We start from the raw sequence: 144,179 nt of genomic DNA, 5'->3' as shown, positions 1-144,179 counted from the left end.
GACATTCTACAATGCCCTCTAGCTTTGGTGGCTTGCTTTTGATCTCATAATCAAACTCCTGTAAAATTATTAACCACTTTGCTAAATGATTCGACGACTATAACTTATTCAGCAATAATCGAAGTCGTTCCGCCTTTGTATAAAAAACCACCTTCTCATAAAGAATGCAATGCCTAAACTTTTTTGTCACAAATACCATCACAAGGCACAACTTCTCCATGTAGGTATAGTTAATTTCCGATATGCCCAACTTTCAACTAGCAAAGGCTATCAGATGGTACCACTTTTCCTCCCAAATTTGGGATAAGCAGCAACAGCTGATACTATACATGGTGGCTATTGAAAATTTATAGAACATTTCGCCCCTTTTAGGTGCTTTTAAAACAAATGCTTTGGCAAGCTCCTACTTCACATCGTCAAAAGATACTTTGCAAGCATCACTCTATTCAAACTAATAATTAAAAGACAATAGGTTTGTCAGTGGCAACATTCTTTCTATCACAGGGCATTTATGAACCTTCGATAATACCCTATCGATGACAGAAAGCTATGCACTTCCTTTGGAGTACGTGGTGGACTCATGGCAACTATGACCTTGATCTTTTTAGGGTCAGTCGGTGATCCCCACTGAACTAATCACATGGCCTAACAATAGCCCATAAGACACTCCAAAGACGCACTTTCATGGGTTGACAGCTATGCAAAATTGTCTGCAACGCTCAAAACACTTCCACAAAATAATCAACTGCCTTTGTCTTGTGGTAGCTGCCCCCAGGTCGTCAATGAATACTTTCAACTCCTCTGGAGAGATGTCACCAAAGGTCTTATCGACTATTCTTTGCCACAAACGAGGTGCATTACATAAACCAAATGCCATCACATGGTATGCAAAGATACCAAAGACAATAATAAATGTCGTTTTAAGCTTGTCTTGCTCAGCAATTCCCATTTGGTTATACCCCGCAAAGCAATCCATGAACGAATATACTTCTCTAACCGCTAATTGATCCAAATTTTGGTCAACAAAGGGAAACGAGTAGTAATCTTTAACAGTCTGCTTATTCAACTCTCTAAAGTCTACACAAAGCCGGATTTGATTATTTGTCTTCTTTCTAATCACAACTGGTAAACACCATTCAGTATGCTGAATAGGGAAGATCAAACCCACTTTCCACAACTTCTGCAGCTCCTCAAACATCCCGTCCCTTAGTTCAAAAGGCATGCAGCTTACTTTCTAACGTACATGATGGGTACCTTCCTTTACAGGATAGTATGCACAGCCAGACTGGGGGGGAATGCCCCTAAGTTCATCATAGCTCCAAGCGAAGATGTCACGGAACTCCTGAATCAGGGACACATAGTCCTCTCTCTCTTTTGAACTGAGCATGGAACCTAATTTAATTGGCTGCGAATCATTAGGTGTACTAAGGTCCAACTCAATAACGTCCACGTCTCTTATTCAATCTTGAGACTCTATCGGCTCATTCAATGTTATCTGATAAATGTCCTCTGTAGTGGACGCTTTTTTGGATCCATCGCTCGTCGATGACGTCTCACTACTAGATGGATCATCTACCGTTTATAGTTTAGTAGAGGATAAAGGAGCTCTCTCAGTCTGAGGAGACTCAGGGTGAGCATCCACTATTACACGATTGGCACCTCTACCTAAAATCACTTGACCAGCAGGTATATCAACTTGGTAGTCTGTTTGTAAGATCCATGGCCTACCTAGCAAAACTTGATTGCTAGGACGTCATGCAAAACTTATCACCCTAAAGTCTAGATAGCATTCCATGCTTGCAACGGTAATGTGGACTTTAGTGATTCAACCTTCTAGCTATCTTAGACTATCATCCGCCATCTTAAGAAGTGTGGAGCCATCTTTTTGAATTTCAAGACCTAGCCTCTCCATTAAGTGTGAACTCATGATATTGACGAAGGATACAGTGTCCACAATAGCGTGCTCCACCAATATTCCATCCACGTATGCTGGAACCTTAGGGCAATGCTTTTTAGCATGATCAAACCAATCTTCTCCCACTCGTGCTATGCCCAAATATTCTATAATATATGCAATATGCAAGATTTTCTTGAATTCCTTGCGTACTCCTAGAGAAAGTTTAATCAATTGCAAGAGATTCATGTCTGGTTTAACTTCACAAGGAGAACTTGCTATATCAAAGTCGTGATAGTTAGCCAAAGTTCTCTTCTCACACCAAACCATTCTCTCCTTTGGTTTTTGGACCGGCTTTTGTGCCTCTTTTTTAACTTTTGCCTTCTCTCTTGGCAATCCCTTATCCTTTCGGGATCAACTTTACTATCAATAGGCCTTAGAGGTCCACCTTCCATATCAAATTTAGAACTTGCTTTCCCCTAGCCTCTTGCTAAAGTTTCCCTCAACAGGTTTTGCAGTTCCTTTATCACCCTCTTTAATCATTTGACCTCTTGTTACGGCTTGTAGATTAGAAGTTTCGGCATCATTGATATATACATCCTCAATAAGACTGACTCCACCGCCACGAGGCAACTCCTCTACAATAGCCTTTCCTCATTGCAGTATTTGTCTTGGTCCCTCATCTTGATGGAGATTATTCCCTTGTGTGCAATGGTTAATTAGACTTGGCAATTTACTCCCTTGTTGGAGAGAACTGATCTTACTCCAACAGGTAGCAACTAAGTGGCCAGGCTTCCCACAAATATCACATTTGACATTCGAACAAATCCTAGGGAAATGTAGGGCACCACACCACTTGCAGTTGAATCTTGAGGGGGAACCCTCTTCAGGGCGTCAACTCCCTATCAAATTCTGCTGCTTCTTAGGAAAATTGACATCCACAACTATTTTTCTATATTATTCAGAAACCATATCAATGTAGTGATTCATCATGTCCTTAACTTTTCCAAGGACATTAGAGGCACTCGACTCATAGCCGCGATCATTTGTCTATCGTCCCATCGGCCTAATCACTTGATTAGGAAATGGCCGCTAACCTACTAGGACAACATTAGGATTCACTATTTGGCCTCCACCATTTAGTGGGCCCGCTTGACTAGCCATAGGCATAGTCACACTATTGGGAGGAGCTGGTAACATAGGCAGATTTGGCATGATACTTCCTCTGCCATTCACATTTGACATGGAGTCCCCTTGACTCCCATTGGTCAGTGCCAAATTATTACCATTCCAATTTATTATTGCTACATAAGCTGCTTGCAAGCGTGATTCTACTCATTTTGCTTGGGTAATAGCAGTGTCAATGTTAGCCAAAGCAACACTACTCAGCTGCACCTAGATATTGAAATCTAATCCATGTAGGAAATATTGCAACTGTGCAACCAGTGGAATGGGGATATAAGTATTAAGTTTTCAAAGAACTTGCTTTATCTTCTTGGCATAGGCCTAGACATTCTCATTTTGCTCTTGGCATGTTACATTCACGACATGCAACCAATACTATCCACCCCTATCAAGAGCAAACTCTCTACGGAAGGCCGTGAAGAATTGGTCAGTGTTAGTTGTGGTTCCGGCCTCTAGACCATGATACCATACTGCTACCCTTCCTTTTAACATTATATTGAAGAACATCATTAGGTGTTCTTCATCTTGGATTTGATAATTGAACATGAGCATTTGAAACTCCTTAATATGGAGTTCTCCATCTTCTTCTACTAACCCATGGAAGATGGGAAAAGGTGCTCCTAATGCCGGTAAATCCGGTGTCCCTACTAGAATTGCGATGGGTTGTGCCATGGCTACAATCGGATTGACAACAAGAGTTTGTGTAGATAAAACTACATCCCACTTGAAGTGGGTTGATTGACTGGAAGTGGGGAAGTGCTAAGACTTCCATTTGCGCTCAAAGGGCTACTTATGACACTTAGGTTATTAGAACCACTACCGCTTATGCGTAGTGGGCTGCTTCTTTGAGGGGAATAATGCCTTGTAATCTCCAACCACCATCTAGCCCTCTCAACACGTTCTCCTTCTTGTATTTCGGCTTGATGGTTCTTGTCAAAGGACATAAACTAACTATTTGGTCCCTAGAAACCCTAGATTCGAAACCACCACTTATTGGTGGCTCTTGGAAAATGCACCACTGATGGGACCTAAAATGGGCCGGCTCTGGCTATGGTACTAGCTGGACCTCTCATGCACATAATAGACAACCCCACCACACGGCCTCCCGGGCCAAGAGCATCTATAATACACCGATGTACACTGGATAGACTTAATTATGCATTTGTAACTGATATGTAGTCCAACGTTTACCTTTCCTTCTCCTCAAAGGGAGATCCCAAACATATAGGCATAGTGCCTCATAACACAAACATCAGGAAGCTCCTCTTGGCTAATTGCCATGGCTCCACTGCGACTCTCCTACACCTCGGGGATTGGCCCCAAGATGCATCGCTCCAATATATAAAACATAACGCACAAACTCCATTCTTTTCTTGTTTTGTACCATCCAGGAATATATAGATCCTCAACCAACAGACACAAAGAAAGCATACAACTGACCTATAGCAAAGGCTCCTTTCCACTCCATGTATCCTAGGAAGACAATTGCTATGCAATCCAGGATTGATACCATGTCATACGTCATTCATAGTGCATATAATCCTAGTGCACAAACAATATTTATCAAATCAACATTTTGTGATGTGAAAAAACAACCTTTTCATGATTTTCACTAAACGTATGCTTCGATGTATGGAGATTAGCACCCATTCCTTGTGCTACTGGCCTCTTAAACTCAAATGTTGCAATTATAAATGCAATGCACAATCAAATATTTCAAATATTCAAAACCCTCTCAGCCCCCTTAATCTCTTAACACCACCCTTTCCCTCTAACATTTAGGTTATGCTGCGTTGCATAGGTGTAGGGTTTTATTTTGTATGTATTTTTCACATAAAACGGAAAAACCATGAACTATAACACATAAACAAAGCTAAACTGAAGCCAAACTTCATGCCTTAGCTTTGTTATACAACCGCAACCACGAATCATAATTTCTAGATTTTTATAACGCAAAATTTCTATTTTTCACCATTTTAGCTATTTTTCTCTATTTATTTATGCATAAAAATAGATTATTTTCTGATTTATGATTAGTGGCTGATTATGACAGATAAAATATGTTTTGTCTCTGAATTTTATCCCATGCACATCTCTTTTCCCCACCCAAAACCAATAAAACTTTCATTTTTACACTAAAAAGGCACTTTTCGAGCTATAATTTAATTATTGCGACTAGTTATTATTACTGATCTCCATTTCTTTTATGCACATCCCTCAATCATAATTCAAACAAGCTCCAAACAAATTTTTGTTCCATATGAATTCCATTTCAACCATCAAACATCAACAAGAAGCCAATTTCCTTTGTAAAAATGGCGCATACCGCTTACTTGCATGTTGCGGGTTTTTTGAATTATTTTTCCGGGTTGCCAACAAATCGACCAGTAGCAAATCTTCAATGCTGAACATCTCTCCTCAGCCTCCTCTTGATCTTGGAGCAATCCGGTCTATCAACCGGTCTTCATTCTTCTTCATGTGCATGAACTGCCCCTTAAGGGGAGAGAGAGGGAGGAGAGAGAAAGACTGAATTATGATCAGACCATCCGGGCAGCCATTGCTCATGCAAAGACTGGAAATGGAGAGCATGGGAAGCAAGAAGATCAGTGATGCAATTGGTTTATGGGGTTACATTGAGGTGCATAGCCCCCTCTCCCTTTCCATCAAATCGTCGTCTGCAGCCGCCTCCCTTTTTTTTGCCATCAGGAAAAAAAACACCCCCCCTCCCCCTCGTCATGTGAAGAATTGGGGGGGTTGGCCCCAAAGGTCACACCCCCTTAAGCCCCTTTACACTTGGTTTCTTTGGTCTTTGGACCGCGAGCACCCCCAGTCGACTATCTGGCCTCCGTTTTAACTCGCCAAAATTTTGGCTCATCCATCTTGAAGTTCCTCACTATCAGGCACTTCCCAGAGTCTCATACAATAGGATGGGCCTTTTTTTTTTCCCAACCGTCACTCGGTGGGTCCTTAAAGTACTTTTGGGGCTTGCCGTTTAAAATCGTACTGATTATAGCTGTCGCCTTCGACGACATCTATTTTTTCCCTAAAATTCAAATTTTTTGGCTATTTTAAAGCACTTCTTGGAGTCAAAAAACAACTATCACGGAGCCCGATACCTGTATGCAGGTGCAAGTACTTCCCATGAGCTCCACTCTTCCTGATGCAATGATTTCCATTGGATACCCCCCACAAGGCTAATGGCACCCATGTATGATACTTGAAGTGCATGCCGTCAAAGAGATGTATGGCAATGAATTTATTTATGCATTGATGGCAGAGTGAACAGGTATGCAATGATGCTTGGGATAATTCTTAGTATGCTCAATATGGTATTGATGTTGCTGATCAAGCCTTTCAGACTATGCTCTACCAATGTTAGACTTTTGCAATAAGAGACATGCAGTGTTTTTTGTCACAATCCTACAGGACAGTCACAAAGATCCTATTGCAAAAAATTATATTTTGAACCTAAAAGTGAACCCTATAGCTTACCTTGAAGAGGGCTTCATCCCTCCAGTTTGAATCAAAAACCTCCCCAATCGAAGCTACGGTTTGAAAGTTATGCCCATTTTTGTGCACTAGGGTCACTGTGGACCCATGCACAATCATTACAGAAAATTCTGATCATTTTATGTCACAAAGCTTAATAGCTTATCTCGAAGAGGACTTTTTCCCCTTTGACTTGAGCCAAAAACCTCATCAATCAGAGTTTCCTACAAAGAGTTACACCCCTTTTACTGACAACAGGACCTATGGTCTACATCTAGATGGTTGGCCAGAAATGCAAAAGCAAGGCCCAAGAGGAACTATAGAGGGAGATTAGAGACTCTCGGAACTCCATGTATGAGGAACCAAGCTTGGCACAAGTTAACCATGGTGACATACAAGAGGAAATGCCTGAAACGGACTCGTACACCCTTCTCAATCACACCCTCTATCAACATGAGCTTCGTCATATGAAACAGCATAATCACATGGTCGCCAACCACCACCAAATGATGTCTAAGTTTGATGAAGCGATCAAGCACATGGCTCTCTCAAACTCGAAGACTCAACAGACCTTGGAGCAGCTCACTACCCTTGTTGCTCAATTAGCGACCACTTCATCCCAAGAGAAGGCCAATGACTCTAGGCATGAGTCTAGATGTCCTCCACTTCAGGAACCATTCCATGGTCCACAGGGTATACTTGGTGCTAAGGGAATCTCCCCTCCTACCTACGCGATTGGTGAACCCTCTCATGTGCACAATGAGCCCTTGTTGAATTCTCCCGTCCACCATGCAGCCAACATCCATTTGAGGCCTTCTCCCATCCTTGGTTGAATTTCCCCCGCTCTTCCTAGGAGCCCCCATGCACCCCATATGAATCAGTCCCATCAAGAACAATATGGTACAAATGGCCAACCTAGCAATCATGGATAGCATGGTTACAATGGGAAACATGGGCTTAATGCACCACATGGAATGTATGGACAGCAAGGGCTTCATGGGCAGCATGGGCCTAATGAATTGCGTGACAAGTTCAACCTCACAATGTACAATGGTGGGCAATCTCCCTCACCATCTAACTTAGAGAAATGGACGTCCAAGTTGGAGTCCTACTTCAATATCTTCCCTCACAAAGATGATCAAAAAATCATTTTTGCTTCTCTCAACTTGGAAGGATTTGCTCACACATGGTGGCTCTATATCAATCAAGAGAATCAGCAGTTCATTGACTGGGAAGATTTTAAAACGCATATAGTCCAAGTTTTTGTATCCCCTGTGGAAAAAGAGCAGTTGGCAAGACGATGATACACTCTTAACCAATGTAACCTCACTGTATGTGAATACACAAATCAGTTCATGAACTTGACCATGTATATGGAGAGCATTAGCGATGATCCTAAATTGCACAAGTATATCTATGGGCTGTAATCGAGCCTATTGGCAGATGTCATGGCCCAAAGACCTACCACATTGTTTGATGCAATTGAACTAGCTAAGAGATATACAAGAAAGTACCGTAAGAATGAACATTTTCAGCAAGGTGTTGGATAGCCCCACATTCCTTCACGATCAGCCCCATACAGAGGTGGTTTTTGAGGCACTTCTATGCCCAATAACAATCCCAAAGTACCCACTTACCCCGCCTTCCATGCTGAAAGAAAAATGGGCACTTTTGGAACAGTATTGGGCTCTAATGTTGAGAATAAGTATGCTGAAAATAAACAATCCACTACACCACCTTCCCATGGATCCAGTAGCCAATGATTCATTTCCTTAGATGTTGTGAAGGAACGAAAGGAAAAGGGCCTATGCTTTAAGTGTGGAGAAAAGTACACTGTGGATTATGCTTCCAAATGCCCATACAAGACAACCAAGTTCAAAGTTCATACCATGTATGTCATGGAAGATTGGCACAATGACGAGGATGACCTACCCATTGACTAGGCTAAGCCTACAGAGGATGTTGATCACGAGCAGTTCTATGACCCAAAGGATGGGTTTCCCTTTAACCTAGCTGGTGATCCATCATGGATACTTGATTTTACATCCCACCCACATACCACTTCCCTTTTCTCTATCTCTTTGGATGCTTGGATGGGTTCCTGAAGCCCCAGCACCCTTCGCATTCAAGGCAGTATCAATGGAAAGCATGTCTTCATCCTTGTGGATAGTGGTAGCACTCACAGTTTTGTCAATAAATTAGCCAGTGATTGGTTGAAATGACCCTATGGCACTACACCACCCCTTGAAGGTCCAAGTAACAAATGAAGAAGAAAAAATCAGCACACATGTATGTCCTGCAGCTCCCTTATGCTTGGCTAAAAATTATGTGGCACTGGTTGATCTGATTGCCCTAGATATGGGCTGCCCCATTGATGTTGTCTTGGGCTGTGATTGGCTAAAACAATTGGGGAAATTTGCTATGGAATTCTCTCAGCTCTACATGGATTTTATGATGCATGGACAACCTATCCACCTAAAGGGAGTTCAAGATCATGTTGATTTTTAGCTCATTACGGCAAAGCAATTCAAAAGGGAGTTTAAGAAATGCTCACAAATCTTTGTCTTGCAATTGAATAAGGACAACTCTGATCAGCCCTCTGCAGTATCTAATGATTTAGCCTTGCAGGCCTTACTTGAGGAATACAATGATCTATTTTAGATGCCTATAGCCCTCCCTCCTAAGAGATAAGTAGACCACCCACTTGACTTAGAGCCCCATTTCAAGCCAGTAAACAAGCCCCCTTACAAACTCTCCAAGTGTGAGCGTAAAGAGGTTGCAAAGCAAGTCAAGGAGTTATTAGAGATAGGCTTCATTGAACCGAGTTCTTCCCCCTATGCATCCACTGTCCTGTTAGTCAAGAAGAAAGATGGCTCCTTTCGCATGTGCATTGACTACAAAGACTTGAACAAATTCACAATGAAGAACCACTACCCCATCCCACGGATCGACAACTTGCTGGGATGAGTTGAAAGAGGCATGCTTTTTCACTAAGATTGACTTGCGCTCTAGCTACCATCAGATTTGTATGAGGGAGGGAGATGAGATCAAAACGGTTTTCTAGACTGATTGTGGACCTTATCATTTTCTAGTGATGCCTTTTGGGTTGACTATCACCCTTGGCACATTTCAGAGCCTCATGAACAAAGTCCTACAACCCTTTTTGTTCAAGTTTGTGCTTGTTTTCTTTGATGACATCCTCATTTACAGCAAGTCATCCAAGGAGCACTTGACACGTGTCAAAAGGGTGTTTAACATATTGAGAGAGCATCAACTCTTTGCTAAGGAGAGCAAATGCACCTTCATGCAAACATCTGTGGAGTACTTGGGACACATTGTGAGAAAAAGTGGCATACATGTTGACCCGAAGAAGGTGCAATGTGTTAGAGACTGGCCCACTCCGTCAACCACTACTTTGTGTGGCTTCCTTGGTCTCTTTTCATTCTACAAATGCTTCATTGAGCACTATGCCACCATTGCAGCACCTTTGACTAATCGCTTAAAAAAGGAGCCATTCTTTCGGGATGCCATTGCGGATCATAGCTTTAAACACTTAAAGGATTCACTCACTTCAACCCCCATCCTTGTTTGCCCTGACTTCTCTAAGGTGTTTACCATTCATTGTGATGCTAGTGGCCAAGGTATCGGTGCAGTATTATTGAAAGAGTATGGTGTGATTGCACTTGAGAGCTGCAAACTTGATGAGAAGGAGATACAAATGAATGTTTATGACCAGGAGATGTTGGCCATCCTCCATGCCATCAAGAAATGGCACCACTATTTGTATGGCAACCGCTTCCATGTGAAAAGTGACCACCTAGTCCTCCAGTACTTGTTGACTCAGTCCACTTTGACTCCTTAAGCAAAGATGATGGGTGGCCACCTTACAAAACTATGACTTTGACATTTTGCACACTCGGGGCAAGGATAATATTGTGGCTGATTCACTTTCTTGAATGTGAGCATGCAGAGTATCCTCTATCTCTGAATTGCACAGTGATTGGGTTGAAGAGTTGGTGACTTGGCCTACCGCTTAGAACTCCCCGCTACCACCAAAATCCACAATGTATTTCATGTCAGCCAGCTGAAACCCTTTGTAATCTCCTCAGTGGACTATATGGAAGAACTTTCCCCCATATATGAAGAAGGCATCACTCAGTATATCCTTGAAGCAATCGTTGGGCAGTGAGATAAGCACTTACTTTCTCAATCCATTAAAGAATGCATCATCAAAATGGCAAGGCCTACCCCTGGAAGAAGCCTGTTGGTGCCCAACAACCATTGTCAATGAATTCCCCTACCTCCATGAGGCCTAATGGCTAGAAGACTAGCCGGTCATGCCCCATTTGACCACCCTCTACCTACAAACTACACACTGTTTTAGAATATTTTTGTACTTATTCAAACCTTAGGCATGTGCATCCTACGTAGGCTGAAAGTACTTGTAATAATCTCCATTTTGACATGTGGTATGCCCTATTTGGAGCATCCTATCAAAAGTTATGACATGTTTACTTCAACAGGCCAAGCATGTTGTCCCTAGTCTCTACCCACCCAATTTTCATTGTCAAAGGGGTAAGAGTAGTACTCTGCAACCCTCCCTTAGCCCACCCAACACTCCCCTCTTGTAATGTGCCCAGTCCTCAAATCGTAGGACACGTCTTAGCAGTCCATCAAGAGATATATCTAGAAGATGCCACCGGGCACTCCCAGGGAATGACACGGGCTTTGCCAACTAGGGTCTCTCAAGTCTGCCCCGCAACGTAACTTATCTGGCCATTCCCACTAGGATCGGTTCCTAGTCAACATTGTCTAAGGTCATAGACCGACTTTTTCCTAACATTACTTGTTAACATTTCCTTTGAGGAAAGCTCTCGGCTAATCAAGACCACCCTTCCGTAGGATAGACCCATCAATCACATCCACCACGCTTCCCTCGAGGGTTGTCTTAGTTATCTAATTACCTACCACATTATGTTTGACATATAAAGGCAGCTTCCTTAATTAACCCGTTAATCACAGGTTCCTTTACGTAATTTAGGCCACAGACATGAAGACAAGATAAAACAAGAACAAACACTTCCTTAACTTATCTTTGGATTAATCTGTGTCTCCTGCCCATACAAGAGAATTAAGTGCTCCTTTCTGCCTCCGCAAAAAAATCCTTCCATCTTTCAGCAATAAAACCCGAAGGTTTATCCTTCCGAGATTCCTCCTTGTAACTAGTATCAAGGCCTTGAGATCCCATCCCGAGTCACGTAGAATACTTGTGTAGGGCCCGAAGGCATTAGGATTTACGGCCAGAGCCCCCACTGGCACCCAAGCGTCCTCCTACGCCAAGTGATTTCCACGGAGAGACCTCTCACGGCAGTCCACATTCTCGGCGCGGATTCATAACCCCCTTGGGTAGGGTTTGGCGACTCACGGGAGGTAGCTAGCGCCATTCTTCCTTAATTGTCCCTTTAGGAAATCAACTATAGCTGAAGCAACCAGCATAGTAACAATTTCTAGGGAAAACATCCCTTTCGTTTCCATGGCAATTAGTCATCTCAGACCCAGTCATAAAATCATCAAACACTCCCCACTTGGGTTAACATCCAAAACCACATTAACAAATAGTTGAATGCACAACCTCTTGCTTCAAGGCATCGCAATCCCATTGCATGCACAATTAGAATTTTAACAGGATGTATCAAAACAATTGCTTAAGGGATTTACAACCTTTTCAAATCGCCAAACATAACTTGGGTCGACAATCCATTTAGGGTTAGGTCACCAGCTTCAACTAAGCTAGGAGCGTATCCATTTGCAATAGTCCACAGCAAGATCGATAAAATGATTCGTAGGCAATTATACATATTCCTAATGCACCGGATCACATGTGACTTGCATCTATGAAGGTCTAGGGTTTTGTCTAACAAAGCAAGTGTATCTCATGAACACAAATTAACATTTCATGTGTTCCTTTTAACCATGATTGCGAAACGTGAATTCTAAATGACTATTCATGCACTGAACTCGTTAAAAGCTATCATTTTATGTGAAGTAAGGTGATAACCTTATCATTTTATGTGTGTAAAAGCTATCATTTCATGCCTAAAATATTGTGCGAATTCCAAACTCTACCGTTTCACGCATGCAACTTAGCTCTTAGAGTAACAAAACCCTATGCATGACATCAATCCTTTCATCCCTTCCACGAGAAATAATTCCTAAATTAATTTTTTTAACTCTTAGAACTTGGGCTTGATTCATGTGTGCTGCATTGGTCAATCCACTCATCCCTCCAGCATTACCGGTGGCTTGGGCGCCTATGATTCCCATGACTTTCTTCTTGGGAGCCATTTGCCTTGCAGAGATTGCACAATCCGGGCCTTGACGGGTTTCGGGTTGACAGGTTCGGAAGAAAAGACCACTGGATGGGGGTCCTTTGCCGAGAGGGTGGTTTGGGGTGTGGCTCCTTGCAGTTACCAACTCCCACTTCTTTCTTTCTCCCTCTCTCTCTTCTTCTTCTTTTCGCTTAATCTCCCTCTCTTCTTCTCCACTTATTCTCCTTCTCTCTCTCTCTCTCTCTCTCTCTCTCTCTCTCTCTCTCTCTCTCTCTCTCTCTCTCTCTCTCTCTCTCTCTCTCTCTCTCTCTCTCTCTCTCTCTCTCTCTCTCTCTCTCTCTCTCTCTGAGAGCGGAATTCTGGTGTCGATAAGTGCTTAAAAATAGCTAAAAATTACAAATATCAAGGGAAAAATATTCAACGTCGAAGGCGGCAGCTCGACCTAGGATGATTTTAAGCGTCAAAGTGCTTTAAAGGCGCCCGAGCGACACTTGTTGATTTTTCATAATTTTTCAGACTGTCGTGCGGGTTGACAAGAGTTACCGACCAATGCCGGATGTCAAGCCAGACACCCAAGATTTTTCAGAGCTCAATTCGGAGTCCGGACGGGGAAGGAGCCAAGAAATGGGCAAGATTTGAAGAGGTGGACACTTGGGAGGCCAAGTGGGCATGACCTTTTGGGGGGGGACATGCAACTTTTAGTGTAGCATTAAATTTTTCATGCAAGAGTGGAAAAAAACGTGGAGAGAGGAGGCACTTACAGGCGCCGAAAAATGCGCCTCCTCCTCTCTCATCATGATCATGGGGTTGAATGCAACCCACCCAATGAATCTTGGGCAGTGAATCCCCTCTGTCTGCTGACTATATCGCCATGCTTCACTCCTCCAATGGCGGTCTCTATGAAGATCTCTGATTTCAGTCTTTCTCTCTCCTCCCTCTCTCTCTTCTAAGGGCAGATTCATGTGGTGAAGAAGAAGAAGAAGAATGGAGGGCGGATGCTTGTCCAATGAAGACCGGATTGCTCCGTGGTCCAAGAGGAAGGAAGAGTGCTGATTGTGGACTGTCATGAGCATTAATGGTGGCTGGAAATCAGTCCCCAGATATGACAAATAAAAACCCGCAACCCGCAAAGAACGGTAATCTCATTTTTACAAAGGAAATTGATTGCTTCATGAATATTTGTTCCCATGGGATGATTATGCATTATAATGTTGTTTGCTATGAGTTTGATCAGTTTATGCTCAGAAAATCAGAAAATCATAAGTGTTGTGACTGAAATTAATAGTGTAAAACTCGTAAAACACGCGAAATATGGGAAAATTGGGTGTTTTGATATATAAATGGAAAATACAATAAGACACACCAACTAAATTTGTGTTTTTGCTGCAAATGAACCTAAGGGCCACAGACCACAACTCATTTTGTATTTTGAGTTATTTAATATTGCAAAAAATACAAGAAAAATAGGGAAAATAGAGAAAAATAAGGAAAAAATGGATTTTGAGTGCCGAAAATTGAGGAAAAATAAGAACCATGTTTGTGGATATATGGGGGGTCTAAAGTATGAGGTTTAGCCTCAGTTCAGCCCTACATTTATGTTTTAGTGAGTTTTTATTGCTTTTTATACAATAAAAACATGAAAATGGACCCTAAACCTATGCACCATGCACAACCTAAACGGGTGAGGGGGTAGAGTGTATAAAAGGTGTTTAATTGCTGAATGAAATTATGAAAAGCTTGCTGGTTTTTATGCATACCATTTAGGTTGGTCGATAATTAAAAATTAAGACTCTAGTAGCACGAGGTCTCCTCGGTGCTAGGTTCATGCAATGCCGCATACGAGCGATAGTCGAAATCATTGAAAGAAATGTTTTCCACATGTGCACCAATGCTAATTTTCTTAATTGTTTGAGCACATAGACATTCACAATTTGCATAAATCATAAAGAAATGATAAAAGGTATCAGACAATACCTCCTGGATGCATGGCAATTACTTTCTAGAGGAACATGACCAACGTTGAGTGAGTAAGGTTGCCCAAGCTGTAGACTAGGCGTTGGGTCTAAGGGGGAAAGTAAAGTGAGGAAGTATGGTATATCTCTTGGAAATACGTGAATCATAAGAGAGAGAAGTTTGTGTTCGTATGTGTTAACGCATCGAGGGGCCGATCCCCAAGGTGTAGGAGAGTCACAATGAGGTAGCGACAGTCAGCCGTGGGAGGACCTCCTATGTTTGTACTTCGTGTTATTTGGCAATGTGCTGGGACTCCCTCTGAGGAGTGTTAATTGGGTTAGAGTTGGACTACGAGACATGATACAAATGCAAGATGTTTAGGAAGATGATGTATGTGTCATTCACGCTCCTGGTCGTGAGGCCATGGGGTTTTTGAGCGCATGATAGAGGTCCGGCTAGTGCATGATCCAGTGCCGGCCCGTTTTAGGTCCCATCAGTGGTGCGTCTGCTGGGAGCCGCTTAGAAGTCGCGGTCCTCGAATCTTGGTTGTCTAGGGACCAATTAGCAGTTTATGCCAAAGGATACTGAGATGGACCCGTTATTCATCGATAAGCATCGTCTAGCCGAAATTCAAAAGCAAGAGAGAGACGAAAGAGCTAGGCGACGTGCTGAAATTCTTAGGAGGTATTCCCCTAAGCGTAGCGGTGCTAAACCCTCACGAGGGAGTGGATCTAGTGGTCTTGGTGGCACAAGCAGTAAGTTAGGAGAAGATGGAAGCTCTAGTGCTCCCCTTCCTTCCATAAGGCAGTCTACATCAAGTGCAGGAGGGGTAACCCCACAGTCCCCTATTTCTAGTGCAAATCCAATTTTCGTCATGGCACAGCCCATTGCAATTCCAGCAGGTACGACGGATTTGCCGGCTCTAGGTTACCCGCTACCCATTTTTAATGGGCTAGTTGAGAAAGATGCGGAATTCCACATCAGGGAGTTTCAAAAGCTGATGTTTAACTGTCACATCCAAGAAGAAGGACATTTAATGATGTTCTTCAACATGACTCTCAAAGGAAGAGCTGCCATATGGTATCATGGTTTAGAAGTCGGAACCATATTGAATATTGATTCATTTTATGGAGCTTTTCGAAGGGAGTTTGCCCTTGAACGGGGTGGGCAATATTGGTTGCGTGAACTCAACGTGACCCGCCAAGAACCACACGAGGATATTCGTGCTTATGCGAAGAAACTAAAAGAGATTTTTCGTAAGTTGGACACCTCTATTCCTATCCCTGCAGTTTTCCAATTGCAATATTTTCTGCATGGTTTGGACTTTAATATCCAGTTGCAGTTGAGTAGTGTCCCTTTGGGGGATATAGATACTGCCATTACACAAGCACAAGAAGTGGAATCCCGACTACAAGCAGCCTATGCCTCTTGAGGCAATCCGAATATGGGTCTAGCATTGGGAAATAATATGGCAATGGCCAATGGCAGTAGTAGCCAAGGGATAGTGATGGCTAATCCTAATGGGAGAGGGAACATGATGCAGAATGTGCCTTTATTACCAACTCCCCCTAGCATGTCGATGCCTACGAGCAGTCAAATGGCTCCAAATGGTGGAGGCCAGGCACTTAATCCTAATACCATGACTGTGGTTCAATAACCAGTGCCTAATCGAATTGTTAGGCCAATGGAATGACAGGATAATGATCAAGGCTACGAGTCGAGTGCTTCCAATGTTCTTGGCGAGGTTAAGGACATTATGAAGCATTATACTGACATGATTATGGAGCAGTATCGACAAATAGCCGTTGATGTCAACTTTCTTAAAAAACAACAAAATTTGATAGGAAGTAGATACCCAGATGAGGGTGTACCCTCGAGGTTTAGCTGCAAATGGTATGGTGGGCAACATTATCCACGAAATTGCCCAAATGTCGTGCAACATCTGTGGAAAATCCAGCCATTAAGCAGCCACTTGCTAGAGATTAGTTCCCTCCAACGAGGTAGTCGGCAACCAGGGCCTGTTAATCATCGTGTGCAAGGAAATGATTCCCAGCGAGAAGACGGACCTAAACAAATACTCCAACGACCAAAGACTACAGTGGAGGAGCTGCCTAGTGGTAGTGGGGTTAGTTTGATTGAGGCTATGCGCGTTAATGACGCTGAAACCTCTAATCTACGAGCTCTCCTTACAAGAGGTCAAAAGGGTAGAGAGGCCGACAAGGATAAGCATGTCGATGGAAACCCTAAACAGGGCGACAAAGGAACGCAAGTTCTGGATCCTGCCATGGAAGGGGGACCTCTGAAGCCCGTGGAGAGTAAAGCCAATGTTAAGAAGGATAAGGAACCACCGAGAAAGAAGGTGAAAGTTAAAAAAGAAGCAATAAAGCCAGTTCAGCGACCTAAAGAGCGGATGGTTTGGTGTGAAAAGCGAACTCTACCGAACTATCGTGAATTCGATTTGGCAAGCTCTCTTTGCAAAAGCCAAGCCAGATGTGAACCTTTTACAGCTTATTAAGCTTTCCCCAGGAGTACGTAAGGAATTTAGAAAGATCCTGCGTACCGAGTATATTGTAGAACCTTTGGGTATTGCGTGAGTTGGTGATGACTGGTTCGAGCATGCTGAGAAGCATTGCCCAAGGGTTGCAGCCTATGTCGATGGATATTAGTAGATTATGCCATTGTCGACACGGGATCATCTGTTAACATTATGAGCTCTGAACTAATGGAAAGGTTGGGTCTTGCGATCCAGAAAGATACCTCCACAATTCTCAAAATGGCGGATGATAGTTTGAGACAGCCGGAAGGCTGCATTACTAAGGTCCATGTCACTGTTGCAAATGTAGAATGCCTATTGGATTTTAGGGTGATTCGTTTTGCAGGGCATCCAAGTTACCAAGTATTACTTGGACGACCTTGGATCTTGCAAGCGGACTACCAACTGCATATACCCGCCAGTCGGCTGATATTCGGCAGAGGTGCTCAGCGCGTGGTGATTGATGCCTATCTTGAGTCCCCATAGAGTGAGAGAGCTCCTCTATCTTCCACAAAATTGGAGACATTAGAGGATTTATCCGCGAGTGAGACATCATCGAGTGATGAGTCCAAAGAGGGATCCACCACGGAAGACATCTATCAGATCACTTTGAACGAGCCGATAGAGGCCCAAGATCGTATAAGAGATGCAGATGTTATCGAGCTAGACCTTGGTACGCCTGATGAGTCGCGACCAATCAAATTAGGGTCCATGCTTAGTGTCCAAGAATGTGAGGAGTACGTCTCTCTGATCCAAGAGTTCCGCGATATTTTTGCCTGGAGTTATGATGAACTTAGAGGCATTCCTCCTAGTTTCGCCGTTCATACAATTCCGTTGGAGGAAGGAAGCCGCCCTGTACGACAGAAAGTAAGGCGTATGCCTTTCGAACTGAGGGACGAGCTGTTTGAAGAGTTACAGAAGCTTCGAAGAGCGGGTTTGATTTTTCCTGTGTAACAGACGGAATGGTGTTCGCCAGTTGTGATCAGAAAGAAGAAAAATAATCAAATCCAATTACGTGTGGATTTTAGAGAGCTAAATAAGCAAACAGTTAAGGATTACTACACGTTGCCATTTATTGATCAGATTTTGGATCAATTAGCGGGTAGGGAGATATATTCGTTTATGGATTGCTTTGCAGGATATAACCAAATGGCAATTGCAGAAGAGGGAATAGATGCCGTACCTATCTTAAATAACAACTCCATGTCACTACCTTCAGCCCCCACAGATTCTTTCGGCTCCCCAAAGTCTACAAGACATTCCACAATACCCTGTAACCTTGGTGGCTTACTCATGATCTCATAATCAAACTCCTGCAAAGTGATTAACAACTTCGCTAGACGATCAGGCGACTGCAGCTTATTCATCAATAATTGAAGCCCCTCCGCCTTTGTATAAAGCACAACTTTCTCATAGAGGATATAGTGTCTGAATTTCTTGGTCCCAAAGACCATTGCAAGACACAACTTCTCCATGTAGGTATAATTGATCTCTGAAATGCCCAATTTTTGACTTGTCCTCTTCTACAATTGCAGGATATATATTTTATCAGATAGCCTTTGCTAGTCGAAAATTGGGCATTTTAGAGATCAATTATACCTACATGGAGAAGTTGTGTCTTGCGATGGTCTTTGGGACCAAGAAATTCAGGCACTATATCCTCTATGAGAAAGTTGTGCTTTATACAAAGGCGGAGGGGCTTCAATTATTGATGAATAAGCTGCAGTCGCCTGATCATCTAGCGAAGTTGTTAATCACTTTGCAGGAGTTTGATTATGAGATCAGGAGTAAGCCACCAAGGTTACAGGGTATTGTGGAATGTCTTGTCGACTTTGGGGAGTCGAAAGAATCTGTGGCTGAAGGTAGTGACATGGAGTCGTTATTTAAGATAGATACGGTATCTATTCCCTCCTGGTATACTATAATAACGCATTATTTATCGACAGGAGAGGCTGGATCCGAACTATCTAAAGCTGAGAGAAGAAAACTTAAGCAGCAAGCATTAAAGTTTGCCTTGATCACAGGTACACTATATCGGAAAGGGGTTGATGATATCTATCGCCGATGTGTGATGCCTGATGAGGTGCCATTCATTTTGGAAGAGTGCCATGATTCCGCTTGCGGAGGCCATTTTGCTGGACGGCTTGCAGCACAAAAGGCTTTAACATACTGGTGGCCTGCCATCTTCTAGGATGTGTTCGTGTATGTTAAGAGATGCGATATTTGTCAACGACATGATAGTCGAGAGAATAGGAAAAGACCACTCACCCCTATTATGGCGATACTTCCATTTGAGAAGTGGGGAATAAACTTTGTGGGTCCTATTACTCCTTCGTCGACTGCGCAAAAGAGGTATATTATTGTAGCAACTGACTACTTCACAAAGTGGTCAGAAGCACGTGCAACCAGGAAAGATGATGCTAAAGAAACTGCTAGTTTCCTTTTAGAGCAGATAATATGCTGTTTTGGTCCCCCGAAAGAATTAGTGTCGGACCATGGAACCCATTTCCTGAATAAGGTGATCAAAAGCTTGACTAAGGCTTGGCAAATCAAGCACAATAGAACGACTCCTTATAATCCGTAAGCAAATGGACAAGTTGAAAGTACTAATAAACAGCTTGTGGGTATCTTGTCTAAGATAGTCTCTGAAAAGAAACGAGATTGGGACAAGAAGCTGTATGTGGCAGTATGGGCATATAATACCACGTTCAAGCGAGCCACTGGCCACATGCCGTTCAAACTAGTTTATGGTGAAGAGTGCATTTTACCCTTAGAAATTGAGTTGCCAACCATTAGATTCGCAATAAACCATTCTTTGGGTAATGAGAACGCCCTATTAGAACATTTCACGACTTTAGCGCACCTCGATGAAATTAAGCTGTAAAGCCTATTACACCAAGAGGTGGCTAAACGTCGCATGAAGCAGTTGCATGACCTTAGAGCGAAGAAATATAGCTTTAAAAAATGGCAATTAGTCCTCTATTACGATGCGCGTAGGGAGTTGTTTCTAGGGAAGCTGGAACCTAAATGGGATGGCCCCTACAAGATTGTCAAGTTAGGGAAAAATAGGTCTATGGCCCTATTAGCTGATCTACAATAAGATTAAACCTTATTACTTCTAAGTATGCTAGTACAAGGAAAATGCATTGCAGATCCATGCTAGGAATGATCTGAGACCTGCGAAAGAGCTTAAAGTCGATTAATGGGTCGGTTAATCCCTTATTTGGAGCACCCATATCTGGAGCAGAGATACCATCAAGGGAAACTCATCTGGTGGAGCAAAGGATATAAAGTGATTGAGCAAGAAGACGGAACCTTTGTGTGGGAGATTAAAGTCTTCTGCCATCATTGTTTACGACTGTTGACAAGTATCCCTGTTGAGTTCAATGAAGAAGGTGGGATGGAGCCGTCGGTTCATCCTCTCAATATGCTAAACTTTGATTACCATAATTATGAATAGAGGAGTTCGCGATGGCCGGCTGTGTAAACCCATTATGGACGTACACATTATATTTTGACGGAGCATCCAGGGGCCCTGATAAAAAAGGAAGTGTTGGAGTAGTAATCTGAGATCCCCAACGTAGAGTTGCGATGAAGTTAGCTGCTTATCTCGGGTTAGGATTCACTAACAATATGGCAGAGTATAAAGCCTTGATTATGGGACTGTATATTGCCAAACAAGGTGGTATTCGTCGGTTGTTAGTAAAAGGGGATTCCCAGTTGATCCTAAATCAGCTAGATGGGACATACACAGTGCGGAATCCCATTCTTTGTATGTATCATCGGACTGCGACGACTCTGCTAGAGGAGTTTGAGAGAGTGTCTCTTCAGCTGATTCCACGCTACTGGAATCAGTTTGCGGATTCATTGGCAAATCTTGCTTATGAAGAAGACCTCTTCTTTAATTGTGGTCCTAGTCTGGATATTGTTATCAATGATGAAACAGGACCCGGTCGCTTGTGGGGGATGTTATCAGAACATGCAATATATGGCAAACGATGGTTGATATGGGTGATGCAAAGAGTAGCCGAGACCAATTTACCGTTATTATCTGGGACCCATAGGTTGATTAGACAACATATTATGCGTACACCTCTTGCTATATATGCAGGAGGGATGGGTCATAACCTTATGCATTTAGTTTAGGGCTACGAGCCTGTTTTTACTCCTTGGAAAGGAGCTTATTATTGTATATCTGGATTATTCCAGGGAGGGATGTGTAGGTGCTATTCTGTTTGATCTCATTAGGCCAAGAGGGCCAGTGTTGCGAGGCTTTGAATGCTTTATTTCATTAGGCCAAGAGGGCCGATTCAGTTTTGTAGTGAAGTACTTTATTTCATTAAGCCAAGAGGGCCAGTTGTCTATTTAGTGCAGGTGCGGTTAATGGTTTCTTGTTTGAGTTTTGTGCTAGACAGGTTCGAAAGAAGAGCTTGGAAGGAGCCTTTTGTTGCGTGATAGTTTCTTGTGGCCCTATCCAGGTGATATCTTTCCTTTATGAGTACTGTGGTTTTTATGTTATATGTGTTTGTGTACTTGTTAAGGGGGGTTTTTCGTTTCTTATTGGGGACCGACGTCCAAGGCATGAAGTCCCAGGTTTAGGTTCAATATGCTTGACGGAGGTCTGGGTAGTTGTTGCCTCCTGTAAAGACATTGTCAAGCATCAGAAGACCTATTTTAGAAGGGAGTCCTAGTGACCCTGTTTTGCTAGCCTGCTAGGCAGCTGTTCTAGGAGTTCTTGCTAGTTGTGAGGTAGTTAGCGAAGCCTGCAGAAGGAAAATAAAGATGATAAAGGGGAAAAAAAGACCTGAATATCTTAAAGCTAATAAAAATATACAAAGGTGTGTAAAAAGGGGTTCTAACCCCTATAAAAATCGGAAAGGAAAGAAAGAAAAATTTATAAGCAGTTGATCATCGCCTTGCGAAGGCCTGGTAGGTTCTTGGGGATGAGTCAGACCCGGGGCCAATGCCTTGTCCTCCTAGGGGTGGCATCTTGCTGAAAAAGAAAAAAATGAGGAAGGTTGGAGCGAAAATAAAAGTGAGCGTCAGAAAAGAATTAAGTGTCGCCTTGCGAGGGCTTGGTAGGTTCTTGGGTACCGAGACAGGACCTGAGGTCGATGCCCTGTTCTCCTTGGGTCACTACGCTCACCTCCCTCCTTTTTACATACCCGTGTATGTCAATAAAATAAAACCCTAAAAGAAGAAATGTGTTGAAAGAAAATACTTCTTGATTAGGCTATAGGAGTCCTCGCCTAGTAGGAGTTCCTGGTTGTGTTGTCCTTAGTTAGGTAGGTAGTTCAGACCACCACTTAGGGCAACCTCTTTGATAGGTGTTCTTTAGTTTGGCCATGTTGGAGCAGTTGGCTAGTGACTAGCTTCGGACCTTCTATCAGATTATGCTAGGCCTACTCCTTGTGGATGTCATGCCTTGGTTTTGTCAGGGGTAGGGTGAGCATTGTGCTGTGTTTACTACGTATCTATTTTGTATCAGCTTGATGGTTTTTTGGTTGTTTTGTGCAGATCTATTGTGGGATTCGACAGGCTGAGTCACCCTATCCCGTGGTCGCCAATGAGAGCGGAATTTTGGCACCGAGAAGTGCTTAAAAATAGCTAAAACTTACGAATATCAAGGGAAGAATATTCAACGTCGAAGGCGGCGGCTCGACCTAGGACGATTTTAAGCATCAAAGTGCTTTAAAGGCGCCCGAGCGACACTTGCTCATTTTTCATAATTTTTCAGACTATCATGTGGGTTGACAAGAGTTACCGGCTAATGGCGGATGTCAAGCCGGATGCCCAGGATTTTTCAGAGCTCAATTCGGAGTCCGGACGGGGAAGGAGCCAAGAAATGGGCAAGATTTGAAGAGGTGGACACTTGGGAGGCCAAGTGGGCATGACCTTTGAGGGGGGGAACATGCAACTTTTAGTGTAGCATGAAATTTTTCATGCAAGAGAGGGAAAAAACGTGGAGAGAGGAGGCGCCTACATGCATCGAAAAATGCGCCTCCTCCTCTCTCATCATGATCATGGGGTTGAATGCAACCCACCCAATGAATCTTGGGCAGTGAATCCCCTCTGTCTGCTGACTATATCGCCATGCTTCGCTCCTTCAATGGCGATCTCTATGAAGATCTCTGATTTCAGTCTTTCTCTCTCCTCCCTCTCTCTCTTCTAAGGGCAGATTCATGTGGTGAAGAAGAAGAAGAAGAATGGAGGGCGGATGCTTGTCCAATGAAGACCGGATTGCTCCGTGGTCCAAGAGGAAGGAAGAGTGCTGATTGTGGACTGTCATGAGCATTAATGGTGGCTGGAAATCAGTCCCCAGATATGACAAATAAAAACCCGCAACCCGCAAAGAACGGTAATCTCATTTTTACAAAGGAAATTGATTGCTTCATGAATATTTGTTCCCATGGGATGATTATGCATTATAATGTTGTTTGCTATGAGTTTGATCAGTTTATGCTCAGAAAATCAGAAAATCATAAGTGTTGTGATTGAAATTAATAGTGCAAAACCCGTAAAACACGCGAAATATGGGAAAATTGGGTGTTTTTATGTATAAATGGAAAATACAATAAGACACACCAACTAAATTTGTGTTTTTGCCGCAAATGAACCTAAGGGCCACAACCCACAACTCATTTTATATTTTTAGTTATTTAATATTGCAAAAAATACAAGAAAAATAGGTAAAATGGGGAAAAATAAGGAAAAAATGGATTTTGAGTGCTGAAAATTAAGGAAAAATAAGAACCATGTGTGGATGTATGGGGGGTCTGAAGTATGAGGTTAAGCATCAATTCAGCCCTACCTTTATGTTTTAGTGAGTTTTTATTGCTTTTCATACAATAAAAACATGAAAATGAACCCTAAACCTATGCACCATGCACAACCTAAACAGGTGAGGGGGTAGAGTGTATAAAAGGTGTTTAAATGCTGAATGAAATGATAAAAAGCTTGCTGGTTTTTATGCATACCATTTAGTTTGGTCGATAATTAAAAATTAAGACTCTAGTAGCACGAGGTCTCCTCGGTGCTAGGTTCATGCAACGCCGCATACGAGCGATAGTCGAAATCATTGAAAAAAATATTTTCCACATGTGCACCAATGCTGATTTTCTTAATTGTTTGAGCACATAGACATTCACAATTTGCATCAATCATAAAGAAATGATAAAAGGTATCAGACGATACCTCCTGGATGCATGGCAATTGCTTTCTAGAGAAACATGACCAACGTTGAGTGAGTAAGGTTGCCCAAGCTGTAGACTAGGCGTTGGGTCTAAGGGGGAAAGTAAAGTGAGGAAGTATGGTATATCTCTTGGAAATACGTGAATCATAAGAGAGAGAAGTTTGTGTTCGTATGTGTTGTATATGTTTAGCGACGCATCGAGGGGCCAATCCCCAAGGTGTAGGAGAGTCAAAGTGAGGTAGCGGCAATCAGCCGTGGGAGGACCTCCTATGTTTGTACTTCATGCTATTTGGCAATGTAATGGGACTCCCTCTGAGGAGTGTTAATTGGGTTAGAGTTGGACTATGAGACATGATACAAACGTAAGATATTTAGGAAGATGATGTATGTGTCATCCACGCTCCTGGCCGCGAGGCCGTGGGGTTGTTGAGCGCATGATAGAGGTCCGGCTAATGCATGAGCCAGTGCCAGCCTGTTTTAGGTCCCATCACTCTCTCTCTCTTCTTCTCCTTCTCCCACTTCTTTTCCCCTTTTTTTCCTTCCCTCTCTTTCTCTTCCTCTTCTCTTCTTTTCTCCTTCTACTCTTCTTGTTCTTCTTCCTCTACTACTTCTTTCCACTCTCTCCCTCTTCCTTTTCTTCCTCTTCTTCTACTTTTCTCCCTCTACTTCCTCTTCCTCTACCTCTCTCCTCTTCCTTCTCTTCTTCTACTTTTCTTCCTCTACTTCCCTCTCCCACTCCTTTTCCTCTCTCCTTCTTCTTCTCTCTCTTCTTTCTCTTCTCTCCTTCTTTCCCTTTCCTCCTTCTCTCCTTCCTCTTCTCTCCTTCTCCCTCTTCTTCCCTTCTCTCTCCCGCTCCTTCTTCCTCTCTCCTTCTTCTTCACTTCTTCTCTTCTCCTCCTCTCTCTCCCTCTTCTCCTCCTCTCTCTCCCTCCTCCTTCCCTTCACACTGTCCATGGGGGAAAATGGTGCAGCTGACAATGAATGGAGGGGACTCGTACGTCAGCAGGGGGAGGGGGCCACAGCGACCGATGGAGGCCCAAGGGCCCACCTACAGCAAATGGGGGAGTGCTTCTGCAGCAGTAGGGGGGGGAAGCTTCTCCCTGACGGGGAGGAAGGGACGCAGCCTTTATAGAGGGGGGGCGCAGTGGTACGCCACCAGCTGGGCAGCATGCACCCCCTTTCCTAATTCATTCCCTCTCTCTCTCTCTCCCCTACGTACTGTCGGGGGGGAGGGAGAGGGAAAAAAATTTTGAAAAAAAAAAAGAAAAGAAAGGGGGGGTTCCTATGGGCACGGGGATGTTACACCTCTACTTCTCCTTGTTTTTTAGGGCAAAAACCTTCAGGGTGGGGATGGATTGTAACAAGCGGGATACACATCAACTAGGGTTTAGACACCTAGTCACACTGACCGGGGTATATAAGGTGTAAGAGCCCCAAATTAGGGCAACCAGTTATTATCAAGATCATACACTTCACCTTCATCTCTTGCTTCCATGGCTTCCTCCTTCCTTCTCTCCTCTTTTCTCTCTTTCTCTCTCCTCCTCTAGTCTTCTTCCTTCTTCTTCTTCTTGCATTGTTTCTCTCTCTTCAGCTCTTCTCCTCTCTCCTCTTAGCTTCTTTCATTACACATGCTAACAAGGCCTACTTATTTTAGCCCATTGACCTAGTTCCTTCCTTTGCCCATTTTGTAAAAAAAATTACTAGCTACCCTGATTCTTTCTTAATCATCTTTGACTCATCATTAAGCCCCTCTAACAACCAATCACACCTTATAAAGATGGGTCGTATCCAATCTTTTTTTATATCAATGCTAGAATCAATTGAGTATGGCCTTGATTCACCTTCATCTTTGAGCCATACTACTACCAACTTTTTGTACCTAGTTACTAGAGGACATGGTGGACAATAGATATTCCATGTGCATGTATTACTTCTACTCACAAGCATCACTATAGATGTGTAAATCTATCAAAGAATATATTGTTAGCAAAGGGTTGTCCTTCAATGCACGCTTACACTACTCCTTTAGTAAATTATCTCCTCTCTTTCATCACTTTTACCTTGTTATGTATTGTATCTATTTATTTTTTCAAAAAAAATTATAAAGAAAGGAAAGAAAAAGGTATATAGAAAAGCACATCCATTCTCAGTGTAGCTAGGGCAACACCCTATTCCCTCGTCACACCCTTAGGGCACGTGAAGGACAAGACATCCCAAACTTTCTCGAACAACTTGTCACCCTAAGAATATCATAGCACTACAATATCTTAACAATTGGATCCTCAAGTGTGAGGCAATATTCCAACTTTACTTGGAATTTAATCTTGCTCTCACTTGCACATGCATGCATACCAACCATTGCATAGATAAGGTAGATATACCCTCGATATACCTCCTAGGAGCACAAACAACATAGAAGGTACATAGGATCTCTCCAAGACCCATCAACACTTATGGCCTACAATCATCAAAATCCTTTGAGTGTGAGAAAATTTCCCTTCACCCTTCTCAAAATAACCTATCAAGCATGAAATCCATCAACATCACCACTTGAAGCCACTCTACCACAATACACCATCCTCCCCTACCAAATCCCTCATTGGACATCCCAAAGCCTCTCACTAGTCAAAGCACCGTACCTTTACTGGAAGTGCCATGGGACTCAAACTAATCTCAAAGGGGGATAAGGTTAGTTGCAAGAAGGGATGAAAGAAAAGTGACTACAAATTTTTTACAAATAAATAATTTTTGTAACAAGTAATGCTATTATTTTGAAGAGAGCTATCTCCTACACACACAAGTTGTAATAACCCACTCATACTTGGAAGCTATCAAGTTTATTAGTCAATTTTTAGTCATATAATAAGGTTTAAAAGCATGAATAGAGCCATGATTAGCTAGAAAGGCTACAAAATGGGCAGGATGCCCAACGGATATGGAAAAATTCTAACTGTAAATTTTATGTATTTAAAGGATGAGAAAGAATAGAATAAGCTATTCATCTGCATGCAAATTTTTTGTTGTTGCTTTTTTTCTCTTTCCTTTGCATGTTTGAGAGAGTGAGAGGGAGAGGGAGAGAGTGAGAGAGAGAATGAGAGAGGGAGTGAGGAACAATGGCAAGTGAAGCTCCTTCCATTTCTCTTGGAGCTTTCTAATATTCTCATAAGCCTTCTTTGATGCATATGGAGAAAGAACACATGAGACAAAGGAGTGCACACTTAGATCATGGAGTTTGTGGATGTTGTGTGGTACTAAGATCACTACAAGTAAATCAACGTGTTTGTAGATCATGTGAGTGGCTAGGTGAGGTACACTAAGTACCTTTTTGGTTGAAGCTCTTGAAATAATAGCAATGCGTTCATCAATCTCAACATTGAGCTTATATAGCACAATAATCAAAGGGTTCTCCTACAATTCATCAATATGCTTCTTGTAGCATCCCCTCAATTTTGTACTCACATATGTATCTTTGAAGAAGATCACCCTATCCTAGTCGATAATATTAATCAACAATTGTCTAATAGGCTCAGGTCTTCATCAGGAGACAATTGAGATGTGCCTTTTTAATAGGTCTCTCTAGTAATTCATTTTTCTATATATAAATGATGTCACCAACCCAATGGGATGTGAGGTTTTCCTTAAAGAGTTGGGATTCTAGTGGGACAAATGGGCATTCAAGTGATTATTATTGACCCTAATTGCTTCCTCTCCACTAATGATGCAAGACATATGGTCAATAATAAAGTGTTACTTTTCTTTGCATACAACCATGGAGAAATCAATCTCTAGTTGATGTAAAAACCATCTAGCAATATAGCATGTAGCACATGGCTTGTTGACTCAATAGAGGATTACTTTAATGGTCTACATATAACATGCGTGGGGTACAAGTAGTGAAGCAACTTCTTGATGATGTGCAACATTTCTAATCCTTATTTTTTTAATTATGGAATAGTTTATTTCTCCTTTGGTGATTTTTCTACTAGCAAAGCTCATTGGAAAGTCAATATTATACTCATTAGGTTGGCACAATACACCCCAATTACAATTTTGAAAGTATTGATATACACATGGAAAACGATTGTCTAATTCAGGCCTTATAAAATTGGTGCGGTCATGAGAGAATTTTTCAAATCTTCATACAAATCTTATCATTCCTTTGTCCATTCCCAAACAACTAGGAGCTTACAAAGAGGTTGCACTATGGATGCATAATTCAACAAAAAATGCTGGTAGTATCTAGTATGTCCAAGGAAGCACTGGATGTCTTTGTGATTGGTGTGCAATAAGAGATCTGTTATGACTTTGAACTTAGCTATATCCATTGCAATAATGTTTTGAGATACAATATGGCAAAAAATAATATTGTATTTAACCTAGAATTGGCACTTCAAGGGATGCAAGGAGAGGTGGTATTATCAATATCACTCAAATATATTCAGCCATCATCTTGGCATATCCTTAAAGATAGTATATGAGTCATTGAAAAGTGGGTGGTACATTAGTCAAGCCAAATGGTGTGACAATGTAGGTGAACACTCCTCATTTGAAGCAAAGCTAGCAACTACACAAGCATCTTATCTCAAATTTCAATCTATGTGCATACATGTTCAAATAGTTCCAAATAGAACTACATAAACATATAAGAAGTTGAAAAATTAAAAACAAAATAGAATATTTCTACATGTAAGATTTTGCAAAGCACTTGTATTCCATTAGCTAAAAAATCCAAAAGCTACAAGTGTTGGATATTACAACTTATGGAGTTGAGACATTTAAGAAGACTCCACAATTTTTTAGATGTGTGGAGTGACAAACATTCATTTGTAATAGTACTCTTAGCTCAACTTCAAACCTTTCTACCATCTAATTTGACATAGAAGCTAGTAAGTGGATTATCCATTAACATGGTGATTTCTTAGCGCATTATACTCAAGGGCCAATCATTCTCCATCTACAACACTTGGGGCTCACCATCCTCATAGATAAAAATAATATCCACAATTGTACTGCCATGTATGCCTTGATCAAGGGACAACCATTCATCATTGAGCATCCTCCATCTATGATACTTGAATATCAAGCATAAAGTCTAACATGTACCAAAATACCTGTGATTGGAAAGAAAAGGTAGTAGAGAGACCTTAAAGTAATAATGTATCAATTAAGAGAGTGAAATTTTAGCTGAAAGCCTTGCCCCTTGTTTGTGTGACTTGACACTCTACTATGCCAGGACTGTGAGTGATTTTCAATATTCAAGTTTTGTCCAGAATTCTTGTTATATAGTTTTCCGATGAACTATTCATATATGCTTTTGCTATGTCTCAAATCCTCACATTCTTTGAACATATGGACAAAAATTGCAATTGATATAAACCAACTTAGATGTATCTTCTTTGAGCCACTGCTTGGCTTCATAGATTTTAATATGCTTGTAGAAAATTTTGTATTGTACATGTGAAAAGGTTATTGCAAATGCTTAGTTGGAATGCATCAATATTATCAATCAATGTTATATAAAGCTCATTAATCTTTGCTACAATCCAAGGGTTCTTTAGATGTATTCCAAAAAGCCCTATAAGATCAAGAAATCAAAGTGCAGAATCTTGAAGAAGAATTGGAACAGTGTAAAGACAAGAGACAAGAGATGGCAAGGGATACACAAAGAAATTCACCTTGGGGGAGAAGAATGCTTCATTAAAATCATTTTTGGAGCAAATAGAGAAGGAAAAGAACATTGAAGAAGCAAAGTTGCAAAGATACAAACAAACTCACATGGGTTATAAGGAAAGAAATGTTGATTACTACCAATGCTGTCACTATCCTCAAATGATGAAGCTCAAAAAAGACATGTGGAAGCATTAAGGTTCGTCAATTTCTATTGAAAGACAATCTAAATCTACTATATTTTTTGAAAATGTATCTTTTCTTAAAGAAAAATTTTTTATGCTGCTAGAGGCCAAAGTGAGGGTTAGCAGATTGAGCTTCTAAAGGCATTCTTAAAACACAAGCATGTGATTTGAATTTTGAGAGACCCTTGACATTGAGCCCTCCACTTTATTGCTGTTAATGAGGTTCTTATGGATATTCTTAATAGTTTACATGTAGAAGAAGTTCAAAATAGCATATGATATAACCAGGGTTAGTTGACAAGGCTATGAGGCCATATATACAATATGATAGAAAATCCATTAGCTCATAATGAAATAAAGCACATGCTTTTGCCTCATCCATTCGATCTTAGAGTTGTAAGACGAGCACAAAATATATTGATCGTTGATTCAATTTGAGAATTTTTTTTATCGTTGACAAAATGGAAGCAGAGGAAACTAAAGCTAGAAAGATTTCTTATGACTACGATAACTTCAACAATATTCTTATGACAAAATGGAAGTGCCTAAGGAGACCCATAATGTTCTCTTTTAAATCTTTCAACATACTCCATATCAGATATAATTTTTGGGCAAACAAGTGGCAAGAAGCTCTATGTGAAAGGAGTCTATGAACTCAATGTTAGTTGGTACTTGGACAGAGATATCAAAGCTCTAAAGTATATGTTTAATTGTGATAGTAAGGCAACAACATGATTGTCTTGTCCATTTTGCATGAAAACAAACAATTCTTTTGAGACTATGGATAATGTTGCATGAAAGGAAGGAGCTTTGATCTGCAACAAAAAGGTGCCACTAAATAGATCACATCTTGACAAGAATTTGCATATTTCCAACTAACATCGAGAATGTCCATTCTTGCACTTTACATTGCCTCATGCACATATTTGACAAGTTGAAATTGCATATCAATTATATATGCACAATGAAGCCTCCCTCCAAACATGAAGTAGCTATTGAGAAAGTCAAGGAGCTATTAAATTCATTAGATGTACATGGAGGCAAGGTTAAGATTAAAAAAAACCAAAATGCCTAACTTATGATATAGCACCAAAAATATCAATGAATGGGACAAAGGCAAAGAGATTCCTAAGCAATATGGTTGGTAAACCATCAAAGTTAAAGTTTAAAAGGGCTTTGTGTGACAACGATCTTTGTCCAGAGGACAGCATAGCTGAAGGTGGCTAGTGTCACATGCACTGGTGCATATTTCGGAGTAGGTGTCACCGAGGTAGATTTAGATAACAGTGTGCTATGGATATTAAAAGACGATGATAGAATGATAGAAGTTGTGGTGGTCAAAAATGGGATAGAAAAGAGGATGGATGGTGCCATGGAGGAGAAAGTGAATCATTTTTTGCACTATGCATCCATGGAGAAGTGGCTCGATAGGTACAAGCAAGCCAAAAAGGAACACCATGGGTTTTGTCATGGAAGAGAATGGGCACTATCGTGTGTTTTCTATTTTTCTTTTTGAATTTGTTAACTTATCCAATTCTTTTATGTTTCATAACTTCGTTGATATTTAGTCTTTAGGATGCTAGACTCTCCACATGGTCTACTTCATAATAGTGATATTAGAGCTTGGCTAGGCTCCAAAGTTTGATAATTTGGCATTGTTTATGAAGGTGAGTATTGTAGTGCAATCAAGATCTACAAGGCATATTGTTACAAACAAAAACTACAGTCACATAAGTTATGATCATGTTTCTCACATTTCAAAACCTTGAATTTCATTACTTAGCTATGTTGATTTGTTCATATTTCTTATGTCTAGTTTCTTGCAAAAATTTATTAAATTTGAATGATTACATGAGTTTCCCAAACTCCATAATCTCAAAGTCATCATCATGACTATACTTTAATCTCAAATCCTCTTGTGGAGCTATTTTTCAGGTACTATAACTTTCTTTCTATATTTAGAATTTGAGGAAGATGTAGCAACCAAAGTTTTAAGTCATTGAATAGGTGAAAGATACATGCTTTTGAAGGTCAATATATATAGTAGACTACACCATTAGAAAATAAGACAATATGTATGGTATGAAAAAAAAAATTGTAGAACTGCTTACAAAATTTGACTCTTCAAGGAATTCTACTTTGGAACTATAGCTATAGTTTTCCTTCAAAAGCTCGACAATCCGAGTTATGGAAAGTTATGAGCACCTTTATATAGGCATGTCCTAATTAACAAGTTTTTGAGAGAAGGTAGTGACTAATAAGGAAAAGTGAAAAGTACTGATTGAAAAGTCCTGACCTTGAGATTGACTAGTGTGACACATGTCGGAGGATATGCAGGCTTAGAGGGGGTGGATGTCACATGATATTATGTCCATGATATAAAATCATAAGAAAATATGTATCTCAAAGATTTCAGCAGTATGCATATGGGTCATGATGTGATGGGTTTTTCAAGAACTTTACCTAGTGTAGTGACTTAGCTACGTATGAACTAACGACTTTTGAGGAAGAGGGATGTGGTAAGTCATGCTAAAACTTTGAGAAAGTAAATTCTAGTTATGACTAGGAGTTGAAACTTAGGAGGTAAGTAGTTGTAGGCTTAATGAAGCCTTATGGGTGATTTTATTTTTTTAAGAAACATAAGAGGATGTGGCATGGAGTAAAAATGTGAGGAAAGGGAGAAGCAAGGCAGCATGAACAAAGAGAAGAGAAGGGAGAAGCTTATGCATGAACACGCAAGGCTTCAAGAAGGAAAGGGAAGAGCTATACTCAAAAAAGACATAGAGAAGCTTTTGGAGGAGAGTTTAGGGCCTGATCTCACACACAAGAACACACCATGTATGCTATCCATAGTAGTGAGCAACTATTATAATGAAATTCAACCTACTTCTAAGTGCTTTTGGGTCATGTGCACGAAGCCTCTTCTCAAGAATGCTTTGTAGAAACTTGGGAGCTTATTAAGAGGACTTAAAGAGTGAATTTGGGACTGATTTGGATTGATCTTGAATAGATTTTTAAGTTATTATAAATAGTGTATTACTATTGTAATCATTTTCCTCAATCTCTACAAGATATTGAACCACTTAGAAGTATCAAATCAGTGTAATGAATCAAGAAACCAACACTAAGAATAGGTAGATGAGGTATCAGTCAACTACAAAACATCAAGAGAAGAAGCAGACTCTGGGAAATTAGGTATTGAAGATATCATAGGTTTTTCCTTTATTTGTATGCATATTAGTGGGGAGCCTTCTTGTTGATGGTATTTGATAGTTGCTACATGTAACTTGGGTTTTTTTCATGGCATATAAAGTTTATTCATTGGATTGAAGCTTATTTATAGTAGAGATTTTGTCACTATCAAGGTTTCTTTTAAGCCATTTTCAAGGTCTCAAGTGCATGTATTGATTCCTTATGTTTTGAGCTAATGATTCAATCTAAGACTTCTCTATAGATTCTTGTGGTGATTCTTTGATCTTTAATTAAGCATTTTTTCTTTCTTTTTAAATTATCATATCCCTACTCTCTACATCTCGTCTCTTTGAATCACCATGATTAAGGTCTTCAACTAAATACGCCTTGATAGTGGATGGATTCAAAAATTTTCCTATTGGGTGTGATAAAGATTGGCATGTCAAGGTTATTGTTGTTACATTCTTAACTTTCTGGTGATGAAGAGAGTCAACTACAAGCTATTTCTTGGAAATCCATGGATATAGAACATACATTTAATTGAGTACTAGGATAATGAGTTACTCTTTGTAGGCAACAAGATGGACACATGAATCAAATGGAGAGTTGGTGGACAAGTTGACCTAGATGTTATTTCTAGCATGCTTTAAAGGGAACATAAAGCACTCACCTCGCCTCAACCACTCAACAAATGTATTCCTTGCCCCAAGGATGAGCAAGTTTGGATGCATAACCCTAGATTTTCTATTCACATAGAAGAGGGAGTACTTAGAGGCCTATGAATCACTTAAACAAATCCTACATGGATTCTATACTAGTTGAAGAACTAGTGAAGAACTTTAGTTGGAAATGAAAGAATTGCATCAACATTTGTTCAAATACCACAATAGCTTAGTAGAAGACTCAAATAGAACAAATGTTAGAATTTGATCAAGAGTCTAGTGACTAGGATATGGACAACAGAACAATTCTATTTAGATCCTAAACTCTCAAGGGTTGAAGGATTGATAATCAATTTTGGTATAGCTGGGATAAATTTAGAAATGGAATGGTTGGAGCACTTCAAGGTCTTGGATCTTGAATGCATAGGGTACAAGCCCATATAGCTCGTTCCAACTATCAAGTCCTTAAATTGAGAGAGGAGGAAATTCAAACCCTAACTCCTTAAGGAAGCTAGAGGATTAAATATTAGAGTCTAAATATAAGATAAATAGTGACCCCAAGGTTGCACAACCTACTAATAGAAGAAGGATGAAGCATGATCTACCTATCAACTTGCAACAAAAACTGTTGAAGAATGCTTGAACGAACACAAAACCTGATGCACAAAGTCACAAGAAATCCAAGGAACTTCTAAAGTACTTCACAAAGTTCAAAAAGGGAGACCATGTTATTCTAATTCTTGGAGAAAAAATACAGAATAATTTCATCAATTGAAGGACTTGCAAAAGTGAAAGAGGTGAACCTTATATAAGAGAGGGAGAAACACCCAAACACATGTTCATAGTTGAAAATTTCACAATAGAATATGAGAATAAGCTCATTGTCTTGTCAAAGAATACCAAAACATGTTTGCTTAGAGTTGGGCTAACTTAGATGAAGTTCCACCTCATGTACTAAAACATGTTTGCTTAGAGTTGGGCTAGCTTAGATGAAGTTCCACCTCATGTACTAACAAAAATAATTTCAATGAAGTTCAACACCAAGCCAATCAAGCAAAGACCCTACCCAATGAATTCTAAATATGCACATCATGTAAGATAGGAGTTGGATAAATATCTAAAGATTGGATCCATTTATGAAAAAGAGCATACGAATTGGGTGTCACCTTCATTGTAGGACTCATGAAGAATGGAAATATTAGAATATGTGTGAATTACCAAAAAGGTAGATGTTGATACTAAGAGAGACCACTGTCCATTGCCTTACATTGAACATTTGATTGAGCAAGTGGCAGGTGATGAATATTAAAGGGTTGACTTATCTTAGGACATGTGGTATATCCAAAAATGGTATCACAATAAAAATAGCTAAGATTTGGGTGATTCTAGACTTACTGCACCAAAAAACCCAAGACAGCTTGAATGCTTTTTAGGCCATATCAGGTGATATATATGATTTTATTGAACTACACTTCTATAGCAAGACCCCTATACAAGCTCTTGATCATTTGGGTTGGATCAAGCAGCATATAAAACCCTAAAGGAGTCTCTCAACATGCATTGGAGAAGGGATTACTTGAATGCCCAATAGAAAAGGTAAGACTTACCTACCTTCTCATTAGGACCCGATCCTACCAAAGGATTGCACAATAACTATATTGGCTAGGGCAAGATGGACTCTAAGGAGATGCAAGTGTGATCATGAGATGAAGTATGTGTTCCAAATAGCACATAGATGAATAGTAGGAGGTTGCTTTGATACCAACTACATGGCTTCAAATGTACTTTAATCACAGCTATGGCAGCCTACATTCATGAGGAATGCTTTGTGAAACATTGTGATGAGCACCAAATGCACAAAGTGCCAATCTAGAGGGACAAATTTGAACTTTTTGTTGACCCTTCAAAAAATGGGGAATAGATTTTATAGGATGCATTAGCCCTATTAGCTAATATTTGCAAGCATGATGCATCATTGTTTCCATGGGTTACATGACAAAATGGGCAAAGGCTTGGGTCACTCTTCTAAAAACAATGCTCAAACTATGGGTAAGTTCTTATGGGAGAAATTTGTCTAAATATTCAACTACCCAATCCAAATTTCATTAAGCACTTGCTATGTACATTTATTGTTATTCGCAGGAAATATGCTCTATATAATCCTCAAGCTAATGGCCAAGTGGAGTCATTGAGCATTTTCTCTGTATGTTTCATGTTATTCACAGGAAATCCACTCTATATAATCCTCAAGTGGAGTCAACTAGAAAAACACTTATAAATATTCATACAGTGATTGTCTCTACCTCTATGATGCCTTTGGATAATAAGCTCATAGATGCATCATGGGCATATTAAACACCTCACAAGACAACCACAAGCTATACTTCATTCCGATTGGCATATGGAACTAATGCCATCATGCCTATGGAGTTTTATAAATTAAGAGTCCAACTTTAATATGTTATCATACTACTTTTGGAATCAAGTTAGCCAAATAGAGTTAGTGGTCATGGATACAAAGCTCAATCCCTATAGTGACACCCCTTATATATGGTGATAGGCAAATGTGAGCTCATGTGGTGAGCATGGAGACTGAGAGCATCCCCATGATCTTCTATGTTCTCTGAACTGAGAAGATGTCAAGAAGGAAATCCTCTTGGGATGAGCTGTCAAATATCAAGTGCATGCAACATCATGTCAAAAGACACATTCACTTAGAGTCTTCCAAAAGTGACAGTCATCTATGCTTGCAATTTTAGGAGACTTGTTGAAGGGTAAAAGAAAGAAATTATCATGATCCTAGTAGCCATTGTCTCAACTAGCAAAGGGGGGTAAAACCTTGTTGTAAAAATTGATTTACAATAAAATAATTAAACTTGTAAGAAAGTTCAAAACCATTAGAAATTGTAAGAAGACCTACCCATATCAATGGCAACCAAATCCCTAATCAATAACACTACAAAATCAATCTCAACCCCCAAAGGCTAAGAAAGACAAGTGTAGAACTCTGACTAGATATAACAAAATCACATATAGGTCCATGCCTCATCAAGTTGGATGGCTAAGGCCTTACTCAAAGTGCAAGTTTAAAGCCAAGGCAACTACTATATCAATCCCTAAACGCATCAAACCCATCAACAACCAAAGATGTCATGAGCATAAGGCCAAATCAGCTCTAAATAAATAACAAATAGAATAAAAAGTCAATGGCCAAACAAAGGCACATCACTCCAATCAAGGCATACAAGGCCTCTGATGGATTGAAGAAGTGGCATTGCAACTATTGTAGATTAGAGAAACCATGGAATATAAGCCATGTAAAAAGACAACTTGGCATGCATTTCCAACAAGGATATTAGGCCTTGCACAAATGTGCCAATAGAAGTAATGGTAAGTCTTCATCTTTAGCAATGGAAATGTCTGAGGATTGAGATACAAGAGGATGAATCCTTTCATCCAACACCACATAAGGATAATGAAGCATAAGTAGGGCAAGGATCAAGCAACTAAAATCCATGAGGGCAAGGATGAAGGAAATTGAGAATTTGCAATTAGATTATGAATATTTTTAAAATTACATAGAAAAATCCACAATGTAGATGGAGCTGAGAAATTTAAAAATCACCACTCTAGGCAAAGAGCTACAAGAAAACCAATAGGCCTGCCTTCATAGGTTTGCAAAACACTATTAATCCTTAGTAGGAGTAGCTAAGAGCATAAGGGGACAAGCATTGAAGATGCATGAGGCAAGAGATCTATCAGGAGGATAGCCACTCAAAATAGAAAGTTAGCTTAAAGCTACACTTTTCAAACATGTCATTTCCATTCAACAAGAGATATACCTACATACAATGCTCTCAATCATTGACAATGTAAAACAATTGAAGGCACAACATTTTCTTGCTATCTCTTGTCTACATCATGATTTTGGTTGAGAGTTGTATGCACAATTTTAGAGAATGACAAATCAAGAGCCGTAAAAGAGGTAGGCTTTCCATTCTTAAGTGGGAAACCCTAACCCTAGCCCTAATGTACAAAATGTGTAAAAGGGAAGATAGAGATCATTCTTGTGTGTATGAAATTTGGAGCTTCCACTCTTTCACCTTCTTACCTACCTTACTGTGCATCATTTCCTTATAGAGAGAGAGAGAGAGAGAGAAAGAGAGAATCTGTGTGTGTGTGTGTGTGTGTGTGTGTGTGTGTGTGTGTGTGTGTGTGTGTGTGTGTGTGTGTGTGTGTGTGTGTGTGTGTGTGTGTGTGTGTGTGTGTGTGTGTGTGTGTGTGTGTGTGTGTGTGTGTGTGTGTGTGTGTGTGTGTGTGTGTGTGTGTGTGTGTGTGTGTGTGTGTGTGTGTGTGTGTGTGTGTGTGTGTGTGTGTGTGTGTGTGTGTGTGTGTGTGTGTGTGTGTGTGTGTGTGTGTGTGTGTGGGTGCGCGCGCGTGCGTGCGTGCGTGCGTGCGTGCGCATGCGCATGCGTGCATGTGTGTGTGCGTGCGTGCGCACGCACATGCATGTGATTTTGTGTGAGGGGGAGATTGTGAGAGAGAGTGAGCGATCAATTGAGAAGGATCTCTTTTCCTTCCTCTTCTTCTCGCGCATGCATGTGATTTTGTGTGAGGGGGGGATTGTGAGAGAGAGTAAGCAATCAATTGAGAATGATATCTTTTCCTTCCTCTTCTTCGCATTCTTGTTCTCTATTTTCTTGGTGGTGGAGTTACTCAATGCAAATGTGTGGGAGTTGAGGCGATGGCTTGAGGAGCACACTCCTCAAACCTTGAGACCATCTATAATCCTTCAAGATTTTAGACTACAAGGTGAGAAGATACATAGGTACCAACACTACAACTCTGAATCTCTTGTTTTCTCAACTAGAAAGGGGGGTAAATGTTAACCCTAATAGGAGATAAGCTACTAAAGATTAGCTTAAGGTTGCAAATCAAATGTTGATTTAAAGTATATAAATTTTGAAAAGCTCCTTTTATTATTCTATACACCAAGTACCATGAGCTACAATTATGATTCTATCTATTGCTTTTTGTGGAGGGATGGGAGCCAAATTATTTTTTGTAAAATCAAGTGTAAGCTAGTAGGCTTATTCCCATGCAAATTTAATATCACCCAAAATTATATTAGAAGACTCACAATGGATATGAGGATTGTAGGCAACCTCTATTCTTCTCCTTCTTCTTCTTCTTCTCCTTCTTGTTCTCTTTCTTCTTCTCTTGGTGGTGGAGTTACTTGATGCAAATATGCAAGAGTTGAGACAACAACTTGAGGACTACACTACTAGAATCATGAGACCATCAAACAACCTTCAAGCTTTTTGACTACAATGTGAGAACTAGAGTGTGAGCAAACTAAGTGAGAGGTAGTTGAGCCATGGGAGAGTAGAGCTCTTAAATCAATAAGAGTGCATGTCCAATATCCCACTATTGAGCTCTCCTTGAGCCTAACAAGAGCCATTTTCCCTTTGGTTGAATATTGGCACTTTTAATCCTAGCCCTTTCTTGAGCTATAAGTAAATCTTCAGCATCTTGTAAGATCCTCTGAAGAATTCATCATTAGGAAAAAGATATATAGCATTAATAGCATGCTCTTGGCATCTATTAGCTTTTAGCAACAACTTTTCTCCTAGAAATAGCCTTTAGCTTGGCCATAGTTGATAAAAGCTCTTGTAAGATCCTTAGTGAAAATCATAGACCCTACTAGGCATTGCTAATGCTCCTAACATTTCTTTAACTACTTCACATATCGACCATCCTTAAAGAAGACCATATTAGATCTAAATGGCGTTGATGCATGATTCTAGTGTTTGAGAGTAAGCATCTCAAATACCACTTCAAAAGGTTAGTTGTTTAAATCCAACAAATCAACTATGATTATCAAGTTACGGCAATGCACCATCGAGTCTAAACCTTGATTTACATGAGCTATGTTCCAATCTAGTAGTTCTTTAGGATGAGAGCCATTTTGGTTATTGACAGTTGTGTTAGGTAGAGGGATTAATCTCAAGAAATGAAGTAGCATGTCGTCTGTGCTAGGTAGAGGGCTTAATCTCAAGAAATGAAGTAGAATGTGGGGTGTCCACCAAATCATGCCTACAATATAAAGTATCCCAATTAATTCTTGCCTCCAAAAGCATTGTATATGCATGTAACCTATCTCCTCCATCAGCAACAAGCATGTTCCAAATCATCAATCGACAAAGTACATTTAGATTATATTTTCTCATTTAAGAGATCACACTTCTTTGTTCTATGTGCTTGGAATAATGTCAAGGTTAAGATCTACAAATTCATCACCATCTTCAACCAATGGTGCAAAGACGTTGTGGTCTACCAAGAGAAAGTTGATCTTCCCTTGCTATTCTTGACCATAGCTTACTATCATTATTCCACATACAACTCCTTGGTCCTCTTGGCCATAGACTTCAATATTTCTTTATAAGCACCTTTATTATTGTTACAATAATTCACCATAGCTTTGCCAAAAATTGAAGAAATTTCATAAGCAACTAATTGCCAAAGAATAGAGTTGACAAAGAAGAGGGCATGATAGACAACCATCACACCAAGAAACGTGCATCCAAAATCAAATAATTATGTGCTACTCAAGCACCCAATAAATATTCACTATGCACCATAAGCACTCTTTGAAAAAATAATATCTTTATTTAATAATTCATTGCACCAAACATAAATTGCATTAGTCTCTATCATTTAACTACCAAGTATGAGCAACTAGCATCATACACAGACCTATGCATGACAAGCTAAGATCGTGTAACAATTATACAATATTGAAGATCCACAAAAATAAATTAAATCCTCATCATATTTTTCTATAATTTTGATAATATACCAAGGGGCTAAGAAGCAACTATCCTCAATTGAATAAAATAATCCATAAATAAATACACGAGTGGCCAATCACATGCTAGTGCTGCCTCAATGCAATGGATCTACAGTAAAATAGTAAGAATAAGAATATTGTTGTACTACTTCAATGTGATGAACTGTACATGCCCCCAAAGGGAAGTAAGGCAAGCATGGATTTGCATAGGTCATTACCTCGATGTAGTGAATCTGTGATCTTCAAACTTTTAATATGATTTTGAATGATAAGCATAATGATTTTTATTTTTGACTAAATATCGATGATGATACTGATTATAGTCTATGTAGTGGGCAGGTCATGGTTAATAATCTTTTCAAGAACTAAAATTTCAATGTCCTTATCTAACAAAGGTGGATTCTCAATACATGAGTGGAAGGTCGTGTACCTCTATAGGGTTTCAATAAAGTAATGTAAAAAGAGTTATTAATTTGCTAATGTGGAGGTAGACCCAATCGAAAAAAATTATCATTAATCTTGTATACAATGTGACATGAGCCATAATAGTGAGGGGCCAATTTTATCTTTGAATGTCTCTTAATAGATTTTGATTGACATTTTTCCATGTGCAATTGTACCTTCCTTAAATTTAATAGCTCAATGTTTCTTATTAGCTTGAACAGGGTAGCACAATTTAGATTAATTAATATATTCAGTAGTATCCTCTAAATTTTTCTTTTTATTAGATGCCAAAGCATCAACATGGATTTTATAAATGAGAGTGGTTGTGGGAATGGGCTATTTCTTACCATAGATAGTTGCAAAGCGTGTTTGACCAATAGCAATGTGGGGTGTATTATTATAAGCAAATTGTAAGATAGGCAAATGTTGGTCCCAATTATTAAAGGTTTGACCTTCACTTTCAAGATGGAAAGTGAATGTAAAGTCCATTTTAGAACCTAAATTCTTGAATAAAACAACCCGAAAACGATTGCAAAAGGGACAATCGTGATTGGATAGAAGAATTTGGAAAAGCCATGGTATGAAAAATACTATTGATAAAAAGCTTGGCGGCTTGAGGAGAAGTTAAAGTCTTTTTGTATGGAATAAAATAGGCTTATTTGCTAAATCTATCAATAATAGTCCAAATCATATCATTATAGACTGAAGTAGTTGACAAACTAATGATGAAATCCATGGAAATCTCTTTCCATGGACTGATAGGGATATATAAAGGCATGAGTAAACCAAATGTTTTTCCATCATGTTGTTTAACTATTTGACAAATAAGACATTCAGATACAAATTGAGCTTCGTCATGTTTTAAATTAGTCCACTAAAAATTTTCTTTACAAACAGTTCAAATAGGTTGAATACCTTAATTGCCCATACAAGGTGGTGTATGCATTTCATTCATAGCCATGATCCTAAATGGCACAAATACACACAATTCCTATTGGAAATGCAAAAATCATAAGATGGAAATTCTGAATAGAGGAAGCCCATTTAATATGCCTATGAAAAATTAATGACTAAGATAAAAGATGTTGTATGGTATGTCGATTGGCCTTTATTAACACTTGTGAACCCATAAGGTAATGTTTCCAAATACCTAAAGCATAGACAATAGCTACTAATTATTTATCATAGGTACTATAATTATGCTCCGGTTTTTAGTTTGTGGCTCTTGTAGGCAATGGGATGGTCATTCTACATGAGTATAACACCTATTCTTGATTCACTAGCATCAATAACAACCAAAAAGAAAGGCTAATTAAAATCAAGTAATTATTAAAACATAAGCATGAGTCAAGAAATATTTTAAAGAGTCAAAATATTTTGTTGGCTAGCCCCCCAATGAAAAACAATATTTTTATGAAGCAAAAGAGTATTAGAGACAAAGAAATCAAAAAACTTTCACACAAACTTTTTGTAAAAACTAGCTAGTCCAATAAAAGAACGAAGCTCATGCACATTTCTAGGGATAAGACATTCATTTATAGTATGCATTTTCTTTGGATCAACACTAATACCTTAGGCTAAAACAATATGACCTAGATATTCAATATGATCTTGGAAGAATATGCTTTTAGCAAGATTAGCAATATCTTTTAGCAAATCAAAAACTATCTTTAAATGTTCTTTATGTTTGTGTTCTGATTTACTAAAAACCAAAATGTCATCAATAAACACAATGACAAAATATTTATAATCAATAAAAATTATGTTCATCAACCTAGCAAAATTTGTAGGTGTATTCATTAAACCAAAAGGTATAACAACAAATTCATAGTGTCTAATTTGTGTGCAAAAAGTAGTTTTAACAATGTCAATATTGTCCATTCTAATTCAACAATATCCAAACTTTAAATTAATTTTACTAAAAATTGAAGCTCCCTTTAATTTATATATAGATCATCAACATGGGGTATAGGAGATTGATTTATTACAGTGACTTTCTTAAGTGCCCTATAGTCGATGCACATGTGATATGGTTTACTTTTTTTAAAACAAGAAATACAGGTGATCCAAAGGTTGATGAGCCAGGATTAATGAGGCCTTTCTTTAAAAGTTTGGTAACTTGCCATTGAATTTCCTTTTGGTAAAGTGGGTTGTGCCTATAAGATGCCTTATGTGGAGGAGAAACTCCACGAAATTATTCTATCTTCTAACCTAACTCTCCTTGAGAGAGTGGCAACCAAGGTGGATAGTTAGGCAAAATAGTCCTTGTACGTAACCAGAGACTGCTTTTGTGTGATGATGTAAGAAGTACAATCTCAAGATCCTCAACCTCAATGACATAAATCATGCATGCTTTTCTTTGTTTCCTAAGAGTATGTTTGGCCTGGGATCATGCATGCTTTTCTTTGTTTCGTAAGAGTACGTTTGGCCTAGGTATAATCAAGGAAAATAACTTTAAATTAATAATGCCATGTAAAGTGATGAATTCTCCCTAAAATTTAAAGGTTATTAAATGAATGTTGTAGTCAATGTCTAGATTATATTGATGGTGAAAAGGTATACCTAATATGATATCGGAAGACTATAAAGGAGCCATAATAAAATTATTTTTTTCTTTATAAGCTCCCATAGTTATTTTAAGACCTTTAACTTCATGGATTCCATTATATCTTATTCCTTGAAAAGCATATTTTACCTTATACAAAGACATAGTGGTTTCCAAATACAATCTTCAAATCAATTTCTAAAAATAAAATCATGTGAGCTACCATTATCATGCAAAATAACTACATCAATATCTTAAACAGGATCTTGTATCTTTAGTAAAGCATGAGGAGAAATGTGCATACTTTGCTTATCTTTAGTTGTTGTCTCTTCTTGTAGAGAATTAGTGGCCCAATCTAAAGCATAGTCTGACACTTCTTCTATATTGAACAATTGAGCAGTAATGTTGTTGTTGATACTCTTGGTTATTATTGTTATTATCATTCTTTTTTTGTAGTTCAAACCAACAATTTACTTGTAGATGGCCAAGATGACCATAGCAATAACATGTTTGATTAATGTCTTACATTGGACATTAAGATTTGTATTTTGAAAGTTTACCTTGGGTGCTTCAATTTGTTGATCAATAGTGCCTTTAGGTGTGGAATTTAGTAGACAAGGAGGTGGGGCAACATTTGAACGGAAAGGAATGAAAGGCTTACATGGATTGCGATTCATGTCAGGAAAACAATTTTGACCATATTGTTGAATACAAAGGATATGTACAATTGCTTAGAATTATTTTTAAGCATCATGTGTGTGGAAAATGGTGGCTTGTAAAGAGGTCCAAGGCTTAAGAGAATGAAACATTTTCATTAGAGCGTGTCTTCTAAAACTTCTTCAAGCATTCACAACAACAAAAGTCATTGCCAAAACTGCTCAACATAGGTGACTACATTATCACCTTCTTACCATGAAAAATTCGTCCAATTTCTTCAAGCATTGAGATGAAATTGAGGAGATAGGAAAGAATCCTTGAAATCCTTTTGGAACACATCCCATGTAACAATAAGCACTTTGGCAATGTTCATTCCACCATAGGGACACCTTATTGGATAGATAATTTGTGGCACACTTTAGTTTATCCTTCATGGAGAAGGATTGTTGATCAAAATAATCTTTAAATTGACTTAACTAAGATTTAAAAATATTGTCGTCTTTCTTAACATCAATTTAACTTTAGCTTATCCTTCTCGGATGATCAAAGTGAAAAGAATTATAGATGTTGCAATTCTGCTTATGGATCTGTTGTGCATCAAAATGCCACAAAGAATACACACAATGCACTCATCTTTGTGTTGGATAGACAGGCTTTGTTGTGCTTCCTACTCCTAAAGAATGCTTGTAACCTTGGTCAAGTCGTGATGTAAGAGGTCAATTTGTTGTTGAAGATCAAAAGAGGATATTTACCATTTATTTATTTTGTATTCAGCGGCTCTATCATCTTCAAGAAATAATAAACTTGTTTAAAGAAATTACATATGGATAAGCCACAAAGGAATGAGGCATATGAGCAAGCTTTGAGAGTAGTAAAAACCTTAGAAGCGTCCTTCAACAAAGTTTGTGCAAAGGAACAAGAGCTCAATAACAAAATGCTACGAAGTTTCATAACAAATAACTCTTCATGGTGGGTGATTTCTGAATGAAGAAGGAGAGATATGCATTGAAAGAGCCGTTAAGCTAACCCATGGAATGGAATACTTTGCATGTGGGAAAAACCATGTTTACTAATTTACTATCCACCCTTTGCTACATAGGAACATTAGCTGGAGAAGCTACACTACATATTGGGACAATATTTTAGTGTCCCACATAAGAACAGTGCTTAGGGGGGGAATGTGTTAAAAGCCTTAGTGTGTTAAGAGCTTTAGTGGGAATAGGGGGTGTTATGTAATGGAAAACCCCCCCTCCCCCCCCCCCCCCCCCCCCCGGCGCACCCCCCCCTTAAGAGGAAAAACAATTGTTGGCCAGTCAACAAATAGGGAAAAGACAAGGTAATAAGCTTATTGAAGCTTATAAGTCTCATTTTATAAGCTTTTAAAATTATTTTGAAATCTGTTGCCCGTTGCTAGTTTGTATGGCACCGTTTTTGTTGTGATGAAGTGTAGCATATGTTTCAGGATGGTGTGACCTACCAAATTGGGTTGTCGCAATGATTCGCCTACTATCCTGGCCCTTATTGCAAAGATGTCAACTAGCTGTGATGTGATTTGGAGCTAAAATTGAAATGCTTGAGTGGTTTTGGAGTCACATGGACAATAGCAACAAACTCTGTGATTCAAATTTCTCTCTCTTGGTCTTCTTGGCAAAACCACCTTGATTATAGGGAAACCACTTATGGGGAAGCTATGGAAAGAAACATGCCTAAGAGAGAAGGAGACTTTAAGAAGAAGACCTTGGAAATACCTATATCGCCTTAGAAAGGGTGAAATAGAAATTTCCCATGCTCAGTGTGTAATCACTTTACCCCACATAGTCACTTGAGTGATGCCAAATGGTGGATAGGGATAAGACCTTGATGATGGATGGATGTCTTGAGCTTGATGGAGACCTTGAAAATGACGCACAAACCAATCACTGCATTCCGATACCAATGTTGTAAGAATTCACCACAAGTTTGCCAAAAATTGAAGAAAATCCATGAGCAACTAATTACCAAATAATAGAGCTGAGAGTGAAGAGTGCATAAGAAACCAATTGGTATAATCATCCCCCATGCATAGCTGAGCACATCCCTTATACATGTATTTATTTAATTTTATTCTCTTAGTGCCCAAAATACAAAAGATATCCCAAAAATAGGCCACACATTTATCTTCCTTACATGGCTCGCCTTTCCCAATTCTTTTCTCCAACACCTTTTTTTTTTTTTTTGAAGACAATATCTAAATTATCAATTCGAATCTAGTCAAGAATTACATCAATAAAATAATAATTGTAGGCCTTTATAAATTAGCCCGCAAATAATCACTTATGCACATACAACCATCGCGTAAAGGAGTGTGCGTTCATAATAAAATAGTTATGCACAACTCGAGCACCTAATAAATATCCCTTGCACATTATAAGTGCTCTTCGATAAAATAATGTATGTGTTTAATAATCTGCTACACCAAACATAAATTACATTAGTCCCTACCATTTAACTACCAAGTATGAGCAACCACTATCATAGTAGGCCTACACATGACAAGCTATAATCATGAGATAATTAAAGGATATTGAAAATCCACATGACAAGCTATAATCATGCGGCAATTAAAGGATATTGAAAATCCACATGAATAAATTAAATTATCATCTCTTTCATGTAATTTTGATAACAATTCTGCCTTATTAGTGTCAATTTATTGGCAAGGGACTTCTGTTAGAAGTAGTTGTTTTAAGTCTTTTCTTCTAGTGGATTGGAAGCCGCCTTCTTTGATCTGCCATCTTCATTAACTTGGACTTAAGGCACAACTGAATCAAAATTCTTCTTCCCAATTTTATCAAGGCAATCATGGGCAAAATGGCAAGCTTGATGGCTGTAACAAGCGGGATACGCACCGACTAGGGTTTAGACACCGCGTCACACTGACCGGGGTATTTAAGGTGTAAGAGCCCGAGATTAGGGCAACCAGTTATTATCAAGATTACACTCTTCACCTTCATCTCCAGCTTCCATGGATTCCTTCTCCTTTCTCTCTTCTTTCCTCTCTTTCTCTCTCCTCTTCTAGTGTTCTTCATTTTTCTTCTTGTTCTCTTTCTCTCTCCTCAGCTCTCCTTCTCTCTCCCCTCAGCTTCTTTCATTACAAGTGGTATCAGAGCTTCAGGCTTTGGTCCTTTTCCTCTTTCCCTTTTCTCCCTTTTCAAATCCCAAAAACCCTAGTTACTCAGCTTACAGGTACAGGTACAACAAGAAGGACTACAGTTAACTTCAGCTTTTTGGAGCAAGCAGGAGCTATGGCTGGAGACTCAGACATATCTGGAGGTAAAACGGTTAAAATAGTAGGTCGTCACTTCTTTTCATGCAAATTTTAAGGGTTTCCAGGCCAAGTTTAGAGTCCCAGGAGTTGGAGGAGGGCAAAACCTCACTTACTTTTTGCCTCAACCCTCTTTCTCTCTCTTCTCCTGCAAGCTGCCATGGCTGCCAGCCCCAAAAAACCCCAAGAAATCTGACCTAAAGGTGCTCCCCGACATCAACCAGCCCCGGGACCCCTTCCCTGACCCCCCAAGCTCCTGATCAAGAGGTGGACTGGGGGGATTTGCTGTCCAAGAGGCCTACAGGACAGCCCCACAATTTGTGATGCATTTTGCACTGGCTATCCTGCTCCCCCCCAACCCTCCTGCCACTTCCCCTCTTGCTTTCCTCCCCTCCCTGCCACTCCAGGGCACTGCTCTAGCTCCTTGGTCTTCCCCCTTCGGCATCTTTGCTCCCGGGAATCAACTCCCATGGTGGACAGCACCTGGGACTATTTGAAACAGTTTGGGGCAGCCATGGATTCTCCTAACTGAAGCTTCCTCTGACCTGGAGAGCTCAACCCCCACAACCCCTTCAGCCCGTGAAGGATTCCTCTTGCCGAAGTAAGCCATTGAGCTCAACATGCATGGGAGTTTTGCGGGCATCCATGAAAACTTCACTTGAAGCTTCCCATCCTTGAAGCTCAAGCTCGGGGATAAGCTTGGGAGCCTTCTTCATCAGCAAGAGCACTCGAGCTGAAGCACTCTTCCACAGATGCCCAACCAACAACCGAACTTGATCAATGGAGCAAGCGGCATCATGACGATTCAGGCTTCAACGGTCATCACAAGCATTAAAGAGGTATGCCACTCTGATCTTAATCTCTCAATTTAGCCACTTGCTGAGCTTAATCCATTGAAGGAGAGATTTAAGATTGCATACAAGCATCATACCTCTTCCCGGATTTCATTATAATGGCTGACATTAACCCCTACTTTGTCTTATGATCTTGGAAGAATATTAGCCATTGTAAATGGGTAAATAGCAGCTAGTGAGTCACTGGACTGCCAAGGTAACCCCTACCCCAACCCTCATCATTCCTTGCATCTCATGAAAAGGCCCAATGTCTTCTTTCCAATGCATCTCATGATGATTTCTAATTAAAAATGTCTGCCATGTATACTCCGGCTGAGGAAAAAGGCCAATGCCAGGCGAGGTGGTAAGACAAAAGAGAGGTGACCCTCTCTTACCACTTAAGACCCTGAAGGGGTGCACAACCCGGCCCGAGGGGAACTTTGCCCACCTCCCAGTGATCTGGAGCCCAATTCTTGTTTGCAGGTGCAGGTACTTCCTTAAGCCCCACTTCCCTACCCCAATAATCCCTCTTGAATACCCCACAATGATAATGGCACCCATGTATGCCACTTGAGGTACATGCAGTCAATGGAGATGTATGGCAGTGAATATACTTATGCATGAATAGCAGAGTTGATGGGTATGCAATGATGCTCGGGATTATGCTCAGTATGATCAAGATTCTATTGAGGTGTCAGATCAGGCCCCTTGATCTATGCTCTATCGGTGTCAGACATTGGCACTAAGGGATAGACAGTGTTTTTGGTCACAGTCCTGCAGGACTATCACAAAGATCCAATTGCAGAAAATTCTGTCCTAAATTTTGGGGTAAACCCTATAGCTCATCTCAAAGAGGGCTTCGTCCGCTCCGGTTTGAATTAAATATCTCCCCAATCAGAGTTACGGTGTGAAAGTTATGCCCATTTTTGTGCATTAGGGTCACTGTGGATAGGTTGCAGACCCCACTCCAAGACAGCCGTTGTAAAACCCCTATAGAAAATTCTAATAATTTTTTGTCATAAAGCTTAATAGCTCATCTCGAAGAGGCCGTCGTCCCCTCTGACTTGAGCCCAAAACCTCAGCAATCGAAGTTTCCTACTAAGAGTTACGCCCTTTTTACTGACAGCAGGTCCTATGGACTGCATCCAGATGGCTGGCCAGAAAGGCAAAAGCAAGGCCCAAGAGGAACTCCAGAGGGAGATTAGAGACTCCCGGACCTCCATGAATGAGGAACCAAGCTTAGCACAAGATTACCACGGTGATATAGAGGAGGGCATGCCTGAAACGGACCCGTATACCCTTCTTAATCACACCCTCTGTCAACATGAGCTCCGTCATATGGAGCGCCACAATGATATGGTCACCAACCACCGCTAGATGATGTCTAAGTTTGATGAAGCGATTGAGCACATGGCCATCTCAATCTCAAAGACCCAACAGACCTTGGAACAGCTCACTGCTCTTGTTGCTCAGTTAGCGACCGCTTCATCCCAAGAGAAGACCAATGACTCTAGACATGAGTCTAGACGCCCTCCACATCAGGAACCATCGCATGGACCACAGGGTATACTTGGCGCTAAGGGAATTTCCCCTTCTACTTATGAGATCAGGAAACCCTCTCACATGCATGATGAGCCCCTATTGAATTCCCCTATCCACCATGCCAGCAACATTCACTTGAGGCCTTCCCCTACCTTGGGTCGCATTTCACCCGCTCTACCTAGGAGCCCCCATGCACCACATATGAATCATCCCCATCAAGGACAATATGGTACAAATGGTCAGCCTGGCAATCATGGACAACATGGCTATAATGGACAACATGGGCTAAATGCACCACAAGGGATGTATGGACAGCAGGGCATGTATGGCCACCACGAGATGCATGGACAACAAGGATTTCATGGGCAGCATGGCCCCTATGATTTGCATGACAAGGTCATTCTCACAAAGTACAATGGGCAATCCCCCTCACCATCTAACCTGGAAGAATGGACGTCCAAGTTGGAGTCCTACTTCAACATCTACCCCCGCATTGATGAGCAGAAAATACTCTTTGCTTCTCTCCACTTGGAAGGTTTTGCCCACACTTGGTGGCGCTATATCAATCGGGAGAACCAACAGTTCATTGATTGGGAAGATTTCAAAATGCATATGGTCCAAGTTTTTGTGTCCCCTGTGGAAAAAGAACGGTTGTCAAGAAGATGGTACACTCTTAACCAACGTAACCTCACTGTACGTGACTACACCAATCAATTCATGAACTTGACCATGTATGTGGAAAGCATCAATGACGATGCTAAATTGCACAAGTACATCTATGGGTTGGAACTGAGTCTATCAGCTGATGTCATGGCCCAAAAACCCACTACACTGTTTGATGCAATCGAACTGGCTAAGAGATATGCAAGAAAGTACCATAAGAATGAGCATTTTCAAGAAGGTGTTGGACCTCCCCACATTCCTTCATGATTAGCCCCATATGGAGGTGGTTTTCGAGGCTCTTCTATGCCTAATAACAGCCCCAAAGTACCCACTTACCCCGCCTTCCATGTTGAAAGAAAAATGGGCACTTTTGGGACAGCATCGGGCTCTATCGCTGAAAATCGATATGCTGAAAATAAACAGTCCACTACATCACCTTCCCATGGATCCAATAGTCAACGGTTCATCTCCCCAGATGTTGTCAAGGAACGGAAAGAAAATGGCCTATGCTTTAAATGTGGAGATAAGTACACTGCTGATCATGCCTCCAAATGCCCCTACAAGTCAGCTAAGGTCAAAGTTCATAGCATGTATGTCATGGAAGATTGGCACAATGAGGAGGATGACCTGGCCATTGACCAGACTAAGCCCACGGAGGATGTTGATCATTCTATGACCTGGAGAATGGGTTTCCCTTTAACCCGGGCGGTGCACCCTCACAGATACTTGATTTAACATCCCACCCACCTCCCACTTCCCTTTGCTCGATCTCCTTGGATGCTTGGACAAGCTCGCGTAGCCCCAGTACCCTTCGCATTCAAGGCAATATCAATGGGAAGCATGTTTTTATCCTTGTGGATAGCGGAAGCACACACAGTTTTGTCATTAAATCAGCCATTGATCGGTTGAAATGTATTCCTATGGCATTACACACCCCTTGAAGGTCCAAGTAGCAAACGGAGAAGAAGAAATCATCATGTGTGTCCCGTAGTTCCCTTATGCTTGGCTGAAAATTATGTGGCAATGGTTGATCTGATTGCCCTAAATATGGGCCCCATTGATGTTGTCTTAGGTTGTGATTGGCTAAAACAATTGGGGAAAATTGCTATGGACTTCTCTGAGCTTTACATGGAGTTTATGATGCATGGACAGCCTATCCACCTAGAGGGACTTCGAGACCGTGCTGATTTTCAGCTCATTACAGCAAAGCAACTCAAACGGGAGTTTAAGAAATGCTCACAGATCTTTGTTTTGCAATTAAATAAGGACAATTCTGAAGCCCTCCACAGTATCATATGACTCTGCCTTGCAAGCCTTACTTGAGGAATACAATGACTTATTTCAGATGCCTACATCCCTCCCTCCCAAGAGACAAGTGGACCACCCACTTGACCTAGAGCCCCATTCCAAGCCAATGAACAAACCCCCCTATAGACTCTCCAAGTGTGAGCGTGAAGAGGTTGCCAAGCAAATCAAGGAGTTGCTGGAGATGGGTTTCATCGAACCAAGTTCTTCCCCCTATGCATCTCCTGTCCTCTTAGTCAAAAAGAAAGATGGCTCCTTCTGCATGTGTATTGACTACAGAGATTTAAACAAAATTACAGTGAAGAACCGCTAACCCATCCCACGGATTGATGATTTGCTGGATGAGTTGAAAGGGGCATGCTTTTTCACTAAGATTGACTTGTGCTCTGGCTACCATCAGATTCTTATGCGGGCAGGAGATGAGATCAAAACGGCCTTCAGGACTGATCGTGGACTTTACCATTTTCTTGTGATGCCTTTTGGGTTGACTAATGCCCCTGCCACCTTTCAAAGCCTCATGAACAAAATCCTACAACCCTTTTTGTTCAAGTTCGTGCTTGTTTTCTTTGATGACATCCTCATTTACAGCAAGTCATCTATGGAGCACTTGACACACGTTCAGAGAGTGTTTGACATACTGAGAGAGCATCGACTCTTTGCTAAGGAGAGCAAATGTATATTCATGCAGACATATGTAGAGTACTTGGGACACATTGTGAGCAAAAATGGTATACAGGCTGACCCCAAAAAGGTGCAATGTGTTAAGGATTGGCCCACTCCTTCCACCACCACCTCCTTGCGTGGCTTCCTTGGTCTCTCCTCATTCTACAGATGCTTCATTAAGCACTACGCCACCATTTTAGCACCTTTGATTAATCGCTTGAAAAAAGAGTCATTCTTTTGGGATGCCACTGCAGATCATAGCTTCAAACAGTTAAAGGATGCGCTTACTTCAGCCCCCATCCTTGTCTTCCCTGACTTCTCTAAGCTCTTTACCATTCATTGTGATGCCAGTGGCCGGGTTATTGGTGCAGTATTATTACAAGAGCATGGTGTGATTGCATTTGAAAGCAGCAAGCTTGATGAGAAGGAGATGCAAATGAATGTATACAACCAAGAGATGTTGGCCAAGAGATGCAAATGAATGTATACAACCAAGAGATGTTGGCCATTCTCCATGCCATCAAGAAATGGCACCACTATTTGTATGGCAGTCGCTTCCAAGTGAAAAGCGATCACCGAGTCCTCCAATACTTCTTGACTCAGTCTACTTTGACTCCTAAGCAAAGGCGATGGGTGGCAACCTTACAGAACTATGACTTTGACATTTCACACACACGGGGCAAGGATAATATTGTGGCTGATTCTCTCTCTCGAATGTGGGCATGTAGAGTGTCATCTATCTCAGAATTGCACAGTGATTGGGTTGAAGAGCTCCAGGAGGCTTACTTGTTAGATGACCATTTAAGCCATATATTTCAGAAATTACAGCATGGGGTTATGGCTGAAAACTCCCAATATTAGCTCAAGCATGGCCTTATTTGGTCCCATGGCAAGATTGTCATCCCACACACTTCCCCCTTCACGCTGAAGATCATGGAAGAAATGCATTCTTGCCCCATTGCTAGTCACTTGGGTGTTTTTAAAACATATGATATGATTGCCAAGAGCTTTCATTGGAAAGGCTTATGGAGGGACATCAAGGACTTTGTGACTAAATGTGTTCCATGCCAACAGAACAAGGATAGTACGCTCAGGCCCGCTGGCCTCTTGCAGCCTCTCCCCATCCTTGACGGGAAATGGACTCACATCACAATGGACTTTATCACCGGCCTTCCCGTGACTAAGAAAGGGTGGAACAGTATCTATGTGGTAGTTAATTGCCTCACCAAAGCTGCCCACGTTATCCCCACTAAGATCCAATATACTGCCTCTCAGGTGGCTACTCAGTTCATGGAAAATGTCTTCAAGTTGCATGGCTTACCACAAGTCATAGCACATGATCGGGATGCAAAGTTTATGAACAACTTCTGGCAGATAATTTTCACCTCCATGGGGACCAAGCTTGCTCCATCCACTGCATACCACCCTCAGACTGTGATGGCCAAACTGAGAGAGTGAACAAATGGCTTGAGACATACTTGAGGCACTTTTGCCATGATGTACAACACAGTTGGGATACGTGGCTTCACTTGGCTGAGTTTGCATATAATAACTCCACACACTCTAGCATTGGAGTCTCCCCTTTTGAGGCCTTATATGTGTATAAGGTTCCCCTTCCTACAATCTTGTTTACTAATAAGATCAATCCTCAGAGTCAAGCTGAATTGGATCATATGCAAGCTTTACTTCAACAATGCAAAATGAATCTTTAGAAGTGCCTAAGTCCCGCTACTCCACTCTCAAAGAGGGCAGTAGTAACAAGCTAGCCCACCGCTTCTATGGCCCATACCGCATCCTGAAGAGAGTTGGTGACTTGGCCTACCGCTTAGAACTTCCCCCTACCACCAAAATCCATAATGTGTTTCATGTCAGTCAACTAAAACCCTTTGTGGGTTCCTCAGTGAACTATGTGGAAGAACTTCCCCCCATCGATGAAGAGGGCATCACTCAATATGTTCCTGAAGCAATCATTGGACAGCGAGATAAGCACTTACGATCCCAATCCATCAAAGAATACCTCATCAAATGGCAAGGCCTACCCTTGGAAGAAGCCTCTTGGTGCCCAACAACCATCCTCGATGAATTTCCCTACCTCCGTGAACCCCAACGGCTGGAAGACTAGCTGGTCATGACCCAAATTGCCCACCTCCCGCGCCCATAGACTGCACATTGTTTTAGAACAGTTTTGTACTTACCCAAATCCAATTCATGAGCATTCTACACAGGCTGAAAGTACTCGTCATAAGCTCCGTTTGACATATAGTGCGCCCCATTTGGAGCTACCTATCAAAAGTTATGACCCGTTTACCTCAGTCGACCGGTCCAGGACTGCATGCTGTCCCTAGTCTCTCCACACCTATTCTTCATTGTCAAAGGGCTCTGAGTAGTACTCTGCAACCCTCCCTTAGCCGACCCATCACTCCCCTTCGTTTCTCCTTGTTTTTTAGGGCAAAAACCTTTTGAGTGGGGATGGATTGTAACAAGCGGGATACACACTGACTAGGGTTTAGACACCCCGTCACACTAACCGGGGTATTTAAGGTGCAAGAGCCCCAGATTAGGGCAACCAGTTATTATCAAGATCACACTCTTCACCTTCATCTCTAGCTTCCATGGCTTCCTTCTCCTTTCTCTCTTCTTTCCTCTCTTTCTCTCTCCTCTTCTAATCTTCTCCCTTCTTCTTCTTGTTCTCTTTCTCTCTCCTCAACTCTCCTTCTCTCTCCCCTCAGTTTCTTTCATTACAATGGCAAATGTAGCATGAGTCTACAAAGAGGAAAACTTGACCTTTATAACAAAATCTAGCCCATAAGGACCAAAGACTTCCAAGAATTCCGAGATTTCAACCCTAATATGCACACCTTCTTCTCTGCACAAAGAATACTATTGGAGGATGTAGGGATATATAGCACTTTTCAACAAGAGCCCCAATCTCTCTATCAAACCAATCAAGCAATTCATGGAAGGTGATCTCCACAAGACATTCATGCATGAGAGTGTCCTTAGGGGAGAATTGAAGAGTCCAAGGGAGGCTCTAAACAAAACTACGCTTGTATCCAATCGTTGAGATACAAATCCAATCATGCTCCTATTGGGAGCCAACCATAGCAAAGTAGAAACCTTCACACCACAAATCTATATTGGACAGGCACCACAAGTGCTTGGTACGTCTAAAGAAATCACCTTACAAATTCATCTTCCAATGGGACCTTGCCCATGAAGAAGGAAAACATCCCTAAAACTGAAAATTTAGATTAATTCTTCATGATCATTGAAGGGAGAAAGTCACTAAATCATTATGGACCTTCACTACGGAGTCACCAACATGTAATCTTCTCTTATCGCTAAACTAGTACAAGTCACTACTAAGTGGTTTTTCAATCTTGGCCATACCCACCTACCTAAGCTTGGCAACACACCAAAAAGTCCATCTCCATAAGAACAACATTATCATCGCTCTTCTACCTACATTGGCTCCTCAAGTCCACCTTCTTCCTCCTGTGATCTCTTGCTTGCAAAATTTTGTTGCATGGGCCCTTACACGATTGCCATCAATGTGGTAGGGGATGGTGTTTAAGGCATTAAATGCCTTTTTACCTTAGTTGGCAGTACCGAGACATGGCACCGCAGCTCTTTAAGTCACCACTCTCAACAATCCAGCTCCCAAATCAAACACCCAATGGTGCTTGCTATTGGATCTCACTCTTGACCGTGCTATTCATGAAGATTTGCTTTACTCTCATAGAGCATGTATTTGCCATGGCAATCGATACCAAAACTTTTGTAAATTTTAACATTTTAGGCTTTCTTCTACAGATTTTGAAGGTTGCAATGTTGAGTACAATAAGCCTCGGTTGTTTATGAACATTGAGAGTGACCTTACATGTGGAATGGCTTTATGTGGGGGTATGATGGGGCAAACTTACTCGTATGGTCATGACCGTGTGATGGGCACACTTGCCCTATGTGTAATGGGCGTGAAGCTATGGGCCATACATAGCTTTGTGAGGGTTACATCCTATCTATCTTCTTCCTTGGTGACATTTCAAGGCAGGAAGAAGCTCTCTCGCCACCGGCCATGGCCACCATTACAGCCGCTGCCCCTGCGGTCTCGCTCTCATCCGCCTTCGCTGGCAAAGCTCTCATCACTTCCACAGACAAAGCCAGACCAGTGCCAGCAGCCGGTAAGCGGTTTGTTTTCCCCTTTATATTCTGTGTGTATGGGCCTATTTTCCGCTTATCTTCGATCGAATTCCCGATGCTATCTACTGTTCCATCGTCCTAGTGACATGCGGATTGGAACACCTGTGCTTGAGCCTAATTCCTGCTCGGCATGTTACCCATTCAGAGCTTAATTTCTACTCGGCATTTTACCCATTCAGGGCTTATTTCTGACTGCATTGTTACGCTGAGCGTAACTTTTATCACGTACTAAGAAGGAACACAAGAAATTCTAGAAAAATTCCCACGGTATGAACCAGGACAGTATCATGAGCTTCTGCTCGGGAGGGACCGCATACCTTGCCAGGTGCAGCTGGATCCTTGCCGGTATGCGGTCCCTCCCGCTCAGAAGCTCATGATGCTGAACACTGCCCTCAGCCACACCTTGTTAGGTATGCGGTCCCTCCCGAGCAGAAGCTCATGGTCTTAAACACTGAAGGGAAGAACAAGGGAAAAGAGCCCCTTTTCCCGAAAGGGAAATCATCAAAGCTTCTTGTGGAAGGAAATGTCGGCTCCCTGCAGCCTCAATCCTGCTCCTTGGATTCACACATAGGGCCTTACTCTGAGTGGGCTTTGCCACGCACCAAGGGATTCTGAATTTCGAGCTTCCCACACATGTAGATTTGGCTTTGAGCTAGGGTCTATCTCACATTCAGGGCTTTGTCTTTGAGTTAGGATCTATCTATTAGACTGTCCATGGTATTTTGGGGCATCATCAGAGTTTTGGAAGGCCTTGCTATTGATTCAGATAAAACTGTTTGTGAGTAGTGACACTAACCAGAGTTTTGCAAATGTGGATTCTCACACTTGTATTACTTATTTGTAAGACATATCAATGCATATGCTTAGACAATCTTGCTTGCAAGATTTAAGATACTGTGGATGAATGGACTGAATTTTGTGTTATTCAAGCGTGAGAAAGAAACTGTGTATTAGACAATACGATCTGGCCTGTTAATCTGGGCTTCTTATTTGAAACATCGAATGATCGTTTTACTTTTGAACTGTAAAAAGAAGAGGGAATAATGTCATGTCTGCAAATTCTTTTTCATTTTGTTGAATCCCGAAGAAGTTTCTGATTTGGAGATGGAGATGTGATATAACGAGTGTTTCGGAAGGTCTGCCTGCTTTCCAGGGGTGCAATGTGAGAAGCTCAACTGAGAGAAAAGAGGAGAAGAGAAGCACAGGACATGGATCATGGGCTCTATCACTTGCTTCTGCAGTGGCAGCCCTGCATGGCTCTTCCACATTGGCTCTTGTGGATGAGAGGCTTTCAACAGAAGGAACTGGCCTTGGCCTGGGACTGAGCAACCCCCTTCTCATTTGGATCCTTTTGGGTGTTACTACCATCATTTGGGCCCTCTATTTTGTCTACTCCTCCAGTCTGCCTGAGGGAGATGACGATTCTGGCTTGTCCTTATAGGCTTCTTTGCTTTTATCTGAAGATGATTAAGCAATGGTGGTTGTAATTTATCTGCCTCATCATCTGGCTGGTGTATGTGCATTTGAACATGTATATTGCCTTGCAGCTTTATAAAGCATTTGTCAAGACAGGTATCTGCTGTCATTTTCCGTGAATGAGTGGATCGATTTTATTTCAGTTGTCTTTTGAGCCCATTTTGAGCATAATGTGCATTTGAAGCAACATCCAAAAAGTTCTTGTTCACTATCACTATCATTTGAAGCAACATACAATCCTAGCCAACAAATTACATTGTCCTCCTTTGAGCATTTGGAGCTTGGCTTCCTCAACACTCTAGTAATTTTTTGCACTGATTCTTAAATTGATGTTGATCATCTTGCAATGAAGGTGAAGGAATTATTTGACAATTGAGGATGATAAGTGGTCAAAGAGAATGCATAGAGGAATGATTCACATGGCACAATACATTGAAGCTCTATATTGTCTAGGATAAGACTTTGATTTTGTTAGGTCACTTGTATTGATGGCCAATGACTAGACACCTTAGCCCATTTTGAGCATGATGTGCATTTGAAGCAACATACTAAAAGGCATTGTGCATTATCATTTGAGGGTTATATTGTTGCATTGTAGCTACATAATATTTGTTCTACTATCTTGCTAGGAAAGTGAAACATACTAAAAGTTATTGTGAGCTATCATTCAGGGGTTATATAGTTGCATTATAGCTACACAAAAGGGTTATATAGTTGCATTATAGTTACACAATATTTGTCCAATTACCTAAATTCAAAAGCAATGATTTCACGCAAGCAAAGTGAAATGGGCAATGGGCACATTAGTGTCGCTTTGCTTGAACAAGTCCCCCTTGTCATGGCTATCTAGAAATCAATAAAGTTCAATTAGTTTAAGTAAATGTTAATATATAATTCATCAATCTAATGTGATACCATTATAGTTTGCAATGCCTAATTTAAACATTTGCCTTGCTAACATTATATTGTCAATGCTCCATGTGATAAGTATTTTTTAGAAGAAAAGTTTAGGTAATTTGTAGTTTATGCATGGATCAAACATGTTAATGCTATTATAATGTGTTGCCTTTATATGGAATACCCCATATAATACCACAATGAGCAATGCCTCATATAATAAGAAGTTTGAAATGTATAGTCAACATCCCTGAAAGGTAAAAATATTTAATGCAATATATACCATCATATGCTAAACAAGTGATGCAACCCAATTAAAAATGCTATGATTGTTTACTATATAATATATAAGACAAAGTGCATAATTGTGCATGAGCATTGGACAATTAGTTATATGCATTATTTGATATAAATAATACTAGGAAAGACAAAAGTTGATAAACCTCTTAACAATCATTCTTTAATTAGTTTATGTATGCTAATCAAATTTATGTTAATCATATATAAATCCCTCTCTCTCTCTCTCTCTCTCTCTCTCTCTCTCTCTCTCATATGAAGAACCTTAGATTACAATAAATAAAAGTATTTACATCTAGCCTTCTAGCAAGCCATAAAAATCCTAACAAATCGCAAGTCAAGACAAAAGGCTACTAAAATGCAGCATACAAATATAATATTGGTGGCACAATAGGGGTAGATTCAAACATCCATCCAAGTAGCAACCACATCAGAAAAGACTAGGTCTACCAAAACCATGGAAGAGATCTACCATAAGGGTATTCCTCAAACAGAAGCCACATGACCACAAATACCCAAGGCCAAATAAAAAATGAAGGCATTACGGGTGCATCAAATGTTTCAAAGTCATTTAAGAAAATGAAAAACACAAGGATGATTTGATTGCAAAGTGGACAAAGAAGGCATCTTGTCCATGACCTAGGAATAGACGGCCATCTATTGTCGAGTCACCAAGGTCCACACATGTGAAACAAAGGTCCAAATTTGCCTTGCTAGAGGGCAAGAGATGAATCGATGTCTCGTCACATGTAGTATAAAATACATCTACCTAATGAGATCTTGCAAGCATATAGCACATTCCCAATGGGAAGGTCTCCAATAAGCAATCTCCATATAAATACTTTCACTTGATAAGGAATCTTGGACCTCCACAATAGAAATATGACCCACCACTTTACTATCCCAAGCACGCCAAAATCTATTGTCTTTTTCATCAACCCATCTCTTATCCTCTACTAACTTATGGTAGATCTGATTAGTCAACCTTGTTTCAAAGTCGTCAAATTTCACAAACATCCTATCCTACCAAGGGAAAGTATGCTAAAAAGTAGGCGATGGATTATACCCCTCAAGCTTGCTCTTGCAAGGTGGATCATATGTGGCTATAGCCTCTAGGCACCCGAAAGTATTGATGTATGTGACAAAAGGAATACAAGACCACCCAAGAATGACAACATTACACATCGTCTACAACCCCAATCAAGCCATCCGATTAAATTTATCTCAATGTAAATCTTTATCTATCCAATCAAGCAACCTGAAAGTGGCCAATACTTCTGCTTGTAATGAATTAGCTTCCTTTCAATTATGAGGAGCATGCTAAGCTATAAAGCAAAGAATCTGTTACCAAGCGACAATGAAATGAGTAAGGAGAAATGATTGTGATGTTTCGAGAGGCCTTGTAGAATTCAACACATGCTACCAAGATGCTCAAATAACCATGCAACCATAGGTGATACCAGTCTCCTTAATTTAAAAAATCGTAACATCGGTCCAAGGGTGACTTCACACACAAGGCTTGCAAAAGTGCCATTCTCAAAGCTACTATTAACATCCAACAATGCAATTCCCCCAACCATTTAGAATTAGTGATATGCTACCAAGATATCCACACCTAACCCAAATGATGGTCTTTTAATTTCCACAACATAAAGCGGATGAGCTGCACCAATTCCAAGAGAGGCTTCTTGGTCCTGGGAAGCAAGGGTTAAAGAAATGAGATCATACTAATCATGCTAGATTGAGCTGCACTTGAAGAGGCCATCCTAAGTTTTCTAATACATAAACCTATCATGAACTTTGGAAGACGTCTAATCAAGTATTACTCTAGGAGGCACATCCACACCAATGGGATATTGCAAGTACTGGGTAATTATTACCTTTAGAAACAATAGCTCTATGCCAACCCAATGCTTGCAAATCAATATCTATACTAGAAATCAATGTAGATTTTTAAGCATTTATATGAAGGCCCGAGACTAAACCAAATATACACCAAGTAGCCATCGTTGGATTGACGTTGGACTGATCACCCTTATTAAGAAACATAAATAAATCATCTACCAACAATTGATCCAATAGTTGGGGGCCACTAGGAAGATATAAACCAACAATCTCTCCATCACCAACTATCATATTCAACAAAGAGAGCATCGGGTGTCTAATCAATGCAAACAATAACGAACTGAGAGGACATCCTTAACACACACACACACACACACAGATCTACCTCCCCCATTAAGCACAACATGTGCCACTACATCCCGATTGAGTGTCAATAAAAGAAATAGTACAGGGATCAAAGCCCATGGTGGACATCATTTGTTGCATGAGAGACCAGCTGACATAATCAAAAGCCTTTTCAATATCTAGCTAGATCATGACAACTTGATGGCCAGAGACTTTGGCATAATCAATCTCCATTTAAACATTCACAATATTATGCATAATGTTCCATCCCTTAAGGAAACCATACTGACGTGGATGAATTAACTATGGGAACACTTTATACAATATGTTGGCAATTATTAGAAATGATCTTGTATAAGAAGCCCATAACAAAAATGTGTCTCTGTTATTTCAAAGTACATTGTGAAGGGACCTTGGGTAGCAAACAAATAATTGCAATCTTCCAATCTAAAGGCATCGATCTAGATCTCCATACATGCTAGCAAATGTGAATTAGACTTTAAGCTACTCCACATTGATTGAAAACAACTCATTATGGATGCCATCCCAACCAAGGCTTTTCCTATGTGGTGAATGGGAAAGCACTTCTTCCACTTCCTCCCTAGTAATATTTGCTTCAATCAAGTCAGCCCATTCATTTGAAGGCATATCTGAATAATCGATGTCAGCTCAACAATCATATCCCCCTTCTCGTTCATCAATCGTACAATATTCTCCAGGGCATGTTTTTTACGTAAACCAACAAAGAAGTGATGAGTCTAACAGTTATTATTGTCCAATGCATCCAAATGAACCAACACTTTAAATTTAACATATTCCTCCTCTTGGAGAGCTACAACTCTGCATTTCAACCATTCAAAGCATGTGATCAAGTCTTCAAAGGTATCCCTAGCCCATTGCATACTAACCGAATGTTGCAATAAATATTTGCAATAAATAGTGCAAATACTACAATTCAACACGAAAAGCTAATGTATATTAAGTACCATATTGTTGAAACAATGCACATGCATTATCCCTAAAAACAGACCACGCATCGCTAGCCCCGAACAAAACATGCATGCAAAATACAGCAATCAACTATTGTATATATCTGAAAAACTAATCATTCAACAAGAAAGACTAATTAAAACGTAAAGGCGGGCAAACAAGCAGACCCTTGAAGGCATGGACAATGAGTCATTTTCAAAACCAAGGGGTAATTATCAAAAAGGACAAGCTCTCTCTCCACCCACATATCAATCACTGTTGGAAAAAGAGGTTGATATGTAAATCTGGCCTCACAAGGATACAACCACGACCACATGTCATGTTTCAATGTCAAGGTTGCCATAGCATCCCATACTTGATGCTCCTCAGGACCATCCATAACAGTGATGCAAAGCCACTTGATTCATAGACACGCATACATTAAAGTTACCCATAATAAGCCTCTAGCAGACCATGGAAAGAGACTGCAAATCTTCCCAAAGCTAACAATGGTCTTTGGGTGAATTGGGAGCATACACACCCACCAACCATAGAACCTCTCCCTCATACATAATCTCCACCACTAGGAATTTGCCTCAAATATCTTGATGAACCAATGAAGGTTTCAATGAAAATCGAACAACCCAGCCATTGAAGAACACTGTAAAGTCCTTATGAACATAGGTGAAACTAGCCAACAAGTGTTGCTTATGCTCCATTGCGCAAAAAACATTCACATTCACAAGATCCACCCTCTACAATGCAGCAATCAAAGCACAGGGAGGAAACTGGTGCTACTAAGCATGAAAGGAATCTTGAGAGGGCAACAACCTACCATGAGCATGAACCATGACAACATAATCAAAAAACCTTTACCAACCATTGTAGTTGCAAGCACACAAGATGATTGAGTTTGAGGTTTAGAGTAGAATCCTTTACCCCTACATTGAAAAGTGTGAAGCATGGCGTTTCACCACAAAAACCCAATGAGCATCCTTAGACACCGATAGGATGCAACTCACCAACAAAGCCTTCCACGAGCATCAAACATCAAAGCAAAATCAAAAGCACCTTTGCCAACCATTGCAGTTGTAGGCACACAAGATGATTGAGATTGAGATTTAAAGTAGAATCATTTATCCCTGCATTGAAAAGTATATGTGATATTATTAGAGGCTGAATGCGCCAGAATCGAACAAGCTTCCTAGTGAGCATGGCGTTTCACCACAAAAGCCCAAGGAGCGCCCTTGGATGCTTGACCCTAACCGGCAAGACGCAACAAACCCAACCTAAAGTGAATCTGTATTAACATTTCCATGCAAACTAGGAGGCATAGAGGGAGAAACAAATTATTGTGACACATGGGATTTACACTCCCACATATCCACCCCTAAGGTCTAAACCACAATACAAAACCTCTAAAGCATGATCACATTCAAAGGCAAAATTTAATATCCTTCAAAATGGTCTTGTTACACTAACTAAGGTCAAAACCCAAGATAACCTTGTAAATGTTCTCACTAAAAGTCTTGCAAAGGCTTAGCATGAGCATTGCATTCGACTAGTGAGAGTTGGATAGTTTAAAGGTACCACTTCAAGCCTTCAAGTGGGAGGTTGTTGGGTGTAAAGTCCCATTAATCTCGTGTGTATAAACTTACACATGTTAACACACCTTTTACTTGTACCCTAACATATAAATACATTTTTATTCTTTGTGTATCGTGGAACACACTGGTACACTCACATTCGATTCCATCACTCTGAGTCCATCACTCTCAACTCTCAGCTCTATCCCTGCTCATTGCTATCTCAGACTCCATAGCACTCTCGGACAACATTAGGGATTATTTGACATGTCTTGATATAAATAATCATTGTATGTTTGCATATTGTAGGACCCTTACACCAGACTATCTAGCATCAATGTGCTACCTTTGCCCGATCCAATGTGAATGTTATGTTGCCTAGCAACATGTCATAGCAAATGTGGCAACATATAATCTTGGCGATTTCACTTGGTCATGCTTTGAGTTGTGTTGGGTAAGTTCATCAATGATCCACATTTTTTATTCACTTGAAACCTTTTGATTGCTTCAATGCTTCAACTTTATGCTGTATGTCTCCAAACACCAAAGTTGCTCAATTATTCCCTTGCTTAATGATACACCATGGCACCATCCAACCAACCCTTAGTTTTTGAATAATGGTCTTATTCTAGTCTCTAGCATGCATGACTATAAACATCATTGGTGGTTTTCATTATCTAGTTCCTCTTTGTGTTTCTTCACATTACTCTTTGAGGGGGTATCTTAGACATTCATGGGATGCAATCTTATTTTGCAATGTAGCTTCATTGACTATTGAAAAGATAGTCTACTACCCCCCCCCCCCCCCCCCAAAAAAAAGAGAGTTTGTCATACCTTGTTTGCCTCTTGTTCTATTTCCTTTTGTAAATCCTCTTGTAGTCTTACTATTATTTCCTTAACTTGATCTTCAATCTTCCTATTTAGTTACAACCAACTTTGTTGTTAACTTTTCCTCTAGCTCACATCAAGTATTATATGTGTGTTTTGGCTAGTGAATCCTTCAAGGCCATGTTACCTACTTCCAAGTTGCAAATTTATTGGTATAGGTATCCTTATGAGAGAGAGAGAGAGGAAGGGGGGGGGGGGGGGGGGGGGAGATGGAGGTCATACATATTTCTATATTATTCAATGTCAATCATGTGTACTTCTTTCCTACGCATGCCACACAAATGGGGTAGAGATGATTTATTTTAGTCGTAAAATCATTTACCAGTTGCGTCAATGATCAAGTGATTCTTCATCGAGTAAAATATAGTAGTATTTGGTATCCATCGCATATGTATATCATGCGAAGGGTGTTATATATGCTACATTGGGTTTACACGAGTTACCCTATGGTAATGCCATACAAGGACGTAATTTGCTATCTTTTGAGAGAGAGAGAGAGAGAGAGAGAGATGATGATGATGGCGTAGACTTGCAGTCGTGACCTCAGACGGCAACTTGTGACAGACATAAAAAAGACAACATACCTGCAATCGTGACCTCTGTCTGCACTCACAACGCAGTCTGCGCAAGATGTTTCAGACACAGCTGCAGTCTCCAAACGTGACATGCAGAGTCTCTAGATGTCTCCAGTACAGTTTGCAGAAAACATTTTAGACACAGGCACAGTCTCCAGACATGACCTGCACGTAGGATTTCAGGCACAGGTATAGAGAGAAGCGCGCAGATAGACCAGCGGGGGGAACAGAGAGAGAAAGGTGTAGAGAACCACGTAACAGGCTCAAGGGAGAACGACAGTGAAACTGCCGTGGCGCAGACCTTTAGTGACTAGCAGTTCTGACCTGCAGGCGCCTCACAGGCTGCAACAAACTGCGGACCTGCAGGCATGCCGTGCATTACAGATCACTGCACAGACACACACACAGAGAGAGAGAGAGAGAGAGAGAGAGAGAGAGAGCAGCGTGAATTACAACAGCAGACCTACTCTTGTGACCTATTGTGGACCAGCGTTGGCATGGGTGGCAGTTCTACGCAGCGTTGCATCAGTGCAGATATGGAGCCCTATTGTGGCATCGATATGGATTTCCTCGATCAGCACTTGTTGGCCGGGGTGGAAGGCAAAGATGGTTTGGATTCGGATGAGCTGAGGATATGGGCAAACGTCGCAAGATAGTGCTATATCCTCCAGCGCAGCAGGGTGATTCCCTTCCTTTGCAGGGGTAGCGGGACATGCACTAGGGTGAGATGCCTCAACACGTTGAGTGTACGCCTTGCCTCCATACCAACCAGTGTTTTTAATATATGCTTGGTAGTGCGAATAATCCGATGAATGCTTATGCTCTTGCAAATGAAGCGAAAGCAAGCTCATTATCTGATGGTGATCCTATGGTGGTTGTGATAGGGATAGATATAGTCTTAAGAGTAGATTTCTGCCTTCCACGAGTGGGCAACCATCTCTTACTATACCTCCTTCGACCCCCCTATAAGAGCATGGTTGCAATCAATGCTATTAAGGGATGATGTGTGTTAGACTAATGCTTTAGGGCAAGTGCAGGCTCCTCTTGTAGAGGAGATTTATGATGGCCCTAAAGGGCTTTTTTGAGATTCTCTTTCGTTCTTCAGATGCTCGGGCATGGATAATGCAATGTATCCCATTGTTTATGGATGCTCAGTTGGTTCATGCCATCCCATAGATGTCCATAGAGGAATTTGAGGATATCCTTAGACAAGCATGCAAGGTCCAAGTAGAAGTGGCTAATTTCCCTTCTCACATTTGGTAGCTTCTTCCTCTTATATTGAGATCTCTTGGTCAAGTTTTGGTGGAGCCCCATTTTGTCTCTCAAAAAGAAACAAAGCTTGCATGCTTTGGGATACCAAAAAATCTCGGCCTAATAAAATTCCCTTTGAGGTGCTAGGATTGCATACGTTGGTTTTTAAGCTAAAAGGGAAAACTTTAAGACACCTATCGAATTAAGTGATACCTAACATTTATGTGTTTGGTACGTGCATGAAACATGGAATTCTTAGCCAGACATACTGCACTTTGGCTATCACAACCAAGCACTGGAGTACGAAGAAAGACCAAAATCCTGACCAAATAGCTTCCTTAGAAGCTTCTGTGGGGCTGAAATGACTCCAAAGAGGAAGTAACATGAAAAGAGACACTATTGTCCACTATCCATGATTTAGACATCCCATCATGAGCTGAAAGTAATGCATCAATTACCTTCTTTTTAGTTATATGAGGCTATAACAAGTGTCTCTCCAGTGTGAGAGAGCTCTTCAATGACCACACTAGATGCAACATTTGCCTTTGTAACTTCTTTTGAGGAAGAGCTATCATCATTTTTCTTGTCATCCTTTTTTTTCTTTCCTTGCTATTTTTTTCTTTCTTGCTCTTTCTTGTAGTAGCAACAATCGAGCTTTTTATGCCCTTTACGTCCACATTGATAGAAAAAGTAACATCTTACTATTTGCCCTTGCTTTTGCTCCTACTTTTGTATTTATTTCTTGCATCACCTCTCTTTTCTAACCTGTCTCTAAGATGATAGGTTGAACCACTCTCAATGAGAATAGAGCTCCTAACACCATCAAATGTTAAAGGAGGGTTGTTGCTCGATGAAACAACCAAAGACTCCCAGCTATCATGGAAATTCATCAACAAGAAAATAGCCTTCAATTTATCATTGAAGAGCTACAAACCAAAGTCCTACAACTAGCTCAAAATCCCTGTGAAAGCACTCAAATGCTCCATTGCTAGCTTAGACTCATCCAACTCCATGTTTACAAGCTTGTGCATGAGATGCACTTGATTTGACTCGAATGAGCCAAATTTCACTGATGTAAGAAAAGCCCCAAAGTTTTCAAAGCCAATGTACACAATTTTTACAACTTCCTCGTCAGATTGTCCTGTTCAAGATCACGATTCTCAAATCCAAGAAAAGCCCTGAATTTTCTGGTCAAGAAGGCACATTGTGCTTGGGCATGCAAACACTCAATAGAGAAAGAATATAAAAATTATAGATTTAAAAATAGGCTTTTCAAATCATTGACTAGACCATCCGCCTAGTCACCTGTCACCCGCAATCCACTTGGCCCGTTGCCCACCACCTGACCTAGTCGCCCATTGGTCGACTTGGCTAGTCTGTCACATGCAACATGCTTCAATCATCGGGCCTGGTCATTTGGTTTTGGTCACCTGCTGGTCAGCTCACTTTGACTTGGTCCGTCTACTACACACGACTCGTATTGGTCATCTTCTCGCCGACTCCATCTACTGCACACTATGATTGTACTGACTCGCTTATCGACTGCTACATGTTCCGTAACCTGGCACACTCTTGGGAAGCGCAAATGTTGTAACCAATGCTCTTATACCAGTTTGTTGTGCAAGTGCTATGGATTTTGAGATAAGAATAAGCACAAATAGAGCTGAGAGCTGAGAGTGACGGAATCGAATGTGAGTGTACCAATCTATTCCATGGTACACAAAGAATAAAAATGTATTTATATGTTGGGGTACAAGTAAAGGGTGTGTTCACACCCGTAAGTTTATACACTGGATTAATGGGAGTTTACACCCAAAGGGACTTTACACCCAACACCTAGATTGACGTGTGTGCATGCGCACATATGTTATAACGAGATGGTAGGAAATAGGTTCCTTTTCTTTTTTAAAGAGAAACATTGCATTGTAAGACCACAATAGTTGCTGAAGAGTTCTAGCTTTGAGTGTTAAATTGTGAAAGGCTACCAATTGCATCATTTATACAAGAGCCCAAGAATCGGGACTTATATATTACAAAGAATACGTAGCAATATCAATTTAAGGAACATGGCAAATAAATTGATAAGAAGAGGTTACAATTATAACCTACAATCCAACTAGAAAGTTGATTAGTAAGAACCGGTTTGAGGAAACTTGTATTGCAAGTGTCAATGGTACAACTTGCTTACCATCCCTTTCACCATACCCAATCATTTGCCTTTCACTAGGAAGTTGATTAGTAAAAACTAGTTTGAGAAAACTTGTGTGGCCTTGCAAGTGTCCAATTCAAACCATTGGACTTGATCTACAAGCTTCTTATTGTGGCAAAGGGTGTACAACAAACTCCAAGGTACTATATAAAAGAGCCAATAGAATTTGATTCATGTTCCAAGCAATAAGTAGCTAAGGATGGAAGGAAACCCAGAGTCTCAAAGGGCACATTTTGATGAAAAGAACCATATTACCTTCACAAGCTTTCTTTTGAAAGAAGGGTGAGCGAACTTGCCAACCTACACAAAAGCATAGAAAAGTGTGTTATTTGCAAGTTTCTCTTTTGAGAGAAAGAGAGGCTTGAGTATCTTGCACACTATTTATATTGCTTTGTTGTAGCCTATACTTAGTGTTCTACAAATGGAAACTTATTCAAGAGAAAGCATGCCTTAAAAGGTTGCATTGTGGTTAAGGCTAGCATAATGGTCCCAACTTTGCACATTTATATCAAGGCCATTACGATAGCCAAATATGCATAATTCACATCAATTTTCCAACTTGGTAGAACTAGCAAGGGATGATTTCTATAAGGTTTTGGCACCTACTTTAAGATGAAGATGGAGTAATAACCAGATTGAGAAGCATAAAAATGCATGGAATATCCTCCACAATAGTGTGCCAATACTATATACAATGCAATTTCAAAGCATTATACCTTCGTATGAATTAGGGAGTTTACTTGTTATGTGCATTTCTAGGAAGGATTTCTAAAGTATAGACAATTGGATGATTCCCCAACATCTTAAGAGTGGGCATTATACCTTAGTGCTCGAATGTCAATGGTTGGCATAGTCAAACATAGTAAATTCCTTTGCTAGACCAAATATAACCTAAGACACCGTTTTTCTTTGCATCTTGTGTGCGCGCGCGCACGTGCATGCATGCGTACAAAGCTATATGACTATTGAGAATTTGAGTCCCTTGCAAATGGTCCCTTGTTCACATTAACATCATACATGTGAAAAGTATCCCTTCTTCAACCATGTTTAACAAAAGTAACATCCTACACTAACTAGAGTTGTTATATATCAAAATAGCTAAAGTTGTTCTCAAAACAATGTAAGTGTATATCAATAATCAAATCAACAATCTACTTCATTGTGTCATTTACTTCTACTCACATTGCCATTTTAACTACACTTGTTCCAAGTTTATTAAACATTTTCCAAATCACATATTTCCCCTTTAATACCTAAACTAGGACTATCCAATGGCTGATGTCCATTATGTGAAATAAGGTTGATCTAACAACTAAAGCATTTTGGTGACATTGGTGATGAGGCGCATAGAGTTTCTAGCACAACACTCATCATTATAGCTTGAACTCTAGGTTATGCTTAGAAACCAATGGTCAAAGCATTGAATAGCATTTACAAGGTAAAGATGAACCTATATTAAAAACGAGTGTCTAACAAGAGGCAAGCATAGTAGATCCTCTTTGCCCTGGACAAGGTCAAGTAAGGAGAACAACTTAACAATGTTAAAAATGGCTAGTAGAACTTGCCCACTATGGATGGATGTTCTCCACACAATGCACAATTTTATGTAACATTACCAAAAGCCATTAGTTATCAAACTTTTTTATCCGCATAACTTTGCTCTAAAAAACCAAAACAATAGGCTCCTCACTCCCGATCTCATGTGTTGCAACACCTAAATAGAAAAGACTAGCTTGAATACATACGGTAGTGTTGGTACTGCCGTGAGTTTGCACTGGTATATTCGTAATGCTTTAATCTTCCTCTTTTTCAATTCTGCTTATATGGTGGGGTCTGCTCATGTATTTGGCATGGCTTTAGGTTTCATGTGAAACATGTCTGAAACTGGAAAACATTTAAGAAAAGCATCTAAAATAAATATATTACGAACATACTTGTGATGCTAAAAAGCCCTAAACATGCCAACACAACACAGTTTTCAATCCTCTTTTGACTTCTACTTTTGTGTCCTATGTTGTTCTATTAGTATTCCACATAAAAGGGTCACTAGTGTTTCCTATCACACACTAAAAACAGCATTGAAGAAAGCATTCCTATTCGATAAATGTATGGCAAAGTGAGAGGCGGCAGGTAGAGGACAAAACAAACAGGGCCACCACCATGGTAGAGGACATACCAGGGTAAGAAGAATTGTCGCATTGAACGAGGGTGGCTGGCCATGGGAATGCAGGTTGGGTGGTGAAGCATGACAGGCTGGATGGACCAATCACAGGATAAGAGCTTATTGGCTTCTTGTTTTCTTATTATTGCTTGAGGGGGGAGCAATGACTAGCCACAGTGCATTGAGGGAGGAGAGCACATTTTTCCTTTTTTCATCACACACCCAGGGTGGGGGGGTGTTTATGGGGATTATGTCAGATCCATATTCACCCAGCTTTTCAAAAAGCCCTTGGTTATGAATAAATAAACAATTAAACATATGTAACAAGAGTGCAAATTTCAAAAGAGTTTCAGGATTAGACAGAAGTATGGGTAATCAAAATGGTCCTTGTTAGGGTGAAAGTATGCTGATGCACTTTACTAGTTTGCAAAAATAAAGATGCCTTTTTAGAGTTCTGAAATGCAAGGTAAATAAAAGAAAGCCACTGGTGGAAATAAGAACAGTCTGCTCCTACATGACAACAGCAAACTTGCCAAGCTGACATACAGGATGCCAAACTAGCAGAAACACCTCAATTGAGCCGACATTGACCCTCGTACAACACTGCAATTATGCAGACAGAATGGCATCTCAACGAACACGCCTTATCCGATCTTCTTGACCAAGTCCAATAGATTTTTGAGCACTTTGAATGCCTTTTGGGTCTGCACATAATGGATAAACCTGAGCCAGGAACATAAAACATACAAAACAATTAAGCTACAAACCACAAATACAACTACTTACCAAAGAACTGTGTAAAGATTCGAGCAAAGAAACCCAAATTCCGAGCCACACTACGGCTAAGATCAGCAGGGAGAGGCATTAGCAGCGTGTCCAAGCTAAAGGCCCGCCTTAAGAACTGCAAAGAGAACCACATTATTAAAACCGTGTGTGTGTGTGTGTGTGTGTGTGTGTGTGTGTGTGAATGCAATAATGACAGTTGTTTTACCCCCAAAAAATAGTGTCTCTATCAATGTGATGGTATTAATGATTACATATATGATTAGCCTTTTCTAAATGGTTTTCTAGATGAGGAAGTCTGTGTGGCTCAGCCACCAGGGTTTTTCGATTCTTGGCCATGAGAAAAAAATTCAAAGATTACAAAAAGCTCTCTATGGGCTACAGCAAGCACCTAGGTCCTAGCCTCACAAAGTAGATGACCCCTTGAAATCGTGGGCTTCCATTCATTGCCTTTAATCCCAATCATTGTATACGATCTACTCCATATGGGACAACTATGTGCTATTGTACATGGATAATCTATTGATCACTAACTCAGACACATCAACTATTTTCCGACCTTAAGGCACAGTTTAGCTCCACATTCAAGACAATGGACCTCTATCTTCCCTCATACTTCCTGGGTATGATGCTTGTCCAGCATTGGACGCGTATATTTGTGTCACAACAAAACTACGCCCTTCAATTAGTTGACCGATTTTATCCTCACAATGCAAGACCACTGGCTACCCCACTTGGAATGTCCCCATAGGATCCATACTGCACACGAGACATGACACAAGTTGTACCCACAATAAAGAACGTAAAAGGAATGGACATCAAAATCACCTGCTAGCCACAGCGCCAAACACACTCACCCTCAAGCTTGGGAGTTAGCAAACAAACTAGGTCACCACTGCATCCCAAGAGTTCAGTGTCCCATACCACCAACCCACACCATCCTTATGTACAACAAGCCAAGAGTCCAAGAGTAATAATCACTCGATGAAATGTCCCCCTAGGTTCCATACTTCACGAGACATAACACAAGATGTACCCACAATGTTAACCCCAACTCGAGATGGAAGCAAAAGAAGTGAAATGCGGATGAAATGGAAGAAGCAGGACGGAGAACAAGCAAAGGCACAAGGGAGGCCTCTAAAATCAAGATAAAGGTAAAAGCGCATTTTTTAAGTGAAAGGCGCCCCAAAATTTTTGTAAAAGAGCACCATGCTCCCACCTGTGCAAAGGTAGACGGGCATAGGCTAAAGAAATAGGCCAAGCAAAAGGGAATGGAAAAGAGAACCTTGCCACAATGGTCGCTCATGTAAAAATTGAAAAGGGTGCCCATGGGATTTTAGGGCATGTATATAAAGTTCGAAAAGTGAATAAGAGCTCATTCTTGGTGTATGGTAACAAGAGACTCTTCTTCTTCTCTTCTTCTCTTCTCTTTGCTAGCTTGTGTGCGCTTGAGAGAGGGAGTGTGAGAGTGTGAGGCACGCGGCTATGGAGGATGGAGCTTGGAGGTGGAGGTTTGAGGATGCTTGAGCTTGCATCAAGAATCATGGAGCTACCAGTGTGGTTAAGGGAAGAGGCAACTCATTCGGGCATCGAGGTAAGCTCACTACACCCCGGTAGGATCAAAGGCACGTCGGCTAGGTGAGAGAAAGCCATAGATGCTCGCTTGAGACGCTTGAACAATAAGCGGTCTGTGAGTCTTGGTGGTTGAGCGTAAGCTCCCTCTACATTTTGGTTCTGTTGTTGGGACCAACGGATTCAAGCTTGAGTGCTTACGCGCCTCAAATCGAGCATCGAATTAAGGGTTTCATCCTTGAACCAGAACTTGAGATAGGTAGAAAGTTTTGGGTTTTTTAATCTTCACAACGAATAAGTATTTTGGTTATTTTGGTGGTTTGATGATAGAATCATTTCAGTACTTTGCTTTCGATTCTTGTTGCATTTGGAGTAAATTAGAATTAAGAAATCAAAATGAAAAAGCGTAGGGTTTGCTACTATAAAACGGGCCCAAACAGGACACAAATCAAAAAAAATGAGAAAAAAGAGTGCTCAAGGAGATTAAGGTCGATAAGTGAGTAATTAGGAGTGGCAAGACCTTTGCCGAGAAGGGGTTTAATAGCCAAGAAGCCAAGGGAGAGCTTATTTGAAACCCTGATTGTGAGAGAGAGAGAGAGAGAGAGAGAGAGAGAGAGAGCTCCATTGCGTGGATTCGCTTCGATCTTGCTGCCGAGGAGTTTGTTGCCCACTACAGGTATATCCAACCCTTCTCCTTAATCCATAGATATAATATGAAAATGCTTGATGATTACCTTGCCGTGAATCGCTCAATTTGTCTCATTTTTCGTCATTTCAACAAGAAATGCACCGCGTTCGGCCTGTCCGAGCGGCTCGATTCGGAGCCAAGTCCCATAATCGGCCCTCGGCTTGTCTTTGGCCTACTCGGCCCGGCCAACTCAGCCTTACTCGCTCGGACACATAGCCACCCGGTCCACTTGAGCTACACATTCGGACACACTAGGTACTCAGCCATACCAATTCGGCTTCGACCCACTCAACTCGGCCCAATCCCATTCAGCCACTAGACCTCAGATCATTCGGACCGTCCGAACTCCATATTCAACCTCGGCCCACTTATGCCACGTGTCATTCGGACATCCCAATTCAGCCCAGTTCCACTCAGCCCTCGGCCATTCCACCCATCCAAATTATACACTCGGCCCCTGCAATTTGGACCTGTTGGGCCGAATTTGATTTTTCTCAAATTTTTTAATTTCTGGACCAAACCCACCTAGACACCAGCCGTACAAACCTCCAAAGGCCATATAGACACTTGAAACACCTTTCTAGTGCAAGGAATAGAAAAATCAGCAAGACGCAAACGTAGGGACGACGCTAGTCAACTATCTAGCAATCCAATTGTTAACGGCATCAAACGGAGTCGTAAATCCCCAAACGAATCTTGACTGAGTGGAAGGCGCAACAGAAACCCTATAAACTGACAAGGACGGTTAAAACCGAACATACAAGCCTGTCAGGCCAAACTTGAAACCCATAAACAAGAGTGTAAGAGCTGCTTAGACACTTTGTTTTCTCACTCACTCTAATTTCTAGCACTCCAAACATACTTAAGAAAAACTAAAAGCCTGATTGCACACAGTGCACGGAAAAGAGTGTACACACACACAGAGTGAAGATAAGTTGAGAACTGTTTGTAATTAACAAGGAACTCGCTCAAACAAAAAAACTTAAAAGAACCCACCAATAAGAGAAGATCCCAAGATATAGACGAGTGGTCGAATCTCCAAGTGTAGAACCAAGCGAAGAACACAACTAAAAAGCCAGACGCAGCAAGAACTGACACTTTTGAGGAAGTGGATCTACCCGATCTCATCAACCTAATCAACAACTTGGCAGAACATAAAATCCTAGACATGAAAGAGAGTAGCTCACATCATAAAAGCGACAAAGAACTTAACCTAGGAAACTTTCTTGAGGCGATCCAGCAATTAGTGAGCAAATATGACACTCAAACTCAATTAGAACATCGCGGCAGACCTGCAGAGGACATCTTAGCGGACCTTGAGAAGGAGAGGAAACTAGCACGTAAATCTATATAAGGCATAGTCGCTTATAACCAGGATCAGCAGACTAGGAGCCTATGCTAGAGCATGGAAATGCGAGAGATCCAGAGAGTGCTAGCCCTAGCAACGAGCAGAGAACGAGAAAGCGCTATAAGGAGACCTCACGCTGAGCAAACTTTTGACGAAGCAGTTCCAAGATAACACGGCAGCAAAGCAGAGTGCTACAGCATTAGCAACATCACTACTGGCAAGGTTAGGAGTTAACCAAGGCTCTAAGAGCCAATCAAAAATTCTCGTAGTAGCAAAGCACCTGGACAAATACCAGTCGAACGACGACCCGTACAGCTTCGTAGAGCAGTTCGAGTAGGTCTGCGAGGCCAACGGCCTCACTGATCTCACTCAACGCTCGCAAGCTTTCGGTTTGTGCTTAGGCAATAAGGGTAGGACTTGGTACACGAGTCTAGATGCTACTGAGCGAGTCAATTTTAATGGCCTGAAAAATCTCTTCATTAAGAGATTCTCCGAACCAGGGTATTCCAACAACCTGCTAGTGCAACTCATGAATGTCAAGCAAAGAGAGAAAGAGGACATCCGAGATTATATGACCCATGTGAGGAGCCTCTTCAAGAAAATCCCTATGGGCGAGGGACCAACTGAAGGAGTAGTGTCCACAGTATTCATTAACGGAATGCAAAGTGAAGAGCTCTACAAAGCCTTGACAAGCAACTCGAGCTTGCAGCAAGACGCGTTGGCAAGGGTTTTTGAAGAAGCTATTAGAGTGGATGACCAGCTCAAAGAGAGAAGCTCTAGGAGCTCAAAACCCAAGAATAGTCCAGTGCTAGAAATTCCAAGAGAGCTTCAATACCGAGCAAGAGATCAGGCCCAAGTGCTCAAGATAAAGGGAAGGGCATTGATTTAGGACAAGAGCTAGTAGAGATGAAGATGGACATAGTCAAACTACAGGAGCTGATGAGACGACCAACGCATCCACACGTCCAATGCGTGTATTGTGGCGGAAACCGCCTGCCAACCGAGTGTCACGACCCTAGGTCACAACCTTGTACTAATTACATGTATTGTGGCAGAAACCACCTGCCAGCCAAGTGTCAGGACCCTAGGTCACGACCTTGCGCTAATTGCGGTAGGTTCGACCATGACGCCATACATTGTCAATTACCTCGGAGACTCCTATACTCGCAGTCTTACAGTCAACCCTACCTTGCGAATAGGCCACCGAACTTCTTTGAAAGAGGAGCCCCATTGGCCCTCCCAGCACCTAACGACACTAAGCCAACCATCCCTAGGATGGAGATAAAGTTAAACCCTACGGGTATCCCTAGACCACTTGGACCCTATGTAACCCATCCACCGAGTAACACTCCAGTCCACTATGTGGAGGAGCCGAACGGCGAAGAGCCTTATGTACACCCTTATATATCGTACGACAAAGAAGGCAATGCAATCCTTATGGACTACCAACCAGTACCGGTGATGGCATTAGATAGAGGGAGAGACAGAGGCCTAGGAGGGCAGACACAAGAGCCAATCGTGTCTTGGACTTACATCACCCAGGACACATTTCTTCGCGCTGCCCCGAGAGGAAGCAAGCAAATAGAGACAAGGCTAACCTAAGATGCACTGAGTGTAAAGTCACTCATCTCTTTGTCGATTGCCTTAGATAGAAGCCATCCTCTAGTTCAACAAGCAAGCCATTGGTCCCATTGGGGTTGTTCGGTATCGAGACACTCGATGGAAAGGCCACACCTATCCCATTGCATGTCATGACCCGCGCGCAAATAAAGCAGGCCGACATATCATTACCAGGGCCTAGCAGTCTCAACGCAACCTCAATCAAAAAGAAGAGTCGTAGACGAAGGAAGAAGAGACCAAACACTAAGGTCATGCTCAAAACCAAAAGTGCCATGACACTCCCTACTGGAAAGAAATTCACTGATGTACAGAGACAGAAACGTCAGCTCCAAAGATGGTTGAAAAGGGAAGTGCTAATGTCAGGGAATACCCCAACCCAAAGCGCCAACTTGAAGCCATCGAGACAGTGAAAGAGTGGGTGAAAGAAGCCCAAGAGCACCTAAAAGACACTGAGCCCATACTAGCAGACAAGATCGATGATCTCTCAAGCATAAGCATGCCAGTCTCACCCCCACGACCAAAATCAAGGGATCCGACTGCACCACAAGCAGTGCCGCTTAGACAAAGTCTAAATGCTGCAGGCCAGCAAATTAGTCAAGACCATTGGCCAAGAACCGCGGAGTTGGGAGAAAGGCAAGCACCTAGTAACCTCCTTAATACATTGGTGACCACCCCTATGACTCTAAGCTTAGGAGACCTGCTTAGGCGGCATCCAACGCTACGGCAAGGGCTGAAATAATGGGTCAAAGAATCAAATGAGCAAGCTGCTACAGACTTGCACGAGCACGATGCACAAACACAAATACCGAGCCTGATGCTACACTCTATGCCTAAGTCCTTGCATGTCAATGCTTTCTGGGAAGGCACAGAGATGTATGCAGTCCTGCCAGTCCTAACTCTTGGAGATGTCACAAGAAAGGGAATCGTAAACATGAGAGCGAGAGTTAGTATGCTAAGCCATACAATACTCCAAACTTGAGGTAACCCACCGGTTGAGACTACTAAGTTCAACGTCACACTAGCTAACAGAATGAAGGTAAAACCATTCGGCGTATTAAAGAATTGCTCAGTGAAGATCGCAAGAGTCCAATTCTCTGTTGACTTTAAAATCATGAAGAAAGTGGACTACGGCGTCCTGCTAGGCCAACCCTGGATGTGCAATGCGAGAGTCCTAGAAGACTGGAGCAACGGTCTCATCTTCCTAGGCAATCGAATAGAGGCTAAAAGGGTAGAGATGGACACCTAGAAGACTACATCGGTTGACCCAGACACCATCTCCACCGTGATGAAGGGTGATAGCCAAATTACGAAATCCTACAAGCTCTTAACCAAGTATATCCCATGTCCTGAGGATGAGCGAGATTGGATGCATGTTCTTGCTAACATCGACCTTCCGTTCTCAAACAATGAGGAGTACGAACAAGTCATCAAGACAATTTGCAAGCCCAAGGACACACCCTCAATACCAGTCTGCATGATGGCTAGAAGCCTACGCGGAAGACCTAACCCTGTCACATTCCAAGTCCCGAAAAATAGATGAGAGCTCCTTAGATCCTAGGATATCTGACTAACAAGTTGGCTGGCAATCCAGCAATGATTCTCAAGCCACTCCAAGATCTCTTGAATGAGCCTAAGTGATGATAGTCCAGGATGCACGATTTAAACTTGATGTACAATTGGACCTTAGTCCCAGACCAACAAGAAGAGACATATCAGGACTTTGGAAATGATGAGCTATCGGACAAAGATATGACGACGAATATGAAGACTATTGTTCCTTCAGTGATGAGAGCGAAGGACAAATAGATACTATAGAATACGACACTGGGAGACGTGTAATCGAACAAATACGATTGACTCCAAACCACATAAGCAGAACGCCTTTAGGATAAAGAGAGGAGTTACGCACATGGATTGTGATCGAACTTGGTTGAAGCACATAGGCGCAATTGACTACGAGCAAGCAGACCTAGCCCAACCAAGTGACGCATCACTGCTAAGAATGGACCGCCCGGTCTTCCGAGCTGCGACCACCACGAGAGACTCCCTCGTCTAGCAAAGACAAAGAGTTCGATTCTGAGTCAGAAGTCAACTCACATAGTAATCCTGAGATACCTCGACCTTCCAAGACTAGACGCACCAAGGGAGGCTTACCTGTCCACCTAAGGCGCCGACAATTAAGGGAGGAACAACGGAAGCTGCCTAAGGAAATGCAAGTAAAATAGCAACGAAAACTGCAAGACCTACCAAAGCCACTAACAAAATTCAAAAAAGGAGATAGAGTAGTGATCTTGCTGGGAGCCAAACAACAAGGGGAAGCAAGAGAACCAATCGAAGGACCCACCAAGGTCAAGGAGGTCAATTTAGCTAGGGAAGGGAAGACACCCCGACCTGTCTTTATAGCCGATGACTTGACTGAGGAAGAGGGAGCAAGTCTCATTGCTCTCTTATGAGAGTATATAGACGTCCTTGCTTGGTCCCTAGAATAGCTCAAAGGGGTAGACCCGAGTATAGTGACTCACAACATGCCCATGACACTTAACGCAACACCGGCCAAGCAGTGACCGTATCCCATGAATCCAAAGCACACCTACGCCGTCAAGGAAAAAATTGACAAGCTAATGAGCGCAAGATTTATCTACAAAGTTGAGCACATGGATTAGGTTTCGCCTAAAGTCATCGTATTAAATAAGAATGAAAAGATTAGAGTGTGCATCAACTACAAGGTAAACGTTGCTATGAAGAGAGAAAACTATCCATTGTCGTACACTGAGCAGATGCTCGAGAGAGTGGCCGGCAAAGAGGCCTACAGTTTTCCGGACAGCTTCTCTAGATACAATCAAGTGCAAGTGCATCCTAATGATAGACATAAGACCGCATTCGCCACTGAGTGGGGCGTCTTTGCCTACATAGTCATGCCTTTTGGGTTGACTAACGCGCCAGCTACCTTCCAACAACTTATGTACACTATATTCAAAGATATGCTTATTAAGGAGTTAGAGGTCTTCGTAGATGATTTGTGTGTTCACTCTACTTGAAGGAAACACTTAAACAAACTCCGAGCAATCTTTGAATGGTGTCAACTATATCATCTCTCGTTGAACCCCTTGAAGTGCCAGTTTCGAGTAAAGCACGGATGCATCCTAGGGCACGTAATGTCGAAGAACGGCATTGCCACGGACTTCTCAAAGGTCATGGTCGTTGTCGATCTTCCATCCCCAATTGATTACAAGGGCGTTCAGTGCTTCTTAGGCCATACAGGGTATTATCGGTGGTTTGTGTTGAACTATGCATTAATTGCAAGACCTCTATACAAGCTATTGCTCATATTCGAATGGGCCGAGGAATGCCAACGCGCATATGAGAAACCGAAAAGGACTCTAACCTCTGTATCAATTCTACGAGCCCCAAATTGAACGCTCACGTTCCATGTGCACATTGACACTTCAAAATTCGCCGTAGGAGCTGTGTTGTGTCAGCCTGATAAACACAACCTAGATTACCTAGTAAGCTTTGCTAACAGACAACTCACTGAGATCGAAATGAATTACTCAACAACGAAGAGAGAGGGTTTAACCATGGTATTTGTTGTAAAGAAATTTCGGCATTATCTTTTAGCTACGCCTTTTACCTTCTTTGTTGACCATCAAGCCTTGTTATATCTTGTTAATAAACCTTGTGCTACAAGACGCATCGCTTAATGGCTACTTTTGCTTTTAGAATTTGACTTCTCTGTGGTGGTACGTAAAGGGAAGCAACACTACATGGCTAACCATATGTCTCACATCCCCACAGGAGAAGTTGCTGGACAAGACATTGTAGTCTGTAGACAAACTGCCAGATACGCATCTATTCAGCTTATCCAATGAAAAAGATTTGTTTAGAACCAACATGATGCCGTATTGGACAGATGACATAGTCCAAGTGCTTGAGCATGAACTACCCGAACGACCAATAGAAAAATCTTCGTCTTATTACCCTCAAGCAAATAGCATTTCACCCCTCATTGTACCTATCCCCACAACAGCAATGCCTACCGAGGGCACCCCAACCATGGTGAATGCTAATAATCTTATGGCCTGGGTCCAGTATTTTGTTAACAAGGAACTGGCTCAAGCAAAGAGCGTGGAAACCCCAACCGTGGGGCAAAAGAGACCGACAACACAGCAACAAACACAGAGTCAAGGCAAGACCCTAAGCGACAAAAGGCGGGAACTTCCACAACTCCCATCCCCACAACTGTGACGCCATCCGCTAACTACGACAAGTATGTTGCGGAGCTACTCTCTCAGCTGGAGAAGGCCGAGGAGGAAAAGAGAATAGCGGTGGCTAAGTTGGAAGCCGAGAAAGAGTCAACAGCGGCCTTCTAGCTGGAAAAAACCCGACAGGTGGCCATGTACCAAAAGGAGATTAGCAAGCTAAAAGCAAGGCTCAATGCCAAGGAAGAAAGGGAGAAAACCTAGAGAAAACAGCTCAAAGATGAGAACCAGGAGTTGGTTGGACTACAAAGTGAATATAAACTCTTAATAATGCAGCATAAGAACCTGGAAGCTCAGCTAAAGAGAGTCCAACTCGGCATGGATGAGCTCGCTGATAGAGAAGTAAAAAGAGAGCAGAAAGAGGAAGAGCATCACCGAGAGGTTGAAGACCTGGTAGTAAGGGTGTTCCTAGATATAGATGAGCAGGAGAGGTTGGAGAGAGAGATCGAGCACCTGGAAAAGGAGGAGGAGGTGATAACTCAAAAGCGGAAAAAATAGGAATCGGCAATAATAGCCTTAACACAAAGGCAGGGGGAGAGCTTTGGGGAGATGACGAAGAGAGCAGAAAAGTGGGCAACTCGAAATGAAAGAAGGGTGAAAACCTTGGCGCACCGTCTAGCTCAAGTGGAGAAAGACAAAGTACTCGCTGAAAGCAAAGCAGAGGCGGCCCAAGTGCGCTTTTAAACTCAGCAACGCGCCTTTCTGAATACCTTACTAAATGTCAGACAAGCAAAGGAAGGAGAATCCATAGAAGCCGTAAAGAAGAAGCTAGGAATAACACGCAAGGCCCTGAGAGCAGGCATGTAGATGCCACCACAAGTGGGAGTTGGCCTTAGCCTTGAAGAGCAATGCCACTATCTCTTGCTAGCAAGCCTAACCCCACAAGAAGTTGACGCACTTGGATTCACAAAAGGGGCGCAGAAAGAGCCAAGGTAAAAGGAGGAGGCTGAAATGAACTTTGAAATGGGACCCGATGAGCAGCAATAAGCAAATAGCTCCGCAGAAAGAAAGGCGGCACTGCGAGAAAGAAGAAAACAAATGGTGGAGAACACAAGAAAAAGATGGAATGTTAGAGGAGTAATAGCACCAGCTGTACCTATCCCACCCTGTAAGGACGAAACCCCAGCAAGCTTCCACGCTGACCTTGTGATCTAGGAACGGCAAGAAATGGCCAAGAATCCCTTCGATTTTAATTTCCAATTTCCCGCCACCCTACGTAGAGTTTTGCCTATCAAGGTGGTGGAGAAGGTGATTAATATCGGAGGCAGGCTCGAGGAGAAGTGGCTAAAGGAGAGAGAACAGAACCCCACTCTATGGGGCACTGAAGATGCTGAATTTTGGCAAAAACAAAGTTTTTGAAGTGACGAGGTCTGTGCCTGGTTATGAATGCCAAGCTACATGGAGAAGGCGGATCTGTGATGTCAACATAGATACTTGGATGGCCTTTTGCAACACTCAACCCTTCGAGCGGAACAACCCATGTCATACCCTCGAAGGGTAGGAGTGGATTTTGACCTTAATGTCCACGGCTAGCATGACTTCCCGATAATTTTTAATCCACATTGTACTACATATGAAGATACCCCTATTTTCACATCAGAAAATTTATATAATACCATGGTCCACTTCATCAACGAATTCTCTCCGTGCCCTGACCCCACCTTTATTACCACTTGTAACTACCTTAGATTACTTAGGATACTCCTTAGGCAAGACCCCACTCCGCAAGAGCGCGGCCTCCCAACCCTATATTTCGATCCTAATGCTATAGATTGTTGCGCAATGGCTCGACTAATGATGCGAGCTACACTACTACCTTCATTTTGCTTAGCTCTTCTAGAGGATATGAATGATAGCTGCTTCACCTGCTGCAATCATCCATTCCTCTCCACCACCACCCTTCAAGTTCGCCTAGACCTCAAGGGGTATCTCCAAAGCCACCAATTCCTTAACAAATCTATTAAGCCTCCTCCTCCACCTCACTCTCATGACAAAGACTAGCTTCTGTCATGACTATGTAACTCAAAAGAGAGAGAGAGAGAGAGAGAGAGAAAGAAAGAAAGGCAAGAAAGTACAAAACAAAAAGAAAAACAAAGAGAATGAAAACGGAAAGAGAGAATCACACGAAGACACAGCAAGCTGCACATAGACCATAGTCCTTGCACCTAGGGGTTCTCAAGTTAGGCGTGTCTGGTGGCCTCAGTCTACCGGCTCCATGTCTAACCCCCTAGCCCTTTTTGACCTCCCACTACACACGCTTAAGGCCCCTCAAGGGCACTCATACCTAGAGAGGTAACACTCGCCTACGGTTAGACCTGTCTCCCTGAGCCGCAACCACTGCACCTCACTTCCGCATGCACGGGGTCCTCAAGTGTGGGACATCACCCACACTTGTTGTCTCTAGTCAAACCCAGCTCTCCGTTCCACCAGCACAAACACGATGCACTATACAGTGAGGTAGGCAATCCCCCTACGAAGAGCATGTCTTCACTTTTCAGGTACTCCCAGATGCTGCAACCACCAACATTAGAGGCCCCGCCATCCACTCAACATATCCTCAGTTTCCAACAACGCAATCATTGCCAAGCCCCTCAACCACTACCAATCAACACAAGGCCCCATCATCCACTTAGGCAACCACCCTTTGAAGCACCGAACCCTCTAACAACAAAGCCTCGCAAGTGCCATGGAACTGGCACTCATCTAGGAGGGGGGTAATGTTAACCCCAACTCGAGATGGAAGTAAAAAAAGTAAAATGCGGATGAAATGGAAAACGCAAGACAGAGAACAAGCAAAGGCGCAAGGGCGGACTCTAAAATCAAGTTAAAGGCAAAAGTGCATTTTTTAATTGAAATGCTTCCCAAAACTTTTGTAAAAGAGCACCAGGCTTCCAAAAGCAAATTGTAAAAGGGTAGATGGACATAGGCTAAAGAAATAGACCACGTAGAAGGGAATGGAAAAGAGGACCTCGCCACAATGCCCAATCATGTAAAAAAAAGGATGGGTGCCCATGGGATTTTAGGACATGTATATAAAGTTCAAAAAGTGAATGAGAGTTCATTCTTGGTGTGTGGCAACAAGAGACTCTTCTTCTCCTCTCTTTGCTAGCTTATGTGTGCTTGGGAGAGAGAGAGTGAGTGTGTGAGGGAGTGAGCGTGTGAGGGTATGAGGGTGAGGGATCAAGGAGGTAAAGCTCTCCACCGTCTCCTCTCTTCTTTTTCTCTTCTCTTCTCTTGTCTCGCGCACGGCTATGGAGGATGGAGCTTGGAGATAGAGACTTGAGGATGCTTGAGCTTGCATCAAGAATCGTGGAGCTACCGATGTGCTTGAGGGAGGAGGCAACTCATTCGGGCATCGAGGTAAGCTCACTATGCCCCGGTAGGTTCGAAGGCGCGTCGGCTAGGTGAGAGATAGCCATAGGTACTCACTTGAAACGCTTGAACAATAAGAGGTTTGTGGGTCTTTGCGGTTGAGCGCTCTCTGCACACAATAAAGAATATAAAAAGAATGGACATCAAACTCACCTGCCATCTATAGATCCAAACATGCTCACCCCTAAGCCTAGGAGCTAGCAACAAACTAGGTCACCACCACATCCCAAGAGTCGGTACCCCATACCACCAACCCACAGAATCCCTATGCAAAAGCACGTCGACCTACAAGACAAGAGTCCAAGAGTAATGATCAATCAATGGCATGCTCCAATAGAGTCTGGAGTCCTATAAATAGGATTCAGCTACCCTAACCCTAAAGTGACTCTAGTGCGTTTGCACTAGGTCACCTTATTACCACTGTAACCAATGCTACCATGTAACCTCTGCCTCTAAGCAGTTCTTCCACTTAACAAAATGCTCAAGATAAGTAGTCTGACAAGCTCGTTTAGTCCTACAGTATTCATATTTAAGTGAAATATAATGAGCAATGTCCTTAAGTTGCAAGATTTCCTCAATCGAGACTATCAATTCACCTTCTCCTAGTCATTCTTTCAAACGATTCATATGAAACACCAGGTAAACTCAAAAACATCCAAAGGTAAATCTAATTCATATGGTACTACTTATCTTCTTGGTAATCTAGAAAGAACCAAAGTACCTTTAAGATCAATTCTAGCACTTACCAGTAGTTATTGAATCACAATCCTTTGCGACTTTAAGGTACACCCACATGCCCTCCTAGAGCTCTCGAGGAGCATGATTCTGGCTAGCATAAAGTGTAGCACAATCATGGGCCATTTTAATGCTTTCCCTTGCAATCTTCAACTAGACTACATTTTCACCATGTTGAGCTTAATGGCAATCAATGGTTTTGGCTAATTACCATACATCAACATAAACAAGCTATAGCCGATAGTCAAATGCTTAGCACTATCATAAGCAAACTCAATCTAAGGAAGATAACACTCTCAATCAAACTATCTACGAGCTACAAGCGAGGCAACACAAGCAGCAACAGAGGTGGTGCACTTGGAGGCAGTATCAATTTGCCAGAGCTCACTATTCTCCAAAGTCAAATGACTTCTTCCCATTTAACAATCTCCTAACTTTGAGGGAAGCTCACTGACATGAAACAGCATACAAAGCACAACTTGGAGCAATGCAGCAATTTGTAGTCCTCCCAAACCCAAAAGGATGAAGAGTCTAGAACCATGGGTCTATATTGCAACTCTCTATCAACTAGTAACGAGAGAGCTAGCACCGTTCGAGTGTTTCCAATGCCAAGTTCACATAGAGGATCAAAACACACTAGACAAGAGTGCTCATCTACTCCTACTCATGTTTTCAATACCCCCAATGATTCTTTTCTACAAGGTAGGCCACCCTAAGCATTTTCAGCTTTTGCATCTCTCCGTAACCATTCATTGGAACTTTGCATCTCTCTCATCAAGAAGAAACGGGCCAGCATGGCAAAGAAACTAACCATTCCAAAGTTCAATGGCAAGAGAGATGGAAAGCTTGTCTACACTTGGTGTTGGGGGTAAAGGTGCCTATGCCTAGCTGCTCAAGTATTACTACACTAACAATACACGCACGCCTGTACACTTCAAGTGGTAGGCGCCCATCACTGTCGCTTCATTCTTTATTCTTTTAGTGACATTTGAATAAAGGAAAGGCCGGTCACACATTGTGACTATTGGAATTCCCACATCTTCTCTCTCTCTCTCTCTCCTTCCACCATAGCTCTTGCTTCAGCTCACGTGCTTCCACTCCGGGCTCACTCCCTTCAACTGGCATCAGAGCCAACCATTCCAAGAGCTTCTTCATCCTTTGTTTCAACCTGGATTCAAAGCTTCAACTCAAGGTTTCATGGCAGCCATTGTTTCTCTCTCTCAAGGTATGCATTGTGCCTTTCCTTCTTCTAGCTTGTTCCAGCTTGCTCCGCACTTGTTGAGGAGCTTTCCAAGGCTTAGCTAAGCCTTGTTGAGTGCTTATTGAGCTGAGAAGCAGCCATTTTATCCATTTTGAGTAGATACAGAGCATGCTGTAGAAGTCATGAACAGCTATGGTAGCTTGATAGCACTGTCGTATTTTGGCCATAACTTTTGCATATGGTATCAGAATTAGACGTTCCATAGCTAAAAACGAAGAGTGCAATGTGAGCTACAGATCTGACGATCACATATTTCATTTTGTGCAGTTTTTTGTTATCTATTTTACACAAAACAGAATTGTTCTGGTTTGGATAGCAAACAATAAATTCTATAATGCATGTTTTATGCTTCAAGGATGCTATTTTGGTGTTTGGATGGTATGGTTATGCTTTTGGGCTGATTTGAGCACACATTTGACTCAGTTTCCTCAGAGATTTCATTGCTCTAATAACATGGCTGAATGTCATTTATTAATGAAAAGCTTATGCCTACTGCTCATTGGTGCTTTACGGGATACTCAATGGATGTACCACTACTTTGATTGTTATGTATACTTCCCGATATGCTATGTCATGCTTTTGAGCTGAGATTTGAGCTCCATTACATTGATATTGGATGTGGTCACAGGCCTTGGTTACTTCAATGGCTTATGCAATTACAAGCTTGAAAAATCTATTGGGTTTTATGCTCCCGGCTTATGCTTCATGTATCTTGGATAGCCAAATGTCATTCGCATGATGTTTTGAGCTTTGCTTACTCATTTGGCATTCGACTTTTGCTTCAATGGAAGCTACTTGGCTTTATGCACTAAGCCACATTGACAAATAGATGTACTACATAGCATTTGGTTAATGCAATTGAGCTTGAGCTTATTACAATGAGACAGCAGGACTCATTGTGACATGTACATGCTCTCCTGATATTTGCTGGATGCAATTACACTATCGTGGGCTGATTTGATCTCTTGGCTTCGACTTAGCACTTATGTCAATTAGGGTGTTGTCAATGGTATTTATATGCTTCTAGATTATGTATTGAGCTTTTGCTCAGTGAGTTGTTGGCATACTACTGCAATTTATTACAGCAACCTGTCATTTTAAATTTATCCATTCTATTTGAGGGCAATCACCAATATTTGACAGCTTCTTGACTTTAGTTTGTGGACATCTCATTATTTTGTCAATACCTTTTGTTTCCGGCTTGATTTAGCAATGGTTTTGGGGCTGATTTGTAGGATATTACAGCATCCCTTTGTCAGTGGAGTGTGCAAGGATTGAGACACGCAATGCTATGGTTCACACAGTGAGAGAGAGTGACTTTAGAGTACAGATTGAGAGAGAAATGAAATGAAATGATATGATATATTAACGTCTACAAAAGGCCAAAATGACCTATGAGACCATGAGTTACAATCATGTGTATGACGGTACAACTGTCTCGGCAAAATATGTAGCATAAGCAGAATAAGAAAGGAAACTAACTACGGCTATGTGGAAAACATAGAGCTCTATCTAGTAACAATGAGCTCCAAAATGGTATAATCTCATGTGGGTATGGAGGGCCTAGCTCTAACCCGAGCAATAATCCCATGCATCCGCCTATGAAGGTGTCATCAGTGTCTGTGTCGAGGCCTAGGACGTTTGGATCGGCTAAGTTGAACGGCTCGATCAATCAGTACTTGTCTGTGTGATAATGTATATATAATACATGTGTAAGGGTGTGTGCACACCAGAACACTATAAAAGGCACAATGACCCTTTATTCCCAACAACCTCCCACCTAAAGGCAACGTACCTGAAGGTAGAGGAAAGAATCGGCTAAGTCTATGTATGTATAAAGCTGAAATATACATACTATCGGATCCCCATAATCTAGTGGCAATGAGCAGACCGCTCTGCTGGAAGACCCTTTGTGAGAAGGTCTGCAGGGTTATCATTGATATGTACCTTGACAAGCTTAATGTTCTTGCTTAATATATTTGTTGATTTCTTTTCTAATATCGAGATTAGAAGATCAAAGGCCATGCTTTCAGTGAAGAGACTAACATATTCTCTCACCAGACGTGAAAGTCATAAAACCTCCTTGCATGCCTCAATTGCAACCACATACTCTACCTCTGTGGTAGACAATGCAACACACTTCTGCAACCTAGATATCCAAGAGATTGCTCCCCTTGTGAACATGAACACATATCATGAAGTAGACTTCCTACAGTCAGGATGGCCAACATAGTCTGCATCCGTGAAGCCAACAACAAATGACTTTTGCTTCCCAAAGTAGATGCACAAGTCCTTTGTGCCCTTAAGGTATCTCATGATACCCTTCACTGCTTCCCAATGCTTTTTGCTAAGATATGCCATATACCTATTAACCACTCCCACCGCAAATGCAATGTCAGGGCATGTAGCAACCATAGTATACATCAAGCTACCAAGAGCTGAAGCATAAGGATCTTGGCCATCTCAACCTTTCTATTATTAGATGTAGGGCTGTCATCTGCACTAAGTTTCACATATGGAGGCAACGGTACACCAATGGCTTTCCCCCCATCCATATTGAAACGCTACAAAACCTTAGTAACATACTCCTGCTATGTTAGAAAAAGAAGACCCTACGATCTATTCCTTAGTATACGCATGCCAAGAATATGATTAGCCTCGCCAAGGTCCTTCATATCAAAGCTACTATGTAGGCTTTGTTCCAAGGAGTCCAAAGCATGAACATCCCTGCCTGCAATCAGCATCTCATCTACATACCAATCTGCCATCTATTGCCTTCTTGGTGTATAAGCAGCAATCAAATTGAGATCTGTGGAATCCTTGACATTGCATAAATGTATCAAATTTATGATACCATTCTCACGATGCATGTTTCAGCCCATACAAGCTCTTATTGAGTTTACATGCCATGTGCTCTTTCCCCTATGCAACAAAAACCTCAGACTGCTGCATTTAGATCTCTTCATGCAGATCACCATGTAAGAAAGTTGTTTTTACATCCATCTATATGAGTTCCATATCTTCAAATGCTACCAAGCCCAAAATGGTTCACAAAGTAGCCATTTTGACTACAGGAGAAAAAATTTCATCAAAATCAATTCCATGTTCTTGCTTATACCTTTTAGCAACCAATTGTGCTTTGTACCTTGGCCAAGAACCAGAAGCGACTTTCATTTTGTAAACCCATTTGCATGGTAGCAATTTCTACCCTTAAGGCAAATGCAACAAATTCCAAGTGTCATTTTTCATGAGAGATTCCATATCTAACATAGCCTTATGCCATTTCTTGCTGTCTTTTCTATCCATTGCTTCCTTGAAGCATGACAACTCACCACAATCTGTCAACATGACATAATCAACCACATAATTGACAATAGAAACAAACCTATCTAGCTATCTTTGCATTCTGGTTGACCTACGGACCCAATGATTAAGATTTACTAGCTGTTCAACCTGCAAATCTCCATTAACAGCTTGGTATTCTGCAAGTTCAGCATGCTGTACAACCAGTTTTGATTGTTCCAAAGGCAGCTATTCTTACTGAAATTGTGGTACATCATGGGAAATATCTTGCTAATCATTTTCAGTATCATTCCCTGCACTTTTAGAGTCATTTACAGCAGGTACTTACTACTGTCTAACGGGTATTCTTTGCTGTCCTATCAATACATCTTTCCGAAGTATGAACCTTTTGACTTCCTCAATCTTTTCAGGTTGTTTGTGCATGCGATCTTCCTGGAAGATACCATCATTGTTGCATACAATTTTCCTTTTTTCAAGATCACATAACCTATACCCCATTTTACCCTCATCACCATATCCTAGGAAAATACATTTGCACGACTTTGGATCAAGTTTGTTGTGTTCTTCCTTGTGAATGTGCACAAATGCCTCACAGCCAAACACTCTCAAGTGAGCATACGAAGGTGGCTTGCCCGATCACACTTCTTGAGGGACTCTCCCCCCCCCCTCCCCCCCCCCCAAAAAGACCTGTTTGGTAATCGATTAATCAAGTGTACGGCTGCCCACTTCTTGAGGGACTCTCCCCCCTCCCGCCCCCCCCAAAAAGACCTGTTTGGTAATCGATTAATCAAGTGTACGGCTGTTGTAACAGTCTCTGTTCGAAATCCATGAGGTAAAGCAACATGTGACAACATTGTATGGACCTTGTCTTGAATAGTCATGTTCCTATGCTCTACAACACCATTTTAGGGTGGATTATGAGGGGCAGTGAGCTCTCTTTTAATCCATTTACTATCACAAAAGTCCTAAAAGGCTTTGGACACATATTCCCCCATACTTTACGTGTGGCATCATCAACAAAAGTAATGAAATACGTCCTTCCCCCTACAGATAACCCGGCATCTAGCATACATCTGAATGTACCAACTCTAAGGGTGAAGATTTTACACAGAGAGATTTTTTATGTGACATTTGAGAATGCTTATCATAAATACAATGATTACAATGTTCAAAATCAGCATACCTCAAATATAGCAAACAACCCAAACAAGTAAGAACTTTCATTCCAGTTTGAACTTTGACTCATGTGTCCCAACCAGCTATGCCACAAACAAACACTTGGCCACTCGGTTATGGCAACTACATGGTCACGCATACTAGATACATACAAAGGACACAAAGTATCACTCTTAGAGCCCTTACAAATTTTCCATTTGCTACCCCCAAAGGTGGTATGATACCCTTCGTCATTTAGTTGCCCTGTGCTTATCAAGCTCTTCTTGAGCTAAGGTACATGCATCAAATTATGCAAAACAAATACGAAGCCATGCTGAAATTTCAATTTCACACTGCCAATACCTGTGATTTGACATGCAGAGTTATCCCCCAAGTGGACAATACCATGTACACAACCATTATAGTCAGAAAACCACTCATGATGTGGTGTGACATGAAAAGACACACCTGAATCAAGCATCCAAGTGTGCATGTCATCATCAGAATCTGCAATCAATGCATGTGCACTCAAAGAAGAAGCAACGAGTACATCACTGTCACTATCATTCTCATGAGTGACTACATTTACCTCCTCTATATTCACACTGCTTTTCTTTGCAAGTTGGCTATCCTTTTTCTCAACCTTGTTATCTCTAGTGTGTTTGCTTTTGCCTTTCTCTTTCTTCAATTGAAAACAATCCCATTTGTAGTGCCCTTTCCTACCACAATGATTACACTCCATATTTTTGCCACGAGACTTGCTGCGTGCTCTATTTTCAGAACTGCCCTTTTGTTGAAATCTGCCCCTAGTGTGCAATGCATTAGAAGACTTGTTTGCTGAATTATTTTGCCTGTTGAGTTCTTCCATCAGCAAAGAACTTTCCACATCAGAATATAACAACTGAGTATTTGAGTTACTCAAAGCTGTCCTGAAAGTATCCTTACTTTCAGGCAAAGTACACAGCAAGAAAGTAGCCTTAAATCATCATCAATGTGGAAATCCAAAGCAATCAGCTGACTAAAAATTGAGTTGAACTCATTCAAATGTACAGACATGGCTGTACCTTTCTCCATGCCAAGGTCCATCAACTTTTTCAGCCAATAAACCTTGCTGGCTGCACTTTTCTGAGCATGCAATTCCTCAAGTCTTCGTCACATTTCATATGCCAATTCAACTTCTCAATGTTAAAGAGCAAGTTGTCTGACACTAAGAGCTCTAAGGTAGAGCGTGCAAGCTCATCCAAATCATCCCACTCTTCTTGTTCCATATCTACTAGTCTTATTCCCTTCGCTCTGATGGGCTTCACTTGTTTCTTCTACACCAAGGCATTGTAGCATTGTTTTTGCCATATTGCAAAATTGTGTACATCCTCAAGCTTCTTGATGTGCAAAAGGTTGCTGCTGTCACTGTTTCCAATCATGATTTGCGGCACCAAATTGACAAAGAAGGTCAGCAAATGCAAGCCAAATGTCGCACAAATGACCACAGTACACTGCAAGTACCAGCCAGCAGTGAAAATAAAGAAATTGCAAAAATTTCAGATCTGCAAATTGATTTTCAAAATTAGAGAATGTTTGCTACAGCACTCCACAATCAATTACAGGCAAATTTATAGGCCAATGCACCAATTGCACATGAAATCCCCAAAATTCTGCTGCAATTTCTGTTCCTAATGCATTCTCGGGCACAAATTTGATGATTGCGGTCAAAAGCCCCAAACTTTCAAAGGCAAATCTGCCCAAATTGCATCAATACATGTACCCAAGTGCATATACCAAGCAATTCTTGCACAATTTGATAAAATTCTGCAAAAGCCCTAGATTTTTTAGGGTTCGGTGTGCACAAATTTTAGTGAAAATGACAAATTTTCACTAAAATGTGAAAAGCCCCAAATTTCCTAGGCAAATGTGCACCAAATTTGCAATTTCTAAATCAAATTTTCTTGTTATGCATCAAGATCCCCAAATCCAAGAAAAGCCCCAATTTTTCGGCTCAAAATTTCACACTGTGTTTACGCATGCGAACACCCGTCAATGGGCCAAAGGTTTAATTCAGAAAACCTTTGAAATTCTGAAAAATAATGAAAAATCTGTCCCCTTATCTTGATTGGTCTGCCGCCTGCAGTCTTAAGTTGTTTGATTGACTGACGCGGTTTGACGGACTGTCTAACGCAGCCTAACAAACTGACACAGTCTAATGGACTGATGCAGCCTAATGGACTGTCTAACACTTGTCCAAGCGCCCTGGTACAAAGATTATGAAATCATGTTATACATACATGACGGTACAACAAGGAGGGAACACTAATTTCGAAAACAAGTACCAAAACTTGTAGAATACCAAGGGTAGGAACCCCCTCTCAACCTAGATGTCGATGCCGAAGAAGGAAGAGGAGCCTAAGGATGTCGGTCTTCAAACTCCAAGTAGATGAAACCATGAAAGGAACAGCGTGCATCACCGGTCTCCAACTCAAAAAAGACTGGTGCAAGCATGTATATAAACCCTACACTGCAATACAAAAAAAGATCAAAAAATTCTACAAGCACAAATGTGAGAAGTGAGATGCTCCAAAAAAAAACTAAATATAAAATAAAAGAAAGCAAAGCTAAGTGCAATGCAATGAGTATGTAAGTATGCAACAGAAGTCTAAAAAGAGAGGACGATAGTGTGGCTACCATCCCGTACGGCAAGGTGGAGAAGTGGTCCTAGAATGTGTAGTGGATGTCCTAGAAATGGATGCATAAAGTGCAATAGGTGAGTCACTAGCAGACCAATCAACCAATCGTTCAGGAGTAGTGAAGAAGATAGGCTACTGAGGCTGTCCGCATACCACAAGTCCAGTAGCCACTGGAGCAAATAGAGCAGATATTGTAGCAACAGAAGGCATAGCCCTACTGGACTGGCCAACCGAAGTGGAGGAAGTCGCAACAATCTGTTGTGCTTTTCATTTTTCAAGATGCATTCGAGTATGTTAAAAGATGCGACATCTGTCAATGACATGATAGCAGAGAATAAGAAGCGACCACTCACTCCTATTATGGCGATCCTTCCGTTCGAGAAGTGGGGGGGCCGACTTTGTGGGCCCTATTACTCGGTTGTCCACTGCACAGAAAAGATATATTATCGTTAGGAATTTACTACCAAAGGGGTCATGTTTCTTTGTTTCCGTCGAAGGAAGTGGCATCACCCTTGTTTTGGCTTGCCTTCATCTTGCCACTATTGGTTTTCCCTCCCGAATAAGAGTCAACCAACCCTCGCCTCTCTAAATGGATGTGTGGAGGACTTCTTATGAACTTGATTGTGCAGCCTCGCATAACACAAGAACTAACACTCAGGACTCATAGAATGTCGATTATCTAGGTAGTGAGATAATATGCTAGATAAAATGAAAATATTTGTCGAGCTTGTTCAAGAAGAACAAAATCTGATCATCATTTGACTTCGAGGAGCCAATAGTTGCAAACCCATCGAGTAACCGCCGATATTCCACCAACTTGACTTTCAAATCATCCCGTTCTTAATGGAAAACTCCTAAAGCTCAAAATTCAAATTGATACATCAAGTACGATCTTTGAGTCGCATGGCGGTCAATGAGATGACTCCAACACTCAAATGCGAGGGAAAATTGTTGTAATTAAGAGTGGAACTTAGGAAGCAAACCCTATACTAACTCAACATTGGTCGTGGCATTGCAAGGTCTCCATTGACGGATGTGATTAGGGTGAGCTAATCAAGGGTTCGGCTCGGTACCAACAGCGAGATCCTTCAGTCCTTGAGATTCAAACAATTGTTGCATGAAGTTCGACCAAGTGGTAAACGAGTCTTATCCGTAAAGGACTTCTTAGCCGTTGCAATAGGAGTGGTAGTACTAGGAGATGGAGGTGTGTAATGGAGGTAGGGTGCATAGGAAGGATAGGGAGGTGCAGTGGAGTACACTTGGGAAATAATCCCAAAGTGCACACCATGCATATGAGAAGTGTACATAGCGGATCCAAATGTAGGCAAGGGCGGATTGGGTATGGGCATGGTAACCGCTAGTGGAGCCCAAGGTGGAGGGATAGGAGCAAGAAGCAAAGGATGGAAATCCCTCCGTAGAAGTGATCCAAGGGATGTATAATGGCAATCCATAAGCAAAGGATGCATATCCTTGCATTTGAAAGGTCCTGTGGGGGATTTGTGGGTGTCAAGGGGTAATAAGGGGAATGCCCATCACAACCGTCCCAGAGTGTAAGGATGTGGTGAAACGGGGATATATGCACGGTACATTGTTAAAGGGTGGCATTCCCCCTAACAATGCACCAAGAGGTGAAGGGAATGGAGGATAGGTAGATGGTGGGATGAAAAAAAAGAAAGTTTTAGGAGCAGAGATGGAAGATCCAACCCTAATGTACTCTAAACACAAGTGGAGTGTAATCCAAGATTTTGGAATGAGGATCTGAGTAGATCAAAATGTGGAGAAGATAGTGGTGGGATGGGAGGGAGTTGAGAAGTGTGATTTACGTAGTCAAGTGAAACAAATGGTAGAGATATACCTAATGAAGGGTATCTGCTTCGAGTGCCTACTCTATTAAAGTTAACATATTGAAAATCATTTGGATTCTACACAACAAAAAAAGAAACAAGAGGGGGTTTTGGCTCATACGACTCAAAAGGATTATACAAACCTGACATAAGATCTAGCTGAGATAAAGGAGATGGATCGCCATATGCGCCGAATATCATGGTCCCTCCAAGATCAGAGAGAGAGTTAGTCTGACCAATCGGGCCAAATAGAGTAGTTACTAGTAGCACTCGTTGGATGAGTGTAAGCTGAACTATACGTGATGCGCAAGCACTCCTCAAACACTTCATCTGTCAGATGACCAAAACGAGAAGAAGAAGATGGTAAAGGTGAAGGTGTGTCTACTTCCTCCTCGAGACCATAATGCCTTCTCAAAGCCTCCAATGATGGAGAAGCTTGATAGGGCATCATAGGATCCAAAGAAGAAGGTGTCTAATACATTACGAGTCAAAATCAAGTCGCATGTAAGTGTCGCACAAAGACTAGCCTCCACAAGCACCGCAAGTTACTCTTTAGGAAACACAGCATGTACAATCAAGACTGAAACACAAAGACTTAGACAAAGACAAGCAAAACTCAAACCCTAAACACAAAATGCAAAACGCAAAAAACTCAAAACTCGAACACAAAGACAAACACAAATAGAAAAAACTTTGAAGTGAATCAAAAGATCAATCATTCCACACATCCGATCTTGTAAGACCTCAAAATCAACATGGGATGTACTTAAGCGTATGTTTACAGCACGTAACAAGGCCAGAATACCTTATCTCCGTAGAAAGTTAGCCAATGTAAATATAGATGAGGGTGATAGCATGACAAATCCCCTTACTCACATATAGGATTTGCGCTACCAGCTGCTCAATGTGGCCGAAATCATTTAGGATGTTGAATTGGTAAACATTACACTAAACTCTCTTCCAAAGCCATATCTTGGTTTCCACACCTCTTTGATGTTGCATTTGTGGAGTTGGAAGGCCTCTTATTGCAAGAGAAACAAACTTCGAAGACTGTTGCATTGTGTTCCGGAGATATAGCCATGCTTTCCAAGTTCGAAGGCAAAAGAAAAGTCATGCAAAATGCAAAAAATCAGCAAAAGAGTAATGCTGGACAGCCATCAAATAAGGTTGTCCAAGACATAGAAAAGTCTAAAAAGAAAGGAAAATGTCATTATTGCAAAAAGCCAAGTCACTATATTGATGAATGCCATAAGAGATTATTAGCCAAAGTGAAGAAAAAAAAACTCTAGTTTGGCTATCCAAGAGACATTAGCCAACGAATCTATTGATAGTGATGCTTCAACCAAGTTTGTGGAGGAGGACTATACATTTCTAACTTGCAATTATGATTCTTCAATGGTTGATTCAACATTTAATGCTACTGAAACGCAGCAAACATGATATTTTGACAATGGAGCTTCAAAGCACAAAGTGGTCCCATGAGGACACCTGCACTTGGAGGTCACCTTTACTTTGTTACATTTATTGATGACTACATTCAGTATACATGGGTGTATGGGCTGAAAGCCGAATCCGATGTGTTTATGCATTTTAAAAATCTTGCTGCAAGGCTTGAGGCTGAAACTAGCTTGAAAGTGCAAACACTTCGCATGGATAAAGGGGAGGGAGTACATATCTCGTGCTTTTGAGACATATTTGCTTGATCATGGCATTACGCATTAAGCCACTACTAGAATGACTCCTCAGCAGAATGGTGTTGCTGAAAGGAAGAATCGCACTCTTATGGAGATGACTTGTATGCTCAAAAGCAAGCGGCTGCCTATTAAATTTTGGTTAGAAGGCCTTCAATGTGCATCATGTGTTGAATCGTGCACCCACCAAGGCACTAAAGACGATCACCCCATTTGTGTTAGAGCTGAACATTCCCTGGATAGGCAAAAGCAACAAGAGCAGCAAGTTCAGCGAGCGCAGGAGGAGTGCCACATGGCAACTGACATGGCACAGTCGGCCAATTGCAGCAATCAGACAGCCGGAAGGTACCCGTCTTACCGGCTCTTCCATCAGATCAAAAGCTTGATGGCAAGACTTACCGCATTTAGCGGGTTATGATGCTTGCCATTCTGGAGTCCTATGATTTGGCGGAGCTTGTTACGGAGGCTATTCATCGCCCTTCTTCACGAGATAAGTCCAAACTCTCTTCCAGTGTGATAAGGTGGAGTTGGCAAAAGCTCAAGCACATTGGGATAAACTCAATGCTCGCATTCGCTCCTTTTTATTTCTCTCATGTGCTATAGTTGTTATCTCCCACATTGAGCATTTGACAGTGGCTCGAGAGATATGGCTGGAGCTTGATCAGATGTACAATCGGATGACCGTCATGAAGCGAGTTTCTTTGGAAATGCAAATGCGAACCATGAGTGTCAACAAGTCATCTTCTATGCGAAAGCATATCAACAAGCTAAGACAGCTTCAGATGCAAGACATAAGGAAGGTGATCACTTCAGAAGACATGGCAATAACTCTTATTTCATAGTTACCGCCCCGTTTCAGTGGTTTTTATTCCACCTTGATTGCTTCAAGGGGGTCTGAGACTCTTCGGTAGGAAGAGTCGGTTCATGCGGTCTTGGACCAAGAGGAGCAATTAAAAGGTACCAATGCTTCAAAATATGAGGCCTTGGTTGATCAGTCCTCTCAGAAAAAAGGTAAGGACCAAAAGAAAAAGAGGGATCGCAACTCTAAGGACAAAGAAAAGAAGTCTATTTGTCACATTTGTGGCAAAACAGCCTACAGGTCACTTGTCACAACTCTATAGAAACAGAATTTGTATCCTTTTTCATTAATTTAATAAATCATTATATAGACAAATTAATGAAAAAGGATACAAATTCTGTTTTACAGGCTTGCTGTCCTGTAAAACAGCAGTGATAGAAGAGGGAATATGGAGGAATTTGATAATGGAGAAGTGGGGGATGATGATGGGGATGGATGGGGCCAGTTTCTGGCTATCTGTGGGTGCTGTACATGAGTTTACAGCAAAGAAAAATGATGCTGAATGAAGAAAAACGAGCTCTTATTTATAGGAGAGGGAAGAGCTAGTACAAAAGGGGAAAGTGGAGTAGCACAAGACAAATGTCCAGCCACATGTCATGAGATGTGACAAGTGGTGGGACACTTGGAAACTTGTGTGACAAGTGTCTTGACACTTGTCTCTTCTCTATGGCCTTCCTTTTTGGACTGAATACTGTCAAGAATAGAAACAACCAAATTTAGTAAGCACAGTCAGAGTACAGAACTTACTATTTTTAGAATGACATCCCTATTTTTTAGGACTAGCATTTTTAGGCTAATTCGAGGCTCCTAAAATTTAGGGACCTCCTAAAATTTAGGGATCTCCTAAATTTTAGGGACCCCCCAATATAGGTGTCATATGAAAGTTTTTTCCGTGTACATCGCAAAAACGCTATTAGAATCTTCATGTGCCTTTCCTATGCAAAGAAATGTGCATTTCAAGCTTTCAGCCCACACATACACATTATACAAGCATTTCATGATCATGCCATCTTGTTGATTGTAACTCTAGCCCACACTTCAAGGTATCAATCTTTTCTGTGTGCGAGTCTAACCCTGATATGCGTGAGTTCTGGTCACAGGCGCCCAATCGGGCCATATAGGTGGAAGTATGAACTATCTTTTCTCTAACCCACCGCGTGGGTCCACCATAACCTGTGACCACTCATCAGTGGCCAGCTCCAATGCACTTTTCTTTATATCTAATTAGTGCAAAGGAAATAAATTTAATAAATCATTATACAGACAAATTAATGAAAAAGGATACAAATTCTATTTCTATAGAGTTGTGACATCACTAGAAGAAGGATTGCCCTAACAAGGAGAAGAAGGAAAAGAAGGAGAAGAAGGAGGAGAAGGAGAAATCTTCAAAGGATTCCAAAGCGATGGCTACTCCCTCATCAACTACTTTTCGCCCCTTGGAGGTGGTTGAGGATTCGACCTTGACAGCTTCTAATGCCACGTTGACGACCCCATACACTCGCAAATGGATTGTTGACAGTGGTGCCTCATAGCACATGACTCCCTCTTCAGTAAGTGTAGCTCATTTGAGGCCTTCGCACGGCCAGATTCTCATTGGTGACAATTAGTCTATTCCTATACAGGAACGGGGAAACATGCATCTAAGGTGGTGCCCATTCATCCGAGGTCCTTTATGTGCTGGCCTTGGGGTACCATCTCCTTTCGCTACACAAGATTTGTACCCTCGACCTTTTAGTCGAATTTTATGAGGCTTCTTTTCGAATTCTTGATCGTGAATTGAGACAGGTTCTTTCTTCAAGTTATAAGGAGAATGGAGTCTACAAGTTGAGGTCTTCTTCTGCCTTGACTTTTCTTCTTCTTACCTCCCAAACTCAATCCAAGCTTTGGCATGCTTGGTTTGACACCTCAATTATCATTACCTTTGGAAGGCGTCAAAGGGACAGCTTGTTCGAGGTTTACCGGATATTGTGATCCAGCAACCTTGTGTATCCTGCATCTGTGGGAGGCAAACTTGTGATGTTATTCCCAGCAAAGGCTTCAAGGCGGTCTTCAATACCCTTGGACCTTGTTTCTACCAATCTTTGAGGACCGATGAGGACGGATTCCCTTCAAGGGAGCATGTATTTCATGCTAATTGTGGATGATTATAACAGGATGACATGGGCTTATTTCTTGAAGCTGAAGTCGGAGGCTTTCTCCAACTTTAAGAATTGGTTGCTCTTTGAGGAGAACCAATTAGGCCGGAAGCTAAAGACCTTACAATTGGATAAGGGCGGAGAATTCGTTTCTAATGAGTTTGCTCGTTTTTGTGCAGATCGTGGTATTCACCAGGAGTTTGCCAATATGAACAGCCCTCACAAGAATGGCATCTTGGAGCGGAAGAATCCCAATGTAATTGAGATGGCCCATACCATGATGGAGCTTCATCAGACACCTCAGTGTCTATGGGCTGAGGCTGTGGCTACTGCAATTCACATCCTTAATCATTCCCCTATTTCCGCTGTTATTGGCATGACTCCATATGAGGCGTACTTTGGGTCTAAGCCAAGTGCTTCTTATTTTAGGGTTTTTGGGTGTAATGTCTGCGTTCACATCCCAAAGACACAATGTGATAAATTTGAAGTGGCTTCCAAAAGGCAGGTGTTTGTAGGCTGTAGCTTGCAATCTTAAGGCTACCAATTGTATGATCATGTTAAGCAGAATGTTTACATGAGTCATGATGTTCAATTCATGGAAGTTCCAACCTCAAAGAAGGGGTGAGGAACACCTTGTTCTTGGAGATCACAATGACGATTGGGCACCCACAACTGTTCCTCTGGCGCCTGTCCCTCTTGAGGACTCTTCTTCAGATGAGGATCTTAGTTCTCAGCCAACACTGGATTCACTAATTGCTCCCCTACCGTCGATGGCCCTTCCAAAAACTTCAGCAGATGGAGCGCAACAAGGCAAGATCCAGCCTCCTCCTCATTGGGCTCATGACACTTATCGTGATGCCAAGATTGAGGGGGTCCCTGAGGAGTGGCAGCCCAAAGGATGGCCCACGGCGTTCTCGGATGAACCAAGCACACCATACTAAGCTTGTTTACACTAATTACTATTTGATGACTCGTGTCATACAAGATCGGGAGCCTACTTCCATGAAGGAGGCTTTACAACATGATCATTAGCGGAAAGGGATGGAGCAAGAGCTAGAGTCGATTGAGCAGAATGGCACTTGGTATCTTGTACCAAAGCCTCCTCATAAGAAGATCATTGGAGTCAAATGGGTCTTCAAGACCAAGTACTACAATGATGACACATTGGGCAAGCACAAGGCCTACCTTGTTACTAAAGGTTTTGCATAGTGCCCAGGCATTGGTTTCCATGATAGTTTTGCCCCTACAGCTCGGATGGCCACTATTCGCATAGTTCTTGCCTTGGCTAGCCATAGGAAATGACCGGTCTATTAGCTGGATGTGAAGTTCGCCTTCTTGAATGGGGAATCGAAGGAGGAGATCTACATCGAGCAGCCTCCAAGCTTCAATTCTTCTTATGGTAAGGTGTACAGGTTGCGGAAGGCTCTCTATGGCCTTAAGCAAGCTCCCCATGCTTGGAATGAGAAGATTGGCGTGAAACCTACAAGACAAAATATATGGATGATCTGCCCCAAACCAGAAGGTAGCTATAAATAGCCAAGACTGGCCAAAATTGGCCAACCAGTAGCTGAGAAATAAAACAATGTAGTCAATCGGTCATCATAAACTTGCTAACCAAGGGAGAGATGAAGGAATCTCCTATCTTCTCAACCTAATAGAGGGAGAACCGGGCTTTGAATATCAACCTTCATATTGCTCTCCACAACAACCAAATTGGTGTGACTACCTATCAAGAGAAGGATGAAGCTCGTCTTTAGTATTGTCAATGGCATCCAACTGGTAGTAATCAATCTCTAAAAACCTGCAAATGCACTCGCAAAATTTATGTTTTGGTGTCTCAACACCCGAACAGAGGGAAAATCAGCTACATCATTTAAAAGGAAGTTATAGTTGCCCCACACACTTCATAAAAGGCCTGAACAATGCAAAAAATCTATGTTCTTCACAACAAATCTATCTAAACAGTAAACTGAGTGTGGTCTTCTCTTCATAGAACCTTAGTCCTCACTTTGGGGACGATACCATGTGAGAGTGCATAACAAAAGAGAAACATGAACATGGAGAGAAAAGAAGATGAGAAAGACATCATGAATGGAAGAGAAATCTGCACTGAAAGCTCAATACAATGATGGACTGATTGGTCCCTGCTTGCAACCCAAAGCATCAATGAGGGCATCGGATCACACTCATAACAGAAGACAGCACCAAAAGACAAAGAAGAGTCCCAAGCATCAGAGGGTGCTGAAGCCTACAAGACAAAATATCTGAATGATTTGCCCCAAACTGGGAGATTGCTATAAATAGCCAAAAGCCAGAACTAGCCTATTAGTAGCTAGGAAATAAAATAATACAGTCAGCCAATCATAAACTGGCTGGTCAGCCTGCCTGGGGTCTGAAAATGCCAGTGCCAATTGCCAAATAGGCCGCCCTACTCCAATTGCAAATATCCAAGCTCCAAACTCCTAGAAAAGCTGAAATCCGTGCATAGTATAGCGTGAGCACACCTGATACTCACTAAAAAAGAAATGCAATGTAATGCATGCTCTAGAAAGAGCTGCCTCCTCCATCAAAACACACGACAAACTAGATATCTGAACTCCTGATGTCCCCATCTGACTCAGAGGCTCGTAGGCAGGAGATGACTATGCATGACAAACATGACAACTAATATTTCCACCAACCTACAATAAGAAATGAAACCTACAGGGCAGCCATTTTGTCTATCATGGGAATCTCTATATAATAAGCAAAATGAACTCTCCAAACCATATTACTTGAAGAAGCTGGCTGTTCCTTTTCTCATTTGGGTGTTGGTTTGTGGTGGGTTTTTCCTTTTTTCCCCCTTTTTGGGGGGGAGGGGCACGCACATTGGCATCCCCTTGGAATGGATGGTATCCTAAGACTAGATAGGAAGACTATATTTGCAATGGATATGGACTCATCAGAAGGTTTTACAATGATTATAGACAAACCACCAATCAAGCCTAGAAGAGAGTATATTATGGCAAAGAACGATGGGTCTTTGCCCGCATGTGAGAAATCAAGGTTGAGGAAAGAAAAGACAATATATAAAGCTTCCACCAGACATCGTAAACCCTTTCAAATTGAAGATACTGTATGTGAAGATTTCTTGACGTTCCGAAAACTAAAATGCATACTTTCAATGCACGTGCAAGCCAGTGCATGAAAAAGGTCGTGCAAGCAGCGTGCCAAAACCAAAATTAGGCCCTCTAATCCCTTGGGTTTGGAGCTGCAGCTGTTAGCACAAGAGTGAGGAGAGAGCTGCGGTATTATTACACCTAGTCCTACCGGAGCGTCGATACCAAAACGTCATCTCAGGGAATCCAACGTCTTATCTTCACAAGCCAAAACGAAGCTGACAAATGAATCCGTTTTACCAAAGCATTGCAAAAGGGAAATCCCGCGCAATCTTGACAATTTTGGGAGGAGGCAATCATACCCGGAAATTCTTCTGGAAAGAGAACTTGAGGCGAGGGTCGATCGGAAGGCTGGAGTTCTCTGCTCTCATGCGCCTGCGCTGGCGAAGGCGCTCGCGAGGATCGTCGTCGGAGGGGTCCTGGGGCAGGTACATGACAGAGCCCTGGCCCGGCTCATTGGTGGCCCTCAGCTTGGCGTGCTCGAAGGGCTCTTTCTGCGGCGCCTTCTTCCGCCATGGCAAATCCGCATTCTTCTTCCACGATGCCTCCGACTCGCTCCGCTTCCTCGGCATGGCTGCCGTGTCTTCTCCTTCTTCTTCTTTATCTGGAAATTGGAATCATAATAAGATCCAAATAATCTCATCGTTTTCTAATTTACAATTAGAAGTTTTTTATTGTTTACAACATCCGATAGTCTTACCTCGGACCTGTTCTCATGAGGAGGTTTCCTGAAAACCAGTTTTTTGCATAGTTCGGAGCTTGGAGGTAACCTCTTTCATTTACACAACCGGTCTATTGGAATCTTTTTTTTTTTATGAAATCTTTTTTATATTAAAATCTATTTAAAAAAGTGAGACCTTAACCCAAAATAAGCTTTTGAGACCCTTTCCTAAAATAAGATGTAATTTTCTAGTGAGAAACCTCGTGAGCTATGTTCTCAACAAAAAGCAAGGGTTTTTCACCAAAAACCAAAAACCCATGTGACTTGGAGAGATTTCCAACTTTTGGTAAAAAACACTCGAAATAGTTTGTAGGAAACCCCCTCATGAGAACAACGACAATGGGTTTTCGAAATACTTAAGAGGAGGTTGGTTTTGGCTCCTCTCAAGCATCTTATAAGCCTAAAACAACCATACAATGGAGCTCCCAAGAGAACACCATAAGAGGAATGGGAAAAAAACTACAATACAATTTATATTGTCACACCAACAAGCATTTTCTCAATCTTTTAATAGCACCACACAAGGAAAACATGAACAAAGGGAACAGCTTCATGTAGCATCACAATACATTTCTCCCACGATAACATCTTAAACGAAGCACATAATCTTTTTCATATTCACAAATCTCAAAGAAAAATAACTCATCCACAAGCTAAGATTAAATGGAAAGTAATCTCATAATATTGCAATGATTGTCTTCAACAATGTCTTCATTGTTCTCTTCTCTCACAATCTCTCAATCTTATAGATACAATAGATTGATCACAAAAATGGCTCTCTCTCTCTCTCTCTCTCTCTCTCTCTCTCTCTCTCTCTCTCTCTCTCTCTCTCTCTCTCTCTCTCTCTCTCTCTCTCTCTCTCTCTCTCTCTCTCTCTCTCTCTCTCATATACAATGATACAATAAAATAATTATCCCTAACCCTCTCTTGGTTGTGAAGCTACCCTTCAAAGGATATGTATGATATGAAGAGGTACCAGACCCACTATAGTGTCCTTTCACAGTGAACTACTTTCATTGTCACTTCAAGTCTTCGACTCTTATCTTCAATTGCTATGTTTTTCAATCAAACTAGCTAAGAAGAATTTCTATTCCTATCTTTCCAAAGAAGGAAAACATTCTCAAGCTTCTAACCATATCCATACAAACATATACTAAAGGCTACATAAACATTTAGAAGCTCACAAAAACTAAGGAAGTCAAACAAAAAGCAATAAAACCACATAGTCAATAGAAAACCCATATCAACTAATCAAAAATCAACCAAATAGTCTCGAATCATGACCCAACACATTCTTCCATAATTATAAGGCTTCAAACACCCAAAAAAAAAAAAAAAAAACTCAATAGAAGCATATAGAACCAAACAATTATTAATCAAAACACATCAAAATGTTCTAAACTAAACAAAAACCATAATGAGTTAACAAAGATATTCAATAAATCCAAACTCATCCCAACATTCTCAAAATCAATCATTAAAAAGTCAAATTTTGCATAACCATGCATCAAATAAGCAATAAAGCTCCAAAAAACAATCAAAAAATCAAGCATTTCAAGCATGCAACATACAATCCCATCTTAGATGCTTAATGACATCCTCCCTTGTGTAGATTTGGCAAAGGGTGGATACCTCTACCTACTACCTCATTCTATCCTTTGTACTAAGTTTCCCCAATAGCATCTTCCCAAGGATCAAATTGAGGCTTGCAAAAGGTGTTTTGTACCAAACCCTTTTGACCCTTTCCTTCCAAAATTGCAAGGTAGACATGGGCAACTTTTCTTCCATTTTTGTGCTACTCTCTTGATATTATTTTCTTGTTTTAGTCCTTTCATGTTCATCCATTTCACTTAAGTTGTCCTTTTCAAAACATTATGAACTTGGGAGCCAAACTCCCCCTTATGCACTAGTTCACGGACTAGTTGTCTTTTCTTAATCTAAAGACCCTAGTTAGCCAATTAGCCTCCTTATCTAAATGGCTAGAGTGCTTGGTCACCCTCACAATTGGCCATTAGTCCTTAAATGCATGGTCCTATAGATCTTCCCATTTTTGGACTCTTGTATTGTGGATCTTCCCAAAAAGCTTTTGCTTCAATTATAATGGGGATGACACTTGGAGAGGACACTATGGCCATCAAACATATGCTTTGAAAGAGGGGTGAATCGCCTCTATTGTCCTAGGCCTCTCCCACCTCATGTCCTCTAAAAGTTGTGTCTAGCTTCTAATCAACTCTCACAACACCTCTAAATCTTTCATGATGATGTCAGGGTCATTAGCCAAGATGGCATCCTCCTATAGAATTAGTGAGACCACTTACCTCCATAGTTAGTTGTATTCTCAAACTAATACTTTAGGATGTGCATTTAGGGTTGGTTTGCCTCCATCCTCTTCAACTGTGACAAAATCAAAAGTTTTTCTATTCCCTACAACATCTCTATACAAAGTTTACCCTTTGCCTTATTTGATGTGGCTATGTCCCATGATATCAAGTGAGCTAGTTTTTTTCTCTATAAGTCTACAATAAGTTTCTAAATATCTTCTCAATGGAAACCCACTTTAGTTGCTACAAAAATAATAAAAGTTGTAAGAATTGATTGTAGCACCACCAACCTTTCTATGACAGTTAGGTGAGCAACAACCCATCTTGCAAGCTTGCTTGTGATCTTGCCTTTGAGCAATTTCATCATTTGCTTCATGGCAACTCTTATCCCAATGGAGCTCCCAAGTATCCAAGGTTCTCCCCGTACTCTATGAGCATTAACCCACAATCTATGAGCCTTTTGGGGAGAAGCCATAATTCAATAAGTGTTAACCCCTAGTAGTAGAGTTGAAGAGCAGAACAAAACAAGCATGAAAAAGAAGAACAATAGTGAAAGAGAAAGAATAAGAAGAAAGACCAACATCCAAAAGGCAGTAAATAAACTTTTTAGAAGTGACCCCAAAAATTAATCAATCATGATGTAATTCATTGTGCGAGGTATCAATCAATTATGAACTTGTGCAAATTGTAAAAGGACTCTGCAAAATTCTAAATGAGACAATTTTAGTTCTAAAGGCAGAGCCTTAAGGCAAAAAGCCATTCTCAGGGCCAACTAACAATGGGTGCCCAATTTAAGAGAATCTCCAAAAGGTTTCCATGTATACAAGTCAAAAAATGTGGTGGAAGGATCATTCGTGTATGTGTGTCAAAGCTTCTTGCTCTCTTACTCATGTTTGCTTCTTATTTGCCTATATTTTGTGTGTGTGTGTGTGTGGGGGGGGGGGGGGGGGGGGGAGGGGGAGGAAGAGGAAGAGGAAGAGGAAGAGGGAGGGAGAGAGGGACTGAGGTTGAGAGTGTGAGGAACAAGGGTGAAGCATTCATCTACTTTTCCATCCCCATCTCATCATCATCATCTCATCATCTTCTTCTCCTTCTTTATCCCTTCTTATTATGGTGGTTTGAGCTTGAATAGGGTTGAAAAGTAGATGAAGCTGTTTGAGTGAAGGGGGTTCCAAACTTGGTAGTCAAGAGAGGAGAGGAGAGTGACTAGGTGAGAGCTAGTCTGTCAAAAGTAGATTGAACTCCTGAAACAATAGGAGCTGTACTCATGCCCCATTGTTGAGTATATTGGTAGCTCAACATTTTTGGTTTCACATTTTAGTGATTAATGAAGGGAGGCATAGAGAATAAGTAAGTTTTGCACGAAGAACATCTAAACGATGTTTTAATTCTTTGGCTTATGATCAAGCAACATGATTGTAAATTTTGATTAAAATTTAACTCACACCCCTAGCATACCCTTTTTAGCTATTTTTAAGTTCCCTTAATTCTATCTAAAAAATAAAAATATTCATAATAATTACTCTCAAATCCAAAAATTCAAACCCTCTTAACCATTGATCCTCCAAAACAAATTCATTTTGAATACCAATTTCTATCATTAAATCACATCATCTTCTTCTAATATTCACTAATTAGATACTAAAAATACTCAAAAATTGCCATTTTAACCCTTAAAAATTAGATATCTTCAAATCCAAAGATCCACAGTATTTAAAAATCTATAATCAAGTCCCCCTAATCATGTTTCAATTCTTTTTCCATGAATCATTAATCTCTTTCTAATTATTGTAATTACCACTAATTATGACCAAAACTATTATTTTAACCACTAAAATGCTTATATCTCTCAATAATGTATTTATCTAAAGGTGGAATTTCATTCTTAGGTTCATTTTATCATGTTTTAGCTTTGTTTCAATTTAATTTTCATAAAAAATCATAAATTTCTTAATATCCCCACTAATTATAGTCTAAAAATATAGTTTTTGACCTATTTTTCACCATTTTTGTATCATTTTAATTCATGTGATGCAACAGTTGAACTCCATTCTATCGATTTAAAACTTAAAGATCAAAAGAATAATGCTTTTAATCATAATGTTATTCAAACTATCCATTTCACTTCATTTTCAATTAGAAGTAAAAATATCGAGTTAATAGAAGAAATAAAGATCTTTGGCTGTATTTGACTATGCTAATGCTTGATTCTCCTCTTCCTTTAAAGTATGCAATCACGATGAAAATCTCTCTCTCTAGACTATGAAATAGTCTTCAAGAATGGGATGAGATGAAAGAGGAGAGAAGTGCTCATTTGCTGCGCATAGATGAGAAAATCTACCACTTCCATTAAAATCTTTCCCTATATCTACCTTATATCACTTACTACTTTTCTGCTCCCTAAAATTTTCCATCTAAAATATCTAAACTCTCTCTACTTCTAACTCCATCTTAGCATTATCAAATACGACTTTACGATCAAATTTCTCATTAAATTTTATGAAAAATATTATGTAATATAGAGCCAAAACCATCTAAGTTACATAAAAAATAGTGTAAAAATAGCTCAAAATAAGGGGTTATCATTCCTCCTCACTAGCTTTAGCAAGCTCCTTCGAATTAGCTAATAGAGAACTGCTTCTAGCTTCAAAAGTTACTTCAATAGCAACATCATCCAGTAAGCCACTAAGTTGAAAAAAAATCTTACTCTTCCCCTCCAAGCCAGGAGTGTCCTTGCCAGTACAACAATGTTAACTTCAACACAAGAAAAAGTGAAAAAGGTGGAAAAGCGCAAGTTGGGAGCTAAAAGAGGCGGCCCAGAAGGAAATCGCACACAACGGAAGAAGCAAGAAGGGAAACGACAAAAAGAGCAAGGGTGGCCTTAAAAGCTCAGTCAAAGGCAAAATCACATTTTAAAATGCAAGGCGCCCCTAAACCTTGTTGTAAAAGAGCGCCTCCTGTGCAAATTGTAAAGGTAGATGGGCAATAAAAAGAAAGTTAGGAAGATATGAGGACAATGGGAAAAAGGGCCTAGTCATGGCCAGCCATGTAAAAAAGGGGATAAGGGGATGATTGCCCAAAAGGGATTTCAAGTTTGTATATAAAGTTGAAAAGTGAATGAGGAACTCATTCTTTGGTGTGTGGCAAAGTGAAGTCATCTTCTTCTCTCCTCCTTGCTTGCTTGTGTGTGCTTGAGAGAGGGAGTGTGAGAGTGTGAGGGAGTGAGTGTGTGAGGGTGAGGGATTAAGGAGAAGAAGCTCTCCATCATCTCCTGAAGGTGGAGGCTTGAGGTTGCTTGAGCTTGCATCAAGAATCATGGAGCTACCGGAGTGCTTCAGGGAGGAAGCAACTCATTGGGGTATCAAGATAAGGTCACTACACCGTGGTAGGATCGAAGGTGTGTCGGCTAGTGAGGGATAGCCATAGGTGCTCTCTTGAAATGCTTGAAAGAATTAGCGGTCTGTGGGTCTTGGCGGTTGAGCTTGAGCTCGCCTCTACATTTTGGTTTTGCTGCTAGGACCAACAGATTCAAGCTTGAGCACTTGCGGACCTCAAATCAAGCAATGAAGTAAGGATTTCATTCCCGAACCGGAGCTTGAGATAGATAGGAGATTTTGGGTTTTTGATCTCTACAACAACTAAATATTTTGGTTTTTTGATGATTAGGCAAGTAGGAGGAAGCATTTTGATTTTTTGTTTTTGATTTTTGTTGCATTTAGAGTAGGATAGGACTAGGAAATTGAAGGAAAAAGTTTTAGGGTTTCTGTTGTTGAACAGGCCCAAACAGGGAGAAAAATGGAAAAAAGGAGTGCTTGGAGATTTTTGGAATCGAACATACTCAAATTAGACTAGCTTGACCTATGTGATTGGAGACACCCTGTTTGATTTCCAGAATTGGACATCCTAAAATCAGACACAAAAATCAAACCATACAAGAATCATACACCTATCGAATTGGACATTCGATTCCTAAAATTGGACATTGCAGAATCAGACTCTGCAAAATTAGACCAGATTTTGACACATCAAATTTGACAAAATTAGCGTGTCCGAAATGACAGATGGTACATGGTGAAGAGCTTGACCTAGACAGTTTCCCGACAGAAATCCAACGGCTAGTCACCAATTACAACCTACAAACCCGGACAGACCATCACAGTAGGAGGACATATGAGGATATCATAGCGAATCTCGAAGAGGAGAGAAGACTAGAGAGTGGGAAGCCTTGCAGGGCATAATGAACTATAATCAGGAACAACAAGCTAGAAACTTGCGACAGAATATAGAAATGTGCAAGATTCAATAAGTGTTATCCCTAGCAAGCAGAAATAGGACATGCCCTGATGCAGAGAAGAAAAGAGCACTGGAAGGCAATCTCACATTGAGCGAGCTTATTACAAAGTGACTGGTAGACATAGCAAAGAAGAATGCCGCTGCAATGGTCACCTCGTTGCTCTTATAGGTTTAAGAGTCAACCAAGGCTCTAAGAGCCAATCAAGAATCCTCGATGTGGCTAAGCAGTTAGCCAAGTACCAATCAAATGGCAATCCATATAGCTTCGTAGAGCAGTTCGAGCAAGTCTGCGAGGCCAAGGTCTCACCGATCTGACTCAGCGCTCTCAAGCTCTTAGTCTATGCTTAGGAGATAAGGGCAGGACTCAGTATACGAGTCTAGACGTTGCTAAGCAAACTGACTTCAACAACCTCAAGAGTCTCTTCATTAAGAGATTCTCCGAGCCTGGATACTTCGACAACCTTTTAGTGCGGCTGATGATGAATGTCAAGCTGAAGGACAAGGACACAAGAGACTACGTCACCCACGAAGGATCCCTATTGGTGAGCCACCTACCAAAACAACGGTCTCTACAATCTTCATCAATGGGATAAGAAGTGAGGAACTCTACAAGGCCTTGGTAGGCAATTCAAGCTTGCACCAAGACATGCTAGCTAGGGTCTTTGACGAGTCAATTAGAGTGGACGACCAGCTCAAAGAGAGAAGCTCCAAGAGCTTGACACGGGAAGATACAAATGCTAGAAACTCTGAGAGAGTTTCAATGTCAAGCGAAGTTTGTTGCAGCAACAATAACAGTAGCAATTATTGTTACAACATTAGATGCAAACTCAACAGGAAGCAGAAAGAATTGATTCCTTAGATATGAATGCATTGCAGGCAGTGGGATAAGAATTGAAGTAGTTTAAAGGTCAAAATATTTTGGCCTTCATTTGGTTGTATGAAGAAAATATGTTGTTTCATGGGGTATCGCAGTATGCATGGAGTTGGTATTTCTCCCATTTGGCCATGCATGCTTTGCACAATCGGATTGATGAGTTACATAGAGAGATGCTAATTGGGCAGCTTTTAAGAAATATTTGAGAGAATAGTTTTGCTTGAAAGATGCAGGATTGGTAACTAAAAAGGCATTTACAGATTGGATTGAAAAGCCCAATAAAGGGTAGGTTGCTATAGCGTTGCTCCATCAATTTGAAAGTCGGTATGCACAGTTGGATACCAGTGAGCAGCAATCATTGGAGAGTCGAAAAATTGATTGTTTTTGAAGGCTGCAAATCCTGTCTTGCAGGAGAAGCTGACTGATCGTTTAGAATATGCCTCTTCTGAAACAGGGCTGAAATGAGATTGGGCTAATGTAACTGAAGTAGTGCATATGTTGCAACCGGCTATACCTGTTGGTCCAGCTCTTAAAGGTGATGCTGTGGATGAATTAATCAAAGGAATGCATGATTTGAGACTGAATTGATAGAAATCTATGCAAAGGTCGAAAATCTGGATGTCAAGGTAGAAGAGAAGGGACAGTAGGCGACAATCCAAATGCCATATAGAGAAGGATACAAGAGGAGATGCATTTGGTGTGACAGTTTACAGCATGAAAAGTGAAATTGTATAGCCTACCATGAAACAGAAGCAAAAAGGTTAGTCTTTTGGAAAGATGGCAAAATACATGCAACAGAAACTGATCTTCCAATAGAGCCAAATTTTGGAAATGGTGGCATGCAAAAGAGGTTGGAAGAGATGGCTGCAAGGACGGCATTTGTTGCCATAGATACAACCACATATGGGTTGAGAATTGAAAGGATTGATAAATCTCATAAAGGAGGCATGGCTGAAGCAAAATCTCGCGTTTGGATGCAAGCATTAGATTACATGGAAAAGGGCTGATGAAGCTCATAAAGGAGACATGACTGAAGCAAAATCTCGTGTTTGGATGCAAGCATTAGATTGCATTGAAAAGGGCAAAACAATACAGTTTGAATTGGCTAATGCAAGTCAGAGTGTATGAGGGAGAACATGATAGAGTGTACTAGTGGATTCATTTTCATTCTGTGGTTATTTGGATGAGGTTCATAATCAAGAAGCTCTTGTGGAAGAAAAGAGAAGAAGAGATGAGGACACTACTGGTCCTTCCTCTTCAAGCCCACCTAAACGCATAACACAAAGTAAAATGGAGTGGCAGTAGAAAGAGGATGAAAAAGCCATACCTGAGCATGTTATGGAGGATGCATCTCAAGAGAAGAAACAAGAAGGGAAGAAAAGGGGCAAGCAGCCCGATTACAGGTTACAATCAGATCTTGAGATTGCCACAAACCTTAAAAAAGTCTTGGAAGATTTCATACTTGGCAGTAGAGTGGAATTCACACTTGGCAAAGCTCTTGGAATCACGAAGCGTGAATTTCATGATGTAATCATTGATATGCTGAAACGAAAAAGATAGTTTGATGGTGAAGTTTGCAAGCATTGATGCAGGTTGACAAAGACATAGAAAAACATCTTTAGAGGGAATATGATGATGCATGTAATGTTGTTTTGGAACATAAGGCTAAAAATGGGAGTATAGATAGCAAGCTTGTGGTTGAAAATGGTATTATGGGCAGCACTAAGCATAGAGAGAAGGCTATGTATAATAGGGATGTCCATCAAAAAGCACATGAGGAAGAAGATGCTCATTTTATTCCAAGTAGTCATTATTCACAAACGCATTGGGCTAATGCTACAACAGAGACAATTGTTAAAGTGGGAGAAAGAGAGATGCCTTGTATAGTCCTCTTGGATCATGGTTCTGAAATCAATGTTATGGCACACAACTTGTATAAAAATGGAGGTTGACCGATTGATGTAGATCTGGGATGGTGTAGATCCAAGAAGGCGCATGTGAGCAACAAACAATTCATCTAGGGATCTTTATGCGGCTTGTCCAAATGTATGCGTGACTATTGGAGATGTTAGGGACGAATATCATTTTTTTGTGCATGATTCATGTAGTTATCTGGTGATTTTGTGGCAGCACTATATTTCGGAATCAAGGCAGGAAACAAAAGCCTTGGAGGATGGTTTTTCATATGCTTGGGTTTGGAGTAAAGACAATACAGAGGCAGTACAGTTTCTCACTATTTGTGTGAATCATCCCCGCAATTAGGATAGGCTGCGGGATAATCCCATGCCACCTAATGCACGAGTGCCTCTAGGAAGATAATTATGCCTCCAAGAAAAGGGGAAACTGTGTTTGTGTTTGGATTGCAGGAATGGATAGCATGTAGTCTTGGCAGTTTTAAGAATATTTAAGCCATGTGCAAGGCTGAAAAGAAATATGTAGGATAGGCTGAAAAAGAACTGAAGACATATGGTTTGATGGCTGTAAATGAAGGTATTTTAGGGCTATTTTCAGGGCTGGTTGATGTTGATATAGTGGGTGAAATTTATGCTACAATTAATGCTAAAAACATGGCAGAAAAAGAGGTTATTTATATTGACACTTTAGAGATGTATAAAGTCATTCGAGCGTTTGCTGAGCATGAATGTTATGGGCTTCAATATGGGCTACAAAACACAGTTGAAGCAAGGGTGGATACAACGTACAAAATAGTTGCAAAGAAGGTTAAGCCAGTGGCTTTGCCTTTACTACCTGAAAGTGATGGGTTGGTTGAAAAAGTGACTCAATAGCCTAGTTTACGAGATCCACATGGAGTAGGACATAAATTTATAGCCGAAACTTTACAAAAGCTAGAAATTGGTGATACAAGCTTTCTTTTGCTTTGCAGAAAGAGCTTGTTTCTTGCAAATCTTGGCAAGGCATGGGAAAGCCTTTGCGTTTGAGCCAGATGAAATTGGATGTGTTGATCCGTGACAATAGTTGCACCTATGGTGATCTTTATAGTACCTCATGTGCCATGGAATTTAAAGCCTATTGCAGTACCTCGGGCATATTTGGCTAAGTTGTTGGAGCTTTTGAATGAGAAGATTAGGATGTAGATCCATATTCTAATCGGTGGTTTATTGTTCCGAAGAAGAATGGTTCTTTGAGGTTTATGCAGGATTTGCAACTAGTTAATAAAGTCACCATAAGAAATGTTGGATTAGGCCCGATAGTGAATGAATTTGCAGAAGCATTTTTAGGCAAGGCAATTTAATCTATGGGTGATTTATATTTAGGATATGAGTTCCAGCTTGCATTGGAAAGCCAAGATATCACTACCATGAAGACACCGCTTGGATTGGTTAGGATGTGTATGCTTCCACAGGGAGAACCAATTCAGTGGTGGCGCATATGATGAATTCTATGCCTAAAGTTTTGAGGGAGTATATTCCTTAGTTGATCTTACCCTTTCTTGATGATGTGCCGATAAAAGGGTGTGATATCCATGAGAAGAATGAAGAGCTAAATGAGCAAGGATGTAGAAGATTTATGGTTGGCCATATTGTTGATTGTGACAGGATTTTGAGCGATCTTGAAGAAGGGCATTTGACTCTGTCAGTCGGTTTTTGGAGTGGAGGAAATATTAGTTGTTGGGCACATGTGTGGACCATATGGGAGAAAGACCTCACCAGTAAAGATTGATGCCATAAGCAGGATGTGGGAGACATGTTTGAATGTGCATGTGTCTTTTACTTGGTATGGATTCCACATTTTGCTCATGTGACTGAAAGTTTACATCAACTCTTGAGAAAAGGGAAAAAGTTTGCTCATGTGACTGAAAGTTTACATCAACTCTTGAGAAAAGGGCAAAAGTTTTGGTGGGGTAAACATCATACGAAGGTAGTTCACAAGTTAAAGAGCCGATTGATTTCAGCCCCAACACTAAAGGGAGCAAATTATGAGAATGGGTAGCCTATTATTCTCACCGTGGATACAAGCCCAATTGGCATTGGTGTTGAGAAATAGAGAAATGATGTATGCTCCAGGAAGAGCTGTCCTGAATCCCATATGCACAATGAGGATAGTGGAGAAGTTGGAAAGCTATAAAAGCATGTACTTGGTTCACTTTTTTGAAGGAATGCTACTGTACTTTGTACTTAGAGTCTGTAACTCTATCCACTCAAGATTGTGTTTATGAGTCCAAGCTAATCTATCTTGGAACCTAATTCACTTGAGTAAAAGTTTTTATCTAGTCATCAGTCTTCTTCGTGTCTCTTGCTTACGAGTTCAAGCCTCCATATCTAAACTGTGTTCAAGATCCGTGTTTTCTAACATGGTATCAGAGCCATGGTGAGCTCAATTTAGCCCTTTCTCCTACTTCTCCATCTTATCATAGCTCAACTCCAGCTCAAGACAACTGATTGAGTTCATCTCCTACTTTATTTTCACACACTTCTTCTTGGCCATCATAGCCAGACTGCAGCTATCTTCAGTGGAGCTCTCAGATCTCATCATATAAACAATTTGAGCTTAAGGTGTCTTCTGAGAAGCTCTTCCTCTTCTCCCAGCGCAGCTCCCTATCACATCAGAGTGTGACATTATCCATCGTGGAGCCCAACATTACGAAAATCGAGCATCGTTGTCTCTGCTGCGCCATGTGACAATCGTATAGTCTACATGACGTGTGGAGGCTGCGATTCATTCTGCTCATATGGGGCATTTAAAGCCTATACTATAGGCTATCCCCCATCCAATCCTCGGCCCGAATGGCTGCGCCTAGCTCTTGCTACAACAAAAAAATCAGGGCTGTCTAAAATCCTAAACAGTGGAAGCCATAGCCAGGAACTTAAAAAGCTTGGCAACCTTGTCTTTTCTTATTGGCATCATCAATAGTGACCTTGATCACTTTGAAATTATCTTTGAAGCCTACTGCAGATCTTGAAGGATCCAAGAAAGTTCAAAGATTACCTAGCAACATCAAGCCAAATATCAAGATCTTCAAGATATAGTATCTATTGATACTCAAATAGTGCTTCTTGGCACTTGAATATTTCAGCTTACTCAAAAGTAACTCATCTTCTGATTCCAGTTTCGAAGAACATTCTCAAGTTATGTAATGTTTTTAAAGTCACAATTATCAAATCCCTTGTAAATCTCAATCTTCTTGTAAAAGGATAGACATTGCCTAAGAGTTCTCGTGGTAATACCTCCTACTAAGATGACTGAAGTGGAACACATAGCAAAGTTTAATGGTGAAGGCTTCCATGCCTGGAAGGAGAAGACCATGTACCATCTTATGCAGAAAGACTTGTGGGACTTGTTTGAAGATGATGCAGATAACAAGAACGAAGATGATGAAGACGGGTTCGTTGAAGAAGACCAGTTCAAAACCAAAGAATGGAAGAAGATGAATAACAAGGCACTAGGCATCATTGCCTGGGGACTATGCCTAGGGACTAAGTGATGATGTGCTACATCATATATTTGGCATTAGAAATGCTAGAACCGCTTGGGAGGAACTTGACAGAATGTTTGGTACCCAAGCAAAGAACTCAAAGGTAAAATTACTCATGTAGTTTTATAAACTAGATATCAAAGACAGTGCTTCTATGACCACGCACATTAACAAGTTCAAGAGCCTAAAAACCCAGCTTGCAACTCTTAAGAAGAATATTGATGAAGATGAGGCAATAGCCATACTACTTGCAAGTGTAAACAAGGATCCATATGAGAACATTGTGTCCACTCTAAGTAATGTTTCAAGTCTCACTCAAAGATATTGAGCACTCACTGCTTGATGGAGAAAGCAAATTTAAAAGCAAAGATGTAAAAGAGACCAACTCAAGGGAAAACCTCTTATACACTAGAGGAGCTACTGGACCCAAGGGAAGAGTGTTGAGAATCAGCAATCACACTCAAACAGCCTCTTAGTATGGAGTCTCAGGGTCACGGACATGCAGGCTAACTTATCCCATATGCACAATGGTGCCTACTGCAGTTTCCTACTTTCCTATAAAGCATTGTACTTGCTTCCTTTCTTAATGCAATGATAGTACTCTTTTCATTTCAGTAAAGTGTCAATGTCATTGTCCACATACACAAGATTGTGTTTATGAGTCCAAGTCTCAATCTTGGAACCTAATTCACTTGTGTAACAAACAGTGTCCATTCCATCATGAGTCTACACTTCTCCTTCCATCCTCCATAGCTTCCGGTTATGTCATGCTCTAGATCCCGCATTTCTAACATGGTATCAGAGCCCAGTTGGGCATGGCATTGCTTCTCCAGCCTCTCTTGATTCTTCTGAACCTCCATCCAGCTCAGTGTCAGTGTATGACTTCTTTTCTCAACTCTACTCTCACTGAAGCTTCCATGGCAGCCATAGCCAGCAGCACCCTGTCAGATTGAACTGCTTATATCTCACTCCACAGGTCAAATATCTTGGAGCTTCCTTCTGGAAAAGTATTCCCCAACTCATAAAGCTTCCTTGTATCACATCAATCCAGGACATTGGACCATCTGGAGCTCAACATTGTGAAAATCCCCAATCTCTGTTCTGTGTCTGCCATAGCCAGACAGGACCTACCTTGCTTGGAGCTTCCATAACTCTTCAACCAGGCAGAATTTCAACACGATTTCTTCTGGAGAAATGTTCCTTGGCTCAGGGCGCAGCTTCCTGTCACTTTAAACACCAACATTGATGATCTACAGCTCCAGCATTGCTCAAATTCGACCTCGCTGTCCAGATCTGCGCCGATTCTGTTCGCGGCACCTGCGCGCTACATACTGACCACGATGTTGATGATCATGATGGGGTTTTGGTAGCCCATGACATAAGCTTCCTAGATATGTAAAAAGTTTTGAAAATGATCCACTGTAGCTCCTGCAATCAGCAAAAAACCAGGCCCCTGTCTCAGAAACCCTAATTCCACCATAGCCAAAAGCTTCAAAATCTTGACATTTTTCACTGTTTCTCTCACTGAAGTTATCAACAGTGATTTTAATCACTGATCAATACTCTCTGAAGTTCGTTAAAGTACTGTCACTCAGATCTGAAGGCATCAGCATTAAATCAAGAAGGGGAAGATCACTTGGAGTAAAAGACTTTTATCACTTGGAGTAAAAGACTTTTGCAGATTTGGTATTCATTGACACTAAGTTAGTGCTTTTTAGCACTTGTGTCTCTCAATCAATTCTTCTGTTGCTCAAATCTAATAAAGTTTGAAGTTGATTTGCTACTGTTCCCGTAAATCTAACATGGGCAAAGACTCGCCAAATGCTCGATTCAAAGGAGTCGGATTCCACACTTGGCAAACCCGCATCAAGCTCATCCTGATGAAGAAGGGTCTCTGGGCCATCACAAATGGCAAAGAGAAGAAACCGCGGGACGCGGACCTTGCAACTACTTGGCAAAAGAATGATGACAGAGCCCAGGCCATTATCAAATTGGAGCTAGACGACAGTTATATCCATCATGTGGATAACTGTGAGACCTCACAGGATACATGGAAAAGACTTGACACCCTATTCGGTGCACAATCTAAATCATCAAAGTATGGTCTCCTGATTGAATTCTTCAGGCTTGAAATGAAGTCCAGCACATCACTTGCCACACATCTCAATTACATGGAAGGACTCCTAACCCAACTTGCAGGAATAAACATTAAAATGGATGAAGATGTTTGCATCGGTGTTCTACTTAAGAGCTTGCCTCCTGAATATAATAACGTATCAACAACTTTAATCAACATGCCAAATCCTGAACTTGTTGATATCCAGGCATCACTGTTAGAAGAAGAAAAGAAGCTAAAAACTAAAGAAGAACCAAGTACCTCTAGAGATGAGCATGCATTATATGTTGGCAACAGGTACAAAGGCAAGAAAGATCAGCTCTTTTGTGACTTCTGCAAAAGGACCGGACACACCGAGAAGTTCTGCCACGCAAGAAAGAGATCCCAAAAGGCCTATCTAGTCGCAGTCAAAGAAGAAGAAGAAAATGAAGCAAAGGAAGAAGAAGATGAAGATCACCAGGATCGGAAGGACAAGACTCATCAATCCTTGTACTCTCATAATTCTGATAGACTGTTTTAATAGCCTTGTATTTTTCCTTGCCCTATTGCTTCCTGCCATAAGCTATGTAAACTCCTTATGTAACTTGGCATTACAGTCCCTGTACACTTTGTGAGGCCCCTGTTACAGCCTCTGGATGTCCACCATGTTTATGGTACCCACACTTAGCTTTTTCTGTGACAGCCTCTGGTGTTTTGCCATGTCTGTGGTATGCCCACACTTTGCAGGTGGTTCTCATTACAGCCTCTACACACTTTGTGCCTTTCCTAGTTGTGATTGAGGAGGGGTGTTGAGAATCAGCAATCACACTCAAACAGCCTCTTAGTATGGAGTCTCAGGGTCACGGACATGCAGGCTAACTTATCCCATATGCACAATGGTGCCTACTGCAGTTTCCTACTTTCCTATAAAGCATTGTACTTGCTTCCTTTCTTAATGCAATGATAGTACTCTTTTCATTTCAGTAAAGTGTCAATGTCATTGTCCACATACACAAGATTGTGTTTATGAGTCCAAGTCTCAATCTTGGAACCTAATTCACTTGTGTAACAAACAGTGTCCATTCCATCATGAGTCTACACTTCTCCTTCCATCCTCCATAGCTTCCGGTTATGTCATTCTCTAGATCCCGCATTTCTAACAAAGAGGTCGAGGATTCAACACCAACAACAGGAGTCGGATGACATGTCATTATTGTGGTAAAACTGGCCATATTGTCAGTGAATGTTTCCACAAGAAAAGAGCACAACAGATGCAAAATGACCACCACCAAAGTCAATTCATAAATGAAGAAGAAGAAAAAGATACTTTCGTTACCATAAACAACTATGACAGATTGTTTTAAGGAATTTGTTCCCATAGTGGATCTCTATGTTTCCCTTAGTGGATTTGATTTGTTAAAACCTTGCCAAAGATGTAAAGTCTCAAGCTTTAACTTGACTAGAGTGCATATGAGCTAGTCTTCCGAGCCATGTTATCATGTAGGGGGGGGCAAAAGCCAGCAAGTGTAGGGACTCATCATTTGAGGGGGGGTGTTGAGAAATAGACAAATGATGTATGCTCCAGGAAGAGCTATCCTAAATCCCATATGCACAGTGAGGATAGTGGAGAAGCTGGAAAGCTATAAAAGCATGTACTTGGTTCACTTTTTTGAAGGAATGGTATTGTACTTTGTACGTAGAGTCTGTAACTCTATCCACTCAATATTGTGTTTATGAGTCCAAGCTAATCTATATTGGAACCTAATTTACTTGAGTAAAAGTTTGTATCTAGTCATCAGTCTTCTTCATGTCTCTTGCTTATGAGTTCAAGCCTCCATAGCTAAACTGTGTTCAAGATCCATATGTTTTCCAACAATTGGTTGGGTACTGGGTCAGGATGATGCTGATGGGAATGTGTATGCCATTCAGTTTGGAGCAAAGGTCCTCAATGAACGGCAGCGGCAGTGTTCTCAAGTCAAAAGAGAGCTTTGGAATGTAGTGATAGCCCTTAAGTGTGATAGGGAGTATTTTATGGGAGCTCATGTAGTGGTAGAGACTGATTGTCTACCTCTATTGGGCGTGATAGTAAATTTCTCAACTCTCGATATTGCCATGTTACGGTGGATTGCATATATAAAGTCACTTAACCCTGATTTTCAACATATTGTAGGTAGAGAAAACCCCATGACTAACATGCTTTCATGAGCAAGGTTTGAAGATGAAGAGGCTTGTGAATTCTTTTCACGATTGGGTATCAACCTGGCTTTAACTTTAGCCTAGAATCATGAAGCAAATGGAAAAAGTGAAAGACGTCATTAGCCTATCATAAAGGCATTAGCAAAGTCATGCAAGGGCAGGATGAAAGAGTGGCCGAGAATATTAGCCTTTGCTTTATGGGCTGATAGGACCACTCATAGTGCAATTACAAGGTATATGCCTATTGAATTAATGTATGGACAACAACCAATCATGCCTATTGAAGAGACTATTGCCACTTGGAGTGTTCTACCATGGAAAGAGGGTTTGAATAGAGAAGAGTTGCTCGTTCTACGTATTAGACAATTAGAAAGAAGGCCTGAAGACATTGAGACAGCCATGAAAAAGCTGAAGAGTGCAAGGATCAAGAAAAAGAAGAGGTTTGATAAGCAACATAGACTTTGCCCATGAGCTATACAAGAAGGGGACTAGGTGCTAGTTTATGACAACAACTTGGAAAATCAGTATAATGCCAGTCGGAAGATGGCAAAGTGGTGGTGTGGTCCATATGTGGTAAGGTTTGTTTTTGACAATGCTACCTATGCATTAAATGAGATGGATGGGCCATCTCTAAGGATTCCAGTGGCTAGAAAACATATCAAGCTCTTTAAACGTAGGGAGTCTTCAACATATGAGTTAAAGGAGTTGGATATTGAGCATGAACATGCGAATATGGAAGAAGAAGAAGAGGTAGAAGATGAAGACATTGACATGGCAGAGGATACTTCTTTTGACACTGTAGATCCATAATACTTTGGCACATGTCAGAGGATGTGCAGGTTAAGAGGAGGTAGATGTCGTGCCGCTACACTGAACAATATGAAAAACTCTAGAGTGCGGCTTTCTTATTAATCTAGAGAGCCAATGCCATATTAGTCATTAACGTCAGTGCCCGTAGTGTGGATGGTTCAAAAATACTAGATTTTTGCCAATTTTTGATATTTTAGATATTATCTCTTGTAAAAATCCAAAAACTATAGACAACTTCTAGAATAAGATGGCATGTAAAAGAAAGCAAGTAGCTTTTAGCCATTTTGGGAGGATCTTATGTAAAAAGAAGGATTGGTGAAATCGTGTGATGCACAATCGCAGTTTACAAGCAGTGAATAACATTCCATACTGGGAGATGAAGAATGAGTGATTTGGCAGAATTTTGGTCAAGTATCCTAGTATTTTACCCCCCTTAGGAGCCAATAGAAGCATTGGATTGGCGGTCTGAGCAGCATAGAGGAAGTTATTGTTTTATGCATGTTTTTATCTACAAGAGGTTTATCTTCTCATAATGTAGAAATAAATTGACAGGCTTCACCTTTGTGAGTATTCTTCTACATCTTCTATTTCTTTGAAACCCTTCTCTTCCATCTACTCCTCTCCCTGAATCTCCCTTCACCCTTCTGTCTCTTACCCCCACGGTAGACTTTCGACCCCAAACGCTCTGACAATGCCCTCACATTCAATGCATGTACTATGGTGGAAACTACCTGCCATAGTCGAGTGTTAGGACCCGAGGTCTTGACCTTGAACCAACTGTGGTAGGATTAGTCACGATGTTATGCACTTGCAGACTACCGAGGAGACTCCCTCGTAACCATACAAACAACCTTACCTAGCAAATAAGCCGCAAAACTTTTTTAGGAGGGGAGCCCCATTAGCTCTCCCAGCACCTAACGATGCCAAACCATCCATTTCTAGGATGGAGATAAACCTACAAGCATACCTAGACCATCTGGACCCTACGTAACCCATCCATCGCTTGAGTCCACTATGTGGAGGAGCTGAACAATGAAGAGCCTTATGTACACCCCTGTATATCGTATGACGAAGAGGGCAATGCAATCCTTATGGAATATTGACTTGTATCGGTGGTAGCGTTAGGTAGAGGTAGAGGTAGAGGTAGAGGTAGAGGTAGAGGTAGAGGCTTTGGAGGGCAGACCCAAGAACTAATCTTGTGTTGGAATTGTGGACACCCAAGACATATCTCCTCACGCTGCCCCGAATTGAGAAAAGGCCTCAGGAAAAGGCTAACCTTAGATGCCCAGAGTGTGGAATCACTCACCTATTTATTGAATGCCCTAGACGAAGACCACCCTTTAGTACAGAAAATGAGCCCTCTATACCATTGGGACTATTTGGAGTTGAGACATTTAACGGAGAGGACACACCCATCCCGTTGCATGTCATGACCTGCGCGCAGACAAAGTAGGCCATCATATCATTGCTAGGGCCCAACAACTTAGATGCAACCTCAATTGGAAAGAAAAGTCGTAGGCGAAGGATAAAGAAAGCTAACGCTAAGGTCACGCTAAAAATCGAGAGTTCCATGACGCTACCTGTTGGAAAAAAGATGATAGATGCAGAGGTAGAAACGACATCCCTAAAAATGATCGAGAAGGAAAGTGCAAAGGTTGGGGAGTACCCCAACCTGAAGTGCCAACTCGAGGCTATCGAAAAGGTCAAGGAGTGGGTAAAAGAAGCCCAGGAACACCTAAAGGATGCTGAGCCCATATTGGAAGATGAGATCGATGATCTCTCAAGCGTGAGCACACCAGTTTCACCTCCACGACCAAAGTTGAGAGACGTGATTGTACCTCAAGCAGTGTTGCTTATATAGAGCCTACACGCTACAGGCTAGCAAAAAAGTCACGGCCATTGGCCAAGAAATATAGAGTTAGGAGAGAGGCAAGCAGTCAATGACCTCCTCACCATGCTAGTGACCACCTCGATGACTCTAAGCCTAGGAGATCTGCTTAGGCAGCATCTGATGCTATGGCAAGGGCTAAAGTAGTGGGTTGAAGGACCAATGGAGCAAGGGACAACTAATCTACACGATCATGATGCGATAATTCACATAACCAGTCTAATGGTGCACTTGGTGCCCAAGTCCTTGCACGTCAATGCTTTTTGGGAAGGCACCGAAAGGCATGCAATCTTATTGGTCCTAGCTTTGGGAGACACCATGAGAAAGGGAATTGTAGATACAGGAGCAGGAGTTAGTGTGCTGAACCACGCAGTACTCTAGGACTGGGGTAACCCACCTATTGAGAATGCTAGGTTCAATGTCACCCTAGCCAATGGAATGAAAGTGCGACCATTTGGAGTATTGAATAATTGGCCATTGAAGATTGCACGGATCCAATTCTCTATTGATCTTAGAGTCACGAAGGGAGTGGACTATGACATCCTTTTAGGCCGGCCCTGGATGTGCAATGCATGGGTCATAGAAGACTGGGGCAGCAATTTGATCCTCTTAGGTAACCAAACGAAAACAATGAGAGTGGAGGTGGAAGCCTAGAAGACCACTTCAATCGACTTGGATGCCATCTCTTCCATGCTGAAGGATGATGCGCAAGTTAGAAAATCCCTTGTATATCCCTTGTCTTGAGAATGAGTGAGATTAGATGCCATGCTAGCCACGATCGATCCGCCATTCTCAGATGTAAGGAGTACGAGCAAACCGCTAAGGCAATTGGTAAGCCTAGTGACACGCCCTCAATACCAGTCTACATGATGGCTAGGAGCTCACATAGACAACCTAACTCTATCAACGTACAGGTGGCAATTATCACAAAAATTGAAGATGAAGATGAGGAAGCGGTAGCTTCGGTGGCTTACCTGCGCATGATTGTCACTGCCAAGCAAACACATACCATTGATGCATTGATTGATGAGGGTACTGACTTTAATATCTTGACTCACGAGCATTGGACTCAAATTGGCAAACCACAATTGCAGCTCACTAATGCCAAACTCAGCCCATTTAGGGGTTGATCATATGCACTTTTGGAAAAGTGCAAGGTTGTAGTCTCTATCGAGTCTGGAAGCATGCTTATGATCTTTTATGTGTTGCCAAATGCGAAGGATACAAGTACAGAATCATTATTAGGATGAACATTTAAAAAGCAAACACTTTGCAATGTCGACGATGACTCACATTGTATTCACCTTGCTATTAGCAATGTACGAATAGTCACCACTTTCAGCAAGGGCAATGCGGCTCCATCAAAACTTGCAAAGCCATCAGTAGAGCAACCCACCACCAAGACTAAGGAGGGGGGATGTAACTCATCATAAGTTGTCAAAATTCAAAGCTAGCAAATCGCTGAAATCAAATCCAAGGCCCAGGCACCATAGTTCAAATGGACACATAAACATCAAGGGCCACCACCCAAAAACACACAATCACGACCTTGCAAGGCTAGGAATTCGTATTCGAAATCTAGGAGAGGCAGAAAAGGAACTATAGGCATCAATAAATGGTCAAGCAATGATGGTTTCCCAAGATCTTATTGTTGCGAGTGCAAGGCTATTATGAGGGTAGTTCCTGGATATGTGTACCTAAAGCGAAGATGGCCAAGGGTATTACTCAAATGCTGCTCACAATCTTGATCACACCAAGCCAGTGACAAAAAACACCCTAGTGCCACAAATGACTTAGACCTGCGAAGCCCATAGAACCTCAAACACATAAGCCAGTAGAGACTCAACAAGTCTATCGACCCAAGCCACAGGTTGCCATTCATACACTGCCTCAACCCTGTTCTACTAGTGCCCCTAAGATCTTGCTAGCATCTAGTAGCATAGTATCCTCGACTCTAACCAAGCCCATCACACAAGAAACCCAACCACACTCTCAGGAGCAACCAAAGATGCAACCATTAGCTGCCAAGATGACTAGCCCACCGTCTCAACCCTACCCGCCAACAAGTCTTAAACCATCCTACGAATGACGATTGATCCTCACATTGGCTAAAGACCTGACTAAGAACACAGGAAACGACTTGATCACCTGCATCAAGCGCTTAGATGCCACTTTCAATGTACTTGCTAAGAGTTATGAATGCTTAGACCTAGGTCTACTTGATCCATCCTTAGCATTGGAAGTCCGCACCATGCCATGCACTTGGGAGGAATACGAATTCACGACGATAAAAACTCCCATGTTCATAGAGGAATTGATCAACGATGCCTAGATATCTCAGGATCAAGTCCTCAAACAACGACTCATCACATCCTACAGCAAGAATAGAGTCACTGCCATGAGAGCCGACTGCAAGCTAGCCCATAATAAATCATCTTTCTTGAGGAAGTGGTATGCTCTCAGACTCCAGTGGAAAGAAGAAGGCTATCAAATCATGACTAACGTTGAGCAGCGACACGCCATTAAAACCTCCGAGTATGATTCCACTTACGTAGTAGCTCCTACCTCTTTTAGGGTATTGGCCATCACTCGCAATCGATCATTGGAAAATCATGTCATGAGCCACCCTTACCTAGATCGAGTCCTTATTGAGCAAGAGTTACACATTGCTAGCAAGATCGACTTTGATGACTTCCTCATGGATATTCTCACCTACATCACTTAAGTAGGCATTTGTCCTTTTGACATGGACCGCTACGCTAATCTCAAATATAATCCAAACTTCTATGATTGGCTCATGTGGAAGTAAACCACCACAAGCCAACATTGAATGCCCTTGACCCCTCAAACCTTAATGCTAGGAAGGATTTTGGGGGCAAGGCAGAACCAAACATGTGAACAGGCAAGGTGAATGAAACGCATAAATGAAACCACCATTAGTGACCAAGAGTGAAAGAGAGTGGATAAAAATCAACTCTTGACTTATGAAAAGTCATAAAATCTTTGGAACAAATGGATTGCTTGAAGGAAAAAATGCTCTTCTTTGTAATTAAGCATGTTATTCTTCCTTAGAAAGCATAATCAATTCGTGCTCATCTTTCTATAAGAAATTACCTTGAGGACGCTAATGGTGAACTATGGCATTATGACAGGTACCCACTATGGCAGGCCAAGATAAAAGCAGCAAACTCCCATTTTCAGAAGAGGAGCACGCAAAGTATGGCCTCTCGTTGGAGATGAGGGCTTATAATCAATTCAAATTCAGATATATCTTGAATCTAAAAGACATAGCCATGGAAGAACCAGCTATCTAGCAACTGGTAAAGGAATGCAAGCTTCGAAAGTACATGGAGGCAGTCGGTCAAGCTATCGACTATGAGAAGTGCACTGACTTCCTTCGAACCTTCAATAGAAACTGGGGCATTGTCATAGTGCACCTAGAAAATGAAGCTCGCCAAGTGGAAATTGAGTTGAGCCCTAAGCTGGTATAGAAAGCATTGGGCCTAGCAAACAAAGTGGAGAGACAACCAAAACCAGATATGTATGCGTGGGATCTCTCGCTCAACTGCCAAGACCCACAGATCTCTTACTACTTCAAGTGTTCCAAGATGAGCACTAACGGCTACCTCTCATATAGCTGACGCGCCATCCATCTCAATGGGTGTAGTGAGCTTACCTCCATGCCCGATCGAGTTACCTCCTCTCCCGAGCACTCTGGTAGCTCCATGATCCAAGTGCAAGCTTCAAGCTAGCTCCATCCTCAAGCTCCCCGCTCCAAGCTCCATTGCCGCAAGCAAGAGAAGAGAAGAGAAGAGAAGAAGAGAGGAGAAGATGGAGAGCTTCTCCTCCCCTCACCCTCACCCTCACACACTCACTCCCTCACAGTCTCACACTCACTCCCTCAAGCACAAGCTCAAGCAAGCAAGCAGAAGAAGAAGAAGAGGAGAGCCACTTTTGGCCACACACAAGAATGAGCTTCTCATTCACTTTTCAACTTTATATACAAAACCCTAAATCCCTTTTGGGCGGTCATCCCCTTATCCCCTTTTTTACATGACCAACCGTGGCCTAGGCCCTTTTTCTCATTGTCCTCCTACCTTCCTACCTTCCTTTCCACTGCCCATCTACATTTATAAATTCCATAGGTGAGAGCCCGACACTCTTAAAATAAATCATGGTGCGCCTCTTGCACTTTTTTACAATAGTATAGACTCGCACTTTTTCTCATGTGCCTTTTTCCTTGATTTAGGACTTTTCTACACTTCTTGTGTTTCCAAATTCTTCTTGACACGCCTTCATCTTCTGTTTCACTTTTGCCTTGGCCTTATCTTGTGCTTTAGATTTTTCAGCTTTTCCACCTTGTTCGTTTGAGGGTTAACAATACCCCCCTCCTAGACGAGTGCCAGTCCCATGGCACTCACTGTTGTAGGTAGCAGGCTTTGGCATGCACCGAAGACATGGGTGGAAGGGACATCTGTGGTTTGCCGTGGAGGAGTTTTGGTGGTGGTGCGGATGAAGGTCGTTGGGAGCACGCTGTTGGTGATAGGGTTGGGAGTTGCACTAATGGGTTGGTACAGGTGTTGATATTCTAGGGATTCTGCGGCGGTTGACGATTCTTGGTGGGCTTGCATGATGATAAAGGATAAGAATTTAGAGTTGAGTGTTGATGAAGGGCGAATGACACTTTCATGGAGTCTTCAATACCTACATTTGAAAACCTCTCATATGTGGTCTCTCCCTCGGGATAGTGCTAGTCTTCTTTATTGTGCACAAGAAGTAGTTCAATTAGTTTGGGAGACAAGTCGAAATCTAAGCAAGCTGAGAGTATTGTCTTGCACTTGAGGACCCAAAATGTGTATATATTTCAGTGCAGATATTATGTCAGTGCTTGTGCATACTTAGATATTACGTAGTTAGAAGATCGCGGGCTTGTTCCTTGTAACAACATGTGGATGAAGCAAAGTTGTCCATGTTGAGGTTCTAGAAGTACACATGAAGGTGTATGAGACATCCTTTGCGTTGTGACAGCACTATGTAGCATAATTGAACATAGGGACACCGCACTTTCGGTAGTTGGTAGCTATTGGACTTGCTCGACGAGTATGGTGTACTTTTCATGGCTAGTCGTGCAGTGCTTATCATGATCGATTGCAATGATACTAAGGCAGAGCGCAAAAAGGAATCGTGCACTTGGGTCAGGGTGATAGGTCTAACCATAGGCGAGACAAGCTCCCTAGGTATGTCCTGCCCTTAATGTGCCCTGAACAATTGTGGGGGATGTGTAGAGGGCTAGGGGACTAGGGACGGAGCCAGCTGACCAAGGTCATTGGGCGTACCGAATTTGAGGACCCCTAGGTGTCGTGCTGTGATTGTGAGTGCTTTTTATTTTATTTATTTTTCTTTCTTTCTTTCTTTAAAAAAAAAGAGAATAACTTGAGTACAACCATTGCAATACATTGAGGCTATCAGCCTTTCAATGGGTTGGAAAATGTCGAGATTCGAAGGCTCTGGAAATGGATATTACAGCGATGATTGTGCCCTAGCCTCATTGCTAGAGAAACAATTGTTGAGCTGGAGAGATACACTGGAGATTTTGCAAAACCTCTTTGTACCATGTGATGCTAGTACAATTGAGGTAACGGCTGCCTGAGTGCCAGGTATCCAGAAAGAGAGAGTGGCCACCACTGATCATGGTTTGGGCCATGTGATGTGGGTGATTGACAGGGGTGATTTTCACTTTCGGCGGTGAGGCTTCCGTCATGGCTCTTTGTGAGGTTGGTGGTCTTGCGGTGACATGGGCATTGAAAACTTTCGTACAAAGACCTGTGTCGTCCTGCATCCACTTGATAGTTCATAAGAGTATATGCAAGTCACATGCGTTAATTATAATGAAAAAATGCAACGCAAGAAGATATTACTTTATCTAAATCCTATGGTGTTGATTGCGATGCATATCATCGGTGCTTGCTAAAGACGTGACATGTATTAGTAGTCGATAAGGGAGGTTTGTACAGTTGGGGAGCCTGGCCCTTTAACCACTTAAGGACAAAAAGTTATGGCAAGATGGCCTTTGATAAGCAGCTTATACAACATAGGGGTTATTCTATTTGTATGAGGCAGGGTGAGTTCGGGTGGTCGGGCGATTGGGGCTGTGCCGGTGAGGGGCTCCCATCAGGCCGGGCAGGGAAGATATCGGTTGGGACCCGAATGGTGTAATCCCTAGTCGTAGCTATTTCAAGAATGCTTTTAAATAATTCATTGAATTTCCTCTTATTTCTAGCTGCCTTCTCCTCTTTCGAGTACCTGGTGTCCGAGCGTCTGGTGAGGGCCTACACGGCTAGTGTCGCTACGCCCCGGGTGCTCCCTTGAGCCTTCATCCTCTTAGCTTGGGGAGCTTTCAGCCTGCGTCCTGGGCGATGTCGCTTGGGGCCTCTTTTCAGTGCGTACCTCTTTAGAATAGGCACATAGCGCTCTGGCGGAGGAGCTTGTGCCGTATGCTTCCTCCGACGGTGGATAGCTTCCTTGCAGGCCAACTGCACTGGGTGCTCCATGATGGCTACTACTGTGGGGGAACCTGCAAAATGTGAACCAAGTGTTAAGCCCTGAGGTAGGATAGAATTATTTACATGAAAGGGATTAAACAGTGGATTATCAAGTGCATAAGAGGAGGAGGGGTTAGGTGAGGCATGAGGTGTTTGTTGTAGAGGGACGGACCTCATGATGATATTTGTCCTGCTTCGACTGCAGGGCGTATTCCAGCCATTAGGAGATCTTGGCTTATGCTAAGTTGCTTGGACTGGTTGTGATGGAGTGTCCCCAAAAGGATAGATCGAAAAGGGGAAAGGTGTATAGAAGGGGACGATGCCCCATCCACACCATCAGAGATGTTGGCCAGGGCTTCCTATGGCGGTAATGAGGGTTGCCTACCCTCCACCTAGAGGTGAGAATGGTCACACGACTTCTAGATGTGTGGTGAGAAGAGGACTTGAGGAGCTCATCTTATCAAACCCAACTCTTCTCCCTAGGCTTGACTATCATTGCTTGTGTGTGTTGATATTACCTATACAAGGTCACAAGACTCATTGTTTATTTATGTACATATTTACGAATCCATGTCACTTCGAGAGGATAAAAACCAATTGTAGAACTCAGGAATGTATTAGAGTGTGGCACACGCATCCAGCACTCGTGGCAGCTTACTCAATAACAATAGATATTTTGCAATATCAAGTAGCATGGTACCTTGTCCGAGTCTATGGCAACATGTAACTCCTCCTCAGTGAGAACCTTATCAGCCAGAGAGTTCTCTTGGCTAGTTTCGGCTAAGTCTATATCCTGAATGGTAGTCAGTACTCGAAAGGAAGTCGGTGCCACATAGGTTAGGTCTCTTTGAGACTGCCGTTTGGCCAATCACTCCTTTGAGATTGTCATAATTTGGGCTCCCAGTTCGGCCATTTTAACATGATTTTCAAACCAACATTTTTTGAATTGACTTCAACCCTTTGATTATCACTTTAGTTGCTCTATCTCTAAGAGATTTGGTTGGCAGAGCACATCATTGAATGTCACACTTAAGCGTAGTTCGTCGGCTTCCTTGTCAGAGATGAGTCGCATGCGTTCATGCAGGAGCCTGTCATAGTGCTCATCAAGATGTTCTTGCTCTTCCTAGGATAGGGAAAATAACAAGTATTCTTTCAATTGCCCCCTAGGGAATGTGCCCATGACTGCTAGGACGTAGACATGTGCGAACACTTTGAGCTTAGCATACAACTCAGTTAAGCATTCTGCGATACTTCTATGTTCAAGGAGGGCTTGCTCGATTGCTATCTCATGCAAGGTTCTAGGAGTTTCCCTAGGCTTTAGCATGACTGGGGACTCGGGTCTAGATGAGCAAGATTGGTCAATTTTAGGGTTGCTTATGTCCTTGGGGTTTCCATGTTTCTCCTGAGGCTTTGTTATTGCATCATGGTTCTCCTTGGGTGTGACTGGTATAGATTTATCACCCTGTTGTGACAGTGTTATATCCACTCTTGATTGGTCAATGCAAGTTTTGTTATCGGTGGATTGAGTGGTGCGAGTAGCTGCACTGATGGTGATGGTTACTTTGACTTAGCAGAACACATGGATGTTTCTGAGGTTTCACCGCTATTAGGGGAGATGGCAATGGGTTCCTTAGTGGGTGGACTCGATGCTTTATTCCCAAGTTCTTTCATGCTCTTGGTCTCAATGTTCTTGGCATCCACAACCACTTATAACTAATGTTGTGTTCGTTGTGTTCTCTTCTTGTTCATGGGCAATGAAGGTGTCTTTCTGAAAGACTCAGGACCCTGAACTAAGTCAACTGTTGATGTGCTTGGTTGGGCCTTAGCACTCTCTTTCTCTGGTGTGCTCTCATGGGACTTATTTGCAACGTGATGAACAGCCTTGTTAGGTTGATTGATTAGATGCACCATCTCCTTGGGCACACCTTCGAGGGGTTTCTCCTCAAGCCTAGGCTTTAGGTGCTTTAGCAGTGCTGGAAATATCAAAGATGTTGGTTGTGACACCTCTTTCACTGATGAATGGCTAAGGACATGTTCCACAAGGGGCATCATCACGGCCAAAGGCTGTGACTGCTGTGATTCTTGATTGGAAGTAGTAACGGCTAGTTCAGTGGACTGGCTACTGTTAGTAGATTGTGGTGTCAGGTCCTTAGGCAGATCGGAAGTGGGTGTGTCTTTTGTTGCCCTTTGAGCATTTACTTGTGCAGATTGAGCCTCAATTGATCTAGTCACAGATTGCATAGGCATATCCTTGGGCCGAGAGCTATGGGTGGCGTCATGTCCCACCTCTTGGACATTTGGAAGCTTAGATGGAGATAGAGATTGGGATTGAGTAGCTGCACTTGACGATTGCTGTTGTGCTTTCTGTGTCCATTCCAGGAAAGAGGGTGTAGGAGATTTAGGACTCCTAAGTGGCTTTGACACTCGCTAGAAGCTTTGCTCGTGGCTGTTAGATGATTTTGCCATTTGCTTTGTTGAGCATTTAACCTTGCCACGAGCAATGTTGTGCCTATGATGCTTGTTATCCTCTTGGGAAATCAAAGGCTCCTTAGGCACTAGTGGCTTTTTCTTACCCTCAATGATTACATCTAATATCTACTCGTCAAGCATGCTAGGCTGAGGATCTACCCTTCGAATAGTCCCGTTTGGTTTCTTGATTTCAATCGTGAGGGACTCAGTCACTCCAATGTTTTTGACTCGAGACTTGGTTTTTCGTTTAGATTTCCTCTTGCATTTCTTTGCTCTTGATACGGTCTGGCCTTCAGCTGATAGAGGAGGTTTAGCAGGGGGTTTTGGTATCCAAATCCATCGGTTACCTGCGTAATACCCTTGAGCACATAGCAACGCTTTGGATATCCATCTCGGCATTGTGCTGGCTCTCCATCGATACCTTCGTCTATAAGGCTTGGGCTTCTTTTGGGGTCTTCTACGATATTTGTAAGTCCAAATCCCGTCCTTGGCATTGTCTCATGATCTTCTTGTTTCAAGCATGGCCTCACTCACTGGTTCTTGTTGTTCAACATGTGCTTATATCAACTCTTTCAATATGCCATTGCTCTCATTACTAGGTTTGACTGTTATGTCAGCACCTTCCTTGCCTTTCCCTCGAGGTTTGATGAGGTCACCCTTACTAAAGGCCGTGATTATCATCACACCCGGTAGCACCAAGTGTATCCTCTATGCTACATAGTCGGCCTCACACTTCGTCGCCCTTTTGAAAGGTCATCCGAGGAGGGTTTCCTTCCCACAATTAGCACTATTTGGAGGAACATGGAATAGGATAGGCAAGCTTTCCATTTCAATGGTTACAAGGATTTTGCACTTTCCCATAAGTGCTTGGGAGTGTCCCCCGTAAGGACTAAGAGTTGCATTAGTCACTGTGAGCTTTGGTTGGCCTAGTAGAGTCCATGCCTCATAGGTCAAGATATTAAAATAAGCTCCTTCGTCAATGAGAGTGTCGACATAGTGCTTCCTTTTTGCGGTGAGTTTGACCCTAAGATAAGCAAGTGGTACTATGTCTTCATCTTATGGGTCTTGGCTTGTAAATTCAAGCCTTCTGATACATGCCATTGAGTCCCCAATTACACAACCAGATATGGATTCTCCACTGATTTCTTAGGTCATCTGTGCAGTGTCGTTCAAGGTGCATCTATCTTCAAGATTGTCATGTCTAGTCACCCTTGCAGTTGTAGCTTGAGGTTGTTGCATTTCGCTTTGACTGGATGCAGTCCGGACGCAATCTTTGTTTGTCTTTGTTCAGGTATGGGCTTTTGGTTGCTCTTTTGCAATTGAGGATCCATGCTTGTGTAGAGCCATTACTACAATAGGATCTAATTTGAAGGACCTGTCATGGCGCGTGTTTTCTCTCCAACCTACTTGGGGGAGGTGCGGAGGGCGTAGAGCCCCCTCTGCGTGGGTCCGGGGGGGCAGTCCCCCCGGTCCACAGGGCCAATACGATAAATGCAATGCGTGATTTGAAGGACCATTTATAGCCAAGTTTTGAACTACTTGCTCTAGATTTTAGCCCAGTGATAGATCTATGATGTGGTTTCGACTCTTTTAAACCCAAAATTTCATTTTTTGCCCTTCTTTTTCCTGTTTCAGGCTGTTATACAACAACAGGAAACCCTACTGTGTGCTCCAATGTTTTACTCCTATCCTTCCTAAATGCAAGAAAAAATCATAAGGGAAATACCTACACTACTCCAATATGCTTTTCCAAGTCCAAAAACCAAAAACCTACTTGCTAAGGAGATCGAATATCTCTTCAAACTCCCTCACTTCCTACCTATCTACCTCAAGCATCGGTTCGGGGAAAACCGTACTTCAATTGCTCAATTCAAAGCACACAAGCGCTCAAGGCTTGAATCCATTGGTCCCGAAAATGGAACCAAAATGTGGGAGCTCTTGCTCAACCGCCAAGACCCATGGACCACTTATTGCTTCAAGCATTCCAAGACGAGTACTAATGGCTACCTCTCACATAGCTGATGCGCCATCCATCTCTACGAGTGTAGTGAGCTTACCTCCATGCCGAATCGAGTTATCTCCTCTCCCGAGCACTCTAGTAGCTCCACGATCCAAGTGCAAGCTTCAAGCAATCTCCATCCTCAAGCTCCCCGCTCTAAGCTCCATTTCCGTGAGCAAGAGAAGAGAAGAGAAGAGAAGAGAAGAGAAGAGAAGAGAAGAAGAGAGGAGAAGATGGAGAGCTTCTCCTCCCCAGTCCCTCACCCTCACACACTCACTTCCTCAAAGTCTCACACTCCCTCTCTCAAGCACAAGCTCAAGCAAGCAAGAAGAAGAAGAAGAAGAAGAAGAAGAAGAAGAAGAAGAAGAAGAAGAAGAAGAACAGAAGAAGAAGAAGAGAGCCACTTTTGGCCACACATAAGAATGAGCTTCTCATTCACTTTTCAACTTTATATACAAAACCCTAAATCCCTTTTGGGCGGTCATCCCCTTATTCCCTTTTCTACATAGCCGACCGTGGGGCCGTGGCCTAGGCCCTTTTTCCCATTGTCCTCCTATCTTCCTGGCGTCCTTTCACCCACCTGTCTACATTTACAAATTGCACAGGTGAGAGCTCGGGACTCTTTACAACAGTATAGACTCACACTTTTTCTCCTGTTGCCTTTTTCCTTGATTTAGGACTTTTCTGCACTTCTTGTGTTTCCAGATTCTTCTTGGTGCACCTTCGTCTTCTGTTTCACTTTTGCCTTGGCCTTGTCTTCTACTTTAGTTTTTTCAGCTTTTCCACCTTGTTTATTTGAGGGTTAACAGTATGACAAAGTGATAATCCACACCGATGACACCATGCTAGGGATGGATGACCAAAACGAGATGTGTACGACATACTAGGGATGGACAAAGTGATAGTCCACACCAATGATGGCATCAACCTAGTTGACATCCCCGATCCGAAGGTTCAAATCCAAGCCAAAATGGTGCACGCTCTGTTCTCCAGTTATTAGCGATATAATGCATTAATGAAGAAAATCAATGTACCAATGCTGGAGAGCATTACTACCTGGTCCTTTGAGTGACGAACTAAACCTCAATGCCTTCATGAGGAAGACAATAGAGACATCGGCAAAAGCATTAGCCACCAGCAGAAGACCCGTGGGGGGAGAGTCCTCGACATCTTAAGCTAGAAAATCGTCGTCCTCAAAGGCCTCCACCATTGGCTTCGAAGGAATATTGATTGCCATCATAAGAAAAGCATTAGGGAATGCACAAGACGGCAAGGCAGTTGATAAAATGTCGGATAGGTCCCTTTTGCACCAAGGACAGGAGCAATCTAGTGAAAGGACCGTGAGTGAGGACAAAGGAGAGAAAGAAGCACAATCAGGCCAAGGAAGGGCCATGAGGTCAAAGAAAGAGACTCTGAAAAAGAAGAAGGCCAAAGAAGAAAGGGAGCGATAGGAGAAATCAGACCTACACAAAGCACAAAGTGAGTCCAAATACACGAAAGAACGAAGAAAGAAAGAAAAAAGGGATGAGGCAAAGAGAATAAAGGAGGAATCTAGAAGATTTGAGGAAGAGAGAAAGAGAAGAACATAGGAGGAAGAGGCAGAGCTCAAGAAGGAGGAAGAAGACATAGTTCTTGCTATCTGCCTCTTAGTGGAGCAATCTTCAAGGCAAGAAGAGTTGGCAGCCATAAGCCCACCCCGACAAGAAGGTCTAAGAACCAGCTCCAAGGCACCCAAAAACCTACCACCGCCAATGACCAAGGGAAAAGGCAAGGGTTTGATCCACCCTATCCCAACTGTCCTACTACCTGCCACCCTGGCCACTACACCCACCCAAGACTCCTCTACCATAGTAGATGCTACTAATCTTATGGCGTGGGTGCAGTTCCTAGTCAACAAGCAGGCAAATCAAGGTGCGAGTGCAGGAACCAATGTGGCAGGAGTAAGAAGATAGGTAGCTGTAGATGTAGAATCCAAACGAGACCTCAAACGATCGAAGATTGAAGCATCTACAACCATTGGTCCCTCTACACTGCCCTTGTCCACAACCTATGATGCCTATGTGTAGAAACTCCTGTCACAGCTGTGGAACGGGCAAAGGAAGATAAAAAGATTGTCGTAGCTGAGCTTGAGGCCGAAAGGGAGACACAATGGTAGCCTCTTAGTTGGAAATAATCCGTCAAGTGGCCCTCTATCAAAGAGAGAACAACGAGCTACACGAGAAGCTCGAGGCCAAGGAAGGAGAAGATGAGAGATGGCATGCAAAACTCCTGGCGGTGGAAGAACACCGCCTTATGAGCCTATAATGCAATTTTGATGAGCTGATGGCACTGTATAAAGTGATGCAAAAAGAAAATGAAAAAATCTGAGATGCCGCAGAGCAACTAGCAGTAGTAGAAGAAGAAAGAAGCCGATGGCACCTAAATCATATAGCAAATTTGGAATGAAGGCTAGCCTCAGAGCTTGAAGAACAATGCTTGGAAAGGAAAATCAAAGAACAAGAGAGACGATTAAGGGCATTAGCCTGCAACCACAATGAAAGCGTGGAAGATATGAGGGAAAAAGCAGATGATTGGGTGAACATCAATGAAGAAAGAGTGAAAGCCCTAGCGAGCTACCTGGCCCTTGCATAAGGAAATAGAGTGTTAGCGAAGAGCAGGACAGAGGCCGCTCAAACAATGCTAGAAGCCCAACAATGTGCCTTCCTCAGCACTATAATGGATATCACAGAGTTGAAGGAGGAGGAGGCCGTTGAATCCCGAAAGAATAAGCTAGAGATAGCCCACAAAGCAATAAGATATGGGCTATGTGCTCAACTGCAGGCAAAAGGGACTAGCCTAAGTTGCAAAGAGCAAAGGGATTACTTGTTAAGGGCTGGGCTGATGGTCGAAGAGGTGGACCTACTAAGCTTCAAGGAAAAAGACCTTTGACTTCACCTTTGAAATCCCCTCCACCTTATGTATAGTCCTATCGACCAAAGTGGTGGAGAGGTAATAAGCATGGGAGGAAGGCTCGGCAATAGGCGGCACCAGGAGAGGGAGAAGAACCCAACATGATGGAAAACAGAGGCACCAAAATACTAGGAAGACAAAGCCATGGAGGTGCCCCAGATGATCCAAGGCTATGAGTCCCAACCAAAGTGGTGAAGGAGAATCTGGGATGGCAACATAGATGCCTCGATGTTATTTTGCAACACACTATCCTTTAAGAGAGATGACCCCACATATATGCCATATTCAAGAAGGGTAGGGGTGGATTTCAACCATGATATCCATGGCATATACGATTTTCCAAAGATATACAAAGTAAATACCACCAGACCAAAAACCGATCTATGGGAATCGATTGCCCATTTTCTCGATGAGTTCACTTTTTGTCCAAATGCTGCCTTTATTACTACTTGTAACTTAGGGCACTACTTAGACAAGAGCCTACACCACATGAGTGCCACCTCCCACCACTCTTTTTTTGATCTCAATGCTGACATAGATAGCTGTGCAATGGCTAGGATAATGATACGCGTTGCCCTCCTACCCTCTTTTTATGTAGCCCTCTTAGAGGATATGAGCGACATCCGTTTCACTAGCTACAACCATCCCTTCCTATCCAACACCCCTGTTAATGCTCAACTAGGCCTAAAAGGATACATCCAAAGTAGACAATTTCTTAGCAAATCTATTAAGCCTTCAACCCCTCCCTCTCATATCTATGATGACAAGGATTGAATCTTTGTCTATTTATTATTTAATTATCAAAAAGGAAGAAGAAGAGGAAGAAGAGGAGAAAAGAATGGACTAGGAGAGAAAAGATAAAGAAAAGAGAAAAGCAAAGGAAAAGAATAAGAGATCATGAAAAGAAATCACAAAAAGAGCAACCAAACGATCTCGCTCCATGTAGGCCATAGACAAGCCCCAGACAAGCACCTAGGGATCCTCAAGTTAGCAACGTCTAGTGGCTTTGATTGGCCGACTTCGTCCCTAACCCCCTAGCTCATTTTTATTTCCCACATCATACTTAGGGCACCTCAAGGGCAGGACTTCCAAACCTGTCTCCCTAAGTCCGTGCACTACACCTCTAACAATGCATGAACTAGGTCCTCAAGAATGGGACAATGCCTGCCTGTGGTTCGTGACCCAACTCCCAGTTCCACTAGCAAGAGCACACTACACCACACGATAAGGTAGACACACCCCTAGGTAGTGCACCTTCTTTTCTTTTCAAGTACAAACAAAGGCTGCAAGAGCCTGCAACCCACCAACTTCGGAGGCCCCATCATGCAATAATTCTTGGCCCCCACCACCTCAACCACTTAATCAACCTCTCCCCAACCAAGCCCCATGAGACCCCATCATCATCGACTCATATGACTACTCTTTTCAATCACCAAATCTTCATCAACTCAAAATTGCTAGTGTCATGGAACTTGCAATCGTCTAGGAGGGGGGTAATGTTACATGATATATCACCATGTAGCCCACATGACACAGAGGAAAACCAAGGAAGCCACCATCAAAAAGTGAATGAAGAAGCTCATTTTGCTCAGGCAGGCACAATGGAGGAGAATGCAATCTCTGAACAAATGTGGGGGAGCTCTAACTACTTTGGTGAGGTCCTCTCAAGGATGAGGGAGGTCCTATAAAGGATGAAGGATGCTCTCTCTAGAATGAAGGTCAAAGCTAGAGAGACATATCCACTCAAAGTCAGAGTCAAAAAGGGACCTGCCTGCAGCTTTATCTTCAATTTCAAAAGACAGATCCCTGTATGGTTTGCATTAGCGAAGGACTAGGCCCAACACCATATTCAATTTCAAGGGCCAATCCACCCAACACCATCCCTTGCAAGGGCTTGTATACAAACTCAAAAAATCCATCTGGCTATACCCATCCCACCTTCCAACTACTACCCATTAGTGCCATGGGACTGGCACTAGACTAGGAGGGGGTAATGTTAACCTCAGCACAAGAAAAAGCAAAAAAAGTGGAAAAGCGCAAGTCGAGAGCTAAAAGAGACGGCCCAAAAGGAAATCAGACACAATGGGAGAAGCAAGAAGGGAAACGATCGAAAGAGCAAGGGTGGCCCAAAAGCTCAGTCAAAGGCAAAAGCACATTTTTAAATGCAAGGAGCCCCTAAAACCTTTTGTAAAAGAGCACCAGGCTCCCTCTTGTGCAAATTGCAGAGGTAGATGGGCAGTAAAAAGAAAGCTAGGAAGATAGGAGGACAATGGGAAAAAGGGTGGCCATGTAAAAAAAGGTATAAGGGGATGACCGCCCAAAAGGGATTTAGGGTTTTGTATATAAAGTTGAAAAGTGAATGAGGAGCTCATTCTTTGGTGTATGGCAAAGTGGACTCATCTTCTTCTCTCCTCCTTGCTTGCTTGTGTGTGCTTACGAGAGAGAGTGAGTGTGTGAGGGTGAGGGATCAAGGAGAAGAAGCTCTCCATCATCTCCTCTCTTCTCTTCCCTTCTCTTGCACACGGCTATGATGGATGGAGCTTGAAGGTGGAGGCTTGAGCTTGCATCAAGAATCGTGGAGCTACCGGAGTGCTTGAGGGAGGAGACAACTTGTTGGGGCATCAAGGTAAGCTCACTACACCTCGGTAGGATCGAAGGTGCATCGACTAGGTGAGAGATAGCCATAGGTGTTCGCTTGAAAGCTTGAAAGAATAAGCGATCCGTGGGTCTTGGTGGTTTGCCTCTACAAACAATATCGGCATCCAACCTACAAGGAACACAAAGAAGACTAGTATATTCTAACAAATAATAATCTATTCCTTCTACAATGAAAACAAACTTAATGTGGCAATTAAACCAAGTCACAAACCACTCCGTCCAGTGACATGCATGACATGGTAATTCCCAACTAAGAATCCAACCAAAAAGTAAAACATAAGGGTTGCAAGGTAATAAAACACCTCTCAAAGCAAAGAAATGCTATGCTACTCTCCTTCCAAACATCCATGACAAGGACTTTGATTACACTTGCAAGACCAACACTAAAGCTCAAGAAAATCAAGCTAGGCCGCACCACAAGATAGTCTCTTAGGCAAAATTACTAAGCCACCGTGAAATAAGGAACAATGTGTCTAGCTACTGACTGATTATGATATGTAATATAAGTATCATTACACCTTTATTTCTTTTTATCATAGGTTGTTCATTTGTTTTTTTCTTGTTAAGACTTGCTTTCAACCATGCTCAAAAGGTCCCACCCCAAAGATATGCAAGGCATTGAACACAAGGCACTTGTCAAGGAAATCCCTACAGCTTAGCAAGGCCTCAAAGGAAATATATATATTCTTTTGAGAGTTTTTTCTTTCTTTTGTTTCACGGCTAGTTTTTTTCTTAAAGTCTTGATTTATTTACTTTGGGTTGGTTGAGGCGTGTGTTAAAAAAAAAAGTTAATAGCATACTGTACGTACACAATCACTATCCAGCATTGAATAGACAAATATTTTAGCTAAACAATCCTCCTCGAGAAACTTAATCTGGAGAGCTATACTACTTAGTCAGCTAACATCTAGGCACAAGACTCAACAGAAGTACTCGATCACAAACAAACTAATCAAATTTTCATGGAGAGATGACTTGTTGCCTAGCAAAAATGAAACAAGTCCAAGGGGGGATATAGTCTAGTGAGTTTCTAGTTAGCCAATTTAGATTGGAAAGTACGCAATCATGCAGAAGCCAGGAACTACCTTGTGGTAATAATTAACACTCATAAGTGCATTAGTTGCATCGTGACAAAACAAAACAATGAGGAAAAAAAACCAAAAGTTCAACAACAAAAAACTCAAAACAAAGTAAGGGAAGGATACACCTAGTAATAGTGCATCATAACATAGTGGTTCCCAAGTCCATTTGAAAAGAAAACCTGCATTGAAAGGTAAACCCAACTATGTATGCATCTAACTATCTAACTAAGTAAAATATAACTAAACTAATGTGTGAAAAAATGAAAAAGAAAAGAAAATCATACATTAGAATTTAGTCATTTCTAGCATTTTCTTGTGTTTTGTTTCTCTAAAAAAATGATCATGTTTTAAAAAAATCATTCATGTAAAGCAAAAGGAAAAGAAGTAAGCTAAGAAAATAAAATATCTAAACAAAAATCATCACATTCTCTTAATTCCTCTAAAATAAATAACAGTCTTAACCCAAAATCATCCAGATTATCAACATCAAATCCATCAAGAAAATCACAACATGCAGGATGACCCTAAAGAATCCCTAGTACCCTCACACATCATATATATCACAAACATCATTAGGCGCATCACTAGAATTCTCCATCATCCCATGGAGTAGTGTATCAACTACCAAATTGTAAGGTGGCATAGGTGCCACTGGTAGGTTTCCTAATGTACTACACTTAATCACATCCATGTCATAATAAGTGTAATCCCAATATGGACAACTATCATCCAACTGCAGATCAAGGTAAGATGGAGTCAAATGATAAACAACAGCTTGATAAAATAAGCAAACTCTTGCTGTTCTTGATCCATCCTATACTGGACAACACCACGCTCAAGAGAAAATATACTATCATAGGCGTGGTGCTGATAAGTATACTTAATATCTTATTGCATGGCAGTGTTACCATAACATAAAAAATAACTACGACATTGCCAACACAATAGCTGAGCATGGACATCAAGATGTCGCCAGGGTCTACAACTAAAGTGAGAATGGTATTGCAAACAAAAGATGACCACAAAAGACATATCACATCATGCTTGACTCCACAGAGTATATAACAACCTGTGATGCTTTTGAAATCATAGAATACTATAATGTCTAGCATGAGCAGGATTAGGACTATCGATATCAAGGTGAGGAGTTAGAGCATCCATCCACAGAATTTCAATATCTGCATTCCATTAAGAATCCCCCCCCTCTGCCCCTGCCCCCCCACCCAATAGAACAAAATAAAACACTAAAATGAGCAAGAGAAAGAAACATTCTAACTAGTACATCTACAATATTTGACTCGAACTTCTCAATTAAGTCACAAAAGGTTTCAAGTGAAGACCATTAACTTGAAAGGATTCATGTACTGCCTCTAAGTCTTGAATATCCACTAAACCGCTATCTTCATAAACTTCTTTAACTTGAAATGGACCTAACCATTGGATATGAATTTTCTTGGGAAATTTATAATAACAACTGTTATACAACAAAACTAAATCGTTATTCTTAAAGTCCTTAATCTTCAAGCATATATAATGCTAGGCTTTCCATAATTTATAACGTGCTTCTATTCATTGTAACACAAACATATGATCTTTGTCAA

The 144,179-nt window shown here is 41.5% G+C and overlaps 2 protein-coding genes across 4 annotated transcripts; one reads left to right on the top strand and one right to left on the bottom strand.

The window, feature by feature from the left end:
- The first annotated feature begins 56,968 nt into the window (after nucleotides 1-56,968).
- LOC148032217 (photosystem II reaction center W protein, chloroplastic-like) lies at nucleotides 56,969-58,920 on the top strand. 2 transcript variants are annotated; one of them, XM_087682872.1, is made up of 2 exons: nucleotides 56,969-57,268; nucleotides 58,441-58,920. In XM_087682872.1, exons 1-2 carry the CDS (start codon nucleotides 56,975-56,977, stop codon nucleotides 58,726-58,728), a joined length of 582 nt encoding a protein of 193 aa, XP_087538998.1. In that variant the 5' UTR covers nucleotides 56,969-56,974; the 3' UTR covers nucleotides 58,729-58,920. The 2 variants fall into 2 exon arrangements, with proteins under 2 accessions (XP_087538998.1, XP_087538999.1); XM_087682873.1 differs by having other exon boundaries at nucleotides 57,092-57,268; nucleotides 58,424-58,920.
- A 13,236-nt stretch (nucleotides 58,921-72,156) lies between these two features.
- Nucleotides 72,157-104,851, bottom strand: LOC148032216 (zinc finger/BTB domain protein). Of its 2 annotated transcripts, none has more exons than XM_087682870.1 (3): nucleotides 104,550-104,851; nucleotides 72,573-72,687; nucleotides 72,157-72,509 (listed from the first exon to the last, which is right to left on the bottom strand). In XM_087682870.1, the coding sequence occupies exons 1-3, from the start codon at nucleotides 104,817-104,819 to the stop codon at nucleotides 72,358-72,360; spliced, it is 537 nt and encodes a 178-aa protein (XP_087538996.1). In that variant the 5' UTR covers nucleotides 104,820-104,851; the 3' UTR covers nucleotides 72,157-72,357. The 2 variants fall into 2 exon arrangements, with proteins under 2 accessions (XP_087538996.1, XP_087538997.1); XM_087682871.1 differs by having other exon boundaries at nucleotides 72,157-72,490.
- Nucleotides 104,852-144,179: the final 39,328 nt, after the last annotated feature.

This window comes from Lygodium microphyllum, chromosome 8 (assembly GCF_053477565.2).
Source record: "Lygodium microphyllum isolate KBCC chromosome 8, Lygodium_microphyllum_v1.1.10, whole genome shotgun sequence".
Classification (NCBI taxonomy): domain Eukaryota; kingdom Viridiplantae; phylum Streptophyta; class Polypodiopsida; order Schizaeales; family Lygodiaceae; genus Lygodium; species Lygodium microphyllum.
This window is presented reverse-complemented; position numbering and strand designations above follow the sequence as displayed.

Coding starts and splice junctions, on each gene's coding strand:
- LOC148032217 (XM_087682872.1), top strand. CDS start 56,975: ATGGCTTTATGTGGGGGTATGATGGGGCAAACTTACTCGTATGGTCAT. Junction 57,269..58,440: donor CAGACCAGTGCCAGCAGCCG/GTAAGCGGTTTG, acceptor CCTGCTTTCCAG/GGGTGCAATGTGAGAAGCTC.
- LOC148032216 (XM_087682870.1), bottom strand. CDS start 104,819: ATGCCGAGGAAGCGGAGCGAGTCGGAGGCATCGTGGAAGAAGAATGCG. Junction 72,688..104,549: donor CTTTCCAGAAGAATTTCCGG/GTATGATTGCCT, acceptor TTCTCTTTGCAG/TTCTTAAGGCGGGCCTTTAG. Junction 72,510..72,572: donor AATCTTTACACAGTTCTTTG/GTAAGTAGTTGT, acceptor TTCCTGGCTCAG/GTTTATCCATTATGTGCAGA.